This window comes from Dioscorea cayenensis, chromosome 5 (assembly GCF_009730915.1).
Source record: "Dioscorea cayenensis subsp. rotundata cultivar TDr96_F1 chromosome 5, TDr96_F1_v2_PseudoChromosome.rev07_lg8_w22 25.fasta, whole genome shotgun sequence".
In the NCBI taxonomy this organism is placed as follows: domain Eukaryota; kingdom Viridiplantae; phylum Streptophyta; class Magnoliopsida; order Dioscoreales; family Dioscoreaceae; genus Dioscorea; species Dioscorea cayenensis.
The window spans coordinates 2,049,087-2,192,082 of record NC_052475.1 but is presented as its reverse complement, the minus strand read 5'-3'; the positions used below and the strand labels follow the sequence as shown (position 1 = coordinate 2,192,082).

Below are 142,996 nucleotides of genomic sequence, written 5' to 3'. Positions count from 1 at the left end.
GTGACATTCTCAAAGGAATTGTTCACTTCTTTCAAGGATTGGAAAGGCAGTGTGCATTTGGGTGATGATGAGGAGCTTAGTGTTGAAGGCAGTGGTTCTGTGCAGATTAAGATGTATGATGGATTAGTCAGAACATTTGACGCATGGTATGTTTCTGGTTTACACAAGAACTTGATTGCTATTGGTACTCTAGCAAAACAGGGGTACAGTTTCTCTAGTGATGGTGAGCAATTAAGAGTTTCTAAAGGTGCTCTGGTAATCATAAAGGGTAGATTGCAACATGGTATTTACTTACTGATTGGCAGTTCAGTGATGGGAACAGTGGTTGTATCTCATTCCTCGGAGCAACATGATGATAGAACAGAATTATGGCATTACAGACTGGGTCACATGAGTGAGAGAGGGCTTGTAGTGTTGAGCAAACAAGGATTGTTGGGTGGTGCAGAAACTGGGAAACTGAAATTTTGTGAAACTTGTGTTATGGGAAAGCAGCGCAGGGTGAAATTCAGTTCTTGAAAGCACACTTCAACTAGTATTCTTGATTATATTCATTCAGATTTGTGGGGTCCCTCTCCAGTTGAGTCTCATGGCAAATGCAAGTACTTCGTTACTTTCATTGATGATTATTCTAGAAAGGTCTGGGTATATTTTCTGAGATCAAAGGATGAGGTGTTTGGGAGGTTCAAGGAGTGGAAGACTATGGTTGAAAAGCGGACAAGCAAAGAAGTCAAGACACTCAAAACAGATAATGGTTTAGAATTTTATAATAAACCATTTGATGAGTTCTGTAAGAAAGAATGTATAGTAAGGCACCACACTGTACGATATACACCACAGCAGAATGGAGTTGCAGAACGCATGAACCAAACACTGTTACAGCGTGCTCGATGCATGCGATTAAGTGTTGGCCTTTCTAAGTAATTTTGGGCAGAAGTAGTTAACACTGCTTGTTATCTGGTGAATAGATCTCCATCAACTGCAATTGATTTGAAGACTCCTCAAGAGGTATGGTCCGGTAAACCCTCTGATTATTTTGGTTTGCATACATTTGGTTGTCCTGCTTATGCTCATATGAATGATGGTAAACTTGAGCCAAGGGCAATGAAATGCATATTTCTAGGGTATGCTGTTGGAGTTAAAGGATATAGATTGTGGTGTACTGAAAAAGATAGAACTCCAAAATTTATCATTAGTAGAGATGTTACTTTTGACGAATCTGCTATGTTTGGCCAGAGAAAAGAGCTTGATAATGTTGCAGATAATAAAGATCAGGGTGTTAACCAGAAGGTGAAGTTTGAGATTGAAGCTCAAAAAGGAATAGAAGAAACTGTTGAATCACAGATTATAGCAGCAAGGAGACCAAGAAGGGAAATTAGAAAGCCTCTGAGATATGCAGATTGTGTCAATATTGTTAATACTAACTCTATTGCTTATGCCTTGGCAGTACGAGAACATATTGATTATAATGAACCCAGGTTATATAAAGAGGCAGTGCAGAGTAGAGAAACATCAGAATGGTTGATTGCCATGAATGAGGAGATACAATCTCTAGCAAAGAACGAAACCTGGGAACTAGTTCCATTACCAAAGGGTGTAAAACCAGTGGGATCCAAATGGGTGTTCAAGAAAAAAGAAGGGATTCCTGGAGTTGAACCAGTAAGGTTCAAAGCAAGGCTTGTGGCAAAGGGTTTCTCAAAGAAAGAGGGAATTGATTATCATGAAGTATTCTCACCAGTTATGAAGTACAAAACAATTCGGGTTCTTCTAGCCATTGTAAGTGCTTCTGATTTGGAGTTAGAATAGCTTGATGTCAAAACAGCTTTTTTACATGGGAATCTGGAGGAACAGATTTATATGTCACAACCAGAGGGATTTCTTGTTTCTGGAAAGGAAGATCGCGTATGTTTGCTAAAAAGATCACTGTATGGGTTAAAGCAGTCCCCGAGGCAGTGGTATAAAAGGTTTGATGCATTCATGGTTTCTCATGATTTTGTGCGTAATGAGTATGATAATTGTGTTTACTCTAGAAAGCTTCTAGATGGTTCCTTTATATATTTGTTGCTATATGTGGATGACATGTTGATTGCAGCTAAGAATAAAGCTGAAATTGATAGTTTGAAGGCATTATTGAGCAATGAGTTTGAAATGAAAAATTTAGGTGCAGCCAAAAAAATGTTGGGTATGGAGATTTGGAGAGACGGGAAAGCAGGACTGTTATATGTTTCACAACAGAAATATATTGAAAAGTTGTTGCAGTCTTTTCAGATGAAACACTCATAGTCAGTTAGTACTCCTTTGGCATCACACTTTAAATTTGATGCTAGTACCTTACCTAGTACAAATGATGAGAGGGATTACATGAGTAGAGTCCCTTATTCGAATGCTGTTGGTAGCTTGATGTATGGAATGGTATGTGCTAGGCCAGATTTAGCTCATACAGTTAGTGTGGTAAGTAGGTTTATGAGTAATCCAGGGAAGGCTCATTGGGAGGCAGTTAAATGGATTATGCGATATTTGAAAGGTACGAGTGATATTTGCTTAGTTTATGGTACTGATGGTTATACTGGTGGTCTTGTTGGCTATACAGATTTTGACTATGGCGGAGACCTTATTAAGAGGAGATCTTTGACTTGCTATATTTTTACCCTATTTGGTTATGCCATCAGTTGGAAAGCAACACTTCAGTCTACAGTTGCTTTGTCTACCACTGAAGCAGAATACATGTCACTGATAGAAGAGGTGAAGGAAGACATGTGGGTGCATGGTCTTGTTGATAGTTTGGGTTTGAATGATGTCTATTATGAAAGATCAAAGCATATTGATGTCTGATTGAACTTCATTCGGGATGTTATTGAAGACAAACGGCTCTCCATAGAGAAAATAGCCACAGCAAATAATCCAGCAGATATGTTGACGAAGCCTTTACCTGCAGAAAAGTTGAAGCATAGCTTGGACTTAGTGAATATCCGCACAGCGTGAGACCCTTCGGGGCGTGGATGGCAGGGGGATGTTCTTGGTTCTTGATGAATGGGAAAATTCAAGTCAAGGTGGAGATTTGTTGAAATGCCTTGAATTTCTAATTGATTGTGATTGTAACCCTATCCAAATTATGATTCGGCCCTAATTTAGGGAGTTAATTCTAAATTAGAGATTTCAATGAAAATCTGTGGCGGTCTTTTGGCTTGGACCTGCCCAACAGACTGATCCATTGTGGGTTATATTATTTTATTTTAATTTGTATATATATAGGGTTTTTATCTGTATCATATGTATGAGTTTTTTCCTCGAAAGGGAAGAATAAAAAATCTCTATCTTCCTGCCCGTGGACGTAGGTCATATAGACCGAACCACGTAAATCTCAGTGTGCTACTATTTTTTTTTTCTTCGTATTATTGTTGTTTTTGGCATAACATGTGAAAATAATTAATTTTTTTTTTTTTAAGAAAACTCTGACAGAGAGAAGGAAATATTATATAAAAATGGTATATAATATAAAACCAAAGAGTAAAATGTTAATGGCCTTTGACTCCCCTGCAAAGCAAATCAGTTATATGAATACTCGGATGTGGACCTCACAAGGAGTGGAATGGTCAGCGTTTCATGTGTTTTCTGCTAGTTGGACTCATTAATAACACATTGCAACCATCCATCTTGTTGTAATACATCTCTTCTCCATTCCCATTACCATATTTCTCCTTGTCAATTGTTCTTTCTTCTTTAATGGTGGTCCTTCATTACTACACATATCTCTTGCTCATTAATTCTCTATATATCACCATCCTATATAAAGAACTTCATTGGTTTTTCTATCATTGTGTAAATATGTTCACATAATTAATCAGAAACTGAAAAAAGAAAAACTTATATTGCATGGACTTACAATATGGTGCAATTCTTGTTCAATTTTGAAGATTATGTATCTAGTTTTATATTTGTTATAAGATTATAGCAAATTATAAATCATAACAGTGTGATCGAACCATGGGACTTGATATCTTGTTGTGATCCCAAGTGACCACATTCAGAAGCTTAGGCCCTTCCTTGATTTTATGAGCGCGCATCTAGATGACCAGACCTACGGCACAACTCCCTTCTGCTCAGGATTGATCTTTAATCCCACTCCCGATATGGGGAGGCTTCAGGTATCTTTTCAGTTGTTTTTTTGCCTGTTTTTGTTCTTTTTTGCTTTGTGTTTAATTTTGTTGTTGAGGTGCGCTTCATCACTGGTGATTTTGTCTCACCTCGTGTTTGTTACTTTGTTACTTTTTTTTTATTGTTTGTTTTTATTCTGTTTGTTTTTTATTTTTATTTTTTAATAAATAAATAGTTTATCCATTTTTATAATATATATATATATATAAATCTTGCTGTGATATTTAGTGTTGAAAGTGAAGAAAAGGTTATCTCTTGATTTGTTCATTTTGTCATTGTTGAAGACTTTGATTTATATGATATGTAAAGATATATAAAACTTTCAAAGCCTATAATTCCATTTTTTTCCGAAAAGTGTTGTATTTCGGATCACATGAAATAGAAGATCTACAACTGATTTTTTTCAAGATGAATTTCTTCGTGTAATGATGGTTTAATTAACAAAAACCAACCAAATTAACATAATAATAATAATAATAATAATAATAATAATAATAATAATAGTAACAAAACAAAACAAAAGGAGAAGTATAAAAGAATGTTAATTATATGGTTAAAGATTGCACTAAAGAACCAACATATGTTGCAGCTTGATGCCAAGGCCATTCATGATTAATTACAAATTCTTGAAAAGAGAAGCTCTCCATCAACTTGTGGAAAAGATTGAACGTTTCACCTTCTTCGCTCATTTGCTCCATATTCGGGCACTTCAACAAGCCAATGTAAGCATCAAGATCATGAACACAGGTAGGGTTTTCCATCTCGAAGAAATCAAGAGCAAGCTCAACTCCAACATGTGTATAACATGAGCAACTCCATGGAAGCTCAAACTTTCCCCCAAGAACTCTTGAATTTTCATTGAGGAAAACTCCGGGCAGCTTCGTTACCGGGTCATTTACATTCACCACTCTCAAAACTTTAACTCCGAGTTCTTCACACCTCTTCTTGAATTCAAAATTGCCGACTCTAGGCCCCCCGAACGAGTACACTGTGATTTGTATTTCATTATTGCCATCTCTATTCAGCCCAAGTTCAGCAAGATCATAGCCAAGCAAAGTTGCTAAAGAACTACCCAAGCTATGTCCGGCTAAAGTTATACTCATTTCTTCACCTTTATACTTGTTAATCATTCTTGAAATCTCCGACAATAACTGTTGTCTGCAACTCCCTTGGCTGAACTTACATGTGCTATCATCAGAAGTATAAAGATTGAGAAAAACCAGTCTCAACCTGAACTTCTAGCCGGGCATCAGTAGGGTCTAACATGGCAGGAGTGAGTGAGCTCATGAAGTTGGCAATCCACTCAGACTGAGTCACCGTTCCCCGGAAAGAAACAAGTATATCTCTTCTGCCCAGTCTCTTTGTTTCCTCATCATTAGAAACCGCGACATAACCGATCCACTCGGCCACAGCACGCCGTGCTTTGCATGGGAATGCTGATGTCCGGCGTGGCATAAATATATTTCACAACATTATAGCCTGGTTTCTCCATCCCTACCTTGGCAAACATGTTTTTTCTCCCATACTTGCAATTCAAGTATCGTTTTGAGCCCGGTTCGAGATCGAAAGCCTTGTAACAAGCGCTAACGAACTCACCATACCTCACTATCTCATCTCTGAGTAAAGGATTCAATGGTTCCATTAGATCCTCCCAATCATCAGCTCCTTGAATCTCCTTCCAAACGCTCGCAAGCACCGGTTTGATCTCCGGCTTCTTTGTTTCTCTCAGTGACGTGACAGCCACCGTATTCACAGTAACAGTTTTAGTCATTGGTCGTGACATTAAGACATTAGTAACCTTTGTCGAAATTCTTCGAATACTACTCTCCTTCGCACACAAGTTTAGTTTTGATGTGCAGAGAGATGAAGAAGCCATGTTTGTTTATGATGGAAAGCTAAAAGATCTTGAAGTCTTTGAAGAGTAAAGAAGAAGAAGAAGAAGAAGAAGAAGAGTAAGTGAGAAGCTTGAAAATCTAAGGAATGAATGAGAGGAGTTGGATATATATATATAGGGACACACGGTTTCCTTTAGTTTGGAGAGAAGCATGTTTGTTTGGCGAGGTGTTTGACTGCTCTAACATATGTTATTTTAGTGGTGGGTTGGGACCCCAAAGAAAGTTTTTTTATTGAAACTTATGTGGTTTTGCGGCTCAACTTTAGAGAGAGAGATATTTATATATATGTATATATTTATGTTATTTAAATATATGAAATTATAAATATGAGTTTGGAGATGGAAAGAGAAAGAATGGGGATGTAATTATTTTCAATAGTTTCATGGTTGAAGCATACGGTTCCGATGAAAAGGTTGACTTCTGACAAATAATGAGCAGCAACGTGTATAAAACTATTAAAAAGTTGTGGGCCTTTGAAAATATTTTTATTTTAGTTTTTTATTAGGGGATGAATTGAAGGGTGCCTTTTATTTATTTATTTATTTATTTATTTATTTATTTTAATTGGGAAATGGAAGGTATGACTATGGAACTTCAAGGCGGAGAGATGGGGAGATCTTGGCCGTTGATTTTGTGTGGGCGATGTGATGGGTTTAGTGTGGACCGTGGATGTTGATAATGTCATTTTTGTTTTTGTTAAATACCCCTACTTTCAGTCCGACCGGTTTTCTTTCTCTGAACCGTGAGCTCATGTTCACCCACTCATGATTATTATTATTATTAATATTATTACTACTACTACTACTTTATATATATATATATATATATATATATATATATATATATATATATATTGAAAAAAATCAGAAATCATCACTGTAATATCTTTGAAACTCCCCCACACACACACACACACACACACACACACACACACACACACACACACAAATTAAGTGTAGTTCTACGGTGATGGTTACTTTAAAAAAATCCAAATTAAGTGTAGTTTAGATATTTTTAAATAATTACAAAGAAAAATCTTGTGATTTTACCAAAATATATATATATATATATGTTTTTTATTTTTCTGTTTATAATTTATGTGTGATGGTTCCGGTGGGGGGTGATGTGCTAAAGCCACTCAAAAACTCACTCAATGATTGAACACGCACACACATAATCAAATAAGAGAAAGGAGACAAGCAAATTAGTAACTCAGTTCAGCACAACCTTGCCTACATCTGGGGGGTCAGGCCCGGAGAAACAATCCACTAAAATAGGTTTAAGAACAAAGAGTACAACATTCTCTCACTCTCTCAACACAAAAAATATCCTCTCTAGATTACTCGATAGCCACTCACTCAACTCTCACCCAATGTTTTGAAAACCGGACCAGACCGGCCGGTCGGACCGGAAAAACCGGGAACCGGCCCATAGTCGGTCCGGTTTTAGAATTAATGTTGACCAAATTTTGAACTGGTCAAACCCGGCCAAACCCGGTGAACCGGCCGGTCGGACCAAAACCGGATGGAACCCGGTTTTTATTTTTTTTATTTTATTTTTTTTTTTGTAAGAAAGGACTTAGGGCATGAATTGGCTTCTTTTTTTTTTCTTGATTTCATGATGCTCTTTGAGCCTTGATTTGTCGAAAATATTGTTTGGATTCTTGGAACTTTGGAGTTTGGATGTATGAGAAAATAAACAAAAAAAAAAACTTATAAATTGTTTAAGAGGTATAAATCATTTAGGACTTATTTTATTTTATACTTTTATTTTAATGGTAATGATGATCAAATATGAGAATTAAATTAACCATACTTAGTTCTAGTTTTGTTTTGAATTTTTTTGTTCATGCCTTGTCTCATCCTCGCATAATTAGTAATTTAATTAGTGGTTTAATTTATTTAGTTATCATCATCCATTTATGATTAATAGATCAAGAAATAAAAGGTTTAAGGAGTTGTATTTGTTGCTTTATCTAGATTAATTATTTGAATCTTCAACAATTTTGATAAAATCATAATGATATTAAAATAAATATTTAAGATAATTGTGATTAAAAATATAATAAAGTTTGTTATTATATGTATATATAACATATATAATATATACATATATATAATATTTAAGATAATTATTTATTTATGACGTCATCCGGTCCGACCAAAACGGACCATCCGGTCGGACCGACTAACCCGTGACCCAAATATGAGACCGGTTCGCTATCCGGTCCGGTTTTAAAAACATTGCTCTCACCAAATAGTCTCTCACCGGTTGGCTCATCCTAAATCTTCAAGTAGTATCTCTTATATAGACGCACTGACGTCTAACAAAATTATCTCTTTTAGAATTCTCCGCGGCTTCTTAACTTGGACACCTTCCAAAATTAGATGTTACAACACTCAGTTGCAACATGGCCCACCTTACTAAACATGACTGAGTTTTAGCCAGATGCACCCGAATCTGCGACCTTCAACCTCCCGGTTATTTCAGTCTGTCTCGTAGCAGTTAACTTGACCCGAGCTCCTCCTGCCTGCAGCTGCTTCTTTCCTCTAGTCACTTTTTTAGAAGGTCTCTATTGTACCCTGTCCAAATTTGGACCTAGGATCTTCTCTTATTTCTGTGAATGCATTAGGGTAAAATGGTCATTCTGCATTAATAGGTCTTTACTGGATTGCACAGTTTGTTATGTGCGAAAATCCTGCCAAAAACAGGGGCAATTCGGTTATTTGGATTTTGTTCCCATTCCTATGTTAGAGGGGCAATAGAGTAATATAGAAAAGAAGAAAATTTTGTAGCAGCCCATTACTGTAGTAAAACCAGCCTATTCCTGTAGTTTTTGCAGCCCAACACTATAGATTATGTCTGGTACTGTAGTATTCCGATATTGTAGCAAGAATGTCACTGTAGCAGTCCAGTACTGTATCAGGTCGAGAGTTAAAATCAAAATCTTTTCTCTTCCTTCTTCTTTCCTTCTCCTTCTTTGCTTCTCCATGCCGGCCGAACCCTTAAAAATCTATAACTATTTCCGGCGACTAATTCCGGTGAACCAACACCAAAAATTTATTCCCCACATCCTCTTGAGTAAGGTAAGAGCCTTTATCCGAGTTTTTACCATGTATTTCTTCCGTATTTTCATTGTATTCATTATTTAGAAACCTAGACCAAAACCGTAGATTTTCCATGATTTGTGGGAGTTTTTTGGCTTAAAATGAAGCCCTTGTTGTTGTCAATTGTTATTTATGAGAATTGAGGCAAAATTTCATCGTTTGATGTTGTAAAATGAGATATTGTAAGGTTCGGGTTTTTACTGTAGCAATCCCGAAGTTACTGTAGCACTAAAAAACTTTGGTCTTTTCTTGTATTTCTTTGATCCAAATTGAAGCTCTTCATTCACTGAACTTATTGGTACTAGGTTTACTCCATTCTGAGGTCGTTTGGGTCCAAAATGACAATGTTTTGCCCTAAAACCCTAAGGTTTCGTATTAGACATGTATAAATGCATTTGCATGCATTTTCTTTTAGCTATCATTCTTGTGTTCATTAGTATTTGGATTCCCTGCTTGTATCTAGGTAGCAAAGCATCCTCCAAGGGGAAGGAAACCGCCAATCAGTGTGCGCATCTCCACGCGAGGCAACATGTTCTGTGAGTGGGTTATGTTGAGTGCACAATTCTAATTGAGTATCGAAAATATTTTATTTGTTTTTCTGAAATGATTTCCATGGCTTTATCATGTTTTTAAATCACTAGCTATAGGAGAAAAGAAAGTGTAGATAACCACTAGAGACTATGGTTTATTTAGAATGACTTATGGTTTATTTTTTGAAAAATCATGAGAAAGCTTATTGATGATGTACTTGTGTTAGTTGAGATTGAACTTGAGGACATACATGCTTGGTGGATGAATGAAAATTGTTGATTATTACAATGAGTTCATTAAGTCTATGTGTTATAAGTGAAATTGATTATGTATGTTCAATGGATGATTTAATCTCCCTAGTGATACATAATTTCTAAAGTTTGAGACATAATATGATACATATGGTACATGGAACCTGATGAAGCCTTAAATGCTAAGACATATAATTACACTAGTACGTTGGAAATTGAATGACTTGTGGAACCTTATACATGATTTTGGGTAGTTAGTGAGAATTATACTAATATCTTCTTTGCAATATTTGAGAACCATGAATGACATAATTATACTTATGTTGTAGAATTATCAAAGTTGATGAGGTTTGTTCTTGTGAGCATAGTGTAGGGTGCTTAGTTGTAGTACGATCATAGTGTGGTATCTACAGGGTGGATGTCAGTGATTATGATTATTATTTTAAATGGAATTTCTTTAGAAGGTGGATGATGAATAGCTTGAGTTATATGTGACAAGTGTTAGATTACAAGACTGAATATTCTTGTGAATTTCTAATAATAGTTTGATTTAATGCTACTAAAAGGAGATAGTTAACTTTTGAGTATTTTGACAATGAGATTATTAATCGATGGAGTAAATATTGATGTTGAGGTAACGACACCATGATAAGGATCTAAGATATGATTGAGGATAAGAAAGGGTTGAATAGTAAAGACTTGTGGAAGTAAATACCTGATGATGTGTAAAGTAGGATTGGATCAATATGTATATATTGACATGTGTAAATATTTGTGATGAGATGAACATATTTTCATGACTTGTAAAGTATTTAGAGGTTGTGCTTAACTAGACTTTGGGGATTAATCTTGTATTTGGAGGAAAACTTAGTGAGCTGAAGAAAGAGAAAGCTAAAATGATCCTAAGTAACTTGAGGTTTAACTAGAACAAAAGCTATGCTTGTTTTGATGACTTTTATTGTATTCCAAAACTTAATGTTTCCTTTCTACCTTATTGGTATTTATTTTTAGAAATGGTTTGTAAAACCTTTCACTTGTATAAGTATGCTTTTGATATTGATAGTTATGAAAATAAAGGGTTTTTATTTTTGAATGGCATGTTCTTCTGGATTGTGAGTATTACAGTGTATTTGATATTAGCTGGTTTCTTGTCTAAGGCAATGTTTCAATCAACTTGAAGAGCTTCGCATGTTATTGTGTTATTCTTGGCATTTGGACAACAATGTTTTTGAATGTATTTGCACATCGGGATCAGAATATTATTTGAAAGTTTATATGTATTGCTATGCTTTGGCTTTGGATTTGTGGAAATAATGTTTATTTCCGATATGTGAATGCTTGTCCTGGATAAGGACCATGTGGTATGATTTGTACAGATTATATTATTGCTACATTTACAAGATGGTTTGGATGGTGATGACGGGCTAAGGCCCGACTACTGCAGTAGTGGGTCCCTACGGGCCAGCCTTTAGAGGTGGCGTGGTGGACCTGAGTGTTGATCTGTCCAGATCAGGTGGGAGCGTAGAGCCCTGATTGGATGATACATCGAGATCTCGGGGTCACCACACGGGACCGGTGGGCCAACGTCAAGGGTACGAAGACCTTGACGGCTCTCAACTTAGTCGCGACGGCGGCTAATGTTGGGGAGAGTGATTTTAGGCCATTGCTTATTTGATCGAGAATTTTATTTGTTTAAGTTTATTCTTTTACTCATTTTGGTAACTTATATACAGGCATTTGTTTTATACATGTTAATGTTTTATTTATACTCGTGAGAACCTATGTTTTGGTTTTTAAATACCAAGGTTTCTTATCTTGCACTTTCATTGTGGTGTAAATGCGAAACGTTCCAGTTCATTTATGTTATTGTAAATCGTGTTTAATATATTTCATCGATTCGTTTTGATATTCTTTTAGATTTGTGCTAACCCATTCACTGAGTGACTATGGTTACTCATCCCCTCCTCCCTTCCAGGTTTTAGTGGTTTTGGTCGTCATAGCGAGGCGAAATGCTTGGCAATTTGTATCCCAAGTCAGGTTGTTTATTTACTGTTAATCAGATTGCATTGTATGATTACAGTGGATCCACTAGTGTTCTTAACTTTGTAACTGTGATTTGTATATTTTTCACTTTACGGTTGACTCTTCGAGTGAAAGTTTTGCTTTTGGTACCTTTATTATTGTGGTGTTGTTTAGCAGGAGTTTGTGAGCCTTGCGATGACTCGAGGGTTGAGTGGTGTGTGTCCCTCCTCAGGATTGTCGCGGCGGTTGTCACGTGGCGGGCCCGCGGGTCGGGACGTGACAGTCTCCCTCTCCCGAGGGACGTGCCCACCAAGGCACAAGCGACCATCTCACCAAAGATAGCTACCGAAGATCTCCCGATCTTCTTTCCAAATTTGGCCCAAGTTTGGTCTTCCAAATGATCTTCATTTGACTCATGAAAATATTGTTACTAAACTTGATCTCATCTTTATCCAAGTTTAGCCTTCAATATCTTCAAGCATGATCTTCAATCATCCATGCTTGGATCTCCAAATATCTAATCATATCTCACACAATCTTCAAACAATCTCCATATATGATTAGTCTCCATGAATAGTTCCGCCCATAGATAGCTCTTGGATCTTTTTTCAATCTTGTGTTGCTAAATATGGTCTTCATAATCTCCTTGGTTTCTTCTTACCTTATTTAGTTTGTGTCTTTAGATACCTTCACACCAAACTAAATTTGTTCTTTCCTTCTTTAATTTGTTTCTTCAAATAGCTTCATACCAAACAATTTTCATGAAATTCTTGTTAGGATATTCCCATCTTTCTTTAAAATAGATCTTTCTAAAAAGGAGCTCTATTAAAGATATGCTTTATCATCCCGGATCTTACTAAAGATAGATAAACATATTTTAAATAAAACTTGCCTTTCTTGGAGAGATCCTTTAGTTTTGATGCTTTTTCCAAAAATAGCTTAACATCACATGATTGTATTGAGAGGAATATCTACTAAGCACAATCTTCATCCTTGATCTTCTTCACATGTCATGAGATCATCATTTTGCCACATCATCATCCTAGTCTTTACTTTTTTTTTGATGAGTCATCATAGTCACATCACTTTCTTTTTGCCGCTTGTAATATAATGCAAATCCATATCATCAGACTTAACAATGTGTTTTATCCTGTTAAAAAAATGTTAACTATGTATCAGTGTTAATCTTACTTATATTATAAGAGACAATTAGTAGATTCATCTAAAAATTCATTTGATATAGAAAAATCCTTTTAGCAGCAAACAAAAGAAAGAAAGGAAAAAAAAAAAAAAAACTTAATGTTTAGTATGCATATCTAATTTACAGTTTTTTTTAGTAATAGAGAATAAATATTAAATATATCAAATGGGGTTTTATGAAAATTGTCAGAATTGCTCTTATAAATTAACACCATTTACAGTTTTTTAACTGAATAAAATATAAAACTTTAAATGGAAAAAATAAAAGCATATGCCCTATTTTTTAAGCCTTTTGAAACTATATGTTTGTAATTCCTCTTGTTTATATAAATAATTCAAACGTGATTAGCTAATGATTTAATTTTTATTTTAATTATATTAAATTGATTGAGTAATATAAAATTGAAATGAATAATTTTAACCATTTTTGCAATAGAATGATAGTAACTTAGATCACTTCCCTTGTGAGTGAGAGATGGAGGATTCAAATCTCTTAACTATAAGTGATTTTACTCACTTTATTTAAATTAAATAATAATAATAATAACTTAAAACTTAAAATAATATATATTATTCATCCATTTTTTTTTTAAAACAACTATCAAAGATTCTAAGTTCTTAGTGTATTTGTCAATTTAAATGAATTAATTATAGAGGTATTAATTGGATGGGAAGGATTCACAAGGATGTTTTCACAAGCCCAACCCCAAATTGTAGACCTTATTCCAAAGCATAGGTACAAGAAAAAACTTTCCCCATTCTCAGTTTTTTAATCAAGTTTATTCTCTTTTACAATAGAGAATATATTTTTTTAATAATATATATTATTAAATATAAATAACTTTTAAACTTTCAAAATTTGATAAATAAATATTTCATGGAATTAACTTTCTAATCCAATCACTTATTCTCACAATCTCTAACCCAAATTTTATTTTCATCAATAAATCCTTTTATTAATAATTTAAAATTTAAAAAATCATTAAATATTGAAAAAATATATAGATAATACACGTCTTGGGGTTTTATTTATTTATTCATTTATTAGTATTTATTTACTCATTAATTAGTAATTTGATGGTTAAATAAACATATAAAAATATTATTTAAATTTTTTTATTTAGATATCTAACATTATTATAAGATAATATGTGTACATACATTAGTGACCCCGGGGGGGGGGGCGGAGTTTCCTCATCCAGCTCCTATCCTTACTCCCATTTTCCAAATTTTATCTCTATAACTTTGAAAATTTGGTTCCCAATCGAGTGAGAAGTAAATTTATTACCTAATTAATTGAAGATAATTATTTTTAAAATATTCAAAAATTTGTAAAACTCAAATGTTATTCAACAACTTAGGTTGTGTTGAGTAAAATAACACATAAAAGATATATACTTCAACTTAGGTTGTATGTTTTGCGGTTTCTTTAATACATATGGTTCATCAATTTTATATAAAAAAATAACAAAAACAAACAAACAAACATAATATAACTAATATGATTGTTCTGATTTTGTCATTGTTTGTAGACTTTAATTTATATCATATGTAAAGATATATGAAACTTTCAAAGACCATAATTTCTCTTTTTTCGGAAGTGTTGTATATAGACTTGACCACGGTTCGGTTCCGGTTCGGTTTTGGTTCAAAACCGCTGGTTTTGATTTTATAAACTATAGAACCGGAACCGAACCATAGTCATAAGGTTCCGGTTCAGTTTCAATACGATTCCGGTTCTGGTTTGGTTCTAAATAATTTAATTTCAATTAATTAAAATATATAAAAAAAATTATATTATATATATATATTATTTAAAAAAATAAAATAGAACCGGAACCAGCGGTTCGGTTCCGGTTCGGTTCAAGTTCTGGTTTTCAACTCATAAGAACCTTAACCGGAACCTTAAAGTTCCGGTTCAAGGTTCTGGTTTGGAACCGAAACCTTTTTTACGGTTCTGGTTCGATTCTAATAGTGACAGTTCCGGTTTGGTTCTACGGTTTGAACCAAACCGCGGTCAGGTCTAGTTGTATATGATGGTTCAGATCACATGAAATAAAAGATCTACATCTGAATTTACAAGATGAATTTCTTCGTGTAATGATGGTTTGATTTACAAAACCAACCAAATTAACGCAAAAAAAAAAACAAAAGGAGAAGTAGGAAAGAATGTTAATTATATTGCTAAAGATTGCACTAAAGAACCAACATGTGCGTGCATAATCCATACGAGGTTCATTGAATGGAGGGGCAGATGTCGTTTAGTCTTATCGTTCCTTAAATTAATGCCATCAGGACATATTCTCCGGCAAAGCACGTGGTTTGCATTCCTTGTTGCATAGTTCCGTGAAGTGCGTATATTGGGCGAGATTTGGTGTTAATGCTTCAGATCTCTGGACTGACATTTCTTTATGATATTATCTTTATCTTCGTACTGCTCTTGTGTTGAGTTTTCTTGAGCATTATCTTTGGGTTTCTTTTGATGTATGAACTAAGAAAATAGTAGAAGAAACAGGTGTGTGGGGTTTTTTGAGTGCTTGTTTTGTCCCTCCTCCTCCTTGTTGCATTTCTTATGTGTGGTACTTGATCTTAACTACAGGTGAAGGTTGTTCCGGAGGACAGATCAGTGATCGCAGCTGAGGAAAGGAAGATCTGGGAAGGTTCAAACTGACACTTGGTATCAGAGCCAGTCGGTTGCATGCCAAAGTACCTCCGACTTGAAGACATGGTGATCACCACGCAACAAGCTGCAAAAGAAAGTGTTGTGCAGTTACACTATCCTATGCTCACTCCCACAAATTACTCTGCCTGGGCAATTAAAATGGAGGCTAACATGGACGCACAGGGAGTGTGGGAGGCGATAGAGCCTGTCGCCGGAGTGGCGGTGGATGTGAGAAAGGATAAGATGGCTCGAGCTTGCATCTTTCAAGCAGTGCCGGAGGATATCCTACTGCAGATTGCCAAGAGGAAAACCGCGAAGGAGGCGTGGGATAGCATCAAAACCAGATTCCTTGGTGTAGACAGACTGAAGAAGGTGAGGGTTCAAACACTCAAGAGTGAGTTTGAAGCACTTAAAATGAAGAAGAGTGACACCATTGATGAGTTTGCTGGGAAAATAAGTGACCTGGAGAATAAGTTCAGCGAGCTTGGTGAGGCTATGGTAGATGCCACGCTTGTGAAGAAGTTGTTTGGTTCAGTCCCGAATAGATTCCTACAGGTTATCGCCTCTCTCGAACAGCTCGTGGATGTCGACAACATGTTATTCGAAGAGGCTATAGGCCGATTGAAAGCGTATGAAGAGCGGATCCAGAAGGTTGATAGCCAAGGGGATCAACTGCTACTCACTCATGAGGAGTGGAGTGCGCAGCTTGGGAAGAGGATGCTGGAGAGGCCGTGGACGCGGCAGAAGAGGTCGTGGTTCTCTCGGTGCACCTCACCAAGAAGGAAGTAGCAGTGGGAACAGAGACAAAGGTCATGTGAAGTGTTTCAACTGCGATAAAATGGGACACTACGCATCAGAATGCTGGAGTGAGAAACGAGAATGGGAGGTTAACCTCATTTAAGACGAAGAACCTGCACTCTTGTTGTCTATAGCACAAGGAGAAACATTGAAGGGGGAAAAGAAGCAAGACATCGTGATGCTAAACGAAGAAGAAGTGTTCCCTGAAATGCTAAATGGTGAGAAAGAGCTCCTCCACACTGACGTATGGTATTTGGATAATGGTGCAAGCAACCACATGACCGGTGATCGAGTGAAGTTTCACAGCTTCGACGAAAGCATAAAAAGAATGGTAAAATTTGGAGATGGCTCAGCTGTGGAAATAGTTGGAAAGGGTTCAGTTCTAATTCAGTGCAAGAACGGTGATCATCGGGTCCTTCCGGAAGTCTATTATATACCAAAACTGCGTAGTATTATCATTAGTCTTGGTCAGATGACAGAGAACGGGAATGAAGTAGAAATGGTGGGTGAATATCTGAGAATTTATGATGGGAATGGTGTTTTGTTGATGGCTGTTAGACGCTCGCTGAACCGACTCTACAAGACCCAACTCGAAACTTGTAAACCCACATGTCTCATGGCGAGCATTGATGTCCTTGCATGGCTCTGGCATGCAAGACTTGGTCACGTAAATTTTCATGCGTTGAAGCTGATGGGGGAGAAACAAATGGCCTACGGACTTTCTTTGATTTCTCATCCGAACAGAGTGTGCGAGGATTGTCTCGTCGCCAAACAAACGAGAAGTCCATTCCCTGCACAAGCAAGCTTCAGGGCAGAGGAACCATTGGAGTTGCTTCATTTGGATTTATGCGGACCCATAACACCATGCACCATGGTAGGTAACAAATATTTCTTTTTAATTGTGGATGATTACACTCGTTGGATGTGGGTTTATTGTGTTAAGACTAAAGACCAAGTGTTGTCTGAATTCAAAAAATTCTAAAACCTAGCGGAGAACATGACCGGGCGCTGGATAAAAACTATGAGGTCAGATCGTGGCAAGGAGTTCAAGTCGTCTGAATTTACAGAGACGTGCAATGAATGGGGCATCAAGCGACATTTCTCAGCGCCGTACTCGCCTCAGCAAAACGGAATAGTAGAGAGGAGAAATCGCACCGTCATGGATACCGCAAGGTCTCTCCTTAAGAGCATGCAAGTGCCCAGGAGTTTTTGGGGAGAAGCAGTGCACCATGATGTTTACTTACTAAACCGTCTGCCGACAAAAGCATTAAAGGACTGCACACCATTTGAAACTTTAAACAAGAAAAAACCACAACTAGGTCACTTACGGGTATTCGATTGCGTGGGATATGCCAAAGTAACGAAGCCGCACCCTAAGAAGCTTGATGATCGCACCAGGACCATGGTGTACCTCGGCATATATAGAAGAAGGAAGCAAGGCCCATCGTCTATATGATTCGAATCAGGGCAAACTTCATGTGAGTAGGGATGTGATATTTCAAGAAGACATGAAGTGGGAGTGGAGTAATGGCAACAAAGGAAATATTAGGGATGGTTCAAATTTCACAATAACGACAATGGCAAGGGAGACCGAGATACCTAGCTACACTAGAACCACGGAGCCAGGAAACTGTGTTGAATCAATGGAAACCGGGGCTGTTCCTACACGTAGAGCATCCACAGTCACGGGAGGCATTATGGGAAGTGCACCTCTGCATGAAGGTGAAACGTCTCACTCGTTGACTGCACCTATTGAGGAACAAACACTCCCTAGTAGTCTAGAGTTCGGTACCCCATCAGATACAGAAGACACACTGCATAGATATCGAACGCTTGAAGACATCTATGCTGAAACCGAATGTGATCAAGTGCTTGGTGATCTGCTACTTCTGGAGACTGAAAAGCCTTCGTCATATGGTGAAGCAGCATGCGAAGATGTATGGGAATAGGCTATGAAAAGTGAGATTGAAACAATTGAAGAAAATGGTACCTGGACATTAACAGAACTACCTCCGGGGAAAAAACCCATCGGGTTGAAGTGGATCTACAAGGTCAAACGAAATTCTGAGGGCAAGATAATCAAACATAAGGCAAGAGTCGTAGCTAAGGGGTATGTTCAATTGCATAAAGTAGACTTTGATGAAGTCTTTGCCCCGGTGGCTCGACTCGATACTATACGGGTGATACTTGCCATTGCTACGAACCGAGGCTGGGAAGTCCATCACATGGATGTGAAGTCCGCTTTCTTGAACGGTGTTCTATCGGAAGAGGTGTATGTTACCCAGCCGGAGGGGTTTGAGGTACCTGGGAAGGAACATATGGTATACAAATTAATAAAGGCGTTATATGGTCTTCGTCAAGCTCCAAGAACTTGGAACTTGCAGTTGGATAATTATCTGAAAAAACTCTGGTTCCAAAGATGCTCTCAGGAGCATGCTTTATATACCAGAAAGGAAGACGGGATTGCAGTTGTAGTTGGAGTTTACGTAGATGATTTGATTATTACGGGAAGAAGTAAGGAGGAAATTAATCAGTTTAAAATGCAAATGATGACTGAGTTTAAGATGAGTGACTTGGGATTGTTAACATACTACTTGGGTATAGAGGTGGAGCAGAAAGAGAAGAATGCCACACTCAAACAGTCCAGCTACGCAAACAAAATCCTGAAACAATTCAGAATGAGCGATTGCAATGCTACAAAGCTTCCCTTGGAGCACAAGCGAAGCTACATAAGGATGGTGAAGGTGAACCCATTGAGGTCACAGAATATAGACTCATCATCGGGTGTCTCAGATATCTCCTGCATACTCGGCTGGATCTGTCATTTGTCGTTGGATTGCTCAGTAGATACATGCAAAGACCCACCTCAATGCATCTCAAGGCTGTGAAGCAGATCCTGAGATATTTGAAGGGGACTGTACACTTTGGGCTAATATATACACGAGGTGGAGTTGATGAAGATCTCATCGGTTACTCAGACAGTGATCTCGCCGGTGATCTGGATGACAGAAAGAGCACAGGATGGAGGGTGTTCTACATCAACAAGAGTCATGTGTCTTGGAGTTTATACAAGCAACGAACTGTTGCTCTATCGTCGTGCGAAGCAGAGTATATGGCGGCAGCTTCAGCCGCTTGTCATGGGGTTTAGTTGGCAAGTGTGATAAATGAGATAACAGAGAGCAAACCCAAACCGACGACACTGCTAGTAGATAACAACTCTGCTATTGCACTTACGAAGAATCCCGTGCACCACGGACGTAGCAAGCATATTGATACACGATTTCACTACATCAGAGAATGCATTGAGAAAGGGGAAATCATGGTCGAGGCTGTGAGTTCGGGAGAACAGAAAGCTGATATACTAACTAAAGTGTTACCAAACATGAAGTTTGTAGCCCTGCGTCAATCATTGGGAGTAAAGGAATTAGAACCTCATAACATGGATTAAGGGGGAGTTTGTGGGTGCATAATCCATACGAGGTTCATTGAATGGAGGGGCAGATATCGTTTAGTCTTATCGTTCCTTAAATTAATGCCAGCAGGACATATTCTACGCCAAAGCACGTGGTTTGCATTCCTTGTTGCATGGTTCCGAGAAGCGGGTATATTAGACGAGATTTGGTGTTAATGCTTCAGATCTCTAGACTGACATTTCTTTATGACATTATCTTTATCTTCGTACTGCTCTTGTGTTGAGTTTTCTTGAGCTTTATCGTTGGGTTTCTTTTGATGTATGAACTAAAAAAATAGTAGAAGAAAAGGGTGTGTGGGGTTTTTTGAGTGCTTGTTTTGTCCCTCTTCCTCCTTGTTGTGTTTCTTGTGTGTGGCACTTGATCTTAACTACAAGTTCAGGCTGTTCCGGAGGACAGATCAGTGACCGCAGCTGAGGAAAGGAAGATCTGGGAAGGTTCAAACCGACACATATGTTGCAGCTTGATGCCAAGGCCATGCATAATTAATTACAAATTTCTGAAAAGAGAAGCTCTCCATCAACTTGTGGAAAAGATTGAACGTTTCACCATCTTCGCTCATTTGCTCCATATTCGGGCACTTCAACAGGCCAATGTAAGCATCAAGATCATGAACACAGGTAGGGTTTTCCATCTCGAAGAAATCAAGAGCAAGCTCAACTCCAACATGTGTATAACATGAGCAACTCCATGGAAGCTCAAACTTCCCCCAAGAACTCTTGAATTTTCATTGAGGAAAACTCAGGGCAGCTTCGTTACCGGCCGGTCATTTACATTCACCACTCTCAAAACTTTAACTCCGAGTTCTTCACACCTCTTCTTGAATTCAGAATTGCCGACTCTCGTCCCTCGAATGATTACACTGTGATTTGTATTTCATTATTGCCATCTCTATTCAGCCTAAGTTCAGCAAGATCATAGCCAAGCAAAGTTGCTAAAGAACTACCCAAGCTATGTCCGGCTAAAGTTATACTCATTTCTTCACCTTTATACTTGTTAATCATTCTTGAAATCTCAGACATTAACTGTTGTCTGCAACTCCCCTGGCTGAACTTACATGTGCTATCATCAGAAGAATAAAGATTGAAAAAACCAGTCTCAACCTGAACTTCTAACCGGTCATCAGTAGGGTCTAACATGGCAGGAGTGAGTGAGCTCATGAAGTTGGCAATCCACTCAGACTGAGTCACCGTTCCCCGGAAAGAAACAAGTATATCTCTTCTGCCCAGTCTCTTTGTTTCCTCATCATTAGAAACCGCGACATAACCGATCCACCGGCCACAGCACGCCGTGCTTTGCATGGGAATGCTGATGTCCGGCGTGGCATAAATATATTTCACAACATTATAGCCAGGTTTCTCCATCCCTACCTCAGCAAACATGTTTTTTCTCCCATACTTGCAATTCAAGTATCGTTTTGAGCCCGGTTCGAGATCGAAAGCCTTGTAACAAGCGCTAACGAACTCACCGTACCTCACTATCTCATCTCTGAGTAAAGGATTCAATGGTTCCATTAGATCCTCCCAATCATCAGTTCCTTGAATCTCCTTCCAAACGCTCGCAAGCACCGGTTTGATTTCCGGCTTCTTTGTTTCTCTCAGTGACGTGGTAGCCACCGTAGTCACAGTAACAGTTTTAGTCATTGGTCGTGACATTAAGACATTAGTAACCTTTGTCGAAATTCTTCGAATACTACTTTCCTTCGCACATAAGTTTAGTTTTGATGTGCAGAGTGAAGAAGCAGCCATGTTTGGTTATGATGGAAAGCTAAAAGATCTTGAAGTCTTTGAAGAGGGAAGAAGAAGAAGAAGAAGAAGAGCAAGAGAGAAACTTGAAAATATAAGGAGTGAATGAGAGGAGTTGAATATATATATATATAGAGAGAGAGAGAGAGAGAGAGAGAGACACACACATGGTTTGACTGCTCTAACATATGTTATTTTAGTGGCGGGATGGGACCCCAAAGAAAATATTTTTATTGAACCTTTTGTGCTTTTGCGGCTCAACTTTAGAGAGAGAAATATATACATATAATTTATGTTATTTAAATATATGAAATTATAAATATGAGTTTGGAGATAGAAAGAGAAAGAATGGGGATGTAATTATTTTCAATAGTTTCATGGTTGAAGCATACGGTTCCGATGAAAAGGTTGTCTTTTGACAAATAATGAGCAACGTGTATAAAAGTTATAAAACTATTAAAAGGTTGTGGGCCTTTGAAAATATTTTATTTTAGTTTTTTATTAGGGGATGAATTGAAGGGTGCCTTTTATTTATTTATTTATTTATTTATTTTAATTGGGAAATGGAAAGGTATGACTATGGAACTTCAAAGCGGAGTGATGGGGAGATCTTGGCTGTTGATTTTGTGTGGGCGATGTGATGGGTTGTGTGGACCGTGGATGTTGATAATGTGATTTTGTTTTGTCAAGCTTCTTCTACTTTCAGTCGGACCTGTTTTTTTTTTTCTCTCTCTGAACCGTGAGTTTCATACTTTCACTCGTTGTTATTATTATTTTTTACTTTATATAGATATATATATAGTGAAATGTCAGAAATCATCACTGTAATGTGTTTGAAAATTATTATAATTAGCTTACAATATATGGTTTTTTTTTTTAATAAAATAGATAAATTATTGTTTTATTAAAAAAATAACAAAAAGCCAAAACAAACAAACCATGAAACAAACAAAAAACAAAAAGAAAAAGCTATAATATGAATTAAAATTTACTTTTTTCCTTATGGTTAGTAGATTTACTTTTTTTCCCTAGGGTGATTGTTATTAAAAAAATCCAAATTTAATGTAATTATTATAATTAGCTTACAATATATGGTTATTTTTTTTTAATAAAATAGATAAATTATTGTTTTATTAAAAATAACAAAAGCCAAACAAACAAACCATTAAACAAACAAAAAACAAAAAGAAAAAGCTATAATCTGAATTAAAATTTACTTTTTTCCTTATGGTTAGTAGATTTACTTTTTTTCCCTAGGGTGATTGTTATTAAAAAAAATCCAAATTTAATGTAATTTAGATATTTTTAAATAATTACAAAGAAAAATCTTGTGATTTTACCAAACAAAAAAAAATGTATGTTCTGATTTTTTCTATTTATAATTTATGTGTTTTATCCAACCATTGGATAGTCCAATGGTATGACATCTAAATATAAGGAGGAGCTCAAGGGTTCAAATCCCTTCCTTGACATTACTGTCCACCAACTATTCATACACCTAAATATTCATATAAAAAAGACGCTTGTCGTCTATTATTCAAAAAATTAAAAAAAAATGTTAACTATATACCAATGTTAAGCTTACTTATATTGTAGGAGGCAATTCAGTTGATTCATTTTAAACTTCATTTGATATAAAAAAAACCTCTTTAGCAGCAAACAAAAGGAACTTAATATTTGGCACACGTTTCTAATTTATAATTTTTTAAAGAGAATAAATGTAAAGTATATCAAATGGGGATTTAAGTAAATTATCATAATTGCTCTTATAAATTAACACAATTAATAGCTTTTTAACTGAATAAAACATAAATTTTTAAATGAAAAAAATAAAAGCATATGCCCTATTTTTTAAAAGTAATGCTATATGGGACGAAAACTTGGTCCGAAACAATAGACCAAAACAATAGACCGAATGACCAACATCTATCCACTCACACCACCCTTGCTGTCTCACCACCAGCATTATCGCCGATGTCACTGCCATCGCCGCCAACGAAGTCGAGATCAAAGCTCCAAACTCCATTGCGGAGCATCAAAGCCTTAACATTTTTCCTTCTCCTGAGAAGGTGGCTAATGGTCTGAGTACTTCTTTCTTCTTTGTGTGGCTCTAAGATCAAGAACACTAGCTTTTTCCGCTACACGCTCCGAAGAAGATCATTGTCTTTTAAGCTTAATCTTTGGAATTGCATTTTGGGTGTTTTTTTTCAAGGAAAACTTGATGTTTTAAGGTGATAAATGAGAAGATAATTCATGGTCTTTGATGAAGAATCAAGGGATGATTTCTCCTCATTCTTTGCATGAACTTGCCTGGTTTTAAATTACCAAACTATGTCTACTTCATCAACATGGAAGAAAAGCAAAAAACATAAACAAATTGATTAGTTGGCAGCGATGACGTCGGCGATGGCAGTGGCGTCAAGCGGGCAGCCGCGGAGAGGGATGAATAGCTGATGATCTCAGCCGCGGAGAGTGATGAATAGCTAATGATCTCGAGTCTGTTGGTGGCAGTGTAAGTGGCGACGTCAGCGACGATGTGCCGGTGGCGTCAAGTGAGAAAGCGAGGAAAGACTTCATGGCGGCGACGGTGGTGACGGGGCATGTGGCGTCAGGCGAGACGACGAGGAAGGGCTTCACAGCGCCGAAAGTGGCGACGTCGGCGACGGTGCCTGTGGCTTCAAGCTTCAGGCAAGACGGCGAGGAATGGCTTCAGAGACAGACGAATATTTGAGAAAAAACGAGTTCTCATTTTTCTCTTGAAGACCAAAGAGAGAAAGTGGGATGACGTGGATGCCACATAGGCATCCACGTCATTCTGCCCGTTGTTTCGGACCAGCATTTCGTCCGATATAGCATTACTCATTTTTTAAAGAATAATGCTATATCAAGCGAACCAGTCACACGAACCAGCCACACAACTGATGTGGCTGGTTCTCTCTCCTCATTATTTTTTTTTAATTTAAAAAGAATGAGAACGACTTTAGTTATCTCTATCACGTGGCTCTCTCTTTCTCTCTCCTGTCTCGTTCTCCCATCTCGATTCCCAGCTACCACATCACCAGCTCCACCGGCGATTATCCTACACCACCAATCCTGACCGCGCCGCCCTTTCCTTCTCTGCTGTGCCCCCGATCAAAGCGGGCACTCCCTGTAATACCCTGAACCTTTGGATACCTGTTGGAAAATATATTCAAGGTATTACTATAGTTGCAGTAAGATTTTTCTACAGAGTAATCTTGTTGAGAAACCCCAAGTGGAAAAAATAAGGACCTAAGTGTAAAAGTTTTTAAAAGATTTTGGGTTAAAGAATAAATGAAAAGGATGGACATGAAATGTTTATGGAAACCGAGGACTGAAAGGTAAGATGGAAGGGATCATTTGGAATATTGTGTTATAATCCAAGGACCATTGGGTAATTTGAAAGGACCTTTTGAGAATATTATTTTTATAATTCAGGGACCATTTGTGAGTTTTTTTCAGGAACTGTTTTGTAAGAAATTATATTTTGAGGGACTAAAAAGTGAATTTCGGCTGAAAAACTTAAGTTGGAGAAAAACTCTAGATTTTGATGGTTCATCTTCTTCTCCATCTTTGTGCTACAGATCTCGAGAGAAGGATGAAGAAATGAGAGGAAAAATAGGATATTTGAGGGTGGAGAACTTGGAGATCGCCGGAGAGAGTTCGCGGAGTCCTTGGTAAGGTTTATTTTGGTTTAAATGATGTATAAATTTTAATTAAAAAAAGCTTGAGCAACCATGCTAAATTTTTAGCTTGTTTTATGAGTTTAGTTTGGTTTTGAATGGTAAAAGCATGGTTTATTGTTGATTGATGTTGAATACTTGAAGTTGTTTGGAAAAAAACCTTATATTTGTGATGAAATTCCTTGAAAATGGAGATGAGATTGCCGGAATCACTGTAGCAATCACTGTAGCACCGAGATTAGGGTTTGGTTTGATTAATTAAATTGATGGTGATGATGATTAATGTGTTAATGATGATGGTTAGATTGAATTGGTTGAGTTAGCCAAGTTGATTTGGTTGAGTTGAGTTGATTTGGTTGAGTTGGGCTTGATCAAATCAAGTTGAAATGGGTTGGGTTTGGTTCAGTTGATTTTAGGTTAAGGGTTTTGGACTGAACCAAGTTGGTTCAATGGATTTTGAATAAGAATTGAATTGGTTCAAGCTGGTTCAGTGAAATTGAGTTTGGTTCAGTGCAATTAAGCTTGGTTCAGGGGAATTAAGATTGGTTCAGATTGGTTTAGCTGTGTTTAGTCTAAACTGAGTTGGTTTAACTGAAAGCCAATTGGACTATGCGAGGTCGGGTTTTAACCGATTGGAGTGAGTGGGCCCAATAGAGAGTTGATTATTATTTTTGTATTTTCTTTTGAGTTTAAATATGTTATTTATTTTTATTATATTATTCTATTAGGTGTTGTTCAGTTTTGGAAGGGAGTTCCAGGTCTAGCAAGAAACCCAAGGAGACCAGGTGAGTTGGTAGTGGCTATTATTTTAAATAAATAAATTATTATTATTATTTTGAAATAATTGTTTAATGGCTAGTATTTTGGAAATAAATGTTTAAGTATTTCATTTTATCATGTTTAATTGCGTATAAGGTCGAAATATACTTATATTTATTTTCCTACGATGTGCCATGATAACCGTATTGATACATCAGTTTTGTATAATTATACGTATTTGTGAATAGTGAAAATACATGTATATGTGATTTAATTATTCAATTCTTGTATTTATTTTTGATGGGTATATATGCTTTGATTTGGAGTAATTTTACGAAACCATGTGAGCATATTAAAGATGTTTTATCGGCGATTGTTAGTAGAATTGGTTTTCATTCCCCGGTATAGGAATGGTATCATGGATCTTTCATCGGTATTATGCATGGTTATACTTTTTGGCATTGGCTTTGTGGAAAAATAATGTTTATTTCCGTGATGTGAATACTTGTCCTGGAAAAGGATCCTGTGTTATGATTTATACATATGGTATTATTGCTATATTTACTTGATGGTTCGACGTGACGGCGGGCTAAGGCCCGACTATCGCAGTAGTGGGTCCCCACGGGCCGACCTTTAGAGGTGGCGTGGTGGACCCGAGTATTGATTTCTACGAGGGCCGCTCGGTGGGAGCGAGAGCCCTCGATCGGATATTCATCGGGTAGCCGGGGTCACCGACCGGGTGAACCGATGGGTCAACGTTAGGGACATGAGTTCCTTGACGGCTCGAACCCTAGCCGTGCCACTGCGAGGGTTTAGAGAGTTTTCTAGACCATGTTATCTCTGGGTGAGTGTTGGGTATTGCTTTATTTTTGAATTTGAGATTTATGTTATATTTTTTTGAATCTGTGATGAGACCGGGACTCTCACAAAATTTGTGTTTTCCCGAGAAAAATCAAATTGATGTTGATTTATGTTGAATTTATGTTTCAAGAGTTCTTTAAGAATTGTATTTTTGCTAGAATTCGGTATTTTTGGAAAAGTTGGAAAAATTATTTGAGCAGATTGGTATTTATATACTTTATATACATTGTATTTAAGTATTTAAAATTATTAAGCCACTACCGACCAACTCGAATGTCGTCAGAGTGCAGGAGAAGGACCCTAGATTGCCTGCTCGACTATAGTGCTAGTCGGGGTTGAGTCCAAGATTGCAGTGGGTCCCATATCTTTCTTTCTATTTATTGTTGTTGTGATCTCAGTAGCGGTTGTACCCGCAAATTTGAGTTATCAGATTCATGGTATTTATGTATTTGAACCCCGTAGTTGGTGTGAAGTTGTAAAATGTGATTTAGTAAGTTTGATTTGGTTTTTGAGAGGCGTCAGTTTCCAGTTAAAAGGGATTTTTAACTGATGGGTGCCACATTTACCTCGGTGGAAGGGGTGGGTGTGACACTCCCCTTTCGGTTCCTAGTCTCTCTCTCTCTCTCTCTCTCTCTCTCCTGTCTCGTTCTCCCTTCTCTTGGTTCCCAGCTACCACATCACCAGCTCACTTTGCGGTCAAAGAGGTGGATATGGGACTGGTCGCGAATCTCGGAACACTGCAGCGGCTTCCCAAGATCGTCGGCTTCGGCAACGCCATGGATCTCGCGCTCACAGCAAAGGCGATGGGGCTCGTTTCCAGGGTTTTCGCCCGACCCGGCAAAGATGGACGAGGGCATCTTCGCACTGGCCAAGGGTAATCTTGTCATTTACGTGCATCGTGATTTGAATTCTTAAATTTTCAATTTTTAATAGAAAAAAAAATAGAGAAGATGAAAGAGATTTGTGGGTGGTGGTGTTCGAGCTAGGCTGCGGCGTGCCACGACGCTGATGGGGGACGAAGGCGGTGATAATGAAGAGCAGAGACATGGCGGTTGAGAATGGGTTGGACTACGTGGCCACGTGGAATGCCGGGATGTTGAGGTCGCGGGGACCTGGAGGAAGTCAGTGCTCTCAAGCTCCAAAAAAACGCAAGCCCAACTTCTCCAAGATGTGATGTTGCTGCTACTGCTCCTTTGCATGGGTTTGTTCAACATTCATATATTTACATGTATTTTAAAAAAAAATAAATTAAGGGGATGGCCTTTGTATTGATATTATTACAAGAAAATACAAGATTGGGTGTACAAGGAGAAATTTCAGATGATTTCATGGCATTCAGACTAACAATATTTGTTGTGCTGAAGTTCTGTATCTTTTGTCTGCCTGTAAACTTTGAGCGTTAAGACAGTGTCACAGTTCCAGATATGCAATAAAATCAAACAAAATACCAATTTATAAGCCTTGCCATCAATCAATAGATTTAGTCAATGCCTTAGCTTAAAACCATCAGTGAGTCGTTATGTACATGCTTAGTGACCAGATAATCAAAGGAAACTCTTGTTCATCTTACTATCAAACCAGCATACCACTACTTGAGAAAATGAAGGATTGAAAAACACAGAGGGAAATTGAAACTCAAGACAACGCAGGAAGAAGACAAAGGAGGGAAATGGAAACGGTTGAGTGTGAAACCATCAATAATGAGGAGAGAGAACAAGACATGAGAGAGAAAGAGAGAGCCACGTGATAGAGATAACTAAAGTCGTTCTCATTCTTTTTAAATTAAAAAAAAAATAATGAGAAGAGAGAACCAGCCACGTCACCACCAGCCACATCAGTTGTGTGGCTGGTTCGTGTGACTGGTTCACTTGATATAGCATTACTCTTAAACCTTCTGAAACTGTAGTGTTTTGTTTTTGTAATTTCTCTTTTTTATATAAATAATTAAAACTATGATTAGCTAATGATTTGATTTTTATTTTAATTACATTAAATTGATTGAGTAATATATAATTGAAATGAATGGTTTCAACCACGTTTGCAATAGAATGATGGTAACTTAGATCACTTCCTTAGCGAGTGAGAGATGAAGGAAAATCGAGATAGGTTCCTATAAGATTGGGTTCCCCCCTTAAAAATCGGACGTGAAGGTTTCCTCTCATCCGGCACAAGTAGTTATACCAAATAAAGAAAGAGAGGTTCTTTCAAAGTTCAATAAAACCCTGCAAAGGCTACTCCTTACTCAAGTTCACAGAGAGGACTAACCTTTCATTAATTCATTCTTCTTTTGACTTTGAGTTTCTAAATTACTTAATTTACAACAAAAAAAGAAAATGTGAAATTATTGAGTAGTTCTATTTCACTCCCCGATGGGGGTTCTTTTCACCTTTTCCTCACGGTACTACTTCGCTATCGGTCACCCAGGATTCAACTCTCTCACAATAACTGACACAAGTGATCTTGCTCACTTTATTTAAATAATAACAACAATTTAAGACTTAATAATATATATTATTCATCTATTTTTTTCTCTTCAAACAACTATCAAACATTCTAAGTTTTTATTGTATTTTTCAATTTAAGTGAATTAATTATAGAGGTATTAATTGGGCGAAGAGGATTCACAGGGATGTATTCTAATGTGGTAATTTATGATTTGAAGGGATAAAGATAAAGATATATATATATATATAAAGATATTTATAGGATTATGATTTTATACATATTTTTATTTTAAAAATTAAATATTTATAAAAATGAAATACTTATTAAAAAAAAAGCCTATAAATTTAATTATTTATAATTTTTTTATCGATTTTTTTTAAAAAAAATCTTTATACCTCCAATTCATCTGTCTAATATGGAGTAATAACTTAAGATATATTTGCAAATAAACCTAGAAAAATTTTAAAATTAAATATATAATTTCATGGGCACCATATATGTATGTATATATGTGTGTCCGTGAGAGAGATTTTTTTAATTATTATTTTTTATTTTTTTTATTTATGATCTATTACTATTATTGGTTTCGGGCCTTGGTCTGCCCAAGGTGACACATCAAGAGCGGGCAACTAAAAAATAAATTCTTAATAATTTTTATAGGGATCTCAAAGTAATTATTGTTATTATAAATATTTGGTCATCCTTAACCCCATGAATATGTAATATTTTTTATTTGATTCATTTTGAGAGGAAGAATGTTAAATAAGATTAGCATGACTAAATTTTGGTATGATTCATGATTAGAATGTTAATCGAGTTCAAATGATAGCATCAGTGAAAGAAAATGATACGACTAGATCCATTCCAAGTAAATGAATAAATATAAATAGAGTCATGTATAGAATAGATTGAAGATTGGCAAGCATGTATGCAGAAGATGGTATGCTGCTTTTGGTCATGGACTGGGCCTATTTTAACTTGGTGGGCTGATGTCAAGATTTAAAAATTTATGAAAACATCAAACGTCAAACTCGTACTAGTGAGAAAATGTTGGTAAATTTGTTTAATTAGATAAATTATTCATCTTGCTTTACAAATCTACAACCTACAAGTGCAAATGTGTAACTATAAAAAAGTTTTTTTTAGGAAAAATGTGGATAACCCACAGGTAGGTCAACTATTGTAGGGGTGCTATAAATTATATATTTCAAACAAAAAAAACACAATATAATTCATAATATATATATATATATATATAAAGATCAATTACTTTAACTCAATCATAAATAAAACACATTATATATTTCAAACAAAAAAAAACACAATATAATTCATAATATATATATATATATATATATATATATATAAAGATCAATTACTTTAACCCAATGGTATGACACCAAAGTATAAGGAGAGGTCATGGGTTCAAATTCCTCCCCCGATAGTACTGTTCACCATACTGTTCATATACTGTTCAGCGCTTGTCGTCTATTATTCAAAAACACATTATGGTTGATTCCTCCGTTTAAAAGTAAATGAAAAATGGTAGATTCAACATGGCATGCTGATGATGTTTATGCAATTATTATAAATTAAAAATAAAGTCATCAGACAAGGAACAACTTTCCAAATCTAAAAAAGGAAAAAATTATTTGAAAAAAAACTTTCCATGAGAGAGAGAGAGAGAGAGAGAGAGAGAGAGAGAGAGAGTAAAAGAACGATTTCAATTAAGATCTTGTTTGTTCTTATTTAACACAGTATTGTCTAATGACAATCTCTAAATCTCTTTCAATTGCGAGGGCACTCACAAAATAACAATGAAATGTTTTCTTCAAGATTATATTTTTTAATATATATATATATATATATATATATATATATATATATATGTAAAACAGAAACTTAGAAAAATTTATGAACGATGTATTTGAAATGATAATAAAAAAAAATTAAAACCAATGATGTATTCATTGTATTGGCATGTCAAATAAAAAATTATTTATTTTAGCACTCTTGATTAAGATAAATTTGTCTGTATTATTATTATTATTATTATTATTATTATTATTATTATTATTATTATTATTATTGACATTTTTGGGCTTACAATAATATGACACTTATTTGGCAATAAATTATGGTATCAATTAAGAAAAGCCAAAACATGCAAGTGTATGCTATTCATGAGTTGAAATAAACATAATGTTATGTGACAAGTGAAAACCATCAATATCTCTTTTATACCTAATCTAAATGATACACTTAGGCTAGTTATATTTGTTCATATCCAAGGATATTCATTTTATAATAATGTTTAGAATAGTTAGACATTTAAAAAAAAAATTAGAATTCACATTTAAAGTAAAACGTTTTGGCAATAATTACGGATTTTCATTTGTGTGTTAGTCACCAAATAGCTGTGAGACCCATGCATAATTGCATATAATACATATAACTTTTAATTAGACCTAATAAGCAAACTTTGTTCGGATCTAATGCATTGCAAAAAATAAAAATAAAAAAATAAAAAAATAAAAAACCGTCAACCCTCATCCTTATATCTCTAGGATGCCAAACCTAGTTAAACTAAAGATATAATAACTGAATTCTAAATAAAAAAATAAAACAAAAATTATCTACCAATAAGATAAATTAGTCACCCTTGATTAATTTCCCATATGATCAAAGATGGTTCATTAGTCACCCTTTGAAATATGGGACTAGATCCCAGTTCGAATCGTAGAATCAAACCGGAACCGACACTATTGGGAACTGAACAGTAAAAATAGTTCCGGTTGCAAACCGAAACATTGAACCAAAACTTTAAGGTTTGGTTAAGATTCTTATGAGTTGAAAATCAGAACCTAACCGCAGGTTCTGGTTCTATTTTTATTTTTTTAATAAAATATATATAATATAATTTTTTATATTTTTTAATTAATTGGAACCAAATTATTTAGAACCGGAACCGTATTGGAACCGATCCTAGAACCAGAACCTTAAGACTATGGTTTGGTCCAGGTTCTATAGTTTATAAAATCGGTACCGGCGGTTTCGAACCGAAACTGAACCGGAACTGAACCGTGGTCAAGTCTACATGGGACCCTTGATGCATCCCTATAGGGAACATGAGATCCATTTAGGGTTTGGGTTGGGTCCATAATACAACAAGTTTGTCAATTATTGACATATATAATAATATCATAAAATAATATATTTTTATTGCTAAAAATATTTTGTAATATTTTTTTGCCGTCACCATATTTCATCACCTTTGCTCTGTTGCTAAAAGGTTAATGTAACTATTTACATGTTAATCACACAATGATACCTTTTATATGACAAAATTATTATATGTTACCAATTTTATAATCATTAGTGACATGCATTTTTATTACAAAACTTTTTGCCAATATGTCATAAAATGTTATGAATTGTCAGTAAATATAAGGTAAATTTTTATCATTTGTGACATTCCTTTAATTTTCAAATAATAAATAACAAAAATATTTGTCATATTTTTTAATAAAATAACATCATAAAAATATTGAATGTCACTATATATATATTTTTGTAAAATAATATAATATTTAGTGATAAACATCTATTTTGGTGATGATGAAAATACGTCACTAATAAAAATAATAATTTCATCATTAAATGCATTAATCATGCAATTAAGACGATAAAAACATAGATGTCACAAGAAAAGAAAATAAAGACTTGTAGCATACATAGTTGTTAAAAAATATATCATAAATTAATTTTTTTATAATGTCACGATTATTTGAATATTATATCATTTATGATACTTTTGTAGTGTCAAACAATCATGTTTGTTTGATATATTTGTCACGTGTTTTAATCAATATTTTTTGATAAAATATATAAATTATAAAAATTATAATTGATAATAATATATTATAGATAGAATTAAATCAATATTGTTATTAAAAAAAGAAAAGTAATACAATTATCATAATTTACGGTCATAACCTAACCTCATGGATAAATAATTTAAATATTCTAAAATATTCCAATAATATTAAAAACCTAGAATTCTTATGTGGTACTAAAGACATTTTTTTCGGTTTTGTCATTTTTCCGAGTGTATTGTAAAGTTTTTTTTTAGTTGGAGGAGTTTGCAGTTGTAGAGTAGTCATTTTGGTCGTTTTTCAATCTAAAAGTGCGAGCACGCCCGTGTGTAAGCCATGCTTATACTCATGCAGTTTAAAACAAAGTTTGGGGACTTTTATCGGTGTGAAATCAACCAAATTGTAAAGTGCACGGCCTAAAAGCATACCCTAAGTACGGTCGTGCTTTGCTCAGCATGACAATGCTCTAAGACTACTATCCATGCTTCTCGTTTTGTGTAGATTTTCAATTTTTTGTAAAGTGCATGATCGAAAAGCACGTCGTGCTTTTCCTTATCAAAGTTTGTGCTCTCTACTATAGCAGTGGTACTGTAGCATTATCACGTGTGAAGCACTCCCATGCTTCAGCTTTTCAAGCCTCGATTTGAGGGTATTTTGGGTCTTTTGTGAACCTTAACCCTTTTACCCCTTTCTTCCCTCTTTTCCTTTCATTCTCTTGGTTTTCTCCTAAAGGAGAAGGAAGCCTTGGATGATCCCCTTCTTCTTAATAGATTGAAGCCTCACCTTCTCTTCTTCGAATCTAAGGGTATGCACTCTCTTCTTATCTATCTCTTTATTCTCCTTAGATTGTGGATTTTAGATCTAGGGTTTAGTTGTGAGCTTGTAAAAGCTTTCTCCTTGCTTTCATTTCTTATAAGTTTTGTGCTAGAGGCTTAAGGTAAGTGTTTGTACTCTTTTTCCCTTCAAGATTTGTTAGATCTTTGAACCTATCTCTAGTAAGAAACCTGCGTTATTGTAGTATTACAGTAGCATCGATGGATCTCTCTTGATTTTCTGGTTTCTTTGGCTTGGATTGAAGCCAAGATCCTTAGGAATTCTATGAAAACCCTTGAACCCAGTTTTGAGCCAACCCTAGGCCTCAATTAGGGTTACATTGCATTTAGTCCTAGGTTTGCTTATTTCATTCTTCTACTTAATTCTTGTTGCTTGTGTGTGTGTGTGTGTGTGTGTTTAGTTGGTTAAGTGGTGAGGGCTCATCGGCGCAAGGCAAGGAACCGGCGGAGGAGCATTTTACTTGTGGTTTATCTCACCCGAGCTATGAGTGGGTTATGTGATTGCGTAATTCTATTAGAATATATATATATATATATATATATATATATATATATATATATATATCGTTTAAATATCTTAATCGTATGAATGAAAATGATTCGTGATTTTATCATAATAAACCGTGGTTTTGATCAATTTGGGAAGATTTCCAAGTTATTGTTGTTCTTATGAGATTCTTGACATTTGAGTGAAAATGTTAATGACCGTACTTGTATTTTAAAATTGAAACAATTTATGAAACCATGTTTACATTTCATTGTGCTATTTCCATCGGTACTTGTGGAAATGGTTTCCTTTCCTGGTATAGGAATGTTGTCATGGGTATGGACTTTAGGCGTTATGCATACTTTATATTATCAAGCTTCCACATGATTTGATGATGACCATGTGAATCTCTTCCTTGCTGCAGTAGGCGGTCTATACGGCCAACATATTAAGGTGGCTTTAAAACCTGGATTTATTGTCTACTTCAAGTGGGGCTAGAGCCTTGATTGGATAAACATCGGGAACCTTGGGTCACCACACAAATTTCTGGTATATCAACATCAAGGGCATAAAGATTTTGACTACTCTAGACTTAGCCACGGCCACGGCTAAAATTTAGAGAAGTTTTTAGACCACTACTTGATGATCGAAATGTTGATTTCAAAGTTTTGAAGAACTAGGTGTTTTCATGCAGATGAGCTTTTGAGATGAAATTTCTTGTATATCTATTGGAACATTGTTTTAATGACGAGTTTTATGTGTTAGGGTTCAAAGAACTCATTTTACACAAAATCTTAAATTGTTGAAACTCTCACTTGAGTAAAGGTTTCCTTTTATGAGATTCATGATTTCATATATGTATATTGTGTTTGCATATAATTATGTTGAATGTCAAAGACGTTATGTTTTAAGGTGAAAATCTATTTTTGGATATTTATTGAATTATTAATATATTCTTTTAGAATTATGCAAACCACTCACTGAGTGACCTAAGTGAGTCACCCTCTCCCTTCCTTCCAGGATCTAGTGACTTAATCAAGACAAGCCTTAATCCAAGAAATCCAAATACTAGGAAATCCCATTCGGGCTAAAGTGGCAAGAATATTATCCCATCTCAAGGTGTCATATGTCTTTCAACATCAACCTTGATTAACATTTTAGTGGGGATTCACATGGTCCCATTTTATAGTGTACAATCTCTTGGACGGCAATAATATTATACATAGGAGTATGACCAGCTATGAAACCGCTTTTCTCTTTACTAATTAAAGCATCGAGGACATGTTTCAAACGATTAGCAAAAAGCTTAGTAACAATTTTGTAGCAAACATTGCAAAGCAAAATAAGGCTGAAATCTAAAACTTTCCCAAAGTGCTCTTTCTTCAAAATTAACGTAACAAAAAGTTTTACCCCAAGCTCTATGCATACAAGCATTGGACATGAAATGTTTAATAGCCAAGTACAAAGCATCTCCTATGTCATACCAAAAGTATTTATAAAATTTAAAATTGAACCCATCCGAACCCAGGCTTTTACCATAAACTAAAGAATTGAGGTTAGAGAAGATCTCATCTTTAGAAATATCCCTCGTCAAGGAAGCACAATTAGCAGGGCTAATAGTATTTAGGTCATTAGATAAGGACTGGAAAGCATATGAAAAGGAATCAAAACTAACTAGCTGGCATCTACAGGCATGACTAATTGACTGGCATCTAAACCCTGCTAGAGTCGGTGTCCATTCTCCCCTTTTTGTGGATCCAATTTGCTCCAGGCATCAGGTAAATCTAACTCGGTGACTTCCTTCACGAGCCATGTTTTTGGTGTGCTTTGGGACAGGTTTTTTTTCAGGTGGAATGAAAAGGGTGGCCTAATAAACAAAAAGAAAAAAAGTAGAAATAAGTAGTATAGATAAAAAATATTATAAAAAAAAGTAGTTGTTACAAACCTTGCGCGATTGATAAGATGCACAGAGTGAAGAGCCACATGCATTAGTTATATAGCATTAAGAAGATGGAGATGATACTCACGCTCCACGTCAAGCTCCGACATGCGCCTCTCTTCTTGACATTTAAAGATTATTCTCTGAAAAAACCCATTTTGTTGTGAGCCTGTTATAAGCCTAGCATTGAACCTATTTATGAGCCTACTAGTGTCATTGTGCGAGCCAGATACACAAACTTTAATCTTATTTCCCTTTGCCAAGCTTATGGGATCTTTTAGTTGATGCCTAGTAGCATTGAGATTTACTCTGGCCGGATAGTTTAATGGAGACAAAGTTTAAACAAAAAATGGATAGTTTAAAATCATGAACTCATTAAACAATTCCCATACTTCTATATATTTTGTCACATATCACTTGGTTTAATGTTCCAATTTCCAACAAATACTTGGAATTAAAAAGTTTGCCTTCTTGAATAGGGTTTAATACTCTTTACAGATTGTGAGATTTCAACATACAGAATCTCATCAAATATTTCTTGAATCTGAGGGCCGGAATGTTCATTAGCTTTATGTGCAAGTATTCCTCAAGTTGTTATGATGAATTTTACATGGAATGATAAAAAGTTTTCAGTTGATTGTAAGTATTTTCGAACATATGTGATAATACTTTTTTTCAAATAGGGATTTTCAACAAGTTTGCCTGAGAGACTGCAATTGGCACTCCTGAGAACATTACCTAGACTTGAAAACTGTTTGATGGTAAGGCCTGCCTATGCTATGGAATATGCCTACTTACCTGCTCATCAGTGCTCTAGATCCCTATTGGGAGTTCCTGGCTATGTAATAGTGTAAAAACAGTGGAAGTTATTATAGCAATGCTATTGTTCATGACAAATTAAAGATATTACTGTTCATGTGCGGTCTGGGAGCGCACACTTTGCCCTCACACCCTTCTGCTAACTCTCTGCAGGCTCTCTGCGTTCTGCACAATCTTCTATTACCAAGTATCAGAGTTAATTTTCACCGGCTACTGTAGCAGAGTTAAAATATTTGCAAAACCTGACTGACTAACTGTCATCTAGACCCTATAAGAGTTGGTGTACATACTCCCCTTTTTGTGGATTAACGAGATCGAGGACTGGTTTTTACATGCAAGCGCCTCTTTCCTCATGTCATCTTGAAATTGACCTAACGTTAACAAGACATTTGGCTCTTCTTCCATTAGTATCTCTTATTCGGAATCATCATTAGTCCCTGAGTCTGAAGCCAAGGCTTCAACCATCCTTTCCACTGTTTGAAGATGTCCTCCATCAACCTCATCGGCCATAAGGCTGGGGGACAGAGAAGACCTCAGAAGAGGCCTTGCTCCAATTGGCTCCGAGCATCTGGTAGACCTAACCCATTAACTTCCTTCAAGAGCCATGATAGAACTAGACTATCTACTATGAGATCTAGATCGGTGTGCAAAAGTTCATAAGGATCAACTCCCCCTTTTTTTTACCGTTGGATAAGGATGGCCTTGGCCATCAATTTTTATCTCAACGCAACAAGAATGAGAGATGAAGTGAGGCAACTATTCGGCACTTGGGAACTCACATGTCGTCCCCTCTATCCCCTCCACCACATGTTGGGTGAGGATCCAATCTAGCTTCCATGTGATGGCCATGCACCATCCCTGAAGCCATCCAGGATACAAACGGGTAAATTTTTTTAGTAGACCATCCAACTTTTATGTTTTTTTTATTTCGACCATCCAACTTCAATTTGTATCCAAATGCTCACTGAACATTAATTTGTTATCATCGGCAGGTTACGGGTAAGTTTCTCATTCCTTTTTGCTCCCGTAGCAACCAGAAAAACACAGTCACCATGCTCGGGACACGTCAGCATGCTCATTAGGCTTTGCCACATCACCCACAACTTTCCACATCACCTAAATCTCACCACGTCAGCCCCAAAAAAATCCATGTCCATGTCAGCTTCATCTTCCTCCTTGGAAGATTCCAAGCCTTCTCCTCTATGTGAAGGTTCTATGTGAAGCCCGACCGATCCTTCTTTCCCTATGCTTTGAAATCCTTCACTGCCCTTGGCTCCTTATGCTCTGGCTAACAGCTCCATCTCCAAGCCTTTTCTCCTTGGACTCCATCCTGATCTCTTTGTCGCCTCTGCTCTCATCGACATGTACTCCAAGTGTCATGTCATAGATGATGCTCAGAAGGCGTTAAATGATATGCCTATGAAGAACGTTGTTGTCTAGACATCCATAATTATGTGTTACGTCTAGAATGAGGCTGCACGAGAAGCTCTGCATACTTTTAAGAGGGTGGATTGGAGGTGGACTACATCACTGCTGTGTCAGCTTTTTATCGGTTTGTGTGTGGATTGCGGAAAGGAAGGTCACAAGAGGGTTTCATGGCGATTTGGTGAAGTTGGGTCATGAGATAGAGAGGGTCATGAGATGGAGACAGGAGTGGGAAATACTCTGATGAATGCTTATGTGAAATATGGTATCTTGGATGTTGCCAAGAAGGAGTTTGATGAAATGTCTCAGAGGAACAATGTGTCATGGAATACGATGATTGTTGTTTATGCACAAAATGGCTTGTCCCTGGAGGCTTTAGAGTTATACACCTTGATGTTGAGGAGTGGTGGCACTCGTTATAATGCATCTCCAAGGAGGAAGACGAAGCTGATCACATGGATTTTTTGGGGTGACATGACGAGCTTCAGGTGAGATGGCATGCCTAATAAGCATGCTGATGTGTCCCAGGCGTGATGATTGTATTTTTCCCGTTGCCACGCGAGCAAAGGGGAGAGGGAAACTTACCAGTGACCTATTGGTGATAATAAATTGATGTTCAATGAGCATTTGGATACAAATTGAAGTTGGATGGTCGAAATGAAAAAACATAAAAGTTGGGTGACCCACAAAAAAAAATTACTCGGATGCAAATCTTGAATCTTCATTCTTATCCGTCAGTAATTGCGAGTCGATGCCAAGGTTGTCAACCTCTATGATGATCTGCTATCTAGTCTCCCCCAGTGACACCACAACTTTCGACACCATCATATTCTGATCCCTGAACAAGGCACTAGAGGGGCCACTACCTTGGGAGTTTGACGGCAATATCCACAACCAAGTTCATTAATGTTATCAACATAGTATACATCTTTATCTTGGAGTGTACCAGCTGTATGTTTTTTTTTTTTAATAAAACCAGCTGTATATGCATGTGAAATACAAGCTGACTAAAATGACAATTGTGTCAAAACAATAAAGGTGTATGAACTATAGTCTGGTTAGTAGCAAGTGAAGTTGAAGAACCCCATGGGTTTTTACTTTTTAGCATTGAAAATTAGGAGAGACAAGGTGGATACATCCATATGATTTACCACTTGCCGTATAGGCTGTGGATACATACATCCATATGATTCTTGGGTTAGTTCTTTGTATTCGCTTATAACTACTATTCAAAGTATCTCAGGATTGTGAAATTAGTGCTCGTAATATGATGTGTCCTGGGGGTAAAAATTGGCCCGCGTTCTCTTAACGAAATGGAGAGTTCCTGCATTGCCTCTATATGATCTCAATTATTTAATTTGTTATATACTTGGGTTATTTGCTTAGTATATACACACATGAAAAATTAAGCAAAACATAAACTTCATATACATTAAAACCATGTTCGCCCACCGTGGGGCTCGAACCCACGACCACAAGGTTAAGAGCCTTGCGCTCTACCAACTGAGCTAGACGGGCTTTATGTTTAAATTTGTATTCAAAGTTATTAATATCAAAATTATATTTGACAGTACAATTTCACAAGCACCAACCTAAAAGGTCCTCTTCATCTCAGCCCACATTCTTTTCCAACCTTTGTCTATCAAAGCAAAGGTGCAAACTCTCTGTGCCTTTGTTAGGCTGTAACTCCTCTCTCATCTCACAAAATTACCAATTTACACACTCTATCTTGGCGTCCTAGACCCAGAACTCTGAGGATTCTTTGTCTTCCACATAGAAGTCAAAGCCCTCCCAAGCCTCTTTGATCTGGACTTGGGCAATGGTTTTAGATCATTTGTAACTCCAACATTATCATCATATGTTCCATGTGTCTCCACCGTCAGTTCCTGACACCTGACCGGTGATGATTCACGTTGTCTCTGTTCCCTGAATAGTTTCAGTAAGTTCTGAGCCTTTTCCTTTCCTCTTGTACTCCCATTGGCTGACATAGATACTAAGGATGGTATAACTCCTTCCTGTAGAACCATATGGCAGCACTTGTCATCATCTTCACAAAGATTTAATAGGCATGATACTGCTTGTTCTTGTTCTGTTGGTTCACCAGTGTCTAAAACTGCTGCAATGCCTCCAATTAGTCCTGGCGTTGTTATTATGTGTTTCTTTGCTGAGGTGTTTGATGTGAGGTTTATGAGAACAGCTAGAGATTTCTCAGCCCATGAGCATGGTGAGGAGGTTTCAGTGAGGAGGGAATGGAGGCCATTGATGATGTTGGAGTTTAGAAGGGAAGGGATGTTTGCAGGGTGAGTGGAGAGGTTGTAGAGAGTGTAGAGGGCATCATGCTTGCAGATGTTGCTGGATTTGGAACTGTCAGATTGGAGGAGTTGGACTAAGAATGGGGTGGCTGGGCTTGAGCTTATGATCGGCTTGGCCTTATCTAGGCAGGAGAGGTTGAGGTAGAGGGCAGTTGCTGGTTCATACGTCCCGGTGCTTCTGATCATCTCTTCTAGTAGAGGTATAATCCCGGAGGATAGCATTGACTCTTTGTTCCTGAAATTTTGGCAAATGAACTAAGATGACGTTAACGGGGACAATGCTATGAATATGCAGAGGTTTACACAGGATGGTCCTGACCTATGTTAGAATACAACTATATAAAATAACTATTAAAAAAAAAAAATACTCACCTATATGAGTATATGACTGGTTTAATATATCATAATATATCTGGCATGAGCATAATGTGAGTAGCTGGTACCTGTTGTTATTGACAGCGAGGTTGAAAAGAGCCATTGCACCGATTGCTTGTGCTTTGGTATCTCCTTCATTGATGGATGAGGTTAAGAATTGGACCAGTGCTTCTACAAAGCCATTTGCACCCATGTAGATCCTAGCTTCCTCATCGTCCTTGAGCAGGAACCTAAGTTGCTCCACGACTTCACACTGTTTTGCTCTACATTTGTCATTGTACAGCACAGCTAGTAAATTCTCGTATTTTTCAAACTCATCTACTTGACTGTCCTGGGCAGAGCTGTCTTCTATTGTGCTCATTTCATCAGCTTTGAATTCATCCATAACACCACTATCCTCTGAAGGTACTACCTTAACACTCTTCAGATTGCAAGAATCAGTACTCACTGTGGATCTTGAATCTGTGGGATCACGATCTGACAAAGCGAGCCTCCAATAGTTGAGATCAAGAGATTCTGGTGGACCGTCTGGTGTAGGGACCCCATTTTGTTCGCACCAACTGGCAATCAGACCTTTGACACAATAATTTGGGGTTATAGACAGATGTGGAAGTTGCTGCTGGGTTTTAGGGCATGTGCTATGTCCATCATCAAACCACTTCTCAATGCAGGCACGTTCGTAAGTCTGCCCTGATGAAATGATAACTGGATCATACATAAGCTGCAGGGATATTGGGCATCTCAACTCCTCAGGGGGGATTGGTGCATTCCCTGATTTCAGACCAATTGGCTTGAAATTGAAAGAACCTAATCTTGAAAGTTGTCTCTCAAAGATTTGGCCACCTTTGCATGCATGGCTGGAAACACCTTCGAGTGTGCCCTGTACAGTGGGAGAACAAGGGCCTGACCCTTGTGAATCAGTGTCATCAGCTACCTCACTTCTGAAAAGCTTTGTATATTTTCTCATGAGATATAGCAAGTACTCCACAATTGATTCTTTTCTCTTATCTTCCTCAGCACGAGATTTTTCAATCAATTTCTTGAGAGCTCTTCTCTCTGTAAGGGCTGCCCTGGATGAATTAATTCCCAGTCTTAAAGCAGCTCTGTGGAAGACTTCGAGTTCATTATGATCATTAGAGTCACTCGAAAATCTTCTCTCTTTCTGAAGCAAGGTGACGATTTCATCTCCAACCTGCTTCTCTGACTCATCCAATGTAAGAACTGTCCCTTCCAGCTCAAGAACAATATTCATAATCTGTAACAGGTTGTGTAAAACTTCAGCACTCCAGTCACTAAAACTGAAGGGTTAAAGAATAACAAAAAATCCCAAACCACCCATATTCCCTTCTAAAGCATGATGCTATAAGGGAAATGAGCATGAGCGTGCTGTTTCCCAAAACTAAAACTTGAATACAAGGATACTTATCCTCCCAACATCATTGATTGAAAATAATAGGTTAGTAAATTCCTTCTGAAATTTAAGAAAATCATAATTTATTCACTTCAATAAATAATAATAATAATAATAATAATAATAATAATAATAATAGGTCAACAAGGGGAAAAAATAATTTTACACATGGGCACAAGTTTCAAATGAAGTAGAAAGGATCAGCATAAGAGAAAAACGGTAGCTCACAAAACCACAGCTCAAAATAAAAGGCAAACCGTAGCTCACAAAACCTCAACTCAATAAAAGACAGTGTGAAAAGCATATGAAAGAGAGAGAAGGGCATAGAGAGGATGACAATAACAATAAGATGAAAAAACAATTGACAAACTAAAACCATGAAAGACTGTCTAAAAGAAGGATATATAATGGGTAAGTCGACATCATGCAGACTTTAAATAACCAAATGCAAAATCATTGCCAATTAAAAAATAATAATCAGGAATATTATCAGGAATATTATTCATGTAGGCTTCTGAACTTTATATGAAGGTGATGACCTAATTTGGTTCTGAAAACCACTCATTAGTGTAAAAAGGTCTCTACGCAAGTTTAAATCTTTTATGTATACTCAACAATTAATTCAAGACAAATAGCGGTACCTGGCAGCCAATAGCTTGCGGGACTATGTCTTCAACACGCTTAAGACTCTCCACAAGGGCAAGTCTTGCCTTCTCAAATTTCAGAAGGATGGAGTCTCCAGTTATAGCCTAGTAAATTAAAATCATATATGAGAATAAGGGACAGTATGCAGCAGAAAATTTACAGAAAGAAAATAACATGATCAGAATCCTGAATGTGGATACCAGTAGCAAAAACTCTGGTAAAATATTACTGTCTATCTCTTTAAATTCTTAAATTTTTGCGATCATCCGTTCTCCAGAAAAAGTCAAATTGAGATGAGGACTAATCTCAGTTCCAATTGCATAGTTCATACATGAAATGTCTATAACACATAACAATGGTATGGTAAAAAATTGAACGGAATAAGGGGGTCGATGTCACATTTATTGAAAATTGACATTTGTTGAATTTTTTAAGTTTCATAAAAAATAGACATTCTGTTTTTCTCAACAAAGAACAATTACTTCAATATCCATCAATGGGCCGATAGAGAGTTACATGAAATTGACAAGTTTTGTCAAAATCTAGCTAGTTGGCCAACTAAAATTGACTACTTAGAACTAGAAAAGCCAATTTCCTATCATTCTTAACCAAATTCCCTTTAATAACAATCCTAAAAATCTATCTTGCCAGAATAGACAAAGAGCTGAGACCAAAAACTCACCAAATATAGTTTGCTGCAGTCAGAACAGTGCCTGAGGAGGTTCTTAGACTTGTCAAGAGCCACATGCAATGAACACAATGCTTGGATACCAGACTTGCTTCGTGGTCTAGCTGCTTCCAAAACTGGAAAAATCTCCAAAACTCTTGAAACAAACTCAGAAAGTTTTCCACACATCTCCGCATGCAACTGCATATGCAAACATGCCAAAATTAAACTCAATATCAATATGAATCACACCTTCAACATCAAAGATGAACAAAAATATTAGGAAGTCATTGAATTTCTTCAACTGTGAATCAATTGAAACAAAAATAAAAAAAATTATTCAATACCACAATTCATATATCAAAAAACAAATTCGTATACCTTTGCATCGCCAGCAGCGAACAGATTCTCCTCAACCTCAGCATTATCCATTCCTCCTTCCAAAATTACATAATCATCTGCAAACCAGAATTAAAAACAACCAATTCCGGATTAAAATTCAAAAAAAAACCCCAAATTAAATCTAGGAAAACACCGAATGACCATTCTTTTACCACAATGCAATCAAAACCACCAGATGATCACGCAATTATCCAAGGAAGGCTTCATTCGGCTCGGGAGAAGAGATCGAGACCGGGATTCCATCAATGAACCCTCAAATGGATCAAGATCTCCTCCTCTCCAACCCGCAAAACTAGGGTTTCTCGATCGCCGGGGCAAAAGAGCTAATTTTATCCACTGGAGGAGAGAAAGCGAAGGAGGGACAAAAACCGAATCTCTTGTTTATTATTTATAGAATCGAAGTTTATTTTTTTCAATTAATTAAATAATAGAATGAGAATATTGCAAATACCCCCTTTAAATATTAAATATTTAATTAGTTTTTACATAAAAGTCCTTTTATTTAATTCTAATTAAATCAGTTGCTTAAAATTGCATGAAAAGCGGAGATCACATGATGACAAGTGAGCAATGTCACGCGTGAAAGCGTACGCTGTGGGGAACCGGTGTTTATATCAGCCGTTCATTTGGCGGAAGTGAAGAGATCGGACGGCTGTGATTTAGTTAATTATATGAAAGACTGAAAGCAACGTCTGGAGTTTTCGCGGCTGATTGGCTAACTATCATGCCGACTTGATACTACTGTCGGTTGAGGGTCAAAACGGGTTAACTGGTTATTCGGTTATGTTGAACCTGAATCCGATTTTTTTTTGCCGAGAGTGACAAATATTATATACATAAATTTGCATGCATAGATAATTAAGTGTGAAATTTATGCATTTTCAGTCAAAGATAAAAAATTTTAACTGTGAGCCCGCACTCATAATTGAGACCCATCACTATTATAGTTTTTAACAAATTTTGAGTTCAAAATTTGTTAATTGTCTCACTTTTTATTTTTTAAAGAACAAGGGTATAAATCTTTTTGCCTCAATCCGATTTTTAATGAATATAAATAAGTATATTTATTTATTTATTTATTTACTTATTTTGTAATAGAGAACTTGAATGTGATAGCTTTTGTTATCACTTATCATGTGACTTCCTTTTAACTCTTGCTTTTTTTTTTATTGGTGACGTTAAATGAAAGGAATGGATAGTTTCCAACTAAGGTGAGTCTAGAATAAAGAGCTTTGTTTGTTTGACGGATGATGCAAGTTATGGTTGAGGAAGTGTTATATAAGAATTAATAATTTTATTATGTACCTTTCTCATAAAAGCTGGTTTGCCCGAGTGGTTAAGGGGGAAGACTTAAGATCTTCTGCACTGAAGTGCGCATGGGTTCGAACCCCATAGCCAGCAATTTTTTTAATTTTAATTATGAAATTTAATTATTAATATATTTATAAAAGCATCGAAATTGCACATTGAGCTGGTTTGCCCGAGTGGTTAAGGGGGAAGACTTAAGATCTTCTGCACAGAAGTGCGCATGGGTTCGAACCCCATAGCCAGCAACTAATTTTTTTTATTTTTTAAATATGAAAACAGTTTTATATATATTTTTTTTTTTTAATATGAAAACAGTTTTATATATAATTTTTTTTAAAACATAAAATTTAGGACCAAACCTAAATTTTTTAAAAAAGAAAGTGGAAATTGCCAAAAAAAAACCCCTAAGTTTGCAATATTGCCAAAAACACCCCATTAATTTTGCAATCCCTAAAAACCCCTTCCTTTTAAATTATATGGTTTTCAAACCCCCAAAGCATATAACGGATGTCAACGGAGTGATTTTCAAATTTTATGGACAAAAATGCCCTTGCATGGGGAGTCGTGGCTGCAGCCATTTCGGCGGTTTGAGAGGAAGTGGGAGGTTTTCCGTAGGGTAATTTACTAGAGCCGTATACATGGAGTTTTTTCTCAACTCTCGTCTTCAGCTTTTCTATTTCTGAAGTTGTCTCCGAAGTTGTCTTTACTGGCGTAGCCTCTGTAATTTCAGCTTTTCCCTTTCCACCGATATCTCGAAGGAGAAGTTCCCGTGCAAGTAGTTGGCATTTCATCAGTTTGCAATCTAAGGTATTGAGTATGGTTTTATATTAACTATTCTGTTACAAAGAAAGATTTTTCGGTTTTGTTTTGTGCTTCTGTTTTTGTTGGAAGATATTGAAGTCTGCAGGGGGATTTCTCAGCTAGGGTTTTGTTAGTCTGCAGGGCAATTTCTCGGCTAGGTTTTGTTTTGTTTTGCATTTTCGTCTGTATACACTATCGAAATAGTTTTTTCGATTGTTATGATTTGTGTAATATTTATAATGTACATTTCCCCTTTCATTTGATATGGTTGCAGTTTTACAAATGAGGTTTACGTTTAAGAAATGAGATGTTACAGTTTAAATTTTGTTGTCTCTGTTTAGAAATCGGCTTGTTATCGCTCGAAGGAAAAGAGGTAATAAATCATGGACAATGTTTAACAGAAGTCTTTAATGTTTAAACATTTTATTTAGCGTTTAACTTTATTATTTACAGTTTAAAATTTATTCATAAAGGTTTAAATATTTTGTTCTCCGTTTAAATATATTCTATAATGTTTAAATATATAAAAACTCTGTTTAAATATAGTTTTTATAGTTTAAACTGAATCATTTCGCTGAAAATGTTTGGTTTACATATGTTAGTTTCCTGATCTGGTTCCGGCGAATGCTAAAGAAAAAATATTTGTTGGGGCCAACCGACGGATGGATGCTATTGCTCCGGAACCACTTGCTCGAAGGCGGGGATGAGAGGCGACCTCTATTGTTCGCGCTCGGCCTGCTTCTCCTACTTCCGACCTACTACGCGCACGCATTCCTCGAGCCGGGAGAAGCCCTCCCCTACCCCGCCCGATTGCAACAACCCCCGACCCACGACAGCGGTCCCCGATTGTGGCAGCCCCTCCGACCGTGGCAACCCCACCGACGGCACTAGGCGAAGATGTCACTGTAACTCTTATGCATGCGTGCCAATTATTGATGACCGAGTTTCCTCGGCTTGTCGCTCAGGTTAAGGCACTGGAAGGACGTTCACAATCGACTGCGCCGTCCCTCCAAAGAAATGAAGCACCCGGGACAACGAGGCGTCAGAATTTGACGACGACGACATCATCGGGTGGCCATTCCAAAACGGCCACATTCGAAGAGACTTGCGAAAAAGAGGAGAACAATACTGCCTCTATCTCCACCGCCGGCTGACGATAAAACAATAGCAACACCATCGACGGCTGATGTTTTTACTGAGTCTGTCGTCGTTGATGACATGGCCGTGACGGTGGAGGAGATCGTAGATGATGTTGCCATTGCCGCGGTTGAGAAGATAGTTTACTCTCTTGTTAACGAAATCCCCGACCCGGTGGAACCGGCGGCTGAGAGTGCGGCATCAAAGATGGACACAATCCCTGAAGAACAAGAACAAGCTAAGGGTGTGTCTCCGGGTTGATCTTTGTTGCCATGGCCACGGTTGAGAAGATCGTTGAATGCATTGCTGCGTGGCGTGGCCGTAGATGCAAACGATCTGCATCGAGCGGGGACACAATCCCACAGCAAGAAGAAACATGTAAGGATATGTCTGCGGTTGATACTGTCGTCGTCCCGCGATCGAGCGGACACGATCCCACAACAACAACAACCATGTAAGGATGTGTTTTGCGGTTGATCTTTGTCACCGTCCCGCGATCGAGCCGGACACAATCCCACAACAACAACAACCATGTAAGGATGTGTCTGCGGTTGATGTTATCGTCGTCCCCGCATCGAAGGAAGATGCTGCTGGTGCTGAACACCGTCAAGGCTCAACAACAGTGCCGCTTGAAGACCCCGACCTAGCAACGAGAGATATGATCAAGGCCAATCAAAAATGGGACGAGACGGCTCGGAAAGTCTTTGTTCCGAAGAAGAAAAAATGGCCAATCGCGTCTTAACAAATACGAGCAGAAGTTGATGAGGATCTTCCTCAACTGCCCTATGGACAGGTAAGTTTAAAGTTTTTATGATAGTGTTTAAATGTTTATATATTATTATTTAATTTATCTATTTAACGTTTAATTATTTATAATATCATTTGAAAATTGTCTATATCATTTAAATATTTACAATATGGTTTAATTATATCTGTTATCGTTTAACCTCAGCACTGTCATGTGGAAGGATGACGCTGTCAGCACCACACGGGACAAACTATACACTCTGCTTGAGGGGAAGGAGATGGTCACAGATGATGTGATGGGCGCTTTCGTATGCATAATACAAAAGTCGCTGAACAAAGTGCCATATCCTTACAAGAAGCGCGCCTCCATCACACGACCGCTGGCGCTGTTTATGTCAAAGCAGGACGACGCACATGAAACCACTATGGCTATGATCGGAGATGCCGTGCGCAACTTGCATGAAGTTCAAATTGTCATCCTCCCGATAATCATGAATGACCACTTCCATGTCGTTGTCCTTGACAATGATAAACAAGAATACATGCATTATTCTTCATGCGCGGGGTACGATAAAGACGTGTTGGACATGGTAAGTTCTGTAATAAATTATGTCCGATTAATAGTATTTGGTATTTAATCAGTATTCTAATCTCAACTTGCATATCTCGACAGCGGAATCTATTCGACATTTGTGTCGATATGGAGTTCGGCGAGTCGGCGACCTCAAAGTACCCACTAGTGCACGACATGGAAACCCCACGACAAAAACAAGGAAGCATCGATTGCGTCGTCTATGTCATGCGGTTTATCGAGCAATTACTCGCCGATGAGAAGCTACGGCTACCGAAGACAAACGTTCCTTACCTAAGATTAAAGTATGTTTCCCGCATACTTAGGGAGAGTAAGACAGCCGACGTCCATGAAAAAGGAGGGTCGTCGCAAGCGGGTTAAATTTTGTTTTCGAAGAACATGACTTGTATATCTCAATGTAAATTTTGTTTTCGAATGTAAACCAGGACAAATGCAATTCATTGTTTTTGTTTTAGAAGAACATGACTTGTATATCTCAATGTAAATTTTGTTTGTTTTCAATTGTAAAGCAAGTTAAATTCCATTCAGTTTCATTTCATTGTTTAACTTACAGTGTCATTGTTTACCTTTCAGTTTCATTGTTTAAATTTAACAGCTATCGTTTAAATATCAGTGTAAATATTTAAAATTACAGTTTCTCTATTTACAATAACACTGTCTCTGTTTAAATAAATGCGTTCACTGTAAAGAATAAGAGTTTATCTGTCTAAATATGAAAAGTTGCCACTCAATTCAGATTGTTTCTCTTTAGAATTAGCTTATTTACAATGCCTAGTCGGCGACAGTTTCATTGCAAGATCTGTGATTGTGACTAGATCTATGGCAGCGGCTGCAATGTAACTCGCGGACATCAAATGCTTGCAACGAAAAGAACTTTACAACGAAATGAACTCATTTTCAGTAGGATTCGACAATGGCACATCGTCTGTCTCGACAACAAGATCGACTACAGCTCATTTGAAGATGGAGTGCACTTGACCAATACGCTGGAAATCAACTCCATTTTCTGTTGGACAAACCGATTTATATATTTCGGGTGTGATAAACTTCTCCCAGACTCGTTTCCTGAAACAGATTTACATCTATCATTACCACAAAAACCCTCCATAATAAACATCCATTGTTTATAAATTCTGTTACTCCCACCCTCCCGCAGAATGGTCAAAGTGATAGCAACGAAAAGATTCTCACCGTATTATGAAACCGGCAGAACTGAAGTCGAACAAACCAAATGAGCAGAAATGAGGAGAAGAACAAGATGTAATGCAACTTCTAGGCATTGTCTATCAGAAAGCAAGCAAAAAGCCCTTGAAAAGGTTGGACATGATGTGATTTGGAGCTTTTTTTTTTTCCACCATTTTCAATGGCAAAAATGGGATTTCACAACATGGACCCATTTGAAGTGAACGGTAGAGGGTAAAAGGGAAGTTAAACTCTAACGGAAGGGTTGTCCGGGGTGTGTAAAAGTTGGAGAGGGTTTTTGGGAAGTTTTGAAAATTACAAGAGGTGAACAGTAATTTTCCCTTTATTTAAAAATAACTTTGAATGGTTTAATAAAATAAATTATATTTATCTAATTTTGATTGAAAACATTAGAATTTTTTAGTCTATTTGAAACTAATTTTCGGTGATATTTAATACTAATATGTTTGTAGATTTGGGAAAGTTAAACGATTTGCGAGTTGTAACTTGTAAGCACGTAAAGATAAAATAAATTTAAATATGAAAAATCAGGGACATGGTGAAAAGTTAAATTGAGTGTTTATTTAGATAAATATAAATGTCAATCATTTTAAAATTTTGTTAATATTAATAAAAACATATATGAATTTTATAATTTTAAATAATTAATATTAACATATTAAAATTTTTATTAGCAGATTATGATATCGAGCTCCGCAATTTGCAACAAAAAATTTCTATTTAAGAAAATTCGCTTAACTAATAGGATTCTCTCAAACTAATCATATAAAAATAATTAAGATAGCTTTAAAACTAGTATTAAAAATAAAATCAAATTATTATTCACCTTTAAAAATAATAAAAAAAATCAATAACAACTAAAATTTAGGTCATTATTCATTTTAACCACTAAATTTTAAACATATTTATTTTAATTCGGAATTTTAAACAAAATATCGGTTTTTGTCTTTTATTATTGGGCCCTTAATAAAGGGCCCAGAAGGCCCATCTGGGAGTATAACTCTTAAGGCAAAAGGAAATTAATATTTTATTAAAATTTAAATACATAATTTATTTTAAGGCGGTGTTTGATTGCCCTTTTTTCCCTGGAAAAGTTTTCCAGGGAAAACGTAAGGGGCTATATGAAAAGATAACGTGCGATTGAAATATTTAAAATAACTTTTCTTTTAAAAATTTAAAAGAAAAGTTTTTCTTTTTTTTTTAAATTTTTTAAAAAAATAGATAAATTATATAACTTGATAATATTTTAAAAAAATTTATTCAGATCAGTGAACAGATCCCGTGATATTTTGATGGTAAGATTCAATTCTACGTAGCGCTAAGATTCAATTCCACGTAGCGCTGTTTATAATTTAATAATTTTAAAAAAAAAATCCATGGAAAATATGATTTTTTCCAGAGAAAATTAATGCAATCAAACAACAAATGAGGTTTTTCTATGGAAAATGGTTTCATTTTCCGTGTAAAATAAGAGCAATCAAACAACAAATTTTGAATTTTTCATAGAAAATTTTTGATTTTCTAGCTAGAAAATAATGCCAATCAAACGACTCTTTTTTCGTTTTCCATGTAAAATTTTTTCATTGAAAAATTTTCCATGGAAAAATTTCCTTTTCCAGTCATTTTCCATGTTGCCAATCAAACACAGTCTAATTGTTTCACGAAGAGTAAAAAATACTTTAAATTAAAATTTTCATAAACATCTTGTTTTTTTATTTTTTTTTCTGTTCATTAAAATTATGTATTTATAGCACTAGCATTGGAGAATACTCCCTCCATCTCTTTTTAGTAAAAAAGAACATAGGTACTTGTCATGTTAAAATTTTTGTATAGCATTAACTTATTTTTTTAAAATTTACCTTTTAATTTAATGTACTTGTATAATTTTTAATAAATTATAATCAACTAAACATTAAATTATATACTCAATGAGGTTTTACATAAATGATAGTTTTGAAAAGTAATGAAATTTTTCATAAAATAAAGGTAATCAACTAACTTTATTCAATTTTCTTAATCGGTGTGAATTAGATAAATGTGATAAGTAAAAACGAACAGAGGGAGTAATATATTTAAATAAATTTTTAAGATTAAATTTAAAAATTAACATATAAATTATTTATGAATAAATAATTTTAAAAATGAACCCTTCTAACTTCAAACGGAAGGATTTTTTTTTTTTTTAATAAGGTTAAAATGAAATTTTCAAAAATTTATCAAGTATATCATTCTCTAGACTATTATGGAATCTTCCAAGATGAGGTGCCACTTTCGTAATTAACTACAAACCAAGGTCCATTTTAGTCCATTGGAATTCAATAAAAACCCAGAGCTCTCCAAGCTCCAAAAACCCTTTTTCATTTCCCCCTTGTTTTGCGGCTCTTCTCCGTTAAACCGCGATCTCTTGATCGCCATCCTCCATTCGGCGTTGATCGGGTCCCCTATGGCCGTGATCTACAGGGCCGCCGTCCGATGCCTCTTCCGGCGGCTACCCGCCGCTCCCCGGCCGCGGTTCTATGGTGCAGCGGCGGCGCAGCTGGAGTATGACTATGAGAGTGAGTGGGAGGAAGAGCTGGCTGCGGATCGGAGGCGGCTGGCGCCTGCGACGGCATCGTGGGAGGAGGAGGAGGGGAGGGGCGTGCGTTGGGTCTTCATGGGCAGCCCTGCCGCGCAGAAGCACGTTTACGCTACTCGTGTGGCCGCGTTGCTTGATGTTCCGTATATCTCCATGGGTTCCCTTGTCCGCCAAGAGCTTCATCCCCGCTCCGTGCTTTACAAGAAGGTCTCCTCTCTTTAATTTATTGAATTCATCGAGTAATTTTCTTGATTTTGTTGATTGGAATATTTCCGATTAGAAAGGTGGGATTTTTAGGTTAGGGTTTTTCGCCTCAATTTTTTATTCTCCGTTTTTCGTGGGTTTTCGTGGAGTGGACGAAGCATTGGCCGGCGGTCGAGTGTGGAAGGGTATGTTTGTAATTTCATAAGAGATGCGCGTGGACCTCACGTTCTGATCATTGTTGGGCTTTTGTGAGCCATTGGTTGGCGGGGAGAAGTTTTGCTTTGCCAATATCGCCCATGTGGATTGCAATTAATTGCAAATTTTAGAGTATTTTCTCTGAGATGGAAAAAAATTACTCATTTATTGAAATTTAGGATTTTTTTTTTTTCTGCTAATTTGGTGTTTCTTGACTTTGTTGTAGATTGCGAATGCAGTGAATGGAGGGAAGCTCGTCCCGGAAGACATAATCTTTGGGTTGTTATCAAAACGGCTGGAAGAGGGTTACCACAGAGGTGAAACTGGGTTCATTCTTGATGGGATTCCAAGAACTCGGATCCAAGCTGTATGTTCGTCTTCTTTAATGGTGTTTGTAGTTGTTGCATTTCTACTTGTTCAATGCTTTGTGATCAATGTGATGTGAAAGCGTGGACCTTGAAGCTTATATTCAACTGGCACATTATTTTTTGTTTACTTGATTTTTTTTTGTTGGTGACTGTGACATGAAAGCATGCATCTCTTCTAGGCACAAAGTCCATACGCTGCCAACTTGCTTTGTTATGTTTACATTACATTGACCGAAGGTGTGTTCAAGTGCTTGATTCTTTTTGTGCCTCATCCTGATTGCTAACTTACTCCAATCTGGTTTTATTAATTGTAACATTCCTATCTGGGTTTTTCTTTTAAGGGCATAAATTCTGTATTTTGCTTTGTTGATCAGTAAGATTTGCATTACTTTGCAGGAGATCCTGGATCAGATTATGGATATTGACCTGGTGGTTAATTTCAAGTGTATGGAGGACTGCTTGGTGAAGAAGCACTTTGGGAGTGATGTCTGTTCGTACTGTGGCAAATCTTTTGATGCGAATAGTCTGGAATCTACAAGCCTCCATCCATGTCTGGCAACACGAACAGGGCATTCTCGGTTGGATACCTCTGCCACCAATGTCATGAAGGAAAGCCATTTGGAAAAGTTCCGCATGTATTCAGAACAGGTATCTCCTAGTATCTTCATAGTTTATGTTTGCACCTTGGGTTGTTTTGGCGGTTTATTTTATTTAATCAGTTTGCAGTCATAGTTTATGAGGCAGAGTTACCAAGTTCATTAGTGTTACCAACATATATTTATCATCTTTATGTTGGTCATCTTTATGTTGGAGTGTACCATCTGTATGTGCATGTGAAATATAAGACAGACTAAAGTGTTAATTGTGTCCAAACAATTAAGGTTTTTTTGGAATTAGAAACCTATGCACTGCTGTAGTGCAGTTAATGACAAGTAGAGTTGAAGAGCCCCAGGGGTTCAGCATTAAAAATAGGAGGGACAAGGTGGATACACCCATAAGATTTAGCACTTGCCATGTAGGCCTGTGGCTAAATATACTGACCAGTTTCCTTGTTTAATGTGTCTCCTAATTGTTTTGTTTCCATGGATTACTTCTTTGTATTCTCTTGTACTTTCGCTATATCTAGCAGACTCCTCGACTCATAACTATTCAAAGTATCTCAGGATTGTGAAATTGGTGATCTGCGAGAGAAGAATTAATGGCTAGCCATGAGTTTGGAAGTCAATATGGAAAACCTTGTTTGTACAAATAACATTACTATATCAAATATTCTGCAATATGATGCGCCCATCTTTATGGGCAACGTTTGGCTCGCATTCTCTTAACAAAATGGAGATTTCCTGCACTGCCATTCACGGTCATTGTCTTAGCATGATTGGGAAAAAAGAGATCAACTATCATCTAGATTAAGTCCTTCACATCTTGACATTAGATGGTCCAGGTACTTGGTTTGAGGGTGCGATTAAAAATTATTTGGTAAGTCCCTTTAGATAATATTTTGGTTTGAATTGTCAAATAGATCAGTTCCCAGTAGTCAGTATCACTTGCCTTAAATTATAAATAAGCCATATAAGGCATGGATTATGTGAATCTGAGTAATCGTAGCATACTATTTTTTATTACAAAACCTGATCACCTTTGAAAAGACAAACTGTGCCATCTAAACACAACTTTCTTGAATATTGGAAATGTCATCTTTGACTCGGACAATTGGTTTGTGTGCCTTATTTCTCTCTGCATTCTGCGCTTAAATTTCTTTTCACTCCAATTTACCTATGGCTGGATGACATTAATCAAATGTATCACAGATTATTATTCTTCTGTTTGAAGACCTTAGTTATTAATATATATATATCTTCATTTATGATCTAGCAGAGCAAGCTGCTGGAAGAGTACTACAGGAAGCAGAACAAGCTTCTGGACTTTCAGATGGCTGGTGGTCCTGGAGAAACCTGGCAAGGACTCTTGGCTGCATTACATCTCCAGCACATTAATGCAGTTAATGCGTCACAGAAATTGACTGCTTGATTAACCGTCCAAACCACCCGAGATTTTGTTTCCTGTTTCCTTATAAGTTTTTGTAAAAGAAAATCCACAGGGCTTAACAAATTATATTGGCCTGTGGCAGCGGGGTGGTTTTTATGAGTGCCATTTAAACCATAAGCAATTTTGTTGACAACGTTTGTTATTAACATAATGAGATAATTTTCCTGTTTCTCTTTTAGCAACCATCTGTTTGTCAAACAGATATGTTTCAACCATTTATGTATATTACACATTCCATCCACACATATGATTCAATAACCAAAAAAAAACTTGGTTCTTAAAATTTCATGCGGGCTTATGGTCAATACCTATCATCCTGCTCCAACTTTATCAGGGAGAACCCCATGCGCAGCTCCTACAGAATAAACAAATATCTCAATGGCCGCAGCTTCTCTTAACTCCCTTTCAAGCATCTCTACTTCATGTACTAATTCTCGGACTGTCATCAAAAGCTCCATTTCCATTATTATAGTCAACCTTATCTGATTTCCCAATTGCACTTTTCTTGTCATTTTTACCATCACCAATAACAAAGTTTAAACTATCATGTGGTACATTTTCTTGCACATCAATTTCTTTTACATGTTCCACATATTGATCATTGTTTGCAGAGATTGTGTTTCACTGTGTATCAGGTACTGAAATCACAGAAAACTTCTAGTCTTTAGTCTATTATTACTTGCTTCTTAAGGTGCTATATAATTACTTTCACTAACAATTCTAGTGAACAATTCTTAGAGCTGACTGCCATGAGTATGCTCAACAGTTGCCAACAGAGATATCTTTTTGGGAAAGAGGAGCGGGGCGAACCCACTGAGAGCCAGGGGACGTGCATGGCCTCGGTGGAACAAGTGGGGGACCGGGCGCGCTCACGTGCGCCTGGAACCACCCGTCATGCAACCACTATTCACAACTCCCAGAAATGTGCCCTCAGCCGAGAATCGAACTCTCACCACTTGGTGAGAACTCTATCGGCGACCCGTATACCAATAGACCCGAAGGTCGTTGGCAACAGAGATATCATTTGTAGTATGATTGATTGAAACGTCATTCGCTTCATCTCAATTCATATCAATGCTCACAGGTTCTGCACTGGGAACAAGGGCCTGTTGCTCAACCTGAATTTCAATTTCTGAAGATTCAACACTGCTAATCACTTCCCTAGATATAATTTCTTCAATTTTAGATACTATCTCCTTCTCATGTATTTCCTCTCAAGGTTATTAATTAGCTCCATCTGTTTCCTAATATAAATTGAATTCTTACTTATAAATAGGCCAATACTCTTCTACTACAAACACAACTGTCAAGTAAATAACTTTTCACTAATGTTCTTTTGAAAATACAGCTATTCTTTTCCAATCAAATATTCCAATTTATGGCTCTTACAAAGAGCAATCATGTCTTATATTTTCTGGCCTTCAGTTTAGAGAGCCAAGAAATCCATATATACAGCTAATGTGACCAAAATGATTGCTGATATGATCTGCAAAAGATGGAATGCAACAATATATGGTTAGTTGTTTCCACCACCCCATGTTCAGAGCTTCGGTGAATTAGATAATTTCTCCCATGGATGATGGAGGATCTATGAGTATTAAATCTTTGGTTACTTATAGAACTTCCTTATGACAAATTGAGCCTACATAAAGTCAAAACCAGACATTTCTACTGGAATGCTTTTGGATCTATTTTGTGATGTATGATAACAGAAATGAACTGGCATTGTTTTCATAGCTATCTTTAATCAAAGATGCTAGCCTAGGAAATTTCATAATGTTCACTTTCTAATTGTTCATCATGCTGACACAGAAAGTACCTCTGGTATATACAAATCAAGTGATGCTGGTAAATTCTTTTAAAAGTTTATTTTGTAATGTAGTTTGATGTAAACATATAGAATTGCTTGTGCCAAAATGCAGATTCATATTTAGATTGCTTTCGAAATTCTTGAAAAAGAATGTCATCAGAATTATGGTTGTATAAATCACATCATACCACTATTTTCTGTTGATTCATCTTTCTCATGTATTTTTAAAATTATTATTGATTTCAAAATGATGACTAATGCCCAAGGCAATCAAATCCGGACCGGTGAAATTAGCTAATATCAGCTAATATCACCTCTGAGACACGTCACCATTATTAAACTGCAACGATTTGGTTTCAAATAAAAACACTGTTGTCTCGCTAGTCACGCAGGTTAGGATATATTAGTGATTCTATACTTGGCCATAAGTTTTATTTGTGAAAATGGCCTTAGAGAAATCAAATCAATCCCAGGATAATTTCTTCTTTCTTCTATAATTATTAAAGTAATTTATTTGTAGTTTTCCACCAATTTAAAAAAACTAATTATTGCTTTTTTCTAAAAATTTATTTATTTTTTTAAAAAAACCCTTTCATTTTTTAAGCTTATTATTATTGTTGTTGTTTTTTCCAACCATAATTTTGTTTATTATGCACATAAATATTTTAAAATTAAATTAACAATTTCTATTATTTATACATTATAAATAGATTGCTTGATTTTTATTATTTAATAATTTTGTATTTTATTTATAATTTTTTATTTGAATAATTTGCTTATAGCTTAAAACTATATATGCACATGAATGGAAACCCTAATCTTAGTAAGTATAATCTATGCTTTTTATGTAAATTATATGATCATTATAAAATTGTTTGCCCAATATGGGAACAAATATGTTACGTGAATAAAATAATAAATATATTTTCTATTTGCACTTAAATTCGTTTTCTTAACTATAAGAAAGTTATTCAAATTAAAAAATCACAAATAAAATATAAAAATTATTAAATAATAATAATGTACCAATCTATTTATAACGTATAAAATAATAAATATAGTTAATTTTTGTGTATAAGAAACAAAATTATGGTTACAAGTAAGAATGAAATTTTTTTTAAAAAAAAATCCTTAAAAATGGAAAGTTTTTTAAAAAATAAATTTTAGAATAGTAATAATAATTTTTAAAAAGAAATTAGTTAAAAAATTACAAATAAAATAAATTATTTTAATAATTTTATAAGAAAGAATAAAATGCAAAAAGAGAAGTTTTTTTTCTTTTAAATGCTCAATCAACAACCCAGTTAGCACTGGTGACTACTTAACTGAGCATTGATTTAATGGTTTTAGGATCATTTGGATAATTAAATAAAAAATAAGGGTTTTTATAGGAAAAAGATCCTTAAAAAGTTTTAAAAAACAAACAACATTTTACAGCATGGTGAATAGGTGTCTGATGTCCTCCTCACCCTCAACTTTTGAAGGTTCACAAAATCAGTAGTATCAACAAAATAAAGGGCAACCTTAACATTCTCTTGATCACTTTCTTAGTCTTGAATGGGTTAAAAAAATTAGTTAAAAAATTACAAATAAACTATTTTAATAATTAAATAAGAAAGAATAAAATGCAGTTTTTTTCTTTTAAAATACCCAATCAATAGCCTAGTTAGCACTGTTGACTGAGTGAGTGAGCATTAATTTTATTGTTCTAGAGTCATTTGGACGATAAAATAAAAAATAAAGGTCTCTATATGAAAAAAGATGTTTAGAAAGTTTTAAGAAACAAACAAACAGTTTATGGCAAGGTGAATGGGTCTCTAATGCCATCCTCACCCTAGAGAAACCTGACAAGGACTCTTGGCTGCATTAGCACATTAATGCAGTTAATGTGTCACAGAAATTGACTACTTGATTAACCGTTCAAACCACCCAAGATTTTGTTTCATGTTTCCATAATAAGTTTTTGTAAAAGAAAATCCACAGGGCTTAACTAATAATATTGGCCTGTTGCCGGGTGGTTTTTAAGAGTGCCATTTAAACCCCTGAGCAATTTTGAGAGTTAGTGAACCTGTAAGCAATTTTGTTGATAACACCTTGTCCGTCAGTAAGGTAATGAGACAATTTTCCTCCCTTTATCAGTCATGGGTTTATCAAGCAGTTATTCTATGACCATCTTTGTATAGTACTTCTCATAAACATTCCATCCACACTTATGATTCAAGAACAAAATATTCAGTTTGTAAAATTTCGTAGGCTTATATACAAAAAAAAGAAAAAAAACCTCTCACCCTCTTATTTCAAATGTTAACAGGACTCATACACAGCCTATATTCAGTATTCACCATCTCTCCAGACTTCATGCAGCAGTTGATATCTAGCAGCACTTGGACCTCTATATTCCTTTGATTTGGTGATCGTATTCGAGGAATTTTCAATGATGATTGATGTTAAGGGTGATTCCAGTTCTTCGAGCTCATCGTCGCTTGTGTGGCATTTTCGAACCACCGATGATCCGCTTCGTGAAAGAGAAGCCAACCTAGGATCTCCGATGATGCTCTGAACCAAAGTGACTGAAGGTGGAGAGTATGTGACAGGGGATGCATCACACGGAAAGCTGTTTATTCCCTCATCACTAGTCTCTAGAGGATCCTACAATATTAGTTTGAAAGCCGAAATACTTTGAGATTATTTATTAAGACAACTGAAATTAATAGGTGTTCAAAGAAGTTATAACCTCAGAGTCCAGGGACTCAAACACCATGTCTGGGATTGGATCAGGACAAAACTCATCCGGTAGGAAGTTGTCTAGAATTCGCTTGATCATTGATGCACTGAACGTTGGGCAAACCTTTTTGATGGAAACATGGAAAGATTAAGCAATGCCACAAACAAACAAAGAAATGATTGTTTACGTAATGGACAAACCTCCTTTCTGATCGAACTTTCCAAGAGCATGTCCTTCGGGAGCATTAAGAGATCGCTCAACGCATTCAAGAGGTGGAATGATTTTAAGGATGCTGCAACATCCAAACGGTCATCGTCTTGTTCATTCTCATTGTCAGGGGAATCATCCATATCCATGTCAAACAGGTCTGTCAGCCATCTAGACCAGTTGCCAATCTAAAGCCGATACAAAACAAGAACCACTAGCAAGTTAGGTGCATATAATTCAGAGAAATGTAGAAATGATATATAGACTTACAGCATTTTTTAACTGAGCACCAGCACCAAAGCTCAATTTTCCCGGCGGAACAGGAAGAACCTTAGAGTCACTGATAGGATCAGACACAGGGTCTGTAGGGATTTCATCTTCTGATTCACGTAGAATGGCGTTAAACATAGCCACGTCAAGCCTCGCCACACACTGTTCCATGACCTGGTCGACGACAAAAAGAAAAGGGAATCTCATGTACACCAGGCCTATGAAAGCAAAACATATAGCCGATAAAAAGAAACCAAATGGTTTCACTTGCCAATTTAGCTAGCTTAGGTAAACAGCCACATTCATGCCCTGCAGCCCTGACAGGGCAAAGCCTCTCACAAGCATCCTCAAAAGCTTTCTTCCAAATTTCAATTGATATATTTGCTTGTTGTTGATCCCCCAAACTAGATTGCTTTCTGTAGTTCTTTAAGTTTGAGCCCGTCTTTTGTTTCCCACATTCGGTTTGTAGCTGCATGTGCGGTGTCAACGTCTGGCACGAACAGATGAAGAAAGCAAAGTCAAGTTACGTCTCACATATGCCTATTAAGTTGAACTTGTGAAAAACAAGCAGTTAGACCTGCCACCAAATGGATTCAATGATTCGAGAAAATATCCACGCCTCAATCCTTTCTAAAGCCGACATGAATGTACTAGGGACTTCCCACTCATCAACCTCTTTAGCAGCAGAAAACTTTTCATTCTTCCAGGAGGTGGATTCCCACTGCAGAAGAGACTTGTTCTTGTGCACCTCGTGCCTTACATTTGCAGAGTTGAGGAGGTCCTCGTTCCTGAATTCTTGAACAATAATTGCTCGCAGCATTACTGAATTTGATAGCCAGAAAGTCAACCTTCATCAGAAGAAATTAAAACAAGTCAAATTCAGAGAAATCTTGCAATTAAAATACATCATAACAGAGATTCACATGCCTTGGAACATCATTTCCGCAAGACTTTGCCGCCAAAACCAGTCCAGAGACAGCACATTTTGCTGCATTCGCCCTTCTTTCTCTCGACCATTTTCTAGATGCATGAATGTATAGCCTTGACAAGCGACGAGCAGGAGTATGAACCTTATGGGGTGAGCCCCCATGCTCAGCTACTACAGAATAAACAGATATCTCAATAGCCGCCGCTTCTCTCAGCTCCCTTTCGAGCATCTCTACTTTATGTTCTAATTCTCGGACTTTGTCATCTGCAGCTCCATTTCCATTACAGTCATCTTTATCTGAATTCCCATTTGCAATTTTCTTGTCACCTTTCCCATCACCAATAACAAAGTTTAAACTATCACGTTGTACATTTTCTTGCACATCAATTTCCTTTACATGTTCCACATACTGATCATTGTTTGCAGAGATGGTATTTCGCTGAGTATCCGGTGGCGATCTCACAGAAAACTTCATAGTCTTTAGTCTATTACTACTTCTCAAGGTGCTATAATCCCTTTCACCAACAATTCTTGGGAACGATGAGGCAGTCTCAGATTCTGACATCTTATCAATACCATTATCTTGTTTATCTTGGTGCTGACTGTCAGGAGTATGCTCCACATTCTCTGGTGATGCAATAGAAAGATTGTCAGAAGGAACATCAGGAAAGTGCTCCTCTGTTATATCTTCTGGTGCACTCTCAACCAGCTTACTGTCCAGGACAGAGATATCATTTGCAGTATGATCGCTTGAAGCCTCATTTGCTCCATCTTGATTCATATCAATGTTCACAGGTTCTGCAATGGGAACAAGGGCCTGTTTTTCAACCTGAATTTCAATTTCTGAAGATTCAACGCTGTTAATCACTTCACTAGAACTAATTTCTTTATTTATAGTGCTTGCAGCAACATTATCTTCACTTTTAGAAACTACCTCCTTTTCAGGTACTTCCTCGATGTGATTAGCTCCATCTGCTTCCTCTATAGAAGAACAGTTAAGAGAAATGCTTGGGCCAGGGTTTACCGAGCCAATACTTATACTTTGAGTATTGGATGAAGAAGAATTACAATTCTCAAGAATCACAGGTTCATTTGATAAATTCTCCAAGGATGATTCAAGCAATCTTCCATTCTGATCAACCGAATGAGAACTATGAGCAGAATCAGCTGCCAATGGCTTGGAATCCTTTGGTAATGGCTCAGACTCCGAAGATGACACTGTTGCTATATCGTTTGGTGGTGATTTCTCTACTGCTTTTAACCCATTCTGTGTGGCAAACAATAGAGCACAATCGACAAAATGTCACTATTAGACTTACAGCATCAAGTTCAATATAAGACTTAGATAGGTATCAATGCAAACCCAAGACTTTTCATGATCATGAATTCGTTTACCTTGTAACACACAAGAAGATATAATAAAGATAGAAATCGAGTATAAATTGCATAATGATAAGCAAAATTTACATGGTTTGGGCAAAGATGATGAAAAGAGCTTCACTAAGATTAAGCATCGATTATTACCTCATGCAATTGTTGTTCTCCTAATCTATTCTGAATTGGCATGTCCGCATTAGCTTCAAAGGTTGAAGAGGATATATTGAGTGAAGAATGCGAAGAGATGTCATCATCAGTAAAAGAGGCAATCTCAGCTTCCTCTGCATACTCTTCATTCATCAAAGCCGAAACCGACTCCCTTCCATCCTTATCCAAGGATAACTCCTTGGACAAGCTATCTCTAGACGAAGAACTCAAGCTATCCTTCTCAAACGGTTGAATCTTTAAATAAAGAATAGGCTGAGCAGTGTTCCTAAAGCTCCGTTTACAGCTCACCGGAACACTAACACTCACAGTTTCCTTCAAAATTCCATGCTCCGCCAAGTCCACCGCCGCACCTCCAATATGCTGCCCCTTCATACTCTTATCCCTTCTCGGTTCATACAAATTCAGTTCAAGCACATTCTTCTGAAATGAATCATTGCCTTTGGTGGATGATTCCTTCAAGAATGACACTTGAAGCTTGAATGTCTCATTGAATTCTATCTTCCCTTCACCAAGGGAAGGGGCGACCGGATTGGTAAAACCTGAACTCTTGTCGCCGTTCTCCCACTGCAGCACTACGGACCGGAGGGATCGAAGAGAGTTGGATGGAGGCCATGGTTTGATTTGCTGCAACTGAATAATGTAGTCAACCTGGACTGAAGTTCCTTTCCTGGTCTTTGATCTTAATCCAAGAACCATGGCTGGATTTCTCCCAAACTATATGTACAGAAAGTACACTGATTGAATCCTAATTCAAACCATGGATTAAAATTAGTACAAAATACTGAAGTACAACTGAAACTTTGCTGCATTTCAGCTAAAAACTGAGGAAAATAAAGCATATAAAGCAGTGAAACTAAATAGGGAAACAAAAAAGTTTGAATCTTTGAAGAAAAATTCAATCTTTGTAACCCCAAACAACCAAATTACTGATAATACGCAAGATCCAACACAAGATAACATTAGAAAACCAAAATGTGGATAGATTCTAACAAAATCCAGCATAAAACACTAATGAAATCCCTACAAAAAAGAAAAACACAAGAATCCCCTTGAAAAAACCAACTTTTAACCAAAATAACAACCATAAAAGACAAATAAACAGGAATTAGAAAGAAAAAGTGAGAAATTTCACCAAAGAGAAGCCTTAGGAGAAGCACATTCGATTCAAAGAGCTCAATCTGAAAAATAAAAAAGAAAAAATTTGGTGAAAATGGAGTTTTATCTGAAAGCCCACACAAACCAACAAAAGCAGAAGAAGAAAAGGAAACCAAAACTAAATATAATATTAATTAAAAAATTCAAAAACTAATTATTATAAAAAGAATAGAAGAGCTCATTATAATAATTAAGACGGTAATTAGTACTAATGAATAGTTAATTATGTTTTTGAGTATCTAGTGTTCAGAGAGAGAAGTCATTGCCATACTTTATGTACTTTGTTTGATATTAGCCGTTTGATTTAGGGCTTGTTTGGGATGGCTTTTAAAAAAAAGTGCTTTTTTGTTAAGTTGTAGAAGCACTTTTTTTTTAAGTGCTTTGGAGAGTAAGTTAAGTGCTTTTTAATGTTTTATGTTTGGGTAAGCTAATGCAAAAGCACTTTTATATGTGTGAATTGTTTGGATGTAGATTTTTAAAAGTGCTTTTAGGGGTGGGAAATTACTAAAATGGGCATTCATAAGTTTTTATTAAATTACTATTATACATTGTTAATAATAATTATTATTATAATAATGACTTAATATATTATGAACAAAATAATAATAATAAGTAATAATTATCATTATTATTATTATTATTAGAACTTAATGTATTATGATTGTAATAATAATTATTATTAATTATCATTATTATTATTGTTATTATTATAACTTAATGTATTATGATTATAATAATAATTATTAATTATCATCATCATCGTAATTACTATTATAATGTGTTATGATTATAAAATTATTATTATTGTTATTATTATTACTTAATGTATTATGATTAAAATAATAATAATAATTATTATTAATTAATATTATTATTATTGATATTATTATTATAACTTAATGTATTATGATTAGAATAATTATTATTATTAATTATCGTCGTCATTACCATTGTCATTATTATTATTACAACTTAATGTATTTTGATTATGAAATTATTATTATTATTACTATTATGATTGTTATTATTATAACTTAATGGATAATTATTATTATTATTATTATTATTATTATTATTATTATTATTATCGTGATTGTTGTGCTTGTTTAATAAGCACAAAAAAAACATTAAGACTTGAATTTTAAAAAGTGCTGATAACAACAACAATAGTATTGATTGGAACAACAACAACAATCAACAATAATTAACAACAACAACAACAATGTGAAAGTTTGCAACTTCTTGACAACCATAGCAACAACTAACAACACAAATATTACATTACATTACTCATATATTGATTGGAGAGTTCATCCCGAATATTGTTCCTAAGTGTAATAATTTGTTTAGTGTCTTCATTCGTAGGTTGTTGCCATACAAATGAACTTTCACTATCATCATCCTCAAAGCCACATTCTCCTTCTTGAATTTGGTTGATATCTTCAAGCCTCTCGAGAACATCCAAATCATTGCTACCCATTCTACTGAATAAAAATTATGGAGAGCAAAACACGACCATATAATTCGAATTGGACCTTCATAGTATACTTGGTCATATTTTTGTAGAATCCTCCATCTTGCTTTGCAAACTCCAAATGTTCTTTCTATAACACTTCTCAAACTCGAGTGATGATAGTTGAATACTTCGTTTGGAGATCTAAATGCACGAGACATCCTAAATTGTGGAATGTGATATCTTGCACTCTTGTATGGCCCCAAAAAATCCTTTTCATTGTAGGATATCCGAATCCACAAGGTAGTATTTTTCCTACAAAAAAATATAATACAATAAGAAATAAAAAAATAAAAACATAGATAATACAATTAATTTCAAATAAATGTGAACCTTCAGGGCGGCTGAGGAAACTTCAAAGAAGGATTTCTCAAAAGCCTCCATTAATATACGTGTGTCATGTGTTGAACCCTCCCAACCAATAAGTGCAAATGTGAAGCACATATTGAAGTCACATGCGGCTAGAATATTTGTTGAGGTGTACCCTTTCCCTGCTCATAAATGGAACTTGTTTCTCAAACGAGGGACAAGAATGGCCACATGTGTTCCATCTATCGCACCAATGCAATCTTTGAAGTAAGGCCAATATCGAACATCACCCTGGATGTAATCGTCCACATCTCTAAAATGTCCATCTACCGGTTTGATAATATCATTTCCAAGTTTGTGGACAGCTTTTAGCACTCGATGAAATTGTCTGTGTACTGTTTCTCCAGAATGTTGAAATCTCTCCTCCACATTTCTATAAGTAGCTCCTTGCCCAAGTATATACAAAAAAACATTATCACCGATTCTTCTACAAGAATATTTCTCGATGTTGTAAACCATACTTTTGAGTAAGCTCATCCACCAATCTTCTAAATATAGTTTTATCCATCCGGACTTGCTCAAAGAAACGACTATCTGATCCATTTAGTATTTCAAGAACCCACCTATGGCCGCTTAATGAAGATGTCCTCTTCTCTCCCTTCAACATTGACTTCATAAACCGGTATTGTGCAATTGCAAAGACATGCATACATTCGTCCAATGCAGTCATCCATATGCATATTATTAGCTTCTTCTTCCGAATCGACATTGGTTCTTTTGATTCTCAGATCCCGAATCGATAAGAACTCCATTCTCGATTTTTACACCCTACATAAACAATATCAAATGTTTAATGCCATGTAGAATACATCAAAAAAAATACGCAATACAAAGGTACTAATAAACATTTTTTTCAAATACCATACAAAAAAATATGGCATAGAACAAAGGCATGATAAAAGTCTAGAAATATTTTAATGCTGAGAGCACAACATGTGAAAAGTTCAAGACAATCTTCGATACATAAACTCAACACACGAAGCAAAGACATAACAATCAAGTTTAAAGAGCCAAGACATAAACTCAACACATAAAGCAAAGATACAGAGAATGTCATAAACTCAACACACAAAAGCAAAGATGTAGCAAAAGTCATAAACTCAACACATAAAGCAAAGACATAACAATCATAGTTAAATGATCATCCGTTGAATTCAAAGTCGGGTGAGGTCATCCACGCTGAAAGTGTGACACCAACCGATAGCAAGTGATGGATCCTTTTCCACTAGTGCCACAAAAGTCTCCCTATGATATTTTTTTGCAAACAACCTCACCATGAGAAAGTAATGTTGACTTCCCTCGCTCCATCCCCGGACTCGTATCCAACAAATCTACACATCCGGGTTATACTCGCAACGATCATCGTTCTCAACTCTTGCATTACTTGTACGTGACATGTTATCCATCCCAGAGAGTAGGCGGTCAAATGATTCTTGTAGTTTCTCTTTTGCACTTTTTTTCTTTTCTCTTTGAGATGTTCTTTGTCTTTTTCTGGCTTGTGCTGTACTAGTTTCTCCCCGTGTGGCGTTATTGTTTTGTTGAGGACTATCATCATCATCTTCAAAGTTTTCGACCTCTATATCTTCGTCATTCATTCGAGCATAAGCATTGTTGTTAGACACTTCATTCTCTGATGATGGTTCTGCATATGGTACCAATGCCATGTAGCCTGTCGCCACTACATCTTTGAAGCATATCTCCATCATGTCTAAGAATTTTGGACCCTCATTTCTCCATTTCAGATATTCTGGGTTTTCCTGTTTCAGTTAAATAAGAAAAAGAAGATAATGTGTTATTGTTTATTTGAAATGAAAATCCCAAAATAAATGAATGGTTACGTATTATATATAATATGGGTTCGCAGGCTTACTTGTCCTTTTCTCTCCCACCAATCATCACTTGCTAAAACTGTTCTCTTAACAGGGTCCCAACCAAGCCCTGTTTGGTGCTCCACTAGCTTTGCCCATATGCCGAACTCTTTCTTGAGATAGTCCCACCTATTTTTCAGTTGTTTATAATTGTAACTCATCCCTGTTCTCGTAGCAAACTTTGAAATTACATTTTTCCAACCTTCTTTTGTAAAGTGTGTGTGTGGTCTATTACCAATTTGCACCTCGTCGACACATATTTTTAAGAATATTTCAGTATTTGTGTCATCCCATCTTGCTTTTGGAGTACTCTCACTTGCAACCACATTCACGTCACCCAAATTTGTCCCTTGTGTAATTCTTTTGAATGGTAGTTTTGAAGCCATGTTCAAAAATACTAGGATGTTGAGCCCTTAATAAAATTAACATAGTGAAATCATCGTTTAGTAACTAAAAAAATAGCACACAACAATCTCTAAAAAAAATGTGAATCGTAATGTAGTTTGTGTGTCACTATAAACTTACTATGACAAAAATACTAAAAAGTATATATTTACATTTAGATATATCATTTGTATTGCAAACAAGAGAAATGAATAGAATGCAATATTTATAGGCTTATCTTGTTTGTGTTGTTTTTTGTGTTATGTTGTTCAAACAAATTAGTAGTTTGTTTCACTCATGTTGTATTGATTAATAACCCACCAATTGCAGCTCGGTTCCGTAGTCAAGCTGGTCTCTAAAATCAATAACCCACCAATCATAATTTATTATTAATTTATTATTAACTTACACTTAATAATGAACTTTATGTATTCATGATCAACTTACACTTAAACAATAACCACTATTACCTCCCTTTTCATGTCTTCAAATAAAACTAATAAAAAAAAAAGAAAGTTTATGTCAATTGTTAATTAATCAAATAGAATAGAGCAGAGCAGCATGTGATAAGAGGTCAGAGACCACACGTTATACCACTCATGAATCCACAATAACAGCCAGAAAATTACTGTAACATGAATTATATTATGAGCTTTTGAGTCCTATTAATTTGTGGCATGTTGGTTTGCACTTGTGAGTCCTATTAGGAAATTAAGAAAGCCATATTTGAATGTAATTTTGGTCCAAAATGGTGGCTATTATCAAGTGATCCAATTGTTATTTTCTTAGAATTTGTTTGGAAACATTGGTTTGCAAGGTTCACAAAAATAAAATAAAATAAAATAAAATAAAATAAATAAAAAGAAGAAGACATGTTGAAACTAAGAGCTTTATCCAGAGAGGGCCTTACTGTCTTTTTATGATGGTCACCCTCAGGCTATATTCAAACTTCAACAGTCTTGTTCATTGGCAAACCTTCTTTTTATAAATGAAGATGAAGACCTCTAATTGGGATGCATTTTCTCCCACCAATCTATCATTGACTAGGATTTTTCTATCAAGACAAAACGTCATGTTTCACAGACATTTCTGCTATGATTGAGTATATATATATTTTGCATGGGGCCAACTAGGTTTGATATTTCCCTTTGATAAAATGGATGATAACTCACAGTTTTATTAACTGAAGGAAGAAATTAAAGAATTGGGCACAAGCTCATAATATAATTCATGTTACAGTAAAGAGAAAAAATGATGGAGAAGGTATTGATCATGATTGAAATGGTTAGTTTAATTAGCCCTAAAAATCAGTTGTAAACTCTAAGATGTTTACAGCACATAAAGCACAGGAAATAAGATATTAGAGAAGTGTAATACTATTAATTTTAAAAACATGAATCATGAAATGAATGAAAAAAATTACAGATGTGTAATACTATTGATTTATTCCATCCAGCCATCGTAAAAATGAACATAATAAAAAAGAATGTCTTGCCTCCTAAACGACCGGACTTGGCCGACCACAAATGCCTTTTAATCAAAAACCACACTCTAAAAAAATCTTCAATTTTTTTCAAAAATCCCGTGAGTCAGTGCAGTGAGTGATCTTGCTTTGATTTTTGCATAGTATACTTGTTCTTCCTTCAGACCGAACAACAACAACAACAACAACAACAAACTAAAGAAAATGAGAATTCTCTCAAACAAAGACCGAAAGATGAAGTGAAGAGAGGTGGAACCCGAGAGCATGGCAAGCATCAAGTCCTTCAAGTGCTTGAAAGAGTCACCAACCACACCAATGTTGTTGCCGGAGGAAAGGGAAGATCATGAGAAGGCACGAAGAGGAGATAAAGGGCCGAGGCAGTGGAGGAAGCGAGAGGAATCCCTACGATGTTGAGATCGGAGAGATGGGGAAGCATCGGGATAGTAACTTAGGGCTAGAGATGGGGAAATGTTAGAAAAAGAACATGGGCAATTTAGTAATTTTACAACCCACAAAACAAATTTTTGAAAAGTGCTTTTCTCAAAAGACTCAGTTGAAGACTTTTATGAAAAAAAGTTCAGATTTTCACTTTTTTCACGAACATTTTTTTCCCAAAAGTTCAACACAACATTTGCTTTAGAACCCGTAGTCGCTTTTTATAAAAAAGACTTCTGCTTTTAAAAAAGTCCCATCCCAAATAGTTCTTAGATCTAATGGTCAAAGAAGTGACACGTGAATACAAGTGGCGGGAGGCATTCTTAGTTTTGTGTTATTTTGGACTTTATAGGACGTGGAAGGCTGTCATCTTGGACTTTTTGTAGAGGTATCTCAGCCGTTCATTTTGTAACGTGGCATTTTTAGATGTGATGTGAGCCGTTGGATGGGGAGAGAATCTAAGGCTTGGACATTAATAGCCGTTTGATTCTGACCGGCCAACGATAGTCGGTGGTTCTAATCCGAAGACTCTTTATCTCCACTTAAAATTTTATTTTCTTTTATTTTTAGTTATTATATATATATATATATATATTAAATTTATTTTAATTTGTATACAAATAATTTAAATCATCAAATAAGCATGTCAAAAGAGTGTTGGAAGGTGTGGGGAAAGGGAACCTCGATATTAATTTTGTGCTGATCTATAATTTAATTTATCAAAATTATTGTTATATTTAATTTTTAATATATTTATTTTTAAAATTTTTGTTAACATTATTAAGAGAAATTATTTTAAATTTATAATGAAAGGGGTTTTTTTTAACATTTATTAAAATATTACTAATTTTTAAGTCTCTAACCCATCGGATTTTAAAAAGCCACTAATTTTTTTAAAATCACAAATTTTAAATTAGTTTCGGACAAAATTAAAAGCCACAAATTTTAAATTAATATGAGATAAAATATTGAGAGGTCTATTAAAAAAAAACAACTTCGTTAGTAAAATATATTCAAAATTGTAACTATGTATATATATATAATCAAACTTATTAATGGAAATGATGACTTAGAAGAGCAAGAAGAGTGGTTGGTAGAGAAAGAGAGGGTCCAGCAGAAAGGAAAAAAGGTGAACAAATTTGTCCTTGATTGTTGACATGTCTTAATTAAACATTATAAAAACAAAATGAAAAACTATTTCTTAATTATAAACTTAACCTACTAATTAGTTAAACATATCTTAATGAAAAAGGTAAGGATAACATGAACAGTGATCAAAGAAAAACATAAGAATACATTAAGGCAGTTGGGATGATGAGGTGAGGTGCTTAGTATGCATCAATTGTTTAATCTTATTTTTATTGTTAATTTTAAGTATAATTTTATGGTGTGTAAGGTGGAGTTAATTTTGTAACACATTTGTGATCTCATTCAGCATGTGTTAGATTTTAAATTATACTCTCTCACAATAGAGATGAACATCTTACATCGATATTAATAGACTAAGATATCATTAATATTATTTTATTAAATAAAATTTTAGGATAAATTATAATAAATTGATGATTAAGTATATAAAAGAAAATTATGAGGTTATGGTTAATTGTGTCATTGTTCCATTGGATGTTAGAGAAAATTGATTGCTCCTGTAAAAATGGATAATTGATAATATATATTATAAAAATCACATTTATTTATATCTTTCCACTTTTTAATTTTATGCTTTTTCTTTGTTTATTTTTCTATTTTCTATGATGAAAGAGGAGGGGAGAGTAACTGATAGTTAAATCTTGTTCTAAAATTTTTTAAGTTGATTTTGGGTCCAAAGAGATATATATATATATATATATATATATATATATAAACAATTTTCAAACTTTGTTAGGATATGTATAGGAAAAAACCCCTAAATATTGCACTTTGAACTTAGAATATCATTTGGATTAAGCCAAATGCTAATTTATGATCAATTATTTATTTGCTTTGAATAACACTATCCATTCCACTAAATTAATTAAGATGAAAACATGTAACTTTGAGCTTTGATAATTATTAATCAATTTGATAAATAAAAAAGTGTTAGTTTATTGTCACTTGTTTCTATTGATTTCTCCTTTTGAGTTAGATTACTTCATATAACACTTTTCATTCAATTAAATTAATGAATCTTTTTGAGTTAGATTACTTCATTTAACACTTTCCATTCAATTAAATTAATCAATATGAGAATATAATAAATTAAAATTTGTGCTTTAATAATCAATTCGATCAAAAGGGTCAATGACTTCTTGGTCTATTGGCACAAAGTCCTCTATGTTCATCCCTACTGAGAGGACATATTTGAAACCTATCACATTCAAGATAAGAGCACAAATTTGTTGAGTGATTAATTTCGTTTTATGCACATTTCTGACATGTGCTTGCCCACATTTTAGTAAAAATAAAAAAATAAGATAAAATAGTAGCTTTCTCAAATTTAACATATTCAATATGACAAAAAAGTTACTTTTATTCAAAAATTTTGGGGGAACAATACAATAAAAGACTGGTACATTATTTGATACGGACAGAGAATTATAGTACAATTAACCAGATTTAATTTAAAATGTAGGATTTAATAATGAATGGGCCTAGAGAGCTTATATCCTTGAGATGGGCCCAAAATGCAACTAAAACCAATAAATGGTTTATTTGTTTTAGGGTGGACTTTTTAAGTTGAGTTTTTTTGTTGTAATATTTGATATATAAAATTTGGGGTGTTTTCATGTGCTTATAAAAAATAAGCTCTTACTTTTTTGTTTTTCAAAAACATTTCTATTGATTGTTTTTTTTTATTAAACTTCATAACTGGTTGAAAGAAAGGGCACACCCGAATTAATTATTTCATAAAATAAATATTTATAAAGAAAATTTATTTGGTTGTTTTTTAGTATGTTTTTATTCTATATATAAAGGAGATCTTCAAAAGTAGCCAATTTGTAAACCAACTTTATTGGGTACAACGGCCCATGCTGGCCCATGTTGCCCGGCTGGTTATGGTGCCACATCATAATCTATGGCCCAAAGCACACACCCACGGGCCTTTCGGGGCTAGGTCACGGCCCGCGGCCCGCAAGTTTTGACAATCAACTCCCCCCTCCTCTCTCTGTGTATATATGTTATTAATGGGGTTCCTTTGATCTCTTTCATATATTTTTCTATATATATATATCCTATTTAAACATTTTCTTAATAAAATAAAATAAATCTTTTTATTAAAAATTTGAATAGTCTTTTATTAAATGGTTTTTTGAAAAAAAAAAATGCGAGGAAGTTTGATGAGTCAATGTATATAAATGGATAATGGATGTGTTTTAAACTAATTTTATTAAATAATTTTTCAGTAAAATATATGAAAATATCTTTAGGTTGATGAAAACTAAAGATCACAAACTCATATATATCTCAAATTTTGAGATATTTTATCTCCATTAAAATTAATACTATTTAGTATTTTTCAAATGTAACATTAGTTTAAATTATACCATTTTAAGTACATAATTCTTTTAAGATATTTGTTTGTAAATGTTTCCAAATTTTATTTATTTATCATTTATTTTTTTGATAAATTGGCAACAAATACATTTTTATTTTTTGTATTGTGTTTGAGAAGTTTCAAACTCAAGACCTCCGAAACACAAGTAAAGTATAAAACTATTAAGCTATGTCTTGGTTCTTTTTATTTACCATTTAGGATTTTTTTTAGTCTTTCATTTTTTATTTCTTAAATAAAAATTAAATTAAATTGGTCACAACATGAGCCTAGTTGCCATGCTTTGTGTTGGATCGACCCCAATGATTGGTGAATTAGGGTGACTCTTCATGGTTTAAAAACACAACTAATTTGATATCTTAAATTTTGTTATTTAAAATGTGATGTGTAGGTAAAGAAAAGAAATTTTCAATATTAATTATATATATATATATATATATATATATATATATATATATATATATATATATATATATATATAAGTGGATGAATCATGTTTACAAGATTAGTTATTAATTGTGAAAAAATTATAACTTTGTCTTGACCAATTCAAGGTATTTAAACTACTTGACCAATTCAAGGTATTTAAACTAATGAATTGTATTGAAACAAATGCAATGTTTGCTGTCAAATTATATTCAATCACACATAAGTAAAAAAAAAAAAAAATTGTTGTTAAAAGAAAACAAAATAAAAACAAAAATTGAAGTTAAAAGAAGATAAGATTCCAAAAGAACAGGAAATTGAAACCCTAAAATCCTAACTAGGGTTTAGCCATGATCAAGGTCATCTCATCAAGAAAGAAAAGGTGATCCAATGCACGCTTCATGATGTCCTCAAGACACTTTTGTTTTCTTTTGTCATTGGAACAATGGAACACAAGTTACATTATGCCATCTACCAACAAAGGTCTTGTATGCAACTCATATCTCATATCTTGTGCTTTTGTTGGATCATGTATATATGGAGCTCCATAGTGGTTGCCACTTAATTTTGTGACCATATTTTTAAAAGAGATGATCTATATATATAGCCTAAAACCTAGCCTAGAAAGTTGGAAGACAGAGAGAGCATTGCCACCTCAAAAGAGGAGCATATATATATATATATATATATATATATGTATGTGTGTATAATATTTGCTTCACATTGTGTGGTTTAGGGCACAAGCGCCATAAGTGGGTCTTGATTGGATTACATTTCACATTTTCAAACCATGTATTTATTTATTTTTTTTTAAAATGTTTTTAAAATAAATATGTGATAGAAATTATTTGTAAATTTTATATGTATGATTACTACCACGATAAGTGGATATAATGAATTTATTTCTCACACTGGAGGTTGAATGTTCGACTTCTTTCCATGTGAGTATGTGAATTGTGACGGTTTATCCACATTATATTAATATTAATTTATTAATATAATAAAAAAATATATATTTATATTAATTTATTTACGTATTCTATTATGAAGTTAGTATAAATTTTTAGGTTGATTAGAAATGAAAGTTTTAAATCACGTTTTTTTTAAATAAAAATATAAATATAATAAAATGCATGATTCTATCAAAAATATAAATATGCTCAATTAAAAGTCTAGCATTTCATCAGTTTTCTTATGTGCATTGATTCTATCAAAACATAAAAATATATTTTTTATTTTATTAAATAATTTATAAATTCTTGACAGAATCTAAGTTGCCAATTGGCAATCACACCATGGCAAAGATAAAATCAACAACCACATTACTCTCAAAAAGAAAAACAAAACAAAAAAACAAAAATAACAATATAAAAAGATCATTGAAGATCAAAATTACCATTGTGAAATAATTTTTTTTTCAAGTATTTACGGACATAGTTGTGTTATTATTAATTTAAATCACAACCTTGGATTCTCTTTCTAGTTTTGTATGTTACTCTCCCACAACAGTGCTTTTATTTTTAATAACAAAATAATTCAACAATACATTTATATATCTATACACACACACATAGATATAGATATTATATATATATATATATATATATATATATATATATATATATATATAACAATTTGACAGCTTTGAGTTGCATGCATCAATCATCCAAATGGACAAGAAAATGAGAAAAGTACATGATCCATGTCTCAAATAGTCCACACAACTTGGTAGATACATTCCAAAACATATATCTAGGGTTAGGGTTAGGGTTAAGGTTAAGGGTTAGGGTTAGGGTTTGTATGTCCTACATTCCCATTCACCTTAGCTAAATGCATGATATGTGATCAAGCACTTCACCTATGACAATATTTGGTTTCCCTTCACCCAACTAAATCAATCATAAAACAAAAATTAAGTTAATCGAATCTTTAAATTGTTATAGAATTAAAGAATATTAGGAAAGGATAAACCCTAAACCTAAATGGGGATCTAGCATTAGGGTTTGGAGATGTAGGTAAAGATAGACTTGGCTTGAGAACAAATGATAAATAATTAATGCTTGACTAAGTCTAACTTGAATTGGACCCTACATTATCTGGCATGATAAGACCAACTCTTGACTTAACTTGAATCTAATTTTATATATAATTCACAAGTGAAATGACTTCTCATATATTTTTTTAGGTTTGTGAAAATGCGAGGAAGTCAATGTAATTATTTTATTTTTCCGTATTTATTATGGAGAAAAATGAAAAGAATATTAATAAAAATATTATTATTTTTCTTGTTTAATAGATTTTATGTTGGGCTAGATTAATAAATGATGGGGATAGACTCATGTACTTAATAATGGTAAGTGTTGTTTCTGCTTTTACAAAATTAAATAATAAAAAAAATAAAAAATTGTTCATTTCATAACTTAACTAGAGCAGCTCAAGAGTAAAACTGCTGAAGCAATGGTTTTAAGCTTTTGAATTTTGGAGGCTTTATCGTTAGTTTTAAAATCTTAAATTTTTTAAAAAACCTTGTAAAATTATAATTATAACATCATCCATGATATTTGTCAAAAAAATTAAATAATAAAATTGAGTTATTTATTAAAACCTCTCTATACCCCCATTATCAGTGTTCATTTATAATTTTTTTTAAAAAAACTTTCTATGAACCAAATTATATGTCTACATACATAATTTAAATACTGATTTTTCAATTTAACCTTATCAATCTATTTAAATGCATTGGCTTAATCAGTATTACATTAAGTGCATAATTTTAATTAATTGAGAGAAATTAGTAAAATGAGAAATGTAAATTAAATGTTTATAAAATATTTAACTTTTAACTATTTTTCTTATTTTTAGTGAAAACAGTCAAAGTGGTCACTTATAATGAGACGGAGGAAGCAAATTAAATGTTTTTGTTTAAAATTTAGCTTTAAACATTCAACTACCTTAAGCTCCATCTATGTGATTTAACAATAAATATATTTTACTATAAATTTAAGTACTGATATAAAATGAGGGAAGGATGGAAAAAAAAATTTGTATATAAAAATTAAAAAAGTAACACCATAAGAAGTAGTAGAGAACTCTGAGGTAGGTATTTATAAACTGTGATTTTTTAAATATATTTTGAGTCTGATTTTAATTTTTTTTAAATCACAAACCAAAAAAAAAATTATAATATAAAAACCTTGATTATCTCATCAAACCCTCTATAGCTCCATCCACTCAATACAAATTACAATTATTATTATTATTATGATGATAAAGGAGTAAATTGTTTTGTACTGCAACATTCAAAACAAACAATAATAAAATAGAGAATAGTCAACTTTTTTTAAAAAACTTTCTTAAGCAGGTTTTTAATTAAAAAAAAAAACATACACACACATTAAATAATTTTGGTGGGAATTAAATAAAATGGAGCATTTTATAATGTCCATCCGTAAAAGAATACTTTCATCCACCCCTACCCTAAACCCTAACCACCAAAGAGAAAGACTTTGTTGTTCTAGCTAGTGGATCATGTGATAAAAATGGATTAGGACCATCTCCCCCTCACATGCTGCTTTTTTTTAAAAAAACAAAGAATGCAAAGAAGCATTAGTGACTTTAGTTAATTTATCCTCACTAGGTTAACTAACTAAGATGCCATGACTTCAAAGGCCATGTGATGTGATGTTCCTCTTTGACCATACTCTTTTATAACAAAATTAGAATATGGTTTTGACAGTACGAAACTATTAACTACCATGTGTGGATCCATTGCAAAGTTTCATTATATTCTCATATGTTTATGTGCTTTGTTAATCATTTAAAACCAACCCATAATACTCAAAACCGAATAATCAAAATAATACACCACCTAAATCTTTACCCCTTTTTTTTATTGCAATGATCAATTATGAGCAGCAAGTTTGATTAAACAACATGATCATTGTCACAATAAATATATAAATAAACACTGAAATGTGTAGTATTAAAAATGTACTTTTTTTCTCAATAGAGATAAGTTAAAAGAACCATCTAATTTTAATATTTTTTTCAATTCAAAGAAAAAAATATTTCTTAATTTATGAAATATAAGAAATATATTTTATAATAATTGATAATATATAATGTGTTACATGAATTAATTATTTTAATATTTTGTACTTTAAAATTTATTTTTTTAGACCAACCAACCACCGGCTCTAAACCAATCAATGACTAAGCATGTACCAAGAACCATATAAAGAGGTCAACTTCTCTCAACAAATATTTTTGTTTTTTCAAATTTAAAGATTTAAACTTGAAATCACTTGCTTAATTAATTCAGATCTCTATCATTTTATGTAATACTTTAATTCTGAATTTTAACTATGAGTCAGCTAAAAAAATTTATAAAAATATCAAACATTATTTTCACTTTCTCTTTAAAAAATTTAAAAATAATAATTAAATGAATTGCCATACGTGTGTGTGTGATAGAGAGAGACTAAGAGAGAGAGAGAGAGAGAGAGAGAGAGAGTAGATAAATTTCATGGGAGGTATTATTGTTGGAAAACAAAAATGAGACAATATAATGTGTGCTTGTTTGGTTTTTGTAATAAAGAGGTTGATCGAACATGCATGTTACTACTTATTAGTAATGTTTTGATTCAAAGTGACAATGCAGCGGTCATTCCGACAAATCAGTTGGCGTGCCACGTGCCACCACTACAGCATGATCATCACGTTGCATGCCCATGCATGCAAATGATCCCCGCCATTCACTCTCAACAACTCCACGTACGTACCTGCCCGTCTGATGTGCCCGGACTCTCGCCGGTCATCTATGTACGTCTCATAGATATTTAAATAGCTCCGGTCAATTTATGCGCAATAGACTCATGTTCTAAACAATAATCATATACCAAAAGCATGTTGAATTGTTCTAAATAATAATCATATACCATAAATAAACATAGACTCATGTTATAGTATGATATGAGATATGAATAGTATAAACTTATATATATGAAGTAGTATATTTGGCATCGGTGAAATATCCATATTTGTATTCTTAAATAGAGAGTTAACTACGCTCTTTTTATTTTTAAAATAATATTCATAATTAATAAATTATTCAACATAATTTTGCACAATTTTTGTATGACTGATAGTCGTTAGATAATTGACTAACGATTATCATCAAATATTAGATAATAGTAATTCTAAAGATGTCAGTTGATGATGTTTTGGCTTACATGATTATTTATATATCTGAGACAAGTGAATTATGTGTGCTTATTTGTTTTTAATTTTATAATTAGAATCTTACATGTCTATATAAGTATCTTCGGCTTTATGTATATGTATTGTTTCTTTTGCTTGTTTTTGATATCTTTTTCTTGACCTTGCGAAGGTGTCATATGGATTTGCCTGAAATTAAAGTAAAAGACTAAATTTTTTTTTTTTTAGGTTTTTTTTAGTGTTTTTGCTAAAATCTTGCTTGCTAGGGAGAAATCTATCTAAATGATCTTCTTGAATGGTGGATCTTTTATTTTTCTATTATATATTATGTGTTAATAAAATTAGAGTATTTCATCCATGTTTATAATCATTATTGTATTAACAATGTGCAGAATTAGGTAATATATAATACAAACCTCTATAGTAATTTGAATTATTTGAATAAATGAAATGATTCAAATTAATTTTATTGAAAAGAGCATCGTGATTTTATTTTCTTTATTATTTATTTATTTTTTTATTTTTGTTATGAAGATGGACAAGTCATGTTAGAGATATGCACAAATACAAAGTTGCTATCTTAACACAGTTATTCTCACATCTTCTGTGACTTGAGACTCGAATTCATCTCTTTAACATGACACAATCACTTTAAGTAGGGGATCTAGTGCTAATAGACCAAGAGATCATAGACGATGCCTCTATTTCTATGTCAATTTGAATGATATGGATTTTGTTGTTTGTCTATATATATATATATATATATATATATATATATATATATAATTCTTTCAGGTGAAATCAAATTTCAAAATTATGTATCTTATCTGGGTATACATATAATTTCATATTATATATATATATATATATATAGAAAGAGAAAATTGATACTTTCTTTACAATACAAGTTGTAATTAATTATCTAATTAATTAAGTTTATTTAAAAATAAAAGTTACATTCTTCAAATTAAAAAAAAGAAATATACATACAGAGTATAACTTTTCAGATTAAAGCCAAATCAGACAATAGATTTTGCATTTTCAAAGTAAATTCTAGTGTTCATATATTTAAAGTAGCTACCTAATGTCTTCTTCTTCATCTTCAAGTAGCTCATAACATCATGTTATCATTCTATGAAGCCTTTTTCTTTTAAGAATAAAGTAAAAAAAAAAAAATCTAAGGAACCGGTTATATGGGACCTGGTCTTTTGCTAACAAATTAAAGATCGAGATCTTATATTTGATGATAAATCTACCATAAAAATCACTAAGACAAATTTTTTTTTATATATTTTTTTAAAAAAATATCAATACTAACTTTGTTTTTCATGATTAAATATTTTTTTAATTATGTATTTTAAAAATATAAAAATTTAAGTTTTGAACATTTGGCGGCATCAATATGATTTCTATCATGTTGACTAATTCCCAATAAATATAATTATAATTATTATAGAATAAAACAAGAAGTTAAAGGATGATGATAATGAGATTAATTAAGTTTAATTAGTTAATTACGAGGGGGAGAGCTTGTTATAATCCATTTGTAAGTGAGTGAAGGCAAGATATATAAAAGACGGGGAGGGTGATGAGATCAATGTAACGGAACGGCGTCTTCTTGTCCACTGATTTCTCCGTTACATTTAACGGGAGATGATCCACCGTTGGATGAATGCCACGTAGGATAAAAGAGATTTGTTTTATCAGATCGATGGATTTGCTGCAGGGACGGCAGGCGGAGGACCTGGCGCTTTGTAGGGTGTCTCCGGATTCTGCCACGTGGCTGTCAGATTTGGCTCGGCTCGGCGCGGCTCGGCTCAGGCGGAAGCTGGGTTGATGCCCAACGGCGTCTCATAATTTGTCTTTTATTAATATATATAGATATAAATGTTTTATTAATTGATTATTGACTAATTTAATTTAGTAGTAATTTTGTAATAATTTGTAAATTACCAATGCTTGCTAATTGGTATTGGATCAATTGCGTAAGGTTCTCATTTTGAAAGAGTGCCAAAATTGAAACCTACGCAAAAAGAGGGGTAATGTGTTGTCGAGCTTACGAGTGTGCTTCACATCTGTATTCATTTATGATTTAAAACTTAAATGAAAATGTTTATTGTCTAGTGTCAAAATAATAATAATAGTAGTAATAATAATAATTTGTAAATTTATTGTAAGCAAATATATGATTTTTATGATATTTTGTATCTCTAATAATTATTAAATACTAAGTATGATTTAATTTAATTTACACCTATATATTCATATGAAATTTATGAAGAAATATATCAAATCAAGATTTTGTGGTGAATTTTTTTTTTTTATATATAATACCACTCAGAACTGTCAACATCTTTTATTTAAAAAAAAAATTGAGGCGAAAAAAAAGTTTCTTTTAAGTATCAAGTCTCCATTAAAATTTATTAAATTAAATTTAGTTTTAATTATGTTATACATATATAGTTTAATTTTCTGGCCACAATTTTTTAATTTTAAAATTTAATTGTGTTTGATGACAGTCATGTCATATCACAATATAATAGTTATTATTTTTAAAAATTACTCCTTCATTTCAAAATAATGCGGTTTAAGATATTACACAAGAATTAAAAATAATATTAAGTTTTTTAAAATTTAACATAAAAATTAACCAAATTAGCTATTATTTTTTCAAACTATATATTTCTATCGTTTTAGATAGTTCCGGTGGGTAGTGTGATTAGGAGAGTTACTCAAAAACTCACTAGAATAATAAACACACACACAATCAAGCAAGAGAAAGAAGACATACAAGTTGGTAACCCAGTTCGGCACAATCTTGCCTATATTTGGGGGGCAAAGCCTGAACAAACAATCTACTAAAAGAGGTGATAGAATAAATAGTACAACACTCCCTTACTTTCTTAAGACAAAGAATGCCTTTTTAAGATTGCCCAATGTCTACTCTCCTCAACCCTCACCGAAGGGTCTCTCACTTGTGGCTCATCTTAAATTTTCAAGCAGGATATCTTATATAGACGCATCTACGTCCACTTGATCCTTCAACTTTTAAAATTCTCCGCGGCTTCCTAACTTGGATACCTTCCAAAGTTAGATGTTACAACACCTAGTTGAACATTGCCCACCTTACTGAATATGACTGAGTTCTAGCCAGTTACACCCGAATCTGCGACCTTCAACCTTTCCGATTCCTTTAGTCCGCCTCATAGTAGTTGACTCGACTTGAGCTTCTCCTGCCTGCAGCTGCTTCGTTCCTCACGTCACTTCAGCAAGTCTCCTCCCCCGAGGGGCGTTCCTACCAAGGCACACGCAACCATCTCACCAAAGATGGTCATCGAAGATCTCCCGATCTTCTTTCCAAACTTCGTCCAAGTTTGGTCTTCCCAAATGATCTTCGTTTGACACATGGAAATATTGTTACTAAACTTAATCTCATCTCATCCAAGTTCAGCTTTCAATATCTTCAAGCATGATCTTCAATCATCCATGCTTGGATCTTTAAATCTTCAATTAAATCTCAAGTAATCTTCAATCAATCTTTATACATGATTAGTCTCCTTGAATAGCTCCGCCCATAATTAGCTATTAGATCTTTCTTCAAATTGTGTTGCTGAATATAGTGTTGATAATCATAGTGGCTTATCCTTGCATAACTTAGTTTGTGTCTTCAAATAGCTTCACATCAAACTAAGTTTATCCTTGCCTACCTTAGTGTGTGTCTTTAAATAGCTTCACACCAAACTAAGCTCCATGTAATCTTCATGATCTTTAATTCTTACAAATAATATAACATCTTTCTCTCTTCTTTTAGGTATATCTTTCTAAAAAGGAGTTTTACTAAGGATATGTTCTATTATCCTGTATTTTACCAAGAATAGATAAATATAGCTAAAATGAAACTTACCTTTTTTGAAGAGATCCTTTCAACTTGTTGTACTCTTCAAAATTAATTAATCATCACATGACTTTATTGAGAGGAATTTATTCTAAACATGATCTTTACTTCACATGTTATGACACCTAGCTTCATCCACATCATCTTAGTCACTCTTGTTTTTTGCCAAGTCATCAATGGCATGTCATCTTCCTTTGTTATGTCACCTCTTGGTTTATCATATAATGCCAATCCATATCGTAAGACCTAATATTTTCATTTATATAACTTAGAAAATTGAAGATATGTAAAATTAAAAATAATAATAATAAATATTGTCTTGATATTGTAAAACGATAATTATTTTGAATTTTTTTTAAAAATAACACGTATTTTAGAATTGAGAGAGTATGTATAATTTTTTAAATTTTATATTTTTTATATACTATTGAATACGGTTAAGTGTCATCGACTTGTTGCACGTCGCACTCATAAATACATACATACACATATAGAGTAAGCCATTGACATAATGTAATGCTTAGGAGGACCATGCCTCACTTTCCAAAGGACTACCACCTACCTAAGTTAAGACCTTTAAAAATCAATTAATGTTCATTTAATGAAGATAATAATTAAAGTTTATACAAAAATAAATAAGAAGCCATAATTGCAAGTGTTGAATTGACTAAACAAATTGATCGTCTGTTTGGACTAAGACGGTTGATTGGACGCTGTGCCATCTTCTTCTTTGCTTTTTGGTACTCTTTTTTAAATTCATGCATGGTCGGTCAATATATATAATTACGTTTATTAAGGATCTCATTAATCATATGAGACCATTTAACTCGTGAACTTATCTCCCTGATTCTAGAATTAGAAAATACTCTAATTTCAACATATTAAAATATGATACATATTCTTAATTATAATAGAAAAAATATAATAATATGACATAAGACATATGTCAAAATAAGATAGACTAAAATTAGTATATTTTCTAACCAGAGAAGATGAATTCTTAGCTTGTTGCCTGTGGAGTCCCAGACTCCAGTGCATGTTGCATGCATGCTTTGCATGTTTGGCTTGCGACCAACTTACACCAAATTGGAATGAAATTCACTAATCATTTGATTTTTTTATGAATTATGTTTATGTGGTTTTTATGGAAATAAATTTCATTACTACTCCACTTTTGGTGAACAGTTTCTATAGTCTATGCTGGTGCCACTTTATTGTTTGGTTATTTTTCCATTTTTTTTAATTGTATTTAGCTACTCTTTCTTAATGTATTAATTATGGTTTATTCAATTTTTTTTTTTAAAAAAAATATATGCACACACATAAATATATATAAATTTATATATAATTTTAAAAATATCTTTGTCACAGACTAATAAAACAGAAGTTGCATGTGTTTTTTATGGAAATAATTTTAATTTATCTCTATATTTATGTATACGAGCGTGCGCACATTTATATATATGTTTATGTATAATTTATTAATTTTAAAAATATTTTTGTGATAGACTAATAAAACAAAAACTGCAAATAGTCAAATGTAATATATTTGTTTATGTAGCAATTAGTAAACATATAAATATGATTGTTAAGGATCTAATCAACAATAGAATATAGATAATTCAAAACAAAAGATTTATTTGCTTCTAATTGGTAAAATCACTATTTAAAAATTATTATTAAACATCTTTTAAAACGTTTAATCAGTGTTTGTTTTATTATAATAATTTTTTTTTAAAAAATTATTTCGAAGATGATTATAATATTTTTGACGTCAAATTAATAATTAATTATGATATCTTCATGGATATGGGATAAAAGAAAACCATACATGTATGTAATGATATAAAGCAGCAAGCTAATATGATCTAAATATTTAGGATAATATTTTAATGCATTTATTCATATTTGTGAACTACTCCTATTAAGTATAGATTCAATGTAATGAAAATGCTTCTCTCTCTTTTTTATTATTTTTAATATTATTATTTTTTTAATCTTTTATGGGCATGCCAAATGTTGATCTCTACATAGCTCATGAAGGTGAGCAATAAAGAGCAAAACGATAGACCAAATTAATTAATGATCCAATCAATGTAAAGTGATATGCTATGAATTTAGACGCCAAATTCCCAAACAAAGCCCTTGCTAGTTGCTGCAAAGTCCAAACCATTCTATTGCATATATATAAAAAGATCATCTCAGCACAGTACCCATTCATTGCTGCAGTAGAGATAATTATGAGTTAGTTGGGTTGATTAGTTTAGTTTTGGTTTTTTAAAATATTACTGTAGATTTAGTAGAAATAAAATTATATAGTTCAGATTTATTTAGTTACTGTACATAAATTATTTGAATAGTTCAGATCAAATAACTGTGCATCCAACGGTTGATAGCAACGTTCGTAGATTTCAATTCTACGAACGTGCTTAGATGATTGAAGCTTATAATATTAATAGACCATATTCAATAATAAATCTTATAAACATTAAATATAATAATAAATATTTATATTTTTTAAATCATAATAGCTGGAGAGATAAACTATTTACTACATAAAAAAAAGGTTATTTCGTCTTTTCTCTCGAAAGTCTGAGTTCTAGCCATACTCACTAACCGTACTCTTATTCAATATGATTTTATTGGCCATATTTTCTTTTTATCTAAGCATAAAATAATTTTAATGATAAAATATAGTAAAAATTAAGAACCTAAATATAAAATAAAAAGATGTGAAATAATATTTATTTTATGGAAAATAAATGATTTGATACTTTTCATGATTATTATAATAAACGTAAATGAAACATTTCCTTTTTGTTCCCAATATTTTCTAACTCTTAATTATTTTTCTCTTGAACATGGACCCAAACGCAAAATAGATCCAAACAAATCTGCGCCATTAGTAAAGAACCAAGCCAAGCCAAGCCACGAAGCCGGATTTAGCCGGCCCAACTCCACCTTCTCCAGGTTGTTTGGTGGACCCCAGCCAACCCATCAAATCGTCCTTTCTCACGCTTTTTTTCACCATTTATCCTCAGTTACTAAATCACATTTATTATTAAAATAAATAAATGTTTAAAAATAAAATAATAAAAACAATTAAATAAAAAAATATTAATAAATATTTAATATAAAATAATAATAATAATAAATAATAATAAATAATTATTCAGACTATAAATTAACCCCCTTCTCTGGCGCTCCCTCCTTTCAAGTTTCCCGAGAGAACTAGAAAGAGGTATGCTCGCAGTGGTGCTCTAGGGCTGCGATCTCGCCCAGGGTATCAATGGCGGCGGCGATGATGACGGTGTTCTCCGTCGGCGGAGGTGGAGGTGCAACCGGGAGGCAGGTGTACCCGGTGGATAGCGAGGCCGAGGCGTCTCAACGGCTGGTCGAGGCGACGCATCGTGGTGACGCGCGTGCGGTGGCGGAGCTTCTTATGGATCCCATGGTGGATGTGAACTACCCCGGCACCGTGTGTCTTCGCGGCCGCCGCGCTGAGGTGGTCCTCCGTGAGGAATCCCCCGATGAGGTCCGGATCGAGCTTGAGGAGTTCCGCACCGACGTTTCCGCCCTTTTCCTCGCTGCTAACTCCGGCAACCTCCCCCTCGTTCGCAAGCTCCTGGTACGATGAATCCATCTCTCTTTCTTTCTTTCTTTGATTTTTAATTTTGTTTTCGATTTCGATTTCGTTCTTGTGATCGGGATGGTGGTCAATGTCTCGCTCTTCGTTTTTTCCGCCATTTTTGTTTATTTTTTAAATTTTTTTTAGTGATTATTTTCCTTTTTTTTTGGGCATTTTTATTTGCAGAAAATTCGGTTTGGGATCTAAAAACGTGGAATTTGTTCCTTTATTTATTTTTTTTTTTTGTGATAATTGTTGTATTTTAACCTATTAAATTCCTCTTTTACCCTTGCCGTATCACGGTAACCAAAGTGCGCCGGCGGCGTACCACACACACACTCACACAGGTTCACTTGGTCACCGTACACCGCATTAGAAGGATCCGCAGCCTTAAAATGTTAAACTTCAGCTGTCCAATAATGTCACGCCACGTACGTCTACTCTCCTTTGCCCTCGAGTTTAGGTTTCCGTGGTCCCCACTGTTGTAGCCATTCTCAGCTTGACACGTCAGCCATGTGTTTATAATACCCTGAAACTCGTGACTCCCGGGTGGTACGTATTTAAGTCATGGTACAGTCCGGAACGATCTGGACCGTCGATCAAATCTCAATCTCAGCAGACAGTCACGTGACTGACCACGTGGCATTCAATGCTCACACACACACACACACTCTCTCTCACTCACTCTCACTGTCCATTGTGGATATGCGAAGGAATGAGAGAAAGGTTCATGGTTGTGATGTGTGGGATAGTGACCGTAGGATTGACCGGAGATTTGGGGTTGTTCTTGGCCGGGGACCAAGGATCCCGGCGGTTTTGGTTGGTGGGATTTGTGGGGCTTTGATGGGGTTGGACACTTTCGGTGGGATGAGCTCGTGCGGTCTTTCCAACCCTTGATTTGTCTTGGATCTTTCTAAGACGTTACTCATTAAGTGGTCTTTGAAATAGTCCTTTGAGTGAGACTTATTCAAACTTATGGCTGTGCCTTTAATTAACCCATATAAGGGCCCTCTTTCTTAATGTTTTTGCGTCTTAGCAATGAACACTTCAATTTATAGAACTTTTATTTCTGTACGTTTTTTTTTGTTTAATTAATGTTTTTTTTAATGATTTTTGGTGTGAATATAAGTCATTTTTTAGGGTAAAAATTAAATTTTTAAGCATGATGTTAATGAATGTTACACTTGTCTCGTTTTTTTACTGAATGTATGTTTCTTTCTTTTGTTTTCAATAATTTTTACTAATGTATGTCATATCCACAAATATCTCTCTTTATTTCCTAGATTACAAGACTTTTCTTTCCTTTTGTGTGTGTGTGTGTGTGTGTGTAATCAATGATTTTTATTGTTTTGGTTTGAATCTTATGGATTTTGAGACAAAAAACTAAATCTTTAAACTTGATGTGAATGAATATATATATATATATATATATATATATATATATGCATCTTCCTCCTATTTTCATTATCTTCATGGCCCTCTTTCTGGAAGTTCTTTTTGCTGCATCCCATCAACAAATCTGTTACTTTATCTCAGTTTCTTTGTTTAATGCTTAACTAAAGTTTTTTTAATTGAACTTTAGTATGAATCTATCTAGCAGTTTATGATCTTAAAAATTAGATTTTTATGGATGATGTGTATGGTTTCTTTTATTTTTCCTGTGCACCAATCTATCCACCAGTCCAAAGTAACTTACTTTTGTCGCTGTGTCCTTGTCAAGATAAAGAAGAGAAACTGAGCAGTGCTTTGATGAGCCTAGCGACCCCTCCTCTTCCCCATCAGCCCTTCTAATGTCTCATTGTATATGTGTGTCCCCCAACAGCAGAAGCATTGTAGGTGCACTCACATCGCCACTATTATTTTCCCCCTTCCAGCTGTGATTGATCACTGATCAACATACACATACACACAAACATGGTTACTCACAAATCACTGTCAGTGTCCCAGAACATGTATAGAGACACAGGCCAACATGCCCTTCCTGCCCCAGCCCTTCATATTCAATCAGACGGCCATAAAACGACACCAAATCTCAGACCCACTTTTCACTGAGCATATCTCTGGTTCCTGTCTTTGGTATATCTTCATGACCATGCCTGGCTTGACAGTGTAGTATTGATGGTATTTTGTATGGTTTTGCTTGAATGATGTGCAGAGTGTGGGGGCGGATGTGAATCAGAAGCTGTTCAGGGGGTATGCTACCACTGCGGCGGCGAGGGAGGGACGTGGGGATGTGCTGGAGCTGTTGCTCAGGGCCGGCGCTGCGCAGCCGGCTTGTGAGGAGGCCTTGCTTGAAGCCTGTGCGCATGGGCAAGCTAAGCTTGCAAGGTTACTCATGGACTCTGACCAGATTAGGCCAAATGTTGCTGTCCATGCTCTTGTCTCTGCCTGTTCCCGGGGTTTTGTTGATGTGGTGGACACCCTGATCAAGGTAACTGATTTTTTTATTTTTTATTTTTTTAATGGGAATATGGAAAAACAATGACATGATAACCCAGGATGCTGATATAGTCGTCTATAGATGAATTTTTATTTATAGAAGTTGACACATGAATGACCAGTATTTGAACAGATGAAACACAAAAGATGATCGTATTAATTGATGATCATGTAGTGTTTTCATGAATTGCATGCAGTGTGGAGTAAATGCATATACTACAGACAGAGTTCTACTTCGTTCCTTGAAGCCATCGCTGCACACCAACATTGACTGCACAGCCCTTGTTGCTGCCATTGTCAGCAGGCAGGGCGCTGTTGTCCGGCAGCTATTGCAGGCATGAATCTCAATTGTTGCTCTTTCTATTCATAGTTTATATGTTCTTATCAATCTAATACATCATTGTATTCATTTTAGGCTGGTGTTAGAAAGGACTTGAAGGTTAGCCTGGGAGCATGGTCATGGGACACCACCACCGGTGAAGAATTCCGGGTTGGAGCAGGCCTTTCAGAACCTTACAATGTGGCCTGGTGTGCCGTTGAATACTTTGAATCCACCGGTACCATTCTCCGTATGCTCCTGCAGCATCATTCTCCCAACACCTTGCATTCCGGCAGGAGCCTCCTTCATCATGCCATCCTCTGCGGCAATCACCGGGCTGCTGACACTCTCTTGGCCTGTGGAGCTGATTGTGAGCTCCCAATTAAGACTGCTCGTCGGAATGAGTTCCGTCCCATCCATATGGCTGCGCGGCTTGGCCACGCCAAGGTCTTACAGAGCCTCATTGATACTGGCTGTCATCTTGATTCAAGAACAGAATGTGGAGAGACAGCATTGATGCTCTGTGCACGCTTCAAGCGGGATGACTGCCTTAGCGTTCTTGCTTCTGCTGGGGCTGATCTTGGGCTCGTTAGCTCCAGCGGCTCGTGTGCAGCCCTCATTGCGTCTTCAAACAGGTGGGGTGATGTTTACCAGGAAGCATTGCTTAATGTTATACGATCAGGGAAAATCCCTCGCTCCAGTAACCCCAACATCTTCTCGCCGATGATGTTTGCTGCTCATTATGGTGATGTCCCAGCCCTCGAAGTGTTGGTGATGCACCCAGATATCAACCTTGATGAGCAGGATGAGAATGGGTTCTCCGCCATCATGATCGCTGCGCGTGAAGGCCATGTTGATGCTTTCCGTTTCCTAGTCTTTGCAGGGGCCAATGTGAAGCTCTGCAACAATGCAGGTGAAACAGCCATTGCACTCTCTCAGTCAAGCAAGAACCATGATCTGTTTGAGCAAGTGATGCTTGACTTTGCATTGGAGAAGGGCAATGCTGGAGGGTTCTACGCACTGCATTGTGCTGCCCGCCGTGGAGACATGGCAGCTGTTCGTCTGTTGACCAACCGGGGCATTGACGTGAATGTCCCTGACGGTGATGGATTCACTCCATTGATGCTTGCTGCAAGGGAGGGACACGGCACAGTATGTGAGCTCTTGCTCGCATGTGGAGCTCAGTATGATATCAGAACACCACAAGGAGATACAGCATTGTCGCTAGCACGAGCAAACAAGACGTTTGGTAATCCCGCAGAAGGTGTAATACTAGACGCAATGGCACGGGATCTAGTAACACAAGGATGCCGAGTAAAGAAACACACCAAGAAGGGCAAAGGGAGACCACATAAGAAAATGCTGAAGATGGTGGTGGTGGCCGGAGTGTTGCGGTGGGGTAAGGCAGCTTGTCGGAATGTTGTTTGCAGGGAAGCTGAGGTCGGGGGAAGTTCGGCATTTGTTAGAAACAGGAAGAGGAAAGGAGATGCATATGAGACAGGACTCTTCAGAATAATAACCACAAAAGGTAAGGAGTTTCATTTTGTCTGCCAAGGAGATGAGATGGCTGAACTCTGGATTAGAGGGATTAAGCTTGTGACGAAATCGGTTTTCGGAAAGAGTGGTATGTAATAAAATGGTGAGACATCAGGTTGATATGTTAACAAATTGTAAAGGAAGTTGTGGTGGGGGGTTGTGGATGGGTGCTTAGCATGAGTTGCAGTGTAGTAGTCTTCATCTTGAAGTCTAGGGTTCTAGTTCACCTGATGTATGAGTTATTGGGAGAACGTTGATGTTTTAATTCTCCACTGTTATGTATAGCAAGTTCACAAATGCCATGGCAGTGGTACTCAAATTGGATCAGAAGTTTCACACAAGATAATCACATTTGTAATGAAGAAGAAAAGAATTAAATGATGGATTCCGTAAATACTTGTAAAAACATGATTGGCCTACAAATCTAGTTTTGCTAATACAAGAACTTTCGCTGTAATAAAACTATATAGCTTGTTCATGTAGACCAATGCTAGGTGTCTATTTGATGATATACACAACAAGATAAGAGACTTCATTGGATACCTTCTGTTCATGTTGCACATGTATAAATTGAAATGTGAATAAAGGAAAAACGAATGATGATAACAAACAGAGACATCCAGACAGACGCAGATGAACAGAAGACATTGAACTGCAGCAGCAAAATTATTAAAGAAACAATACACATGTGCAAACCTGAGTATGGACAAACATATGGCCATTATTTGCATCAAGAGACAGGTGATGTTCTGATTCATTGCTCAAGTAACCAAAAAAAAAAAAGTTGCTGATAAACTTGGAGTCTGTCCTACTAACAAGTGTTAAATGCGATACAGGAAACCACATGGATTATTCTCAACAGCATCATTTACACTGTCACCGTAAAACACAATGCAGATGATGCCTGACAACTCGCCATTGCCAAACAAAATCCCTGTCTATTACAAGCTCAAAAACTGACAACAGCATTGCAGGGATCAACACTCATTCCAAAAGAAATACTATTACCTATGTCTGGCCAACTCACAACTGCAGTGATGTTTAAAAAAAAACAAACTTAGTCATCTGAGACTTATTAAAAAAAATTTCTATCTTGTGACTTCTATTGTATCAGTATCCATAATGTTCACATAAAAACATTGCACAACAAGTACCAATGGAAAAATCACGTGATGATCTAGCCTCAAGAAATAGCACCTAACTTCCACTGATCTCCTTCTCTTTTGCCTTGCACATGTCATCAGCTGTTTTAACAAATCGCTTGGTCATCTCATCAACCTAAAATGAGAACAACATAATTAAGATAACCGATAGCCCTTAATATCTACATTAATTTAATGGAAGACAATAAAAACGCCACATACTTCTTTTTCCAGCCTCTTTATGTCATCCTTGGGAAGACTTGATGCTGCCTTTTTAATTGAATCCAACGCCTACAAGACCAAGGATTATTCATCACTGACTGATGAGGAAATGTACCACTCGACTTATGAGCCAGGCAACTTTATAGAGTAAATATGATAGATTTCAATAAAACCGGATGTCAAAAATGTCACCTTTGGTAATACCCCTTAACAACAATGATGGACAGATGTATATTAAGATAGAATGATTGAGATAGGTATATGCCATGTACCAAGGATGATTATGAATTTCACTAATCACTATCTAAGGATTGGTCATTCGGTAGCCATGAGCTGTTTTCTGCAGTATCATTAATGATCTAGTAGATACCCAAGTTCATGATGGTTCCATCTAGCAACTAGCACCTTTGTTAAATGGAAACCAAACATATTATCTAGACTTAGTTCAACCCAAATGCTCAAACTTACAGAATGAGAAACCTAGAATTACATATTCAAACATATATATTTTCCAAATTAACCAATATGGGATTTTGGTTACTCTAACACGCCTCCTTGATACGTGCTAGCTTACTTTAACTAACCGTGTTGTAAACAGTCCAAACAAAACAAGCTTTAATGCTATGTGCAAACCAAACATATTATCTAAACCCGATTCAACTCAAAAACTTAAGCTTATACAATGACCTAAGCCTATATATATTCAAATCTATATTTTCCAAATGAACCATTGTGGGACTAGTTATTACCCTAATAGTTACCACAACAAAAAGTCTGCACCAAAGATATTAACTTTATGAAAAAGAGGCATCCAGGGTTTTGCAAAGTGTGTGAGTCAACTTAAGAAATTAAATTCATAACTGTATAGTTCTTTATCGTTATTTGTCTACCATGCAACCTTACTTTCCATAATTAAGATAGTTCTAAAGAAAAGCACTGCCTACAATTTGCAATAAGTTGCTTGAATACCTTTTGACGTGCTCGTCGGATACTTTGCTTAACATCTTCAGCTGATTTAGCAACCACTTTACACAGTGCCTGGTAGGGGGATACCCAAATAAATCAGAATCATGAAAAAAAAAAAGAAGAATATTGTTCAGTATAAACTTACCTGCACGTTTTCCTTGGTTAGCCTGATAAAAGGTTTACAGCAGAAAACACAAAGCAAAGAATTAGTCACTAACATAATGCAAAGTACCAAAGCTTATTAGGCAATATTGCAGTATTGATATACCAAAACGGAAAAGAGAAGGGAGCAGTATATGTGTATCCATATCTTGCTTAATCTAAACATGCCCACTTGGTTCGATTATCACAATAGAACATTGTTACTCGGAAAATGTCAAACTTACGGTGGGATTGCCGCAATTAACCTTTGACTATCTGGAGTTGGATTTATACCCAATGGAGATGAAACAATAGCCTGTTCTAGTGCCTTCAAAGTCTACATGAAACAAATAATTATAATATTAGTATCTTGATGGCCAAAATATTAACATGTATATCATTACAAGAAATCCATGGATCTACTTTTCTATAAAAACAGATATCCAGATGGTTTGAACCAGTCATGTCCCATAGAAATGAACAATAAATAGGGGAAGAAATTTTATTTATACAAATTAAAAAAAAAAAGACAGTAATAGTAGGGCTTATGGTAAACCAATATAAACAATTTTATTAAGGTATAAAATTTTCCAAATGTCACACTTTTTGCACCAAAGGTCCAGTTCCAACACCATTTTTCTTATATAATCACTCAATATAAATGTTATAGATGGTAGTTTTTCATTTTCCTTTTTTTTACATGCAGCAGGTTAATTAATAGAGGCGGGTTGAAGTGACACAGGACCCAGTTCACAACATTTATCCCGACATATTGATACTGAAAAATAAATGCTACCATTTCATCAGAGCTAGTGGGAGTGAATTTGTCAATATAATCGCTTAACCTCACCAACAACTGAATAATGCATGTCAGTAAGGTAAATTGCCAGATAAAATTATCCTCAATTGATAACTTGCAACATCTTCAGAGACTCAATGCGTAACATCTAAGACTTACCAAGTGGGGAATATGGCCACAGATCAAAATAAGAGACAGAGAGCCAAAAGGTAGAAAACAGACAATGAATGCAAAATTAGTAAAGCACCATAAGAAGAATTCATTTGCCTAAATCATGCATGGTTAAAAAAACTAACAAAGTTTGAGATTAAATCAAACAATTCAAAAATAGAAAAAGCAAGAGATAAAGTTCACAAAACCCATTACATTGGGATCATAAGGCATCACTGAGAGCGTCTGCGCATCAATGACAGACACAACTGCAACACGGTTCAGAGACAACTTCACGCCACCTGTCTCCACAATAACATGATCGAGCATTCCTACAATTGCACAAAACCTCAACCAATTCCATCATAAATTCCAAAGCTCACAAAACAACATCTTTGAAGCAATGCAATGCAATCCAATCAACATAAATAATACCAGCAGAAGCTCTCCCAGTCCGGAGCTTACTCAACTCCCTCGCCAAAGCCACGACTGCTGCATCCATCTGCGACTGCGCCGTTGTCTTCACAGGCCCCATGTCAGGAACCGCTCGAACCGTATCACTCTCATCCTCATCCTCTACAACAAGCAATCCGGATACTCAAATCAAAGTTTCAACGAAGCAAAAGAGATAAAAAAAAATGGATAAATTCACCGATATCATACTCGATTTGCGGCCCTTAGCGAGGCCTCTTCGGTTTCCCACAAAGAAATTGAAACCCAATCGATCGGCAGGGCAATTGTCCCGAAGAGGAGCTTCTCTGACAATCTCGCCTGTGAGGAGCTTGGGAAAGTGAGATAGAGTGCGGAAATGGCGCTGATCTCGGAGAGAGAAGAGCGCTTTGGACGAGAGAGCTCGCCTGAGAAGAAGCGCCATTGCTGGGAGCTAGGGTTTCTCAACGAGCACCGAGATTACCGCCAAATAGACCTCGTAACGGGTCGGATCCTAATTTAAATCGGGTTCCCAATCATTAGATCCGTTAACGAAATTGAATGTGAGACGTTCATCACATGCCCGATGCAATCGGACGGCTAATTTTGAAAACGGTGGCTTCAACGCCGGTTTTATATATATATATAGAGAGAGAGAGAGTGAATGATTGAAAGCTTTGGAATCCCGTTGCGGAGCCCTAAACCCTCGCGGTCTTGGCGATCTCGGGTGGAGCTTGAGCTCTGCTGTTCATGGCGGTCCTCCCTATAGTGGAGTATGAGGATAAGATTGCGGAGACGGTGGAGAAGAACCCGGTGGTGGTGATCATCGGGGAGACGGGCTCCGGGAAGAGTACCCAGCTGTCGCAGATCTTGCACCGCCGGGGATATAGCCGGTCGGGTATGATTGCCGTCACTCAGCCGCGCCGTGTCGCTGCTGTCTCTGTTTCGAGGTGCTTCTTTCTTTGAATTCTTTATATCCTTCTAAAATTGTTGTTTTTTTGGGCTCTTTTTTTGACGTCTTTTCTTTCAAGAAAGCAAAACTGATTAGGGATTGTGGAGTTGGTCTCCTAATTTTGTTGGTTTGCATTGGCTCTTAAAGTTGCTGTTTTTTCGCCATCTTCAGATGTTTTTTCCTCCAAGAAAGTGAAATTGATATGGCTTTGTGGATGGATTAGTTCTGTATGTGTTGTTGGAGTTCTAATTTCAGGATTTTGTTGATTTGTATTGGTCTTTCTTTTTCTCATTCTAAAATCACTGTTTTCTTAACAACTTTGGATGCCATTTTTTTTTTTCAAGAAAGCAGCACAATCCTCAGGGATTAAAGATGGAGTCGGTTCCTATGGGTGGTTGGAATTGTAATCTTGCAGTTGTGTCCGTTGCCATTGGTCTTTCTTGCTTTCCTTCTAAATCACTGGGTTTTTTTTGGATGGAGTCAGTATCTACAGGTTGTTGGAGTCTTGCGGTTGTGTTTGTTTGCATTGGTCTTGCTTTCTCTTCGTTTTAAGCTTACTATTTTTGCCCTATATTTAGATTTTTTTTTTTCCAAGGAAGCAGGGCTGGCTGGGACTGGGATTTGGATTGACTTTGAATCTTTTGAATGCTCTCTCTACCATAAATATCATATATCTTGCATTAGAGTGGATTTTTTAGTTCATGATCATGTTATGTTAAACTGTCCATTATATGGTGATTTCTCTGTGGTCTTTTGAAGTTGTTACAAAAAAATTTTGGCCATAGGAACAACTTGATTCTCTTGGAGTGAGGCTAGTCCTAAATTTCAGGGGAGAAACATAAACTACCTTCTTGCTGCAATTGATGCAATTCAAGTAAGTTTGGAGTAGAAGCAGTAAAAGAAAAGGAAATGGCTTCTTGATGTCTCCAAAGAAATAAATTTTAAATAATGCAATGAAATGCATTTGTTTTATGGAGATTGTTTTATTGTGTTAAATCCATTTTTGGTCATGTACTTTGCCAATGTTAATTTCCATCATTGTAGTTTAAAACTGTTCATTTTTGTTCTTGTACTTTGCGCTTTGCATTTTTGTTTCATTTTTGTCCCATTTTTGTCCTTGGCGCTCATGTGATAAACTTGTGGAATATTGTCTAGATTCTAGAATACATGGCTGTCAACATGGCATGCTTGGCGTTGGCCCAACATGCCATGCTAGCATTTACATGGATTAAAAAAGGTTACTAAACTTTTTTTAAATATTTTTTAGACTTGATGGTGTGGCAACAATGTACCACATGGCAAAACAATAATAATAATTTGTAAAGTTTTTTTAAAATGATGATATCTCATCTTATACCGTGTCATCTTGCTGTATACCCACCAATTGAGTGCCAGGGATGAAATATAGAAAAGTACATGGTATAAGGATGGAAATAAACATTAAAGCAAAGTATATGGACAGAAATGGCCTTGAATTCTTATTTATTTATTTATCTTGTCTTAATACTTGTACAAACATGTTCATGATTTATTATGTGATTGTGAGTCTTAATTCCTTATTATGGTTGTATTACTGGGATTTAGTAGTTTCAAGATAATTAATTTCTTAACTAGGACTAATAGCATAGAAATCCTCTTGTGTTTAGGAGGGTTGCAATGGAGCTTGGTGTCCAGCTCGGTGAAGAAGTGGGTTATGCTATTCGCTTTGAAGACCGGACTTCAGATAAAACCCGCATTAAGTACAGTTTTACTTTCAGAAAGCCTGATATACTTAATATACTCACAGATTGTATAAAATCTATATCCTCTACTTGACTAGAAACTTGATCTGTATTTGATATTGCCTGCTCAGGTATCTTACTGATGGATGTCTTCTTCGTGAAAGCCTTTCTAATCCCGAGCTGAATCAGTACTCGGTTATCATCTTGGATGAAGCTCATGAAAGAAGTTTGAACACGTATTTTTTAGTTCTTTCTTACTGCCATTTGAAATTCAGTGCTGAACTCTATTGTTTGATATATTTATTTATTGGTTTATTCATTTGAGAAAATTCTTTCATGCATGAATGGTTTGATTCTTTTTCTTTTTGGCAATTTTTTTGGTGTTTTCTGTCCTCGACAGAGTTGGAAAAACATAAGTTCTTCTCCGTAGGAGAAACCTTAGTTTCAAGGAACTTTGGTGACATTAGGAAGTGTTGTATCCATGGTACCATGGCACCAAAATTGAAAAGGGCAATCACTTTGTTTTGCTACATTTTTTATTATTATGTTTTTTTTATACATTTGTCTAGTAATATTCTTGCTTTGAGTTTTTCTGGTTAAGTCCTGGCTATTTGATATTTTGTTGCAGTGATATATTGCTGGGTTTGATGAAACGTTTGGTTAAATTACGATCTTCAAATCTCAAGATTCTTATTACTTCAGCAACCCTAGATGGTGTCAAGGTGTCAAGCTTTTTCTCAGGTTGTCCCATACTGAATGTACCTGGGACATTGTTTCCAGTGGAAAAATTTTACAGCACTGAACGGCCGACGAATTATCTTGAATCTTCTTTGAAAACTTCTCTTGGTACGATTATAATCTCTTTTGTCTTAATTAATAGATTAATATTGGATATATTAAGATATTTGGGAATTACAATTCTTATGCTTATACTCATACCTGTTTGGTTGTCTACTTGCCTGTCCATGCATCTTATGGATGAGTGCCACTAGAACTCATGTTCCATATTCTTATGTCTCTATTAATGTCCTAGTGTTCTGTCTTTTGATTATAGTGAAGCATGTCCAGGATATCAACCACATAAGGTGGAATAAATGATCTATTGTTTGCCTTTTTGTAATCCCATGGTTTTAGTCAAAATCAGGATATGCACAATTACGAAGATTCTTGAAATAAATTATCTTTGCCTAGAAAGTTCGAAATGTCTGCTTGAAAGTTTTGATTTTCTAACTGGCCCATCATTCTATTTTAAGCACGTAGTTTATGAAAACATCTTAATCCTCAAACTGTCATCTTCCAGTTTAAACTTATCTGAATGAGCTCTATCCTAAGAAGCAATTGGAATTAGATGACAATTGGTCAAAGCAGGGGGATTGTCTTAAATGTTACATCTTATGTTGACTGGGTATTAATGTACTAAAGCTCCTTTCTGTACATGGCTTAAAACACAAAGATTTTAATGTTGCCAAGCCATTTCTGAATCTCCTACCTTTTGCTTTCTGGTTATACTTTTTTTCAATCTCTTTTTTTCTATTTACCTGTTCTGGACCTTATACAGTTGATTGTATTACTAAATATGATATTACGGAGTGAAATTTATATGATGTTTTGCAATTGACGGCTTTAAACAGATATACATGTTCGTGAACCTCCAGGAGACATACTCATTTTCATGACAGGACAGGTGAGCATTTTTCATAATTCCCTTTTGAAGTAACATTTCAAAAAATTGTAAAATAATGGCAATGATTTCATGGAACTTACACTTTTACCTGTTCACCCTTAATACTGCTCTAGATGGCGATACCAATAAGTTCTAGTTTTACTTATTCACCCTACCTGTTCACCCTTAATACTGCTCTAGATGGCGATACCAATAAGTTCTAGTTTTACTTATTCACCCTTAATAATCCTTGTGTTGATTCTTTATTAACTATCTCAATATATGATTATTTTTAGGATGATATAGGCAAAATGGTGTCAAAACTGGAAGAAAGGATTCAGAAGCTTGATGAGGGTTCTTGTATGGATGCTCTAGTTCTTCCACTTCATGGTTCTTTGCCACCGGAAATGCAGGTAATGTTGTTTTTCCTACTAACATTTGAGCTGATTGCTGTTTACATTTTTAGCTCCTTTTTACAAATTTGTTCATTTTCTACGTCAAGAGCTTGCCAAATCTTCCACTGAAGTGTTAGGTGACCTTTTCTTTTCTTGTTATTTGTAGTTTTTTAATTTAACTTGTAGCGTTCAATTCTTTGTCTTTGTGAAAATGTTTCACTTCACCCCTCTCTGAATAAGTCATGAGAGATCAATGGTTGGTTATTTAATTGCAATCATGATAACTTGTGTTTTTCAATGTTTGTGGTTTACACCTCTTTTTCTTGTGTTATAATCTTTTCCCTAGTGTTTTTGTGCCCATTGGAAGTCAATAGTATGACTCATACAACACTTGGAATTAGTGGGGCAATCTTGATACTTCTGATTAATGGTGTTTGTTGTCATTACTACTTGTTCGGAATTTATTTTCAGGCGTTGGAATTTTTATTTTGATTTTATGGGTTATGCCATCTTTTCCTCTTCAAAATAGGTCCGTGTGTTCAGTCCTGCTCCTCCAAATTGTAGGCGATTTATTGTTGCTACGAATATTGCTGAGACTTCTTTGACAGTTGATGGTGTGGTGTAAGTAAACATTGCTTTATTTAGCTGTTGGTTCCATGTTTTGTTTGTTGTTACATTTGCATCTCGTCATTCCTTATGTTATTCAATTTCTAAAGTAACATTTGTGGTTAATGTTCGTTATCGTATTCATAAAAAAGCATATGATTGTGTCAAAAATTATCTTGTGATAGTTACAATATTTTCAAATACACACTTCTTTTATTAATATGAACATAAGTTTTTTAAATATATCTTATTTGTACAATAGAAATTCTTGTTATACTTATATCTTACTATGGTTTTAATATTATGTGTTGTATTGCATGCATTCTCTGAGTCTTTGGTCTTTAATTGTCACATGTATCATAACATAGCATAACTGAACTATATAAAAATTGGTGTACATCTATCTTATCCTTGTCATGATCCAGTGACTTGGACATTGGTTGTCCATGAATCATATGGTAACTCAATTTTTGTTACCTAGTTTATACTAAAATGAAATATGCTTCATTTATGAACAAGAGGTATTTGCTGTTGGGTTTAAATTATTATCTGTCTTGAAAAAAAAAAATACATGTTGAAAAGTATTAGGACAACTATAATTGGCATGGTACTATATTTTTAACGAGCTGGCAATTTTAGTTGGAGGTTTTCCAGTTTTATGCTCAATTACTCAAAAGAACTGTGGCAATGTGAAATGTAGATTAGGTTATCTCATAAATCACGTATAAGTTTCAATATAATAACCGATCTTCCTGATGTATTTGTTTAAATCAAACTTGCATTTCATATTTTGCTATTCTCAAACAGTTGCAGAAAATGTTTGCTTTCGACTTTAGTCTAAGATATGGTACTCTTGACTTCTGATAGGTATGTCATTGATTCTGGTTATGTGAAGCAGCGCCAGTACAACCCATCCACTGGAATGTATTCACTTGATGTTGTGCAGATCAGCAGGTAGTTTGCTTTTTACCAGGTACTATGGTTTTCCTTTTTGGTTTCTTAGCTTGAAAAGTTGTTGATCTTGAATTTGCTATAGCAGTTTCGTGATTAATATATCAATTGGAATGGAGTGTGACCCATAGAAAGGCCAAATGCATAAGCTGTGGAGTTCACTTCTCACATGATTTTTTTATTTGTTTCATTTCTTATGGTTTGTGATTTTAATAATAGTTGTATTTTAAAAACTGAAGTCAGGTTAATTGCCCTTGTAAAAGTTTTCTACTTTATTGATGTTTCCCAGCATCCCAAAACGCTACCTTGCTATTGTTGCAGTTCATTTCTTGATCTGTATTTGATCTTTTATGCAAGTTGGATGAATAAGGGCTTTTGAGTGTGATGTTAAAGTTTTCTGTACCATGAAATGAAATAGTGCTTTCATGACTAAGTTTTCAAATTTCATTTTATGACATTGATAATATTATCTTAAACTCTTGATCGTTGTAGACTAGTAATGAATTGTGCTTGTATGAGAGACGTATTTTGGGTGATAATGATGTCCCATATTACTTCTTTTACATGATTGCGACTTTTTTATCAACTAAAAATAATATATATTCATCTGGCTTTAGACTTGTCAAAAGTGCATGATTTCTTCTACTCTTGCAAGATTTTTCACATGGAAGCTCATCTGATGTGCTCTACTTGCCCAATGTAATTTACCACCAACATTTCTGGTTATTAGCTGTTGAAATGCTCTCCTATATATATAGTGTAATATTCATGCAGTTTATTTTTATTAATTTATTGATTATGAGGATGAATAATTGCAGAGTGCAAGCTGATCAGAGAGCTGGACGAGCCGGGAGGACTCGCCCTGGCAAATGTTATAGGCTTTACCCTTCTACTGTCTACCATGAGGAGTTTCTTGAAGCGACAATACCTGAAATTCAACGATCATCACTTGCTGGAAGTGTTCTTTATCTGAAATCACTTGATCTTCCTGACATTGATATTCTAGAGTTTGATTTTCTTGATCCACCATCACGTAAGGGAAAACTTATGCCTTTACATGTTCTTTATATTCAGATCACTTGGTTTTAATAATTGCTTTCTGTTGGCATTCTATTGGTTTTATCCCTTAGTGGTCCTCTTTTATATTTTAAATGTGATTAGCACCAAACAAAGGCTTCCAAACCTGTTTTGTATTGTTTCATTCTTTCAGAGCATTTTCTTGTAAAATTGAGGCGGAATTTGTTCTGCAGGTGAATCTTTAGAAGATGCATTGAGACAGTTGTACCTCATTGATGCAATTGACGAAAGTGGAACGATAATAGATTTTGGGCAAACCATGGCTGGTATGACCTTATCCAAATTCTATGTATATCTGTTGTTCCCGAAGTTGGATCGATATGATTTTGCTTTCCTTTCAGTAGTGCATAATGTAATGGACTTCTTAAATTTAATCTCCACATGCAAGAAGATAATATGTTACAACAATTAATCCATGAGTCTTATGTTCCAAGCAAAGATATGTCCGTCTAAATTTGAAGTTTGAACACATCAAGTTTAGTTGAAATGGATGTTTATTAATTTCTTTTAGAGATTCCTTTCAATTGAACACCATGTAACCTAATAAAGAATTGTCCTAAGGTTATGTGCCCATTGTAGGAATTGCACCATCAGTGTTTATATGCAGCCAACTAGTGATAATGCTATAAGCTATGTTACATGTAACTAACTGTCTGGATTGAATTATATAATTCCCAATTAAAATTGATGTTTATTGATTCACCAAACAACCTAATAAAGAGCTTTCCTAAGGTAATGGGCCCATTTTAGAGTTGCATCAGTAGCATAATACACAACAAACTAGTGATGATGCCATGGCTATGCTACATCTAACTGTATAGGTTGAATTTTTTAATTCCACTGTTGTGGCTTTTGACATGTGTTCATAACACATGTGACCAAAGGTGATTTTTGGGTGATAATGATGAAACTTTAAGCATGTTGTATTTATCTTGAAAGTTCCATCTGTTCTATATTCCTAGCAAAGTCCGTTTACAACACTTTGTATCTTTTGCTTCAAACATTGGGCCCACTTTAACCATTTAACTTAAGATATAGAAATTGTTCTGCCAATTTTCTAGCTATACACTAAAAGATTATGGTTTATGATCTGTTGGATGCTTCGATCTACACTGCCGACTTAGTTGAACACATGTTAGCGGCAGGCAACAGTTGTCATTAACCTGCAGTTTCAGAGCTCTACTATTTTGCGTTGTTCATTGTTGCTAAAATCTTTTGATTCCTGATGCATGGTTTGATCCAGAATCTAATGATTAAAATCTTCTGACCAGCTACCTTATATCATTTTCCTTCTTTTGACCTTATAAATCAGAAGGTCTTTTTTGTGGCTTTTCTTGAGTAAACATTCATAATTTCTCTTTGTTTATGCTGATTTTGTTGGATACAAGTAACATTTGTTTCATAATTTATTAGTTCTCTTTTTGTTATATTGATAATGCAACCTCTTTATTTTTGCAAATTTTGGATTTCGGTTTCCTTCTTAAGCAAAATTGATCCATTGGGGGTCTTCACTTTGTTAATCACTTGCTATATCATGATATAATGCCATATCTTCTTCTTTTGTTTTAACTTTATAAGTGATGTTTTCATCGTCTTTGTTCTTTTTCTTTTTGTGCAGAGCTGCCATTGGAACCTTCACTTTCAAGAACTTTGATTGAGGCAAATGAGTTGGGGTGTTTATCTCAGGCTTTGACTATTGCTGCCATGCTCTCATCAGAAACAGCACTCCGTTCTAACCAGAGGTGATTTGTTTTATCCAGTTTGTTTCATTGAAAAATATCATATTAGGATGAGTACGGCATTTCTCTTGGGAGCCACTTGTTATGCTACACTTAAGTATAAACTTTCAATTCTGACACCCAATTATTGCGAACATTCTATGGTCATCAATGTAGTCATAATGATTTTGTCAGTATATTTGATCGTACACAATAATTTTATTCTTAAATGTATACACATTCATATATTGATGCTTGCTGTATTTTTGTGGACTGTTTTTCCCACTAATTCTCTTACATAGAATGTGCTTGCAGTAAAGGGAATGACAGAAAGAGGAAACAACCTTCAGAACTTCCTGATGGAGGTGGCTGGGGCGATCACATACAATTGCTTCAAGTATATGAAGCTTGGGATCAAGTTGATTATGATCCCAGGTGGTGCACAGATAATGACTTGCAGGTACTAAAACTAAAACTTCCATACCACGTACTGTATAGCAAGAGTTCCTATTAATGTGTCCATTCTAGTTTAGGGAATGGAATTTTCTATCATGTGCCTGGCTAATGAAAACGTTGCAATGACTGGATTATCTGATTTGTTAAATCATAGTTGTTCATTTCAAGCTCTTAGGTCACATTTGCTTGCTAACAACAGCAAGTTACATAGATTGTTGTATAAAGTGGTTACTGTCACAACATCAGCAGCAGGTGGCACTTTTACACTTAAAATGTCTCTTAATTTTTGTTTCCCTAGAATTTTGTTCAAGGTCAATTCTGTATGACTCAAGATTATGTAAACTTGATGCCCACAATCTAGTCATTGTGCACAATGGTGGACTCTGTAACCTCAAAACCTGCCTCATGCACTGAAGCCTGAGTGACACTGCTACAAAGCAGAGATGCTCATTACCATTGACATTTAACTGACAGGTTTCTTTTTTTTTTTATTTAAATTTTTGTAGGTACGTACCATGGTGTTTGCAAAGGATGTGAGGAAGCAATTGTCGCAGATAATACAGAAGATAGCAAAAGGTTATACCTTAAAATGTACCTGTGCTATTCATATATTTAAACCATGCTCATCTTTAAATCATAAATACCTATTCTTTGCTGATGTTGATCTTGTCCTGTTTGTTGTCTGGGTACAAAGTTTGATATGATGCTTCTTTTTCCCTTTCCTTAGGCACAGTTACTATTTTGCCATATCCTGCATTCACATAGTTTTGCTTTAAAATTGTAATTCATGTTTATTTACTGTGGGTTAGAATATTTGTAATGCTGGATGGTATTATTGAGGCATTTGTGCTTTTCTCCAAAGGAAATCAAGGAGTCAAACAACGAAATAATCTGCTCAGTTGTAAGGAGATAATGATAAAAATGTGATTTTGAAATAAATCGCCATATTCCTTTATTTGTTTTCCCAATTTTGTCAATCATGGTTTCACGATGCGGTATGCAAAACGACAAATCCTGAAAGATACAAAATACACGCTGCTTATCTTTGTATCTGGTTTTTTAATTTGTATTATTCAGTATTAACTTTACACTGTTATGTTTGTCAAACTCAGGACCATGTGATGTTGAATCAGGCATAAGACAGAAAAGAAGTGATAAAGACTATCGAAATTTGAGGAGAGCTCTATGTAAAGGTTATGGAAACCAGCTTGCTGAGCGAATGTTGCATCACAATGGATATAGAACACTTGGTTACAGGTCACAACTTGTGCAGGTATTTTTTCTTTCTTCTTTTTAAATATATCTTCTATTGTGTGAAGAACTAGTTATAAGCATGGTTGGCATCAATGTGATTTGGCATATTATATCCACATGCCGATTAAACATTTGTACCAGTACCACTTGCTGTCAGTTACTTTAGTCTTGTTTACATTGTTTTTTTTTCCATTTCATCTGTACTGCACTTGCATGTATCAGATTTTTTTTTTATTGGCCAGAGAATTCAGTATTTTCTTGATTATCACCTCCCCATTCATAATATAGGTACTTAGGACGGTATTGTAAAAAATTATGAGTATTCATCATGAGGATGTTTGCAATCTATTGGAACTGAGACAGCCTTTTTATAATTCGTTGAAATCATCATTCTTGCAGGTACATCCATCATCAGTGCTAGAATCCGACGAAAATGGTTGCCTACCAGACTATGTTGTGTACCACGAGCTCATAAACATTTCCCGACCCTTCATGCGAAATGTCTGCGCGGTCGAGATGGCTTGGGCCATGCCCATCTTAAGAAAACTAGAAAAGATGGATGTCAACAAACTCAGGTAACTTTCAGGAAGACAAAACTGACTGTGCTTTCTCAGTTTCTCTAATTCATGTTCCTTGTGCTCTTAAAACTAGAATGCCAAAACCTTCTCTCATTCTGATTTTCCTGCTGAAACATTGCAGGGGTGGTTCTTATGATTTGAAAGTCGAAACCAAATCAGTAGAGAATGAAGTCATTCAAAAACAAAGTCCAGAAGAAACTACCAAAAAGCTGGCCGAGGATGTTGATAGTAAGATACAGGCTGCTCGAGAGCGATATCTCGCCCGGAAAGCCAAGAAATAAAGACTTGTTCTTTTTGTATTTGTGATTACAAGCAATTTCTACATGGAAAAACAATGTGTTATAACTCTTGTATTATTATGGTTTTAATCTTTACTCCAACAAATAAAAATGCCATTATGATCAACAATTTCTTTTATTGTATTTATCACTGCCATGCACAACTGCAGTTATAGTTGCTGATCACTAACCTTTTAATGAAATGGGTCTTAGGCTGGTTTAATGACTGATCATCCATCATTCTAATTAAATCAATGTTTTATAAAAATTGAGAATATATATATATATATATCTGTGTTTCCCTCATTTTATTCCTTTTGCTAACGAGATTTTTTTTTAATAAATAAAATATATAAAAAAATAGAGGCCTTGTCATTTGAGCCCAAAACGGACGAGAAAAAGAAGCTTCCTTTGGAGACCCGTCCAGCATTACGACATTGAGGCCCATTTATCAACGTACCAACCCTTCACCTGTTCCTGCGGAACTGCTTAAGAATCCAACTTCACTAATATAAGACAAATTTACCCTCTTTAAAATAGAAAAGGCTATTGGGGCAACTTATACTTCTTATACTGGTCCGTCGGAACAGCATATACTTTTCTGGTGCTTGAGACTTGAGAGATGGTCCTCGTTCAAAGGAACACTGGAACAGAGAGACACAGAGAGAGAGAGAGAGAGAGAGAGAGAGAGATGGCGAGCGGAGGAGGAGTAGATCTGGAGGAGATCCCGTCGGTGGATCTGATGACGGAGCTGCTTCGCCGGATGAAGTGCTCCTCGAAGCCTGACAAGCGTTTGATTCTCATTGGTATTTTTGCTTTCATTTCTTTTGGTTTGATTTCTATGTTTTCGTTGTGTGGTTTTTGCTTGTTGTTTAGATGGTTGTTGTTTTTTTTTCTTCCATTTTATATGTCTATTTGCTTATTTTTATGTTTGTGTGAGAATGGGGATGAATAGAGTTGGTCTGGATTTGGGTTAGAGGAAGGGTTTGGTGGTTTGAGTGTGTTGAGGTCGTTTTGTTTGGAATTTAGGGTTTTGGAGTGATTTGTTGATTGGATTTGGATGTTAAATTGGAGGTTTGAGATTTTATTAGGAGTCATTCATGTCAAAATTGGACCTTGGTTGTTATTTATTAACAAGGCCAAAAGAGAACATATGACTTGAAAGCGAAATCAGATAATATCTAAAATAAGCATGGATTTCTTTTTTCAGTAAAAAAAAAAATCAATAATTAGGTTAAACTGATTGATGATTTCTAGGTTACATTTTGACGTCCACCACTGTTCATGCAAGTCAATGGATGATAAAAATGGTTGATATTATTGAATTGCAGGCCCACCAGGCTCTGGAAAAGGCACACAATCGCCACTCATCAAGGATGAGTATTGTTTGTGTCACTTGGCCACTGGTGATATGCTGAGAGCTGCTGTTGCTGCTAAGACCCCTCTTGGGATCAAAGCTAAAGAGACCATGGAAAAGGTCATTTTTTTTTAAAAAAAAAAAATGAAGGGTTCAGGAAAAAGGTTTTTTTTAGGGTTTTCTTTTAAGTAATAATTATTTTTGGATGTTGCATTTTTCAGGGAGAACTGGTCTCTGATGATTTGGTCGTTGGGATAATTGATGAAGCCATTAAAAAGCCATCATGTCAAAAGGGTTTCATTCTGGATGGATTTCCAAGGACTGTTGCTCAAGCAGAAAAGGTTTATCATATTTTTTTTTTTTCCTTTCTTTCTTGTAACTCTTGTTATCATTATTGGATGTAGGATATCTCTTTCTTCATTTCTTGCTAGTTTTATGTACTAATTTTCAGTTATTCTATGATTATATGGTCCAGCTTGATGAAATGTTGGGAAAGCAAGGGACAAAAATTGATAAAGTTCTCAACTTTGCTATAGATGATGCTATACTGGAGGAAAGAATTACTGGTCGTTGGATCCACCCACCTAGTGGGAGGACCTACCACACAAAATTTACTCCTCCAAAGGCTCCTGGCTTGGATGATGTGAGTAGACTGGAGTTCATTACAGCCTCCACTTTATTTTCCATAGCAATTAGGTGTTGGCAAGTTATGCTTGAATGTGGGCTTTGAAGAATAACCATCAAGATTATTTTACCTTTTTGTTTGGACTTTTTTTGTCTTTTCAGTTCTGTCGTTTTTAGAGCTACAGAGAGAACTTGTGTCATTTCCATCAAATTTAAATTGTGGAATTATAATTTTGGCATGCTAATGCTAGAATATGGTTAGAAGCATGTTAGTTTCTCGTTGAATATAATATTTACAATTATTGCCACTTGTTAAAAATGAAGTTCGAAGACATGATTTGTGTGCATGCACAATAAGGCTTCCTATATGAAAGGGTAGGTCTCATGTTACTGACTTTATAGTTCTTGTTCAAGAGTGGGTGGCGCAAGGTTTACCAAATGCATGAGATATTTTTTGCCTTTGTTTTTAAGACTTCTCATCTACCATATTTTTTGCCTTTGTAATACTTGAGGTCATGCTGTGCATGATAGTCTATTAGTTCTTTGATTTATTTTCTTCACGAAATTTTATCTGAGTAGACTTTGATCTCTTGTCAGGTTAGACATAATATACATTTTTTGGTGATTCTTCCCAAGCCGATATTGAAAATTCTAATACTCCGTGCCTATACTTATTACTGTCATCGGATTGTAGGTCACAGGAGAACCCCTGATTCAGAGGAAAGACGACACTGCAGAGGTCCTCAAGTCAAGACTCGAAGCTTTCCACAGGCAAACTGCACCAGTATGTTCTCAAATTTTATTTTTAACTTTTATTGAATATCCTTGGAGTTTTTGTAGCTTATGGTTTTGTTTCAGATCTTACTTCATCATTATTTAGTGTACCCATCATTTCATCTAGCCATTGATTTTGCTACAATTAACATCCTCATCATCTTGTTACTGTGAAAGTGTATATATATATTGGATGTTTTCATATTCACTCTTGCCACAAGCATATGAACTCGGTGTTTTTTTAAATCTTCTATAACTTTTAGTTGCGTTAATGATTGCCTAATGACCCAAATAAAAAGATCTTTTATCCCCTTTCCAAAATCAAATGCATTCAAAGTGGTTATTCTCCTCTGCATCGATGCCATTATATCTACTTATGACTTGTGTGTACGTAGTGGGTTCTTCGAAACTGTCATGTGGATGATACTCAAACACTATTGTTTGGATAACTGTTCTGGTTAGCTTGTTAAGCTATTTGATAGTCTGAAATTCACCTTTCAAAAATGTCTCCCTACCTTCTGATTCAATCTTGTATTTGAATTAATTTACTATTTATTGCACAAATAATGATAATATAATGTCATTTTTCCATTGCAGGTCATTGATTACTACTCTAAGAAGGGCAACGTTGCGCAGCTTCATGCTGAAAAACCACCAAAAGAAGTAACCGCTGAGGTTCAGAAAGCTCTTGCTTGATTTCTGTCACCTTATCAACATATAAAAATGACATTTGAGGCTTCTTAATCACAAGCTCCAACAAACCATTAGTCCATGCTAAATGATTCAATTTTTCCTGGTGGCAGTCCACCTTATTTTTCCTATCATCTTTTGTACCGGCCTTGTTTGCTTGACGGACTAAAGTTGAGTTCAAAATAAAAGTGTATTATTATCATTTAATACTATGAACTTTGCCACAATGTTTTGGCTGTAAAACTTGAGATAGCAGCATTGGCAGATGACAACATTTTTGTTGGAAACAATGAGTCAAAATGTTTTCTGTACTTGAAATTATATACTTCTTGAATTGATGAGTCGGTTTTACTTATATTTTGCTGGTCACAGGCTGAATATCCATGATGATTTGCCAATCTATTGAGGCATGTGTTTGTGATGATTTGTAGATTATTTGTGAATGTGTTTGTAGTGAAGAGGAAAGTGGAAACACGTTTGTGTTTGTTTAGAGAAATGGTAAAGAAGTTCATAGAGTAGGCATTGGAAGTGTGTGTACGTGTTGAGTTGAGTTCCAAAAAATTAATTGAAAACATTTTTCATACGTAAAATTTCTAATCATTATTTTGAAATTAGACTTTAGGAGACGCAATCCATTATAATATGTTTTAATGAATTAAAGTAGTTTTTTTTTTTTGGCTGCAATCAATCAGTCACCAACCAAATCCATGAACTCCAGCACACTGTTTGTAAAAAAAAGATACCAAAATTCCAATCAAATCAAAATTTGCAAAAAGGAATCCAAGACTAGCAACCCTTATTTTTGTTTTTTTTCTGTTTTTAAATAATTGTTTGATTAGATTAGAACATGAAAACAATTATGTTGCTTAATCCATTAAGCTTGAAAAACCATTCATCTTTGATCAAGGACAACTTTGCTAAGTCAAGCAACCCCAAATTCCAATGAATTCTGTCCATCTTTTGAAGCCATCTTCATTACCTTGAACCGTCTTCATTTCCTTTCACTTTGTAATTCATGTTATAGAGAGATATATACTATTAGAATTTTGTAATTCCAAATCTAATTTTAACACTAAGGTTACAAAATTCTAAATTAATCCTCAAAAAATGGTATAATTATAAACTAACATTTTTTTAAAAAAAATTTCTGAAATTAAAATGAATATATATATATATATATATACACACACCTGGTTTAACTCATTTTACCAGTTTTTGACTCTGGCTCTCTTATATTTAATCAATAAAAATACATATTCTAACCCTTCTAGTAAGATAACAAAGTTCTGAATGTCAAACAAGCCAACTTATAGACGCATTTGCATGTGCTTAAGAAGTGTGTTTAAAGTAAAGGAATTCATTAATAAATCAAGCATCTTGGATAACAGCTAATAATACTATACTTACATGTATTTGACCTTTTCATATATATATATATATATATATATATATATACATATCAATGGTGTTATTCTTCTTCAGTTCATCATCAACACTTGATTAGTGTTGTTCTTGTTCATCTGTAGATATGGCTCTTATTACAATACCATCTAGTAGTTTTTATTTCACCACTGCTTCTAAACAAGAGTTTAGTTTCATAAACAATGGAAAAAGGTTATCTCTTGTTGGGATTCAGAGAAGAACATGTTCACCTTTGGTTTGCAAGAAGAGCTCAAACAATGGAGATTCAAAGAAGAGTAAAGTGGAACCACAAGTGCTTTTAGGAAGGAAGAGCTTTCCTTCTGGTTTCACCTTCGGCGCATCTTCTTCCGCTTATCAGGTCTTTCTCTCTGCTGTTCAATTTTTTTATTTAAAAAAAAAAAGACACTGATGAGGGGAATTGTTATGTGGGAATAACATTTAAATTGTTATATATATATATATATATATATATATGTATGTATAATAATTCAACAATTATACATAGCAATTTAAATAAGATAAGTAACTAAGTGTTCATCGTTTAATGTCATGTATATATGTTGAGCAGGTGGAAGGAGGAGCCAGTGAAGGAGGAAGAGGACCATGTATATGGGACACTTTTGCTCTCCAACATCCAGGTCTCCTTATACATTTATATATACATATATATTATGGCTCCAAAGGAAATAAAAACATGATAAAAATAGTGAAGACATAAACACGAGAGGCGAAACTTATTTCAAATCACATGATAGTATCAATTGATTTAATAGGTACATATGTGGATATACATAGATGTTGTTGCTAATACTATGATAGATAGGACATTTTTACGAATAAAAAAGCACATGCATCAAGAGAGCACTTAAACATACAATAGTAATAATCGAACATTTAATAAGAACATAACTGCACTTCATTTGTACACTTAACACATAAGTCGATAACATTTTCTTTCATTTTGCAGAGAAAATTCAAGACCGCAGCAGTGGTTCTGTGGCTTGTGATTCATTTCGCAAATACGAGGTGTCTATATATATATGAAGTTCATGTTTGAAACCATTTATGAAATGTTTCTTAGATCCTTACAACTAGTTCTGGACAAACTAAATTTCAGGAAGATGTTAAACTGTTAAAAGATGCAGGCATGGATGCATACAGATTCTCCATCTCTTGGTCAAGGATTTTACCAAGTAAATTTTTCTCGATAACCATGGTAACTAATCAGATGATTATATTTCCCACTAATTAATTGCTAATGTGAATTTTCTGCAGAGGGATCAATAAAGGGTGGTATAAATCATGAGGGAATTGCATATTACAACAATCTGATCAATGAATTGATACAAAATGGTAGGTTAGATTCCTTTATTAAAACAGTTTTGATCTTCATGTTAAATCCATAAAATGGTTATCAAAATTTGAGTAAATTGATTAGGAATCAAACCTTTTGTGACGATATTCCATTGGGATGTTCCGCAAGCTCTAGAGGATGAGTATGGAGGCTTTCTAAATCGAAGAATCTTGTAAGCTATTTTATTTGTTTCTACATCGATCAATAACAGGATATATGAAGCAATACCTGTCTACTATAATAAACTAGCTTATAATATTTTCTACGAGAAGCACTTCTTTCCTATCAATATTTCTATCATTAAACCCCAGGGATGACTTCAAGGACTATTGTGAGGTTTGTTTCCGGGAATTTGGAGACAGAGTGAAGCATTGGATCACATTAAATGAACCATGGACTTTTAGCAGTTATGGATATGACACTGGAGTTTTTGCACCTGGGCGATCCTCAATCTCTGGAAATTGTTCACTTGGTGATTCTGCGAGAGAACCATACATTGTCTCTCACAATCTTATTCTTGCTCATGCACTTGCTGTCAAGCTCTACAGAGAGAAATTTCAGGTAAACTTTAATAGCTTGATAATTTAAATGGTATCGAGCTCATCTAACATCGTATCGAATTCATCAATTGCTTCCTATCCATTTAAAATTTGTAATAATTTACTTCAGGATACACAAAAAGGAGAAGTGGGAATCACATTGGTTTCTCACTGGATGACACCGATTACAAATTCAGTGCAAAATGAACAAACAGCAGAAAGAGCTCTAAAATTCATGTTTGGATGGTTAGTAAAAGTAACTAGTTAAAATAAACTAGCACATATCAAAAGACACCGATCATAATCTTGATAGTCTCATATTGGATGATGATCTAATATATTGTTAAATCAGGTACATGGATCCCTTGGTGCACGGTGATTATCCATTCATCATGAAAGCTTTAGTTAGGGAGAGACTTCCTTGCTTCACAGAGGAGGAATCAGAGATGATCAAGGGTTCATATGATTTTATCGGAATTAATTACTACACTGCAAGATATGCATATAGTCTTCCACTCTCATCCAATGATAGGCCCATTAGCTACAATGCAGACTCATATGTTGATCTTAGAGGTATAACTTGTTTTCCTTACCATTTTTTCATCTTAATCTATTTGTTTATTGTACTTCATTTAACATGAATTTCCTTTCCATTTCTCTAGTGTCAAAATTAGATGGAGGGCTCATCGGAGAACCGGTACATATACACCAACTTGCATATAAACTATTCATACACATTTCAAGTTTGAAATTATATTGAATTAGTAAAATAACAAGCTTTGTTCTATGAACTCAAAATTACAGTCAGGATCCAATTGGCTTTTTGTCTACCCTGATGGAATAAGAGATCTGTTACTGTATACCAAGAACAAGTACAACGATCCTGTAATCTACATTACTGAAAATGGTAAACTTTATAATCTTTGTTAACTATCAATTTAAACAAAAGTTATAAATTACTTCTCGTAGAGTTAACAAGTTACGCTTTTCAGGAACTTCCGAGTTGGACAGTGAGACTCTATCACTGCAAGAAGCTTTGGATGATAAGAAAAGGGTCAATTACTATGCTCTTCATTTGAGTAAAGTTGAAGAAGCCATCAGGTACTCATATAAAGCATCAACTTGGTTTCTTTTCCTAATTAATAAGTTGATACATACGCACATGCACACACACACACACACAACATGCTCCCATGTATCTATTTATGATGGATGGATTGGATACACAACATGCTCCCATGTATCTAGACATAAATACATACATACATACATAAATACATACATACATATTGTAGAGATTACTAGGTAATAACATGACATGGTGACAATAATAAAATGTTTTTGCTAGGTTGGGAGTGAATGTGAAAGGTTACTTTGCATGGTCTTTGATGGACAACTATGAATGGGCTGATGGCTACACCATGAGGTTTGGGCTAACTTATATTGACTACAAAGATGGGTCAAAGAGATATCCAAAAGCTTCTCTCCAGTGGTTCACCAAGTTTCTCAAGTCCTAGTTCATATTAGTTATAAAATGTTATTTATATGTAAAAGGTTTCAATAATAGTTTATTCTAACTTTATCCATTGGAATGTCAATAAAGATAGCTATAAAGTTCTTATAATAATGTTTCCATGTTGAATTTATTTAATAAAATATTTGTGTTTCTCGTGGATATAGTACATTGTGAAATTAATTGTAAAGTTGGATGGAGCTAGCATCATATGCTAAGAGTTACCACATATCATAAGTAATAACTTATGTATCTATCTATACATATATGCTGGTAAAATAAGTTAAAATAAGCACTGTTCTAATTTGGTAAACCAAATGCTTTTATGATGTTTTTTTATTAGATATCAAATATATAATTCATTTAAGTAAAAAAAAAACAAACTTTGTAATAAAAACAGAGGTATATATATGATTAAATTTAATAAAGAGTAAGAGTATAAAAGAGATTTTATAAAAAAAGTAAATGCAAAAAACAATCATATATGTATATTGCAACCCAGATTAAAACATACGAACATGCCACATGGGTGACATAAGATAAAAATAAAAACAAGGGTTGTGAAGTATCAAAGGAAATTGCTTGAAATCTCATGCAACATGTATATAAATTGAACAATTCCTTATCTATATATAAATTTTATTTATGTCTTAACATGATAACAAATATAATAATGCAGCAATAGCACTACATATAACACGCATAATTAACTGGCAATTTTACAGGTGATAGTTTTTATCACAAGAAAATATCAAAGAAAATACATCATAAAAGTCAGCGCCAGAACTTCATTTTTAAAGGCATTGTCATGGGCACTATAATTACATTTATTACAGACAAAGAAAACAATTAGCATGAGGCTCCAGAAACATTTGACAGTAAGTTCACAATTATTAAAAGAAAAAAAGGTAAGCATCAAAAACAAGGGTTTCATAAGGATTTGAGCATCACATTATTAGCTACAACAGCATTTGAAGATTATATCACCCACATTTATAATCATGCATTTTATGGAAAAGTAGTAATGACTGAAAATATGTGCTTTAAATTAATTATGATGTGTGAAAATAAACAGATATGTTGAATGCAGTAGGGTTCCCAAAATAATAACTGGCCTTATTTATTTTACTTAGGCTCTTCCAGCTTCATGCTTATGTTTATCAGATATATCATTTGCACTCACACGTCACAATCATGTTAAGGAACTAAACATACCCTCATTCAGCCTAGCAAAACAAAAGCAGAATGATATTACCTGGAAGCATTCTGGAAACCAAACAACCTGCAATTATTAGCTAGATCAAATTAATAAGACTTACTAGCTAAGAAACAAAAAGAAAAAGAGAGCAAAAGATTGAACAACTTCATCAGCAATTGCCAATTGAGAATCAAAAGCCAACAAAATATTTCAAAAACAAATTGATGTTGGAGCATAGTGGCAACTAGACGAATAGCAACTAAAACAGCTGCAAGAGCAACATATTTCAAAAACACAAAAATGTAAAACAATTATAAAATATGTATAAACATACAACAATTTGGGAGACTTCAAACTCGCAACTATGTTATATGGCATTTGAGATGGCCTTGACATATGGAACTTGAGTAAAATTTGGCTATGATGATAAATATTTGTCTCAGCATAGTTCATTGGTTTGTTTGCAACATAACCAAGTAAAATAAAGTGTATTAAGGAAGCGCATTTGAATAACTAATAATCACATATCAATTGAGTTGGTAAATATAAATATGAATAATTTAGGTCTCACATCCTATTAGTTGAACCGAGCTTATACATGCATATCCATATTTACCAAATTAATTTATGCAGGACTATTAGTTACTCAAATACGTTTCTTGATACTTGCTAGTCTACTTTAACTAATTATATTATAAACAAGCAAACCAAATATATTATCTTGACCCGGTTCAACCAAAAAGTTCAAGCTTTAACAATGTCTTCACGTATACAACTATTCTTCTCAATCTTAAGTCTTAAGGATCATATGGCTAAGATGAAGTACAAAATTTGTCATCATAAAGGCCAGCCTGTTTTTCAATCAAGAAGAAGAGCACTGGCCTTGCTGAGTTAAGCAGCCATTATTGTCCAAGTCTACTGATTCATGGAGTAGAAAATGGAGACAAGACAGCCTAAAAAAGATTATGTTAAAAATCATTCCAATACATAAAGTATGCACAAAACTCTTTTGTAGGATTTAATAATTCAGAGAATGGAAACTCAATCCAGATCCTTGAAAAAAAAAAAAAGAGGAAAATAAAGAAAGGGTATATACCTCATGCTTTCATCATGTTCTACTTATCTTGATCCTAAACAAAATTTAAAAAATGAAAAATTAGGTCAATCTTCTTCAACAAACCCAGGAAAAAAAACACTTTTAGGGTTTCCATGTCATCCTAAATAGACTTCCAAATGGAGAGCAAAATCTATACTATCAAAGTAACCAAGAAAAAAGATTCAAGAAGAAGAGCAAATCAAAGAGGAAAATGAGATACAAACAGAGCTTTTTCTTGGATTTCCCCCTCTTTTCTCTCATCCTTCATCATGAACAAGCTTCACAGATGAAGAACAAAACCAAATTTCTTCAAGAAACCAAGCATTAACAATTGAAAACAAATCGAAGGGGGAATTTTCTAGGGTTTCACCCAATGATCACAGAAAACTTTTGTGCATTTAAACATTTTATGATTAACCCCATGATTTATCTTTATTTACCAAAAAAAAATTGTATGTATTTATTCATCTTTATTATTATTTTTTTTTAAAACCCAAGCTAATTATTTATTTTTTATTATTATTATTATTTTATTTTATTTTATTTTTGAGAAAGGTGACAAGCGCCGGAACCCAGGGACGAACACGTGGAGGAGCAACGCTCACCACCGAACCGTGCTCTCACCTTGCGCGAAATGGGGATCGAACTCGGGGAACCATACTCAACACTCGAGGTAAACACCCTACGCAAGGGATCCGATGCTAATTATTTATTTGAAAAATATAATTGAAAAATTGCTATGCATAAAATTAATATAAATATAAAATGCAAATTAATTATATATAAAGTATTAAATATATGTACCATAGCAATTTGATTATGTAATTTTAAAAAATAGAAACTTGTGATTATGGAAATCAAAGATGGGCCTTGCTTTAGTTTTTGGGTTATATTGAGCCCATTCTCATGATATCAAATGTCTAAAAAAAGTAAAATTTAATTATTACTTCACATTTAATAATTGTAAGGTACTTTTATTCACGTGAAGTTATCAAAATATTTGAATTTGAATAAACTAAAATAATCAAATGGAACTTAATATATATACACTCACACACACACACATTAAATAGGTAAAAGTTTAACAAAAACAATCACTTTAAACAAAAATTTGTAAATTATCCAAAGGGACCATTTGATGGAGTTGTTTAGTTAGATTTACAAAAGATATATAAATACATAATTTCAACTTACTCTAGCACCAAAAATAATATATATATATATATATCTCATAGAAAATTTTCTTTTTTATTACTGTTAAGTTCATAGATCAAATTAAATTTAAATGAAAATATCTTAGTAAAGTTCAACCTCAAAAGAATCAGTATATTTTTAAGTTTTCAAAAAATTATAATTTTTTCAAGTAAATAAAAGAAAGTCAATATTTAAATATTTACTTCCCAAACTAAAAAATTATAATTTATATTAAAAAAACAACTATGCTTAAATGCTTGTGATTTATTACTTAAAAATACATAAGCACATTATTTTTTAATACTAGAAACCAATGAAAAAAATATGATCAATCTATATATATAGATGGCCGAGGAGATTTTTTTTAATATAAAAAGGTTTTAAAATAAAAAGGTCCCATATAGAAGCAACTGTTAAATGATAATTTAATGGTGACTATATATATATATATATATGAGTTTATTGTTGAAGCTAGTAATGAAGAAAGGTTAAATTTTGGCATGTGCATTATCATGCCTCCATTTCTTTATTAAGTACTAGTATAATTTAATTAATAATGAATAAATATAGGACAAGTTAGTTGCATGATAAAAGTGGGAGGTTGGCCTTATCAATCAATGTTCAAAAATAATCATAATTGATATGATAGAAATATTGTAATTGGATGGTTTGTGGAGCTGGCCTCATTATTTCTCTCTATAATAGAAGATACATTTGGTTCGTCCTAATTATTTAATTCACACTTAATGCACTATATATTTTAGTTTTTGTTACCTATAGTTAAATTTGCAATATTTATAGACCAAATATATACATTATTTGTTTAAAGTTTATAATAATAATAATAATTATTATTATTATTATTATTATTATTATTATTATTAATGCTATATTTATTGTTTTACTTAATATGAGGTAGGCTTGTTCTTAAACAAAGTTATTATCATTACTTCATGCATATTTAACTTTGTCTTTTTCTCTTGAACATGATTATTTATATTTTAAATATAGCTTGACATATATACATTAAAATCTTATTATTGAAGAAACTTGTTCTCGTCTGATCATTTAATTTATTAAGTATATTATAATTAATTATGCATGGTAACATAAGATAAGATTAAATATACACCATGTTTAAAAGATATCTCAACTCACTTGCATCAGTAATAATACAAAGATAAATATTAAATGGAAATTTGAAAGTAGAAATGACATTATAAGATAAGATTAAACATGCACCAAGTTTTAAAAAATATAATTAACAAAGTCAACTCACTTACATCACTAATAACTCAAAGATAAATAATAAATGAAAAATTGAAAGAAGAAATGGACTCTTAACTATATTTAATGATGGCCATGAATAATAATAATAATAATAATAATAATAATAATAATAATAATAATAATAATAGAAAAGTAGCATGAGATCCTTCCAATTTATCAATTTGATAAAAAATTTTTTATATTTTTCATATTTAAAATATATATATATATTTATTTAAAATTATTTATTTTTAAATATAAATTGGAACTTTAGTAATGGCAAGGTTGATGTTAATGGGCCATAGAGCTTGATATTTTTGGTATTATAAAAAATTATCAAACTGTAAAAAATTTAAAAGAAATATGTATATATATATATATATATTCAAAATGGGGATAAGAACTGATAAATAATTTTAATATATTAATAATAATAAATAAATAAATAAAGCGATAAAAAGATGGCGTGGTCCATGAGCAATAAAAACATTGCGCCGCGCGCTATCTTGGCGCAATCCACACGAGCTCACTTCACACATGCCAAAAGTCTTTTTTCCATATTTACCCTCCCTTTAAAAAAAATTCTTATAAGATTATTAATAGTTCTTATATCTAAAAACAAATAGGTTTTATGTATACTAGGCAAACTCCCCGGCTTTGTTTCGGAGTTTTTAAAATTTTGAGAGGGTTTTAAGGTAATATCATATATAAAATATAATGAAAAATAATATAATTAAATAACTCCGATAATGGAACTGTTGTATATCTTGAATTTCAAAAATTTTATAGATATTTATTGCGCGAACAAATAAAGGTAATTAATTTTTTTTAATTATTAATATCATAAATAATATAAATAAAAATTTAAATATAATAAAAAAATTTAATTTATTTTTTAAAGCACTCTGGGAGTAGATTATATATCTACTAATATGTATGGATGTATAGATGTATAGGTATTATATTATCTCCTTAAAACCAGCAAATCAAATATTTAAATTTATAATTCGAGATTTATATTATATTTTATAAATGGAAACAATAAAGTTATCTTTAACCTCAATTTTCTCTTTCCCATTTTACTATTTATCTTCAATATACTCAAACCAACCAATGCCTCAAGCTAGAATTTTTTTTTTTTTACCAAAAAAATTAATCAACAAGTTGTATATCTAAAAACCTTTTTTTTGTATTACTCCATTGTAAAATCATAAATTAAATATACATATTTTTTATGTTTTTTATAACCCGCAACTTAATCATATGTTAATTTTTTTAATAAATAGATAAATCATGTGCCATGATATGTAAGTCAACAGAAATTGATCGTTAAGTTCATATGCACTCACCATATAAACACTTGAACTGAACTACAACCTCCTCTGACAAGCAAAATTTTTTTTTTAGGCATCACTACATCTAATAAATTTCAAATCCTAAACAATAAAAATAGCCAGCGCGGCTCCCCCCACGTGTTCGTTCTTGGGTTCAAGCGCTTGTCGTCTTTCTCAAAAAAAAAAAATAATAATAATAATAAAAATATCCATAAAACACGTTTCTCATTATCAACATCACAAAACCAAAGACTTTTTTTTTCTTTTAAAACTAGCTACTATATTACTTAACATAAATTATTTGTACTCCCAAGATATTAAAAAGAAAAAAATGGTCGTGAAAAACAAGGCACTCAAAAAAGACTTGCTGACCAAGTGGCGGAATTGAAAAGCACTTTTGACGGCGATCTTAGAAGATTAGCCAACCTTGGACTTGAAGACCTGGTCCACTTATTCTTTTTAAGATTCTTAAAAGTTAAGTTCTTGGTTTTTTTTCCATACTATTATATATATATTTATATATTTATATATTTTTTTTCTAAAAATAAATGCCCATAATAATTATGTCTAATTTTTTTTAGTTTATTTAATATAAATTGAGAAGGTAATATAATTTAACATATAACATATTAAGATAGTATCAACATGTCTTTGTAAGATCAGTTTTTGTAAAAAAATGAATTTTTTTTAAAGAAATGGTCATAAAAAAGAATATAAATATATCTAAAACATATCTAGTGAAAATTTTATGTAATTTATTTAGTTTTTTTATATCTTTCATCAAACCATTGAAATTAACATTTTGAGATATATATTTATACACACACAATTACAATGTTTTATGGAACTTTATATATATATATATATAAATTTACTGTTTTTTATCCGGGATTTTTATATTATTTTTATATTGTATATCAAAGGTCTAGTACTGTTATATTTATAAAAAATAGTGCTAGTCGCCTATTATTTAAAAAAAAAAAATATATATATATATATATATATAAACTATACAACAACAAAATTTATTTAATCTGTCACCGTGACAATGTATTAATTATAAAAGAAACAATAAATGCAAACGGTTTGGTTTTTGGTTGCATGAAAAGAAATGACAAGTGATATATTTATTAATTAATATTTAAGATTCAGACTAAGGACAAGGATGTTTTTACAAGGTTATTTTTGGCAAATCACCAAAATAAATAGATACAGAGATAGAAAGAAGCTGAAACTCTGAAACTCAATTGTTTTCTTCAAAGCAAAGCCAAAGATTAGATAAAATTTTTAAACAAAAAAAGTTTTTTTTAAAAAAAAGGAAGATAAAAATCCCACCTTTATAGCTTCATGTGATTCAGTTCCAACAGAGAAAGAGAGAGAGAGAGAGAGAGAGAGAGAGAGAGAAGCAAAGGATGAAGATGAAGAAAGAAGAGGAGAAGAAGAGAATGGTTGGAGAAATTGGGAGCAGAGGAAGCAAGGAAGAAGAAGAAGAAGGGAAAACAGTGGTGGTTGGGATTAGAATGGATCAGCAGAGCAGGGAGTTGTTAACTTGGGCTCTTGTTAAAGTTGCTTCTCCTGGAGATCGAGTGATTGCTCTTCATATTCTTCCATCCAGTTCCACAGGTTTTGATTGATTTGATTTTAGTTGTTGTTGTTTTTCAATTCAAGAAGCTGTTTTTTAATGTAAAGTTTGAATCTTTGTTGTGGTTTTTGTCTACAGAGTCTTCAGGCATGGATGGAAAGTCTTCTTCTTGTTTGATTTCGTCTGTTAAGAATTTTGATTCTATTCTCTCAGTTTATGATGGATTCTGCAATTTAAAAGCAGGTTTTTAATGATTTTGGATTGAGAATTTCTTTTTAGCTGAAATTTGGAGGGTGTTCTGATGGATGGGTTTTCTGTGAATTAATTTTGTCTGCAGATCAATCTAAAGCTGAAGGTTTGCAGGGGTTCATCAATTAGAAAGGTTTTGGTTCAAGAGGTTAATTCTTATTCTGCTTCTAAATTGATTCTTGGAGTATCTAAGAATAACAGCATCATTGGGTTAGCTACTAATTCATCTTGCTTTCATATGATTTTTTTTATCTTCAAACATTTGTCTTGAACTCTAACATTCATCAATCAGGCCTTCATCAACTTCAGTAGCAAAATACTGCGCAAAGAAGCTCTCGGCAAAGTGCTCAGTGCTTGCAGTGAACAATGGCAAGGTTGTTTACCAGAGAGAAGCTTCTCAAGGTGTTTTTTTGGTTTTTCAAATGACATTACTTTGCTGTTTGATTAGTTTGTTCTCTTATACTTTTTATTCAATTGTCATATAATTCACTTGAACAGAAAATCATAAAGTATCTAGCATCCAATTGAATGCAAGTAGGAACTCCTGTAAGCTCCCGAAAGATCGGACCGGGAAGTTATACTGTGTCTTGCCTGATAGAAGACAATCCGGGAGGATTAGTAATGCTTCAAACTTGTCAATTGTCGAACTGAATGATACCTCACAGACAGAGAATTGTTCCTTATGTAGTCCATCTAATCTTCTGGAGATGAAAGAGGAATCATCGTTAGCTTTGGTTCCGATTAAGGAGTCATCGAACAACATCTCTTTGTCTACCGACAATGACTTGATTGATATGAGACCTGGGTGGCCTCTTCTCCGGGGGGCGATCATGAATGATATGAGAACTTCAATGGAGAAATCCAAAGGTTCTGTAGTTCAATGGGCAATGATGCTTCCTAGTCGGTGTTCAGTATCAGCTCCACCACCACATTCCGATTTCGACCACATGAAAACCGAGCAGAATGCTCTGCTAATTTGTGATGCAGATACTAATTCATCAAGTTCCCCGGTTGAGACTCATGAGGAAGAAGTGAAGTTCCTGGCAGAATTGGAGTGTATCCGAGAAAAATATTCATCTGTTTATCGGTTGTTCACTTATAATGAACTCAAGCAGGCAACTTCCGACCTTTCACCGGGTTAGTTTTTATCTGTCAGAACTGTAATTTAATTCAGTGACACTGAGTAAAATTCTGATAATAGTATGATATGAACTTGCAGAGAAGTTGGCTGGGAGAGGCGGGAGCAGCCGGGTTTACAAGGGTTGCCTCTCTGATGGCAGAGAATTAGCAGTGAAGATGTTAAAGCCTTCTGAAGATGCACTGAAGGAGTTCACTTCCGAAATTGAGATTATAACCTCTCTGCACCATAAGAACATTATATCCCTTTTTGGCTTTTGCTTTGAGAACAATAATCTCATTTTGGTGTATGATTTCTTGTCAAGGGGAAGCCTAGAAGAATGCCTTCACGGTAATTGACCAGCACCATACATTTATGTGGTTGTTCATCATTGCATTTCATTCTTTTAACTCTCGTATGCTATATTCACAGGTGAGCAAGAGAGCAAGGTCGTTGTCAGCTGGGTCGATCGATTTAAGATTGCAACAGCGATAGCGGAAGCATTAGATTACTTGCATGGTGATTGCAACGGGCAACCTGTGATTCACAGGGATGTGAAATCCTCAAACATCCTTCTCGCCGATGATTTTGAGCCACAGGTATGAAGTTACAAGCATTCAGATGCATTCAAATTTGACTGATACTAAATTTGATTGTTGTCATACTTCAGCTGTCAGATTTCGGTCTCGCAAAGTGGGCATCAGAGTCAACCGAACCCATAACATGCAGCGATGTCGCGGGGACATTTGGGTTTGTATCGATTTCATATTCTCGTGAGCTGAAAACGTCATTCTCTTTCAATTGCTCAACTAAACTTTTCTCCGTCGACAGGTACCTTGCTCCCGAGTATTTCATGCACGGAAAGGTCTCTGAAAAAATAGACGTTTATGCTTTCGGAGTTGTGCTTCTTGAGTTGCTCTCTGGTAGGAAGCCGATCATCACTGGCTCTTCGAATAACCAGGAGAGCCTTGTCATTTGGGTAACTCCTCCATAAATTTTCTCCATAGTTATGTTTATATCTTAAAATCAAGCTTGAGAATAGCTGATTAATAAATGTTGATGGCAGGCAAAGAATATCATGCAAGAAGGAAAAATTAAGCAACTTGTCGATCCATCGTTGGGCGATGAGTATGACGATGATCAGGTGGAGCGGACGATCCTGGCAGCTTCCCTCTGCATTAGACGGGCTTCTCGATCTCGGCCTCGAATCGGCCGTGTAAGCTATCATCTCAAATCATCTGTCTAACTTCGAAAACATTACACCAGATTGATACTTACCAATTGTCTTAATGATTGCAGGTTCTCAAACTTCTTCAAGGCGAAGATGATGCTGTCAGTTGGGCGAGGACACAAGCCGGTACATTAGAAGAGTTTGATGATTCAGACGACGAGGTGATAAGTCCGCCTTCCAACTTGCAATCATATATCAAGCTTGCATTGCTCGGCGTAGAGGATGACTCGCATTCGATCAGCAGCATTGAGGCAAATACCTACTTCGAAGATTACTTGCAAGGGAGATGGAGCCGATCATCGAGTTTTGATTGAATTAAATTTAAAGAGTGTTCCATTGTGTTGAAAAGATTAATCTCTTGTTATTCTTCATCGTATCGGTATCGGTATTGTGTGTATATATACATTAGGTGCTCAGGGATGAGAGGTGGTTTGTAGAGCCCTTGTCCTTGTTCATGTTCAGGTTCAGGTTTGTCTCAGAAAGAATGAGACAAACACTAGAGAGTGTGAAATTGAGAAATGTTGGATTTGGTTATATCATTGTAAATTCTAATTATTTATTAAACAAAGAAAATAAACAAAAAAAAAGGGAGAATTTGAGGCTTGTTAAATTGTAGTTTTTAGAGTTTGAGAAACATGAACTTGTTGGCTAATGGAATGAGTTTTTAGGGTTCTTCTCTTTAATTATTGTAAGGCCTTTGAAATTTATTTATTGTCCTCTTTTGAAGTGTGCCCTTTAAACAGCATCACACCAACCTCTAAAATTTAGATTTCATTTTATATCCAACCCGTATGATTGATATTGCACCGTTTTGTTAGGTTTCTATAAATGCTGTACATATATATATATATATATATATATATATATAGGATTACAATGAATTGGAATTAGAGTTATAAAATGCATAATTATATTAATTTTATAGTCTCAAATATTCCAGATAATCATGAAATTAACCATATTTAATATTGATTAAAACTCCATTAATTCAATTAATGACTAAAACCAAGTAAATTCATAATCACAATCATATTAATCAAATTAATAAAATCAACAAAAAAGGAAATATCACTCCTCTAAATTATTCAGTTTGGTTGGATAAGTTAACCAGCCAAAACCAAACATCCCAAAGATCTGGTTCACCAAGACACCAACATGCCACGTACAAACTATAAAATCAAAATATATGCACCACGCTTGAAATAATAAAAATCAATGCATCAATCAAACTTTATGAAATAAAATTAATGCAAAGGAGACTTAAGCATGATAAATACAAATCCATACAAATGAGAAAATATATAATGATCACAAAGACCACCTTTTTAAGTGTCCCAACAACCCTGAAAGTTAAGTCATGAGACATTAAAAATGAAGGTTGGCACCCACGCTTTGATAGCAACAAGACTTCAACTGCGCAAACCTTTACAATAACTAAATTTAAAAGCAGTCAATAATCATAAGCTTGCAATGGAGGTGGTTGTGCTTGTTACAGCATGGTTGGAGTTGTTAGTAGTTGAAGCTTCAGATCATCATCATCATCAGCAGCAGCAGCAGCATCAGCATCAGGACAAGGATTGTTGCATGCATGCATGCCTGGAAAAAATACAAGCAACTGATTAATTTCAAATACAATTTGGAGGCAGCACATTTAACATGGTTCAAATATACACACACACAAATATATGTATATATCGGCATTAAAGAGAACTTTAAATGTAAGGTAAAAAACGGAAAGGATTATCAGAGTTTTTGTACAATTGATTTTCTTCATTCAACCAAACATGTGAAATAAATTTTGATGTGTTCGCTTTCTAATTTTGTCCATTTCCGTCGATACAAACATAGCTCTAGTTGACAATATCAATATTATTTGATTGTGAATAAATAAATGGAATCCTACCAATACAACATTTCCAATTAGCTGTTTTTGCATTAATTGCGACTTCATCAATCTTACTAATTAGTGTACCCGTTGTATTTGCCTATTCTGTTGGTTGGTCAAGTAAAAAAAATGTTGTATTTTCAGGTACATCATTATGGATTGGATTAGTTTTTCTAGTAGCTATCCTTAACCAAGTGGAAGCAGGCATAAATATGATATGTTTTGTCTTTATGTGCTGGTGACAACAGCGTAACTTTCCTACTTTCCTACTGATGAATATTTACGGAGATATTACCAAAAAATAAATAAATATCATGAAAACAAGGGACGGGCAAAAAATAGAGAAATACCTGATTCACACCAGAATCCAGTAACATCAATGAAGAGCTTGTGGATGAAACAAATTGCAAAGAAAGTTGATCCTGGTGAACAATCAACAAAAAAAAAACAGAAAAGAAAAGAAATAAAGAAAACAGTTGTCAGGTAAGGCATTTGCATTAGTTCCAGTTCCAAATTTCCTAGCCGCATGCAATTGACACTTGAATAACAGTCCTTTTGTTTACGGCCGACTATCAAAACAATTACCAATTAACAATTTGAAGCAGTCCAGTGAAACTATTTAAAAGGATTCCAAAATGAGTAAAATAAAGTCACACATTGCTAACAGACTAAAGCATCATAAAATAGACGAGGAAAAAATGTATTAAATGATGCAGTGGCAAATCAGAAAGCCAGAAAGGAAGCTATACATCAACAATTTTCAGGACTAATGAATAAGAAACTTTGCACTATAGGCTGCTCAAATGGGATGCCAACTAAACATAACATCTCCCTGAAGCCTTGAGTGCTGCATTTGATAATTTATTTCAATCACAAGAAATTACTTGCTTTCATGATGACAATGCCATATCCACCTGACATTTCAATAGAGACAGTAGCAAGTCATCACTCTCCAAAATGACTCTAAAAATCTCTTCCTGTAAAACAATGTCATTTGTCTGAAATTAGCCTGTAAAAGAATTACAAATACATGGAGAAGCCTCTATTTGCTGATTCTACTTTTATATCAATGAATGATATCATCAGTTATCATTGTTGATGAAAGTTACACCTTCTGAAATACCCAAACCACCACAACCATTACTTCTTTCATCCTCTAGAAAACCCAAACAACCACCACCATTGCTTCTTTCACAATCTGGAATACCCAAACCAGCACCACCGTTGCTTCCATTTCCCACACTCAATGGGGAAACTCCAATTCTTGAGCTACTTCTCATTCCAAGATGATTCCCTTCCCAAGGCCGAGAGGGCCAACATCTTTGAAATCTTTTATTATTCCACCTCTGTGGGTGGAGAACCTTCCTTTTTGGCACTCTTGAAGGCCATCTTCCTCTGCCAGGAGTCTGACAGTGCCTTAGGCCCGCTCCCAATTCACAAGCTGACTTTTCTCCAGATTTGTTCGAAGTGATGATATTTGTGCAAGAAATAGCAGGAGATTCTTTGACTACATGTGTAGGATAGGTTCCTGTTGACACTGCTGGACTGGGAGTGCCTCGTGGATATGGGGGCAATGGTGGAAATGGATGGAAGGGCATGCCAGGTGCAACTGCCCAATTTGGAGGATTTTGATTTCCACCATCATAGGTTCCAAGTTGTTCCAAGAGTTCCAATGGTATGCCATAAGACACTGTTAAGTGAGAGAGGTATCTTTCTTGCAGATGCCCGGTAACGACTTCAGCTGCAGCCTCTGAACCTTTTGGAGAAACTTGAGAATGATTATCCTTCCATAAAGAACCAAATCCAGGAGGTGCATCATCATCAACATTTGGAAGTATTGAAGTTTCCAGTTTAGGCCCAGAAGTGGTATTATTTTCAAATCTGTCAGTCTCAGGCGTTTGCTCCATCGCCTCATGTGGAGATCTAGGTTCTGCAAGTACTGTACGTTCCAAAGATTTTGAAGCTCCTATCATAAGATTTTCATTTGACACTGGAAGCTTTTCTGGCATGGTTGTATCTGTCGGTTGATCCCAACGACTCCTGCGCTTACGTGATTGTGCCAAGATTGCTGAACTGCCATCAGTAAAGGGCAAACAACCAGAAATTGGCTGACCAGTCCCAAACTGAGATGTTTCTCCAGGAGAATTCAGTTCATTATAATAAAAACGTGAATCTCCATTGACACAAACAATTGCATCACTATCTCTTGTCCCCAAGTCATGCCATCGCCTGAAGCTTGACTGTGTCCAATTACAGACGGCATATCCTGAATCGGGCATGTTATCATCCCTGTCAGACAACTCAATTCTTTTTATAGAACGAGGCATCCATTTATCCCGAAAATTGCGCGCAATTTGATGAACCTGCGATAACATACAGAATACTAAAGCAACTAAAAATTTTCAAGCAGCAGTCCTTGATCAAAGAATTACAAGCCAAAAATATTAAAAAAGTTCATACATAAAGAACTTGTGCTACAGCCAGAAATCATAAAATATCAATTGCAATGAACACCTGTTTGTTTGTCCTTTTAGATCATAGGCACTTACAAAATTGCTGTTGAGAAAAAGGTGTAGAATGTCAAGATATTCAGTAGAAGCTCATCTTGCAGATTATCATAATTATTCAGAAAACCTAGAGATGTTAATCATTGAGTTCTGTGAACAATTCTATACATTCAATATAATGTCAGCCACCCATATTCTCCCATATTTTTTAAGTGAACTGAGGCCAATTATTGCCACCAGTTTTAACAGACACAATATGATGCAGATAAGATAGAACAAAAAGGAAAACCTACATGTTAATACAACAGAAACATTGTCAAATGCAAGACAAGCTTGGGCTGCTCAAATTCTATCAATTTATGAGAAACTGAGACAAGTGGTATTTTACCAAATGATATTGTAATTTTTATGATAACTGAACATAATAGACATGCTCATAAGTTTGTATTCTGCAGAAATTGCCTAAAATATGACGACTTCATGATTAAACATGGCAATGATAAAAACCAACAACATACTCAAAACAGTTCAGAAAATAAAATTCAAATGAAAATAAAAACCAACCAAGACAACAGATATATACAACAATAAAAAGACCTTAAAATTAATATGCAGGTAAATATCATCATATACCTGAATATCATTATGCTTGGTCAACCCCAGCATCGAGTCCCTAAAGCTGGATTCAAATAAACAAACGATTATCAAACGCTGCACCGAAACAAATCAAGATTAAAGAAACAAAATGATATCATAAAAATTTCATAAATTGAGCTGAGAATACAAAATGAAGATTTAAAAACAATTATAGACCTAAGGAAAATTATCAAAAAAAAACAAAGAATGTGTATCATATATACATCAGATATGAGTAAATTTGAATCCAACTATAGAGGTTACCTTTCCATTCCTTCACAGGGAGGACCTTTGTTCATGTGTTCTGGAGTAAGGATTCCTTTTGAAGCAAGAAACTCCAACACCTGATGAAAATAACTTAATGAGCATTACATTACCACTCAACAAAATAATTCCTATCAAGGAAAAGAATAGAACAAAGCTTTCTAGGACTTTAAAATGGACAAGAACATTATATCCTGCAATATGAAGAAATTATACATCAGAATTGCCTGACCTTGAGGAGCTTTCGAATTATGGGAATTCGATTGAAGTTGCTTCTGTTCTGCTTCATTATATTGTGTAGCATTTGCAGACCTGCATGACCCAGAAAAGCAATAAATTTTGTGCATACAAGAGCACATATAAGTGCGCTAAAATATAGCTCACACCATTTTTGTTGATTACATCCGTCAAAACAAATCGAGATTTTGTTTTCAAAAGAGCGTCAAGAATTAATGAAAGGTCTCGAATGCTGCAACCAAAAAAAAAAAGTCAATTTGAAGATCTTCACTCAAAAGACCAAATAATAATAGTATGTACAGCACTATCACACAAATTGAAAAATATTTCGCTCAGATGCCACTTATTAAACAAGGAATGGGTGAAACCTCTGAGATGCACAGCCCCTAACATTATCTCCTTCTGCAGCAGTGACAAACAACAGCTTCAAGTAGCCTTTGGTGGCATCCTGCTCAAAGAAACAAAGATTTTCAGATCAGGCTAAAATAAATGAATACATAATGAAGTATAAACTGTGAACAACAATGAAGAAAATAAACATATATTGGGTTGTTGAACAGGAATACTAGTTATAAAACAACAACTAAATGGCATAAAGATGGCAGCATCTATGAAGCATGAGGAAGTCTCATTCCAGTTTGTTGCCTTTATTTAGCTTAGAGCCTCATAGCTTATCCTATAGATGATCATTGAGAAGACTGCAGTCAAAAATGAGTTAATGTGGCGCTCTATGTGATTTAACATGAGAAACCATAAAGACACTATGAACTAGGCTCCTGTCTATTTAATATAAAAAATCATTACAAATTAGGCATCACTGTGTTGACCCGCCCAAAAGATAGAAAGCATAAAAACTGCTTCATATAATAGGCTTTCTCGCTAAATGTTTCTCATTAAAAGGGTAGTACTTTCTCAAATATTCAGCTTTGAGCATAAAATTGGTCCGCCAAAAACAGAAAAATTATTTATGAACAATCAGCATGTGGAGTATGAAAAAAGTATACTGCCAATTTCAGATAATAAGAAAAAAAAATTCAAGATGTTGAACAACTTCATTCTACCAGGAGTATACACACTAAACCATTGAATAAAAACACACAAATAAGACATTGAACTGATTTTTGGAATATTAATAACTGCAAGCCATTCCCTCAGAAAAAAAAGTGAATGACAATGACAATTTCCTAGACATATGTGCTTACTTTACGCTTGCTAATGCCCCCATCCACGTCCAATAATTCATTGAGCTTTTCTTCAACTGAAAGGAAAGGTGTGAAAATATGTTGTGACAGTTAGCAGATGACATAAAAATAGTTACAACACCATAAATAATCATTACCTCCCTCAAAGCATGTGTTTACAGTAGTGTTGAGTACTTCTTTAGCTTTATGGGGATTCAGGCCTTTCACACTTTGTCTCCCCTTCTTCAGACTAGCACTTGAGCGCAAAGATTTTGCATGAGGAGAAGGAACAGATGCAGTTGGCTTATCTTCTTTCTTATCCTTGATTTTATTAGATGTGATCCTCTCAGCAGCAGATAAAATTTGTGGAGGCGCATCTAATGGACGTCGGGCATTGAATGTGGGTCTGTACTTGGTCTCCTCAGTTTGCATGGCACTCACATTTTCGGTAGAGTTCCTAGATGGTTGAACGACAGATAGAGCTTTGCCCACTACGTTTTCAGCGTGTGTAGCATCCAGAGATAGTAATGGATTGGGTATAGGTCTGCTCAAAACTGGTTCAGACATTTGTTGAATCTCTAACTTTGGATTTGCAGGAGAACATTTGATTTTCTCATATAAAGTTCCCACACAAGTAGCATTGTTTTCCACAGCCTTAACTCCAATAGCATCTAATATAGGATCATCTAAGTCTTCATCAACCATCACAGGCTCAGGATATTCTTCATCAGAATCACCATGAACAATAGCCTCAGTGTTTGATGGATCACCACCAATATAGCCTCGGCACTCAGATGAACCACAGACACATTTTTTGGCAGCAGCTCCAAACACACGAACATAGTTGTAATCAAATGTCACCTCCTCACCCTGATGGGGAAAAAAGGAAAAACAACAATTGTCAATAATTCTACTGCACAGGATGTGGTGCAGTCACCCTGTACTCATGGCACATACACCATCAACAACCCATACTACAGAACAGCATGCCCTTTTATAGCAAAAACTACATCCTGGTAAATTTTCCACTGACAGATTAGGTGAAAGGTAAGACACTGTTATATAGCCAACAATGATTTAATTTTGGCTATATGATGCTAGAGTCTGGCTTGATCAACATGAACATGCATCAGTTATTTCTGCATTGTGTACAGTGGACCGAATTTGAACTTAAAACTCACTTAGCTTAAATTCGCTTGATGACAACAAAAGGACAAGATATAAGATGAAATTATAATGCCCTAAAACAATGTTCACTTCCGTGTAAAAGAACTTGGAAAATACATCAACATTACCTCCTTGATATCTCTAATAGCAAAGAGCCCGATACAAACTTCACCATTGACCATCCACTGCACCAATTGAGATAAAATAAAGATGGAATAAGGATAAATAAGAAATGATATAATTCTATTGGCAGAAAAAGGCACTTGAGCAATATTAAGTATAAATCAGTGTGAATGAGTGTAAGCTTTGTTGCCCGAACACAAGCACTGCTGTTAAACATTTAATGATTTAATAAAAACAAGAAAGCCACCATAACCACTTGGTTGCAGTTGCTCACTGCAAACACTTGTGGGCTTTTAGTTGAGAAAATAATGAAAATAGCAGTTTTGGGTCAAAGTACAATGTTCATTCCTTATCAAATGTCTCATTTACAAACCTTATTCCAACTTTGAAGGCATCAAATTTAAACCCCCAGAAGAAAAAGTGCAGGAACAAAAATCCTAGACAGATGAACAACCAGATTTATGCAGTTTTTAAGAGAAATGGAAGCAAACAATTTCACAATGCAGAGCATTCCATATTTAAATGAGACCATGCACTCACATCAAGCATGAATAAGAACAAAGTTGATAAATATACACAAATCCTCATTCCTTACTAAACAGAAAGTTGCCATACAAAAGTAGTTCACCTTTTCTGTACGACAATTTGGTTCACAGCTATGATTAATAAAACGGCCCAAGTTCCCTTTAGCGCATGCATCAATTACCTGAAATCATGAAAGAGAAACTAGTCATATGCATCAATGCTGATAGCAAGGAAAGTAAATATAAGCTTTTATTTGTAAAAGCATTCAGCTTCACTCATAACGATAGACTTCTACATCAGACAACAAAGATGAAAATCACACCATAAATAAATAGGAAAGCCAAATGTTGGTTATATTGCATGCTGTCTTGCTACACCAAACGTCAAAATGTTTGGAACATCCAGTACAGTAACAAGGTGTTGTACTGATGAAAAGCATGGAAAAATCATTACATTAACACGAACAAAAGAATCAAATTTCCTTCTGAAAACTTCAGTTTTTAATTGCTGACTAATAAAACAGAGATATCTATTTTTTGCTGATTTGAAACCACAGATGAGCAGGTCAAGTTTTGATCAGATTCCAGATTAATTAATAGTGTTACATGAAGAATACAGTTTACCTTCTTATAGTATGGCCAACACATGGCTTAATCATAAGCAATATCAAAACTAAAATTTCCTGAAGATACCATTTAAAAAATTAAAACATCAACAACCACCTAAAAGCAGCATTCTCATTTCCTTAAAAGCAAACAAATTACTTTGTGTATAGAGAAAAGGAACAAAAAAATGGACGTAAAATGAAAAATTCTAGCTCCACTAATCTTCTGCATTCTTCCAAAAATGATTCTAACAGTAGCATGGAAGATGAATTGCTCAGGGATAAGCAGAAAAAATCAAAATCAAAATCAAAATATCATTGTATAACATGGGTGGAATTGTGTAAAGATGAATTGTTCAGGAAAATAACAATGTAAAAGATAGGTAGAATTTTGTAGGCCAAACCTCACCACCGTTCAACGTCATGAAGTAGAAATGCTTCTGGCCTCTAGAAGCATAATCTTTTTGCCGTTGCTCATAAGTAGCTAAATCAAGAACCTGAATATACAATAAACAAAAGAAAGAACTTTATTGTTAATGCAAATATAAACATTATAATTATCTTCCATCTGAAAACAAATCACCAACCAGTTGCTATAATACACAAGAAAACAATGCAACACAAACTCATATCATATGCATACACAAAATCATAATGAATTGGTTTACATAGTATCAAAGCTGAATGATTTTTGAACACTGGCCGCACAATCAAATTAATACTATGATAAGACAATGGACAACGATAAACTTACCTCTCCAACATATTCAATAAGAAACTGTCCTTGGGATACACCTTCCAAAAGTTTCAAACCATACCCTTTCTTTCCACATGGAAACCACTCAAATTGGGCATATTTCCTTTTCTGAAACTGCATGCAGAAATATAAAGTCAAAGTCAATATATATATATATATATAACTGTAGATATAAAGGAAAAACCAATAACCTGTTGATTCGAACAGAGATCCCCACAAGGACAAGTTCCTCGAACACATTCTATGTTAAGAATCCGGTTCAAGCACTCTTCTCCACATCCTAAACCGCCATTTGAAGACGGTTTGCAATGGCAAACCATGACCTATTTGACGAAACAAATAAAAACACTGTCACCAACACCACATTTTTTCTAGTAAAGCTATCAACACTAGATTAACCATATACATCCATATTTAAACTTATAATGCAAATAAATTTTAGCATAAAACAAGAAAGATGTTAAATAATACTTGCTGCCGTCTCTAAAACTAGTGTCTAGCATAACCAGGACATTTGAATATTATTAGTAGAATTTCAAATGTCTTCAGGATTTTCTCAATGTTAATTTAAAACAAAATAGGACAAATGAATTTCATAGCACATCAGTTTTGTATATCACAAGCGTTGTTTTTTAAGTATCGCCAAGTTTATCTTGATAATATATATATATATATATAACAACTAATACGAGTTTTAGCACCACCACAGAAAACAGCAGGATAATAATAAGGTTCCACAAGCAGGGATCAGCAGCTTATTGTCAAAGACAAACTCACTCATTTAGCACTTTTAACCAGTCCACCCTAGAAATATCATTTCTTCATAGTCACTTCCACCATAAACATTAAAATGTGTCTGCAGCTGGTGCATACAAAATGATACGTGGCATTTAAAATCAGTGTCAAGTTGAGACAAATAAGGAGTTCTGGGAGCTGAGTACATGATGTTTACCGATTAAGTTGGACAAAGTTTTTCAAAAGCAAAATATAGTTCTGTTCTATCTGAAAGCTTAATGCAGCTGGCTGTGACAATAAAAGTAAACAAAAAGAGAGTTTTCTAACAAAACATCCACATTTATTCTGTTTGTCTATTTCTCTTAATAAAAAAATGTAGGTAGTTTAGCAGATTGGAGCAACCAAAAAGATAGGCACAAACCTCATCGATGTTTTGTGTTCGCCGGTTTCGATGCAAAAACAAGTTGGACTTGATAAGCTTAAAAGAAGCACTAGGGGAAGCTGCAGTAAAGGCAAAGAGGTCCATTAAAGCCAAGGGAAAAGTTCCTCTAGTCAGAAAAAAGTACAAATCCTGAGATCAAAACATATTTCCTAAGAAACACAATCTGACGTAACAATAATATATAGACCTGCTAATTTTGATGGTTCCACTCCCTTGAAAATGGGTTGAACATTTAAACACTCCTCCTCTTCTGAGATTCCTAGCTCTGCATTGATTTGAGCATCTGTTTTCTCTTGTGGTATTGAGCAGTCAGCAAAGGCTTTGTCCTTGTTGTCCTTACAAGTCCTATATAAATAAAGATCAGCAGTGACAATCAAGTTAAGGCAAGGAATTAGGTATAGCATGAACTCTGTTGCACTGACTTCAGAGTAATGTCTGTTCATTTTCAAAACATCATAAGCAAGCTTCAATTGGTTTAAACCAAGACACCCTATGCATTAGTATTGTGCAGTGTACAATACCATGCCATGTGGCATACTGTTTCATACTAATGTAATTTGCCAATATGCTTTGGGACAGACCAAAGGGCAGTTTACCACTTACATAAACAACCAGCAAAAAGTTCAGGCATAACCAGCAAGAAGAAACATTAGCATGGTTAGAAATCTTCAACAGGTTCAAGCATTCAACTTAAAGTTTGGATAGTGAGAGAGAATATTTAACTCCAGAAAAGATTTGGCGCTGTACATAAAAGTTAATAGTCAGATGCAAGTTTTGAATGCGTACTTCTGCAACTATCAAATGCATAAACAAAAGAATTGGCAACAATACTGGTTTATGTTAAGAAGGTTCTTTTAACCATATAATGGAGAGTGAAAACTAAAAAGAATACAGCCTATGGTAAACAACAAAAAATACTTGATAAAAAAATCTAACCATCTGCATTTTGTCTCGTTAATGGCATCTGCAAGCTCAGCAGATATGCACCGCCACTTTTGGCAATCATCACACAGAACCCAAGCCACCTGTGGTGATAAAGAGTGCGAGTCGTCCAAGCCATGACAAGGCCTGCTTGATAAAAGCTCATCACCTAAAACAGGCAAAAAAAAGTTCAATACACCCTCAATGAGAATTCAGCTTCCAAGGCTGCTTCTTACCTAAATTATTCATATACCATTTTTTAGATTGTTCATAGTATAATCCAAACAGAAAAGTCAACACGCACACTACATGGAAAGCATGAAGGGTAAAAACAAAAAGGAATAGACTTAACTGCCGAGTTTATTAGATCCAGCCAATGCCAAAACGTCGCCGGTTTCCGAAGTAGTGTCCACGCCTCTACCAGCTTTTAAACACCTGTTAGGTTTTCGCCTTCCCCTCGTATACACATTTTTATAGATTGACTTCTTCAAACTTTCCTTCTTTCTGGCATTAGCACATTTATTGTGCTTTGTTGCATCCACATGACATACAGCACCTTCACAAACTCCCATTTTAGTACCTCTGCGGGCCTTAAGACCTTTCTCCTTTGCAGTAACTAAGAATGGCTTGTGTATAGCTTCAGAATTAGCATTTCCAATGTCCTTACCAGAAGAAATGCAGGCATCTGGATCAGTTTCATTCCTAGAAGCTTCCTCACAGTACTCCAACTTACCTATTTCCAGCATGGGTGACTCCATAGGAGACTGTTTGCCTTTAGAACCTCTTGTAGTTGTCTCACTGACAAATTTTGAGGTTGAAGACTTTCTTCTACCTAGTGTGTCTTGTTTTTCTGCTCCATGCCCACGTCTTGAAGATTTCCTAACTTTCTTTCTAGCTTTCTTTGTTTCATTGGGACCATGAAACTTCTCTTCGACATTGAAAGATTCTGAAAGAAGAGAGGGACTTCCATTTACTTTAGCACCTGCCTTTCGGCTGTTACTCTTCTTCCCTTTCTTGGTATATGGCTGGGTATCCAACATTGGAGCAGATCCATGAGTTGGCAAAGCCTCAGATGAAGTCATTACTGTGCCATTTACATCAACTTGACTTGTTCGTTTAAGAACAGGCGCAATGCCATCTGTTGCAGCATCTCCACAAACTGAAGTGGCACCCTCGCTATTGACAGATGGGACTGGATGGCATACATCCGAATCAGGTGATGTTACGGGATTCATCAATTGCTTGTGGTCAATTGTTTCCACTATCACCTTTGACCCTCTTTGAGAAGAAATCCCAAGGCAATCATACTGCACATTTTCAACGGAGGTATCTTGTGTGACAGTGCTTTCTAAGTCTTTATCGCCCTGGTGGCCTTTCAGTTTAATGGGACTTAAATTGTCATTGCACCTATTTGAACATATGTTTAATGAAGCTTGTGATTGGACCACAACAGGAAACATAGCTTCAATACAGTTATTATCTACTATATCTGCTGGATGCGACAAAGAAGGATTTTTTTTCTTAGCCACTCGTGATCTTCGGCCGCACATTCCTGTATTCTGTTTTTTCCTACCCAAACCAGACTTTCCTTTCCTTGGATTTTTATTCTGAATCGGAATAGGGGAATCACATAGTCCATCTTGGGCATTATCCTTGAACAGCTCTGCCAAATTTTCAGCTGCTCCCCAGATAGAAAGCCGAGCATGCTTGTGAGAAGAGCTTCTTTTCCTTGTCATGTGTTGCAATGGAATCTTGAGTACACAAGTAGAAATTGATGAAATGGAATTAGGTGCTTCCTTGCATTTCCTAGCATTGCCTTTTGCTTGGGATAACTTATCATGCTTCCCACTAGTCTTCTTAATGTTTGTGGAAGCCGCACGTCTGGGATTAGCACGTCTAAAGACAATAATGGTACTTGGTTTTGTAATACCACTTTCTGGATTCAGAGACTTTCCACAAGTTATATTTGCATCATCAATAACAGGAGCACCGCTTTCCTGTGCAATAGACAATGACGTATTTTCTGCAGAGCAATCCTTGACCGCAACAGATATTTGGCTGGATCTTTCCTTTGGACAAGAATAAACAGCATCACCCACAGAACCATGGACCAGACAGCTTACCAGTCTTGGAACATGTGACACGTGGCACCCTTCTTCCTTTGTACGCACTTGAAGAGAAGTTCCAATTTTCTCGGATGAAAGAGTATTACATTCACCACTCTCCTTCTGAAGTCTCGCACAATCCAGAGAGCTTTTTGAGGCAGTCTCTGGACTGAGCAACTCATCCTCCTCTCTCTCTCGGTTCACCGCAAGCAAATTTCCATGTTTCTCGTCTATTTGATTATCTTCACCATCAGCAGGAACAGGCATGAAGAAATTCTCCTCTTCCACATCAGCAGCATTCCCCTTGATGTCTTCCAGGGGGCATTCAGCTACCAATGCAGATGTAACAAGCAAACCATCCTCACAGTCATTGTACTCTCTACGACCATGTAACAACCTGGCAATGTCAATACTACCAGAACTTCCTGCTCCATCAGTTGTTCTCAATGGAGATAGGCCAGTAAACTCACAATGTTCCTCCCCCGTGACCTTTCCTGGCAATTCTACATGCTCATGACTTGCCAAGTAAAGATTTAAGCTTTTTGGTTCCTCCTCTCTATCATCAGTCTCATTACTTTCCAACCCCATCTCTTTCAAGCCACTCTTCACAAGCTCAGGTAGGCCAATACCATTCTCACGAGGAGAACTACGCCTCTCTGACCCCTCGGCGCCAGCACAACATATGGCACCTTCCTGTACCCCAGCATTCAACGCGAAGCGCCCATCCAGCGCATCAGTGCTTCCGAGATCGTCATCCGATCTCTTCCCAACTTCTCCCATACCTAATCCACCCAACAAACCCTCATTCAGACCTCAAAATCAAAAGAAAAAAATCACAAAAACATACAGTTTTCATCTCCAAACCACACCATAGCACCGAAAAATCAAAACCTAAAATCAAGAACCACCAACCAACAGCAAAAAAATAAAAATAAAAAAACAAAACCAATAGATCAACATAACCCTAATTTCAACCCATACCGCCCACAAACTCACCGATCTAACCCTATTCTCCATCAACCACGCGGATTCAGCACCCTAAATCAACAAACAAATAAAAAAATAAAAACAAAAACAAAAATCCAACTACCAAACCTGGCAACGCGGTTCTATGACTCCACGAGCGCTGCCAACGATGAAGCAAGCAACGGAAAACCTCTCATTATACTCCAAAGAGAGAGCTTCGATCGATCCTCGCTCTCTCGCGCTCCCAATCGCTCTCGGAGCGCACGGTCGGTGAACGTCTGCGCGCTTTCGCAGCGGTTTTCAGAGCAAGATGGGTTGAAAACATGGAACCCGAGTTAGCCTCGGAGATATAATCAAAAGAACCCTTTTTTTAATTTTTATTTATTTATTTATTTATTTATTTATTTATATATTTTTTGTTTTTATTTTTATTCCATTATCCCATCCTTCTCTTTTATTTCACTTTAATCCTGACGTGGAAGTGTGGAACTAAAATAAATAAATAATTATTTTTTTAATATTTTAACAAATGCACTTTGTAAATAAATTTTAAAAAAAAACCATTATTTAATACAATAAATTATTATATTAAATTGTTATGGGCCTATTTAAGATTCAATCCCTAGTCGACAGTTTGATATTACTATTACAATATTGTGTATAAGAATATTATATTAATACTGTCAGTTCATTAGTTCATTGTTCATTTATCATCCCGTGTGAGAGGATGTCATTTTTTTTCATTTATAGAATTGTTTATTAATTTTTATGAGACCCTGTTTATAATAATTATAAAAAAAAAAAATAGTTGTTGGACAACTAAAATGTTACCGAGTTTGGATACCTTGTGTGATTTGACACGTGCTCTTTTGAGTGTATTTTTATTGTGTTTTTTTTTACATTATATATTTTTCTCCTTAAAATAATTTGTTGTGCATTATAGGTGTGGCAAGGTTTTTTTATAATGAACATATATATATATATATATTAAATTATTATATTTGAGATTTAAAATTTTGTTTTTAAGCCATGTGGAGTGAAATTTGTCTTTTCCCAGTTATTGTTGTGCTTGATTTTGATTTTATTCATTTTTGTTTTGAATTAATAACTGAATATATCTATCGTCATAGTGGATACTATTGTAGACTGTAGGTAGGGACATGGTGTAAGTGAATTTGTCATTTTTTGGGTTGTTTTTATTATATTTTAATTTTATTTCATTTATTTTATTGATACAGTAGTCAAGTATATCTATCATAGATAGGGAAAAAAGTCATACGGTGAGCTGTGATTCATTTGGTTTTATATAAATAAAAATAATAAGAGTAAGCGTTAAGGGGATTAATTAGAACACTACCATGGTTTCGGTGATATTTCTTGTATTTTAAAGTGAAACAAAATTTATAATTTTTGTTAAAACTACTTGGTTCAAATAGTTAGCAGCAATAAAAATAAGCTTCTTCTTATATTGCTTAAGAAGTGATGAGGGTTCAAATTCTCGTTTGAAGAATTAACTCATAAGTGATGTCACAACTCACACTCACACACATAAAAAACAGAAGTTTGTTGTTATTTTCAAAAAATAAAAATTTGTGATTTTGATCCAATATATAATTTTTTTTAGTTGCATTTATAGTTTTACATAAATAAATAAATTTATTGTTTAGTCAAATTAGATAAATGTCAAATAAATCTACTATCAGTAATGAATTGGCATAGATATCTGCATATAATTTTATTAAAAATAAAAATTAGCATAGATATCTGCATATAATTTTATTAAAAATAAAAGTTAACTATGTTTATAATTCGTACTAAACTGTGATAGATCAAGACGAACACTATTGCACAGATATAAATTTATTTATTTTTATCATTTAAAAACAAATAAATCTCTAAGACAAACATGATTGAACAGATATAAATTCACTTGTTTTTTTTTCATTTAAAAACAAATAAATCTCTATATCTACAAACACACGATAATAATAATACCAAATAAAAAAAATTTGTTAAGTAATTATTGTACCAAATATCTCTTTTAATTGTTAATGATTTGTAAGTTCATTTGCAATGTGTATATATATATATATATATTGATAGAAGTTGTGATGAGGATAATAAGTATAAAAAAAAAATAAAATAACATTCAAATCACAGTTCTATTAACACTCAAAAGAATCTCACTTTCATATAAAAGACCTAACTATTATTCCTAGTGGGTTATCTCGAATATGTTCATTGTTCTAAA

The 142,996-nt window shown here is 34.6% G+C and overlaps 12 protein-coding genes, 1 long non-coding RNA gene, 3 other non-coding genes and 1 pseudogene across 20 annotated transcripts; 9 read left to right on the top strand and 8 right to left on the bottom strand.

Annotated features, from left to right (window-relative positions):
- Positions 1-4,697: 4,697 nt before the first annotated feature.
- On the bottom strand, positions 4,698-5,923 carry LOC120261767 (phospholipase A1-Ialpha2, chloroplastic-like). Its single transcript, XM_039269750.1, is given in 3 exon segments — positions 4,698-5,369; positions 5,371-5,584; positions 5,586-5,923. Coding segments are annotated over 3 exon segments (1,224 nt in total).
- A 14,604-nt stretch (positions 5,924-20,527) lies between these two features.
- LOC120261747 lies at positions 20,528-21,731 on the bottom strand (annotated as a pseudogene).
- A 2,496-nt stretch (positions 21,732-24,227) lies between these two features.
- Positions 24,228-28,328, top strand: LOC120261736. The gene is made up of 5 exons (XM_039269719.1): positions 24,228-24,259; positions 24,345-24,521; positions 25,436-25,528; positions 27,732-28,028; positions 28,163-28,328. The coding sequence occupies exons 1-5, from the start codon at positions 24,228-24,230 to the stop codon at positions 28,326-28,328; spliced, it is 765 nt and encodes a 254-aa protein (XP_039125653.1).
- A 12,094-nt stretch (positions 28,329-40,422) lies between these two features.
- Positions 40,423-40,495, bottom strand: TRNAK-CUU. The gene has a single exon. It is a non-coding gene; the product is annotated as a tRNA-Lys (tRNA).
- Positions 40,496-40,686: 191 nt separating this feature from the next.
- On the bottom strand, positions 40,687-45,151 carry LOC120262256 (U-box domain-containing protein 7-like). Of its 2 annotated transcripts, none has more exons than XM_039270337.1 (6): positions 44,942-45,151; positions 44,769-44,845; positions 44,403-44,588; positions 43,717-43,824; positions 41,733-42,919; positions 40,687-41,524 (listed from the first exon to the last, which is right to left on the bottom strand). In XM_039270337.1, exons 2-6 carry the CDS (start codon positions 44,817-44,819, stop codon positions 40,702-40,704), a joined length of 2,355 nt encoding a protein of 784 aa, XP_039126271.1. In that variant the 5' UTR covers positions 44,820-44,845; positions 44,942-45,151; the 3' UTR covers positions 40,687-40,701. The 2 variants fall into 2 exon arrangements, with proteins under 2 accessions (XP_039126271.1, XP_039126272.1); XM_039270338.1 differs by having other exon boundaries at positions 41,335-41,544.
- Positions 45,152-46,107: 956 nt separating this feature from the next.
- On the top strand, positions 46,108-46,190 carry TRNAL-UAA. Its single transcript has one exon. It is a non-coding gene; the product is annotated as a tRNA-Leu (tRNA).
- A 69-nt stretch (positions 46,191-46,259) lies between these two features.
- Positions 46,260-46,342, top strand: TRNAL-UAA. Its single transcript has one exon. It is a non-coding gene; the product is annotated as a tRNA-Leu (tRNA).
- Positions 46,343-52,928: 6,586 nt separating this feature from the next.
- On the top strand, positions 52,929-56,147 carry LOC120261754 (probable adenylate kinase 7, mitochondrial). 2 transcript variants are annotated; one of them, XM_039269737.1, is made up of 4 exons: positions 52,929-53,359; positions 53,778-53,918; positions 54,316-54,567; positions 55,795-56,147. In XM_039269737.1, exons 1-4 carry the CDS (start codon positions 53,021-53,023, stop codon positions 55,945-55,947), a joined length of 885 nt encoding a protein of 294 aa, XP_039125671.1. In that variant the 5' UTR covers positions 52,929-53,020; the 3' UTR covers positions 55,948-56,147. The 2 variants fall into 2 exon arrangements, with proteins under 2 accessions (XP_039125671.1, XP_039125670.1); XM_039269736.1 differs by having other exon boundaries at positions 55,792-56,147.
- A 3,814-nt stretch (positions 56,148-59,961) lies between these two features.
- LOC120261159 lies at positions 59,962-64,707 on the bottom strand. Its single transcript, XM_039268910.1, has 9 exons — positions 64,583-64,707; positions 63,430-64,195; positions 61,905-63,172; positions 61,555-61,825; positions 61,249-61,467; positions 60,978-61,151; positions 60,701-60,895; positions 60,510-60,623; positions 59,962-60,424 (listed from the first exon to the last, which is right to left on the bottom strand). The coding sequence occupies exons 2-9, from the start codon at positions 64,144-64,146 to the stop codon at positions 60,107-60,109; spliced, it is 3,276 nt and encodes a 1,091-aa protein (XP_039124844.1). The 5' UTR covers positions 64,147-64,195; positions 64,583-64,707; the 3' UTR covers positions 59,962-60,106.
- A 22,250-nt stretch (positions 64,708-86,957) lies between these two features.
- Positions 86,958-92,070, top strand: LOC120261613 (ankyrin-3-like). The gene is made up of 4 exons (XM_039269560.1): positions 86,958-87,355; positions 89,511-89,786; positions 89,992-90,129; positions 90,210-92,070. The coding sequence occupies exons 1-4, from the start codon at positions 87,017-87,019 to the stop codon at positions 91,743-91,745; spliced, it is 2,289 nt and encodes a 762-aa protein (XP_039125494.1). The 5' UTR covers positions 86,958-87,016; the 3' UTR covers positions 91,746-92,070.
- A 363-nt stretch (positions 92,071-92,433) lies between these two features.
- On the bottom strand, positions 92,434-95,979 carry LOC120260054 (ribosome-recycling factor). The gene is made up of 8 exons (XM_039267499.1): positions 95,733-95,979; positions 95,505-95,645; positions 95,286-95,401; positions 94,366-94,457; positions 94,125-94,146; positions 93,983-94,051; positions 93,014-93,082; positions 92,434-92,927 (listed from the first exon to the last, which is right to left on the bottom strand). The coding sequence occupies exons 1-8, from the start codon at positions 95,941-95,943 to the stop codon at positions 92,847-92,849; spliced, it is 801 nt and encodes a 266-aa protein (XP_039123433.1). The 5' UTR covers positions 95,944-95,979; the 3' UTR covers positions 92,434-92,846.
- A 182-nt stretch (positions 95,980-96,161) lies between these two features.
- On the top strand, positions 96,162-107,267 carry LOC120261460 (probable pre-mRNA-splicing factor ATP-dependent RNA helicase DEAH4). Of its 2 annotated transcripts, XM_039269366.1 has the most exons (17): positions 96,317-96,448; positions 97,236-97,324; positions 98,097-98,189; positions 98,303-98,407; positions 98,800-99,017; positions 99,803-99,855; positions 100,131-100,247; positions 100,759-100,850; positions 101,703-101,789; positions 102,605-102,819; positions 103,037-103,129; positions 104,482-104,605; positions 104,897-105,041; positions 105,544-105,613; positions 106,150-106,310; positions 106,691-106,866; positions 106,991-107,267. In XM_039269366.1, exons 2-17 carry the CDS (start codon positions 97,314-97,316, stop codon positions 107,148-107,150), a joined length of 1,920 nt encoding a protein of 639 aa, XP_039125300.1. In that variant the 5' UTR covers positions 96,317-96,448; positions 97,236-97,313; the 3' UTR covers positions 107,151-107,267. The 2 variants fall into 2 exon arrangements, with proteins under 2 accessions (XP_039125299.1, XP_039125300.1); XM_039269365.1 differs by lacking the exon at positions 97,236-97,324 and having other exon boundaries at positions 96,162-96,448.
- Positions 107,268-107,779: 512 nt separating this feature from the next.
- LOC120260478 (adenylate kinase 4-like) lies at positions 107,780-110,930 on the top strand. Its single transcript, XM_039267961.1, has 6 exons — positions 107,780-107,953; positions 108,479-108,624; positions 108,726-108,845; positions 108,980-109,147; positions 109,823-109,912; positions 110,500-110,930. Exons 1-6 carry the CDS (start codon positions 107,839-107,841, stop codon positions 110,596-110,598), a joined length of 738 nt encoding a protein of 245 aa, XP_039123895.1. The 5' UTR covers positions 107,780-107,838; the 3' UTR covers positions 110,599-110,930.
- A 971-nt stretch (positions 110,931-111,901) lies between these two features.
- On the top strand, positions 111,902-115,804 carry LOC120260617 (beta-glucosidase 12-like). Of its 2 annotated transcripts, XM_039268140.1 has the most exons (13): positions 111,902-112,372; positions 112,583-112,652; positions 112,982-113,040; positions 113,132-113,207; positions 113,290-113,367; positions 113,453-113,540; positions 113,680-113,929; positions 114,038-114,153; positions 114,260-114,480; positions 114,570-114,604; positions 114,712-114,814; positions 114,900-115,008; positions 115,256-115,804. In XM_039268140.1, the coding sequence occupies exons 1-13, from the start codon at positions 112,121-112,123 to the stop codon at positions 115,422-115,424; spliced, it is 1,626 nt and encodes a 541-aa protein (XP_039124074.1). In that variant the 5' UTR covers positions 111,902-112,120; the 3' UTR covers positions 115,425-115,804. The 2 variants fall into 2 exon arrangements, with proteins under 2 accessions (XP_039124074.1, XP_039124073.1); XM_039268139.1 differs by having other exon boundaries at positions 114,900-115,380.
- Positions 115,805-115,856: 52 nt separating this feature from the next.
- Positions 115,857-118,032, bottom strand: LOC120260618. The gene is made up of 3 exons (XR_005536461.1): positions 117,935-118,032; positions 117,715-117,748; positions 115,857-117,571 (listed from the first exon to the last, which is right to left on the bottom strand). It is a non-coding gene; the product is annotated as an uncharacterized LOC120260618 (long non-coding RNA).
- Positions 118,033-122,759: 4,727 nt separating this feature from the next.
- Positions 122,760-126,315, top strand: LOC120262472 (proline-rich receptor-like protein kinase PERK10). Its single transcript, XM_039270594.1, has 11 exons — positions 122,760-123,134; positions 123,232-123,331; positions 123,427-123,552; positions 123,635-123,744; positions 123,841-124,479; positions 124,562-124,810; positions 124,892-125,058; positions 125,130-125,209; positions 125,291-125,438; positions 125,526-125,675; positions 125,759-126,315. Exons 1-11 carry the CDS (start codon positions 122,924-122,926, stop codon positions 126,002-126,004), a joined length of 2,226 nt encoding a protein of 741 aa, XP_039126528.1. The 5' UTR covers positions 122,760-122,923; the 3' UTR covers positions 126,005-126,315.
- A 2,030-nt stretch (positions 126,316-128,345) lies between these two features.
- Positions 128,346-141,064, bottom strand: LOC120261699. The gene is made up of 18 exons (XM_039269681.1): positions 140,875-141,064; positions 138,027-140,561; positions 137,690-137,843; positions 136,941-137,098; positions 136,733-136,812; positions 135,768-135,899; positions 135,574-135,690; positions 135,224-135,316; positions 134,319-134,396; positions 133,696-133,752; positions 132,559-133,270; positions 132,422-132,477; positions 131,588-131,667; positions 131,369-131,451; positions 131,215-131,294; positions 130,983-131,062; positions 130,716-130,761; positions 128,346-129,938 (listed from the first exon to the last, which is right to left on the bottom strand). The coding sequence occupies exons 2-18, from the start codon at positions 140,557-140,559 to the stop codon at positions 128,658-128,660; spliced, it is 5,820 nt and encodes a 1,939-aa protein (XP_039125615.1). The 5' UTR covers positions 140,560-140,561; positions 140,875-141,064; the 3' UTR covers positions 128,346-128,657.
- Between the last annotated feature and the right edge of the window lie 1,932 nt (positions 141,065-142,996).

Bases quoted from the DNA above. Each gene is read 5' to 3' on its own strand.
- LOC120260478 (XM_039267961.1), top strand. From the start codon at position 107,839: ATGGCGAGCGGAGGAGGAGTAGATCTGGAGGAGATCCCGTCGGTGGAT. The intron at 108,625-108,725 runs GTCATTTTTTTT...TGCATTTTTCAG, and splicing joins CTAAAGAGACCATGGAAAAG to GGAGAACTGGTCTCTGATGA. The intron at 109,148-109,822 runs GTGAGTAGACTG...ATCGGATTGTAG, and splicing joins AGGCTCCTGGCTTGGATGAT to GTCACAGGAGAACCCCTGAT.
- LOC120261736 (XM_039269719.1), top strand. From the start codon at position 24,228: ATGACGTCGGCGATGGCAGTGGCGTCAAGCGG. The intron at 25,529-27,731 runs GTAAGGTTTATT...CCTCGGTGGAAG, and splicing joins GAGAGTTCGCGGAGTCCTTG to GGGTGGGTGTGACACTCCCC. The intron at 28,029-28,162 runs GTAATCTTGTCA...GCCACGACGCTG, and splicing joins CATCTTCGCACTGGCCAAGG to ATGGGGGACGAAGGCGGTGA.
- LOC120261159 (XM_039268910.1), bottom strand. From the start codon at position 64,146: ATGGTTCTTGGATTAAGATCAAAGACCAGGAAAGGAACTTCAGTCCAG. The intron at 61,826-61,904 runs GCATGTGAATCT...CTTCTGATGAAG, and splicing joins TGCGGAAATGATGTTCCAAG to GTTGACTTTCTGGCTATCAA. The intron at 61,468-61,554 runs GTCTAACTGCTT...TGTTCGTGCCAG, and splicing joins TTGAATCCATTTGGTGGCAG to ACGTTGACACCGCACATGCA.
- LOC120262472 (XM_039270594.1), top strand. From the start codon at position 122,924: ATGAAGATGAAGAAAGAAGAGGAGAAGAAGAGAATGGTTGGAGAAATT. The intron at 123,332-123,426 runs AGCAGGTTTTTA...TTAATTTTGTCT, and splicing joins GATGGATTCTGCAATTTAAA to GCAGATCAATCTAAAGCTGA. The intron at 124,811-124,891 runs GTAATTGACCAG...CTATATTCACAG, and splicing joins CCTAGAAGAATGCCTTCACG to GTGAGCAAGAGAGCAAGGTC.
- LOC120262256 (XM_039270337.1), bottom strand. From the start codon at position 44,819: ATGGATAATGCTGAGGTTGAGGAGAATCTGTTCGCTGCTGGCGATGCA. The intron at 44,589-44,768 runs GTATACGAATTT...TTGCATATGCAG, and splicing joins TCGCTGCTGGCGATGCAAAG to TTGCATGCGGAGATGTGTGG. The intron at 43,825-44,402 runs GTGAGTTTTTGG...TTAATTTACTAG, and splicing joins ACTGCAGCAAACTATATTTG to GCTATAACTGGAGACTCCAT.
- LOC120261699 (XM_039269681.1), bottom strand. From the start codon at position 140,559: ATGGGAGAAGTTGGGAAGAGATCGGATGACGATCTCGGAAGCACTGAT. The intron at 135,900-136,732 runs GTTTGTGCCTAT...TTCGTCAAATAG, and splicing joins GAACACAAAACATCGATGAG to GTCATGGTTTGCCATTGCAA. The intron at 131,452-131,587 runs GTTTCACCCATT...TTTTGGTTGCAG, and splicing joins AGGGGCTGTGCATCTCAGAG to CATTCGAGACCTTTCATTAA.
- LOC120260617 (XM_039268139.1), top strand. From the start codon at position 112,121: ATGGCTCTTATTACAATACCATCTAGTAGTTTTTATTTCACCACTGCT. The intron at 114,481-114,569 runs GTATAACTTGTT...CCATTTCTCTAG, and splicing joins CTCATATGTTGATCTTAGAG to TGTCAAAATTAGATGGAGGG. The intron at 114,605-114,711 runs GTACATATACAC...TCAAAATTACAG, and splicing joins GAGGGCTCATCGGAGAACCG to TCAGGATCCAATTGGCTTTT.
- LOC120261460 (XM_039269365.1), top strand. From the start codon at position 96,249: ATGGCGGTCCTCCCTATAGTGGAGTATGAGGATAAGATTGCGGAGACG. The intron at 102,820-103,036 runs GTAAGGGAAAAC...TTTGTTCTGCAG, and splicing joins TTTTCTTGATCCACCATCAC to GTGAATCTTTAGAAGATGCA. The intron at 106,867-106,990 runs GTAACTTTCAGG...GAAACATTGCAG, and splicing joins ATGGATGTCAACAAACTCAG to GGGTGGTTCTTATGATTTGA.
- LOC120260054 (XM_039267499.1), bottom strand. From the start codon at position 95,943: ATGGCGCTTCTTCTCAGGCGAGCTCTCTCGTCCAAAGCGCTCTTCTCT. The intron at 94,458-95,285 runs GTAATGGGTTTT...TGTTTCATGTAG, and splicing joins TGATGCCTTATGATCCCAAT to ACTTTGAAGGCACTAGAACA. The intron at 94,052-94,124 runs GTAAGTTTATAC...TCCCCCTACCAG, and splicing joins TAACCAAGGAAAACGTGCAG to GCACTGTGTAAAGTGGTTGC.
- LOC120261754 (XM_039269736.1), top strand. From the start codon at position 53,021: ATGGCCGTGATCTACAGGGCCGCCGTCCGATGCCTCTTCCGGCGGCTA. The intron at 53,919-54,315 runs GTATGTTCGTCT...ATTACTTTGCAG, and splicing joins CAAGAACTCGGATCCAAGCT to GAGATCCTGGATCAGATTAT. The intron at 54,568-55,791 runs GTATCTCCTAGT...TTTATGATCTAG, and splicing joins TCCGCATGTATTCAGAACAG to CAGAGCAAGCTGCTGGAAGA.
- LOC120261613 (XM_039269560.1), top strand. From the start codon at position 87,017: ATGGCGGCGGCGATGATGACGGTGTTCTCCGTCGGCGGAGGTGGAGGT. The intron at 87,356-89,510 runs GTACGATGAATC...AATGATGTGCAG, and splicing joins CCCTCGTTCGCAAGCTCCTG to AGTGTGGGGGCGGATGTGAA. The intron at 89,787-89,991 runs GTAACTGATTTT...AATTGCATGCAG, and splicing joins TGGTGGACACCCTGATCAAG to TGTGGAGTAAATGCATATAC.